This window comes from Nerophis lumbriciformis, linkage group LG17, assembly GCF_033978685.3.
Source record: "Nerophis lumbriciformis linkage group LG17, RoL_Nlum_v2.1, whole genome shotgun sequence".
Classification (NCBI taxonomy): domain Eukaryota; kingdom Metazoa; phylum Chordata; class Actinopteri; order Syngnathiformes; family Syngnathidae; genus Nerophis; species Nerophis lumbriciformis.
In genome coordinates this window covers 11,376,829-11,492,500 of record NC_084564.2, presented here as the reverse complement: position 1 = coordinate 11,492,500, position 115,672 = coordinate 11,376,829, and the positions used below count along the sequence as shown (strand labels likewise).

The window sequence follows — 115,672 nt, the reverse complement described above, 5'->3', positions numbered from 1 at the left end:
GACCAGTTATAGACAATTTAAAGTGAAAAGCAAATATTATTTTCACTTGCATACAAAACATTCTAACAGGACAGTGCAGTGAAGACACAACAAACTCCCTTCTTTTCTCTCATGGACACACACCTGTTGTTGTTGACTTTGGACTGACTATCAGCTGTACTACATCAAGGCCGCGGAACAGAGACACACTACGGGCTTACACACACTCATGCAACCACAAAAATATACGCCACACATACACACCCCACCACCCAACCCAACGCCCTCGACGCAAATCCCATAGGCGTGATGAATGGATGGTCAGCGCCTGAGAGCTGCGGCCTACCATCATGACCTCGCACTCCCTTCCCTCTGTTGCTAGATATCTCGAGATTTACGTTGTAATGTGTATATGTGCTTTGCTTTGGAGGTTTTTTTCCCACTCCAGACTGGGCCCCCTTAGGAGCCCAGTCTACATTGTATTTTTTTTACTCATCCTTCCCCAGCGTTTTACCTTTTACCCATCCTTTACGGGGCGCCTTGTGGCGACTCATCGGCGTTCCTGTTCTGTAACCCTGTACACTGTTTGTTTTGTCTAATCTTGAATGGGTTTGTGCTGAAAACAAAGTTTCGTTGTACTTGTGCAATGACAATAAAGACCTATCTATCTAAAATGCCAGCATAAAACATTAGCATGATGACATAGGAAAACTTAGCGTACTTCTAAGGTAGAACCTAGTATCAAAAGCCATGGTTTTTAAGTTTAAGAAAACAAAATTAAATAAAATGCTAGCATAAAACCTTAGTATGCTGACATAGGAAAACTCAGTGTACTTCTAAGATGGTACCAAGCATCAAAAGCCATGTTTTTTTAGGTTTAGGGAGTAAAAATAGCTAAAATGCTAGCATAAAACATTAGCATGATGACATAGGAAAACTTAGCGTATTTCTAAGATGCAACCAAGTATCAAAAGTAGGGATGTCCGATAATGGCTTTTTGCCGATATCTGATACTACAATATTGACCAAACCCTTAATTACCGATACCAACCGATACCAATATATACAGTCGTGGAATTAACACATTATTATGCCTAATTTGGACAACCAGGTATGGTGAAGAAAAGGTCCTTTTTTTTTTTAAATAAATAAAATAAAATAAGAGAAATAAATTAAAAACATTTTCTTGAATAAAAAAGAAAGTAAAACAATATAAAAACAGTTACATAGAAACTAGTAATTAAGGAAAATGAGTAAAATTAAGTGTTAAAGGTTAGTACTATTAGTGGACCAGCAGCACGCACAATCATGTGTGCTTACGGACTGTATCCCTTGCAGACTGTATTGATATATATTGATATATAATGTAGGAACCACAATATTAATAACAGAAAGAAACAACCCTTTTGTGTGAATGAGTGCAAAATGGGGGAGGGAGGTTTTTTGGGTTAGTGTACTAATTGTAAGTGTATCTTGTGTTTTAAAAAAAAATAAAAATTAAAAAAACAAAAACAAAAAAAACGATACTGATAATAAAAAAAACGATACCAATCATTTCCGATATTACATTCTAAAGCATTTATCGACATCCCTAGTTAAAACAGATAAAATTAGCTAAAATGCTAGCATAAATCATTAGCATAACATAGAAAAAAATAGTTTACTACTAAAATGTCACCAAGTATCAAAAGTCATGCTTTTTATGTTCAAGTATTTAAAATGAGCTAAAATGCTAGCATAACACATTAGCATACTAATTTTAGCATGATGTCATAGGACAAGTTATTGTACTTCTAAGATGGTACCAAGTATCAAAAGCCATGATTTTTAGGTTTAAATAAATACAACTAGCTCAAATGTTCGCATAAAACATGGTAAAAGTTAGTGTACTACTAAGATGGCGCCAGGTATCAAAAGCCATGATTTTTAAGTTAAAACGAATGAAATGAGCAAAAGTGTTACTTAGTAAACGGTTGCTCCTTCTGGCATGTTTAGTAAAGTGTTGTAGTCCTGATAGCGCAGAGTGGACTCACCATGATGATGGCGTTGGTGACGGCGGGGTTGTGGGCGGACCAGACGGCCATCAAGCACGCCATCTCTGACAGACCCTTCGCCGCCGCCGCTAAGTGAGCGGTCAGGACGCTTCAGGCTGGAGGCCACGCCTCCGTCCAATCATCTCTTGGCCCCGCCCCTCTTGGACACTAAACCGCGCCCAGTGGGAGCTGACCCAACCCTGCCTGTCACTTCCCGCCCACTCTCTCTTCAACATGTATATATTCACCTAAATATCATATGCTAGTGATTTATATTGATGACATTATATTGATTAACCTTTTTGTCACATTGCAACGGTATAATTTGTTGTACCATTCATAAATTACCATATGAATAAATGTATACATTTTATGCAAAATTGTGTTTTGATGGGGGAATACTCAGGGTGCACAAAAAAGACTATTCCCATTCAAATCCCGAATCTTATTCATCCCGATTCTAAATTTAAAAAAAAATACTTTTAAATATATGAATGAAAAATATAAAAAAATAAACACATTATATATATATATATATATATATATATATATATATATATTCTATAATTTAAAAAAATGAATTTTATTATTTTAATTAGAGATGTCCGATAATATCGGCCGATAAATGCTTTAGAATGTAATATCAAAAATTATCGGTATCGGTTTTGTTATTATTATTTGTTATGTTTTTATTAAATCAACATAAAAAAACACAAGATACACTTACAATTAGTACACCAACCCAAAAAAACTCCCTACCCCATTTACACTCATTCACACAAAAGGGTTGTTTCTTTCTGTTATAAATATTCTGGTCGCTACACTATATATCAATATATATCAATACAGTAAGAGTAAGGTCAAAAAACTGTGTGGCTCGATTCCCCCATACCTGACTGCCATTACCCACAATACATTGTGTCCAAAACCATCTTACCACACAGATCCTTCCGCCATATATGCAATTAAACAGTTATGTCATCAAATTATTTAGACAAATGTAATAATTACAAATAAAGTGTACCTTATAATTAGAGATGTCCGATAATATCGGCCTGCCAATATTATCGGCCGATAAATGCTTTAAAATGTAATATCGGCCTGCCGATATTATCGGCCGATAAATGCTTTAAAATGTAATATCGGAAATTATCGGTTTCGTTTTTTTTTATTTTCGGCATTGTTTAAAAAAATTTAAAAAAAAAAATTAAATCAACATAAAAAACACAAGATACACTTACAATTAGTACACCAACCCAAAAAAAACTCCCTCCCCCATTTACACTCATTCACACAAAAGGGTTGTTTCTTTCTGTTATTAATATTCTGGTCGCTACACTATATATCAATATATATCAATACAGTCTGCAAGGGATACAGTCCGTAAGCACACATGATTGTGCGTGCTGCTGGTCCACTAATAGTACTAACCTTTAACAGTTAATTTTACTCATTTTCATTAATTACTAGTTTCTATGTAACTGTTTTTATATTGTTTTACTTTCTTTTTTATTCAAGAAAATGTTTTGAATTTATTTATCTTATTTTTTTTTTTTAAAGGACCTTATCTTCGCCATACCTGGTTGTCCAAATTAGGCATAATAATGTGTTAATTCCACGACTGTATATATTGGTATCGGTTGATAGCAATATAGGTTGATATCGGTATCGGTAATTAAGGGTTTGGTCAATATCGGAATATCGGATATCGGCAAAAAGCCATTATCGGACATCCCTAATTTTAATAGATTTTTGAATATCATGAATCCATTTATGTCATAATTTTCACAAATAAATTTTAAAATATGTATTTATTTTTTTCAATTGATTTTTGAATTTTTTTAAATGTATATATAATTGATTTTTGAAAATTGTGAATCCATTTATATTTCATAATTTTCAAAAATAAATGTTAAAATATATGTATTTTTTCAATTGATTTTTTAATTTATATATAGATGGATATATAGATAGATAGATAGATAGATAGATAGATAGATAGATAGATAGATAGATAGATAGATAGATACATAGATAGATATAATTGTGTGGAGGGAGAGTGTGATCAGCGCAGCGCGCCTGCAGGAGCAAAGGTCACCACCTGTCGATGGTGTTGAGGGCGGAGCCCCATCGGATAGGGGTGGGGCATGTGCTGACAGCGAGACACAGCTGGCAGGTGATTAGATATCACAGGTGGTACGTGGTAATCTAATCATCTGTTGTCTTTAACAGTGAGCGGCAAGTGGAGGAGAGGAGGTGGGAGAGACTGGAGAGAAAACATCTGAAAAGATTGTTGATTGAATACATAAACATTAAAACTTTGTTGAAACGGCACGCCTGGCCCCTGCGACGTGTAAAAGTGGAACGAGTAGGAAGCGACTTCCACAAATTGATTTTTTTTAAATATAAAATATAAATCGATTCATAATTTTATTTTTTTTAAGCTAATATATATATTTGATTTAGAATCAGGATAAATAAAAATTGCGACATTTTTATAAAAAGAAAAGCTCCATGTTGTATGGAAACAGTCTAAAAACGTATTTTAAAACATTGATTCTTATTTTTTTAATTGATAGATTTCTAAGAATCAATGTTTGAAAAGGCACTAAAAAAATTGTTTTCTAAGAATCAATTTTTTGAAAACATTAAAAAGAAAATTAAAAATATAGATGTTTTCTAAGAATGTTTAAAAATGTATTTAAAACCAAATATATATCATTTTCTAAGAATCAATGTCATGTTAGTGGCCAAAAATATGACATATACTTGTTAAATAACACCGCCTTGTTTGTAATGAATACTTAGGCCTACTATGCAACTGTATTTTAATGTCGGTCATTATGGTGTTACTTGGTGGGAAGAGTTTTGAAGACCCACTGGTCTAGAGATTACGTTGTCGTTTGTGGGGTCGATCCACCACATTAAGTGATATCAGAATTGGGTCGATATCAGTTTGATGTCAACATTTTTCAGTTCTCTTCCATGCATATTTAGTAGGAGTGTCAATCTTAACATTCCCGTCAAATGGGTGATGATTCGATTCAACACGATTCTTGTTTCAAACCGATTCTTGCCATGTATTATTTGTAGGTTAGAAAAGCTCCTTCTGGTTGCATGGAGAAGTCCTCAAAGCGTCTTTTTAAAGATGTATTAAAAAATGTAAAAATAGATTTTTGAGAACTATGAATCGGGTGAAGAATCACGATTCGGATGTGAAACTATTTTTTGTGCAACCCTAATATTTAGACTTGGACGAAGTTTATTGATACTGAAGCTGCACATGAGGTGGTGCGCCATAGATTCTGAACGGGCACCACAGGCAGCCTACTTTACTTTCGTTTTGTAATTAGGTCATAGTGTCCTCAAAAATCTAAACATTTAAAAGCAATACTGAAGTTTATGCATCTTTAAAACAAAAGTAATGTAAAAAAAAAATGTTGAAGACCTTTAGAAATCTTATTTGAGACCTTTTGAGATTTGAGGAGAATTTTAGACAATGTAAGGTCTTAAATTCAAATAATGTAAGACTTTTAAGGACCCTGCGGGTACACGTTAAGGGAAACTGAAACAGCAAGCTGCAGAGGGTCCAGAGAAGGGGCCCCCAGGGGTCTCAGCTGAACCAGAAGTCTCTGGAGGACAGCGCTGGTATCTTCTCTAACTTCACACTCGGGTTGAAGATGAAGTGCAGGAATGAACAGAGAAATTAATTCGCAATGAATCAATAAAATGTTATTTCTTTGGCAAAAACAACAAAAAAAGTCAACCTTTGTGTTGTGGCGCCATCTTGTGGTTGAAGTTGAAAAGAGTGGCGGACTGTATGTAACCTTTATTTCCCTGACGCCATCACAGGTAACCATGTGGTGGCTGACAAGGACCATTCTGCTCGGGAATACAAAAAGATGAACACGTCCATCACAACAATTCTTTCATTTCATTTTCTTGTCGCTGGCCAGCGAGTCGTGAAGTCTGGAGACGCATTTTTCAAACTGGTCCATGGCCAGGGTCCCGTTCTCGTCGAAGAACGCCGACACCGACTTGGTGAACTCGCTTTCCCTCCACGTCTTGGACCAGCCGTCGCAGAAAGACACGAGGAGCGTGTACTGGTCGTCGAACCTGCGAGGGAGGGGTGGGAGAGAGTACGTCCGACCTTTAGCGCCCGGTCGGTCACGTGACGCCTGGGGAATGTTTGCCTTCTTACCGCTTGAGGGAGGACGCCAGCTGCCAGCTGTGGTCAGGGTCCATCCCGGCCGGGTCCTTCTCCAGCGCCACCAGGAAGATGCTCTTTTCCTTGTAGGACGTGTACAGCGTCAGCACACCCATCATGATGAAGTAGGTGATGGGGGGCTGTCAAGGACTGCAACATATGTACCACCATACATGATATCATTTAGGGTCATGATAGAGCCTTTAATACTATCCTGATACTCCATGGGGACATTCTAGCTGTGTCCTGTAAGTTTGACAGCGACAAGCTAATCAAAGCGTCCCCAAGGCAACGTAGCGTCCTCGCTAGCGGCTAATGTCCCTCCACAGAGCAACTTTTACATGACTAGTCCTCGCCTCCATGTCGGGAAAAAGACTTTGTTCCTGACAAGTAACAGTATCACTGGAGGACAAGGAATAGCTAAACATTCTACACACACCATCAAAAGATCTCAGCGCTAAGCGAGAGCTCTTGAACGTAAACATGAGTGAGCATCTGGATACAAATGGACAGAATACGCTCAGAATCGATTCAAACAGACTTTCGCAATGTAAGTCTGTAAGGTGTAATAATTATAATAAAGCTTTTTCAAAACAAGTCAAAGATTATAAAAAGCTCCTTCTGGTTGCATGCAGATGGCCTAAAAATGTTTGTTTGCTAAAAAGGTTCATTATGTCTTCTTATTCATGTACTTTTCACAACATTTTTTTGTAATCGGGCAATATTTTCGGTATATTAGATGGAATTTTTACCTAAAAATTCCATCTAATATACCGAAAATGTTGTCTGATTACAAGAAAATTTGAAATAACTTACTTTAATAATTGATTATATTCACTATATATATATATATATATATATATATATATATATATATATACACACACTCACACACACACACACACACACACACACACACACACACACACACACACACACACACACACACACACACACACACACTATATTTTTACTTTTTTTAACTGATTTATAAAAATTATGAATTCATTCATAATAACAATCGTGATTCGGATGTGATTCCATTTTTTTACGCATACGGCATACTTGCCAACCCTCCCGGATTTTCCGGGAGACTCCCGAAATTCAGCGCCTCTCCCGAAAACCTCCCAGGACAAATTTTCTCCCGAAAATCTCCCGAAATTCAGGCACACAATATAAACAGTGTACCTGCCCAATGACGTTATAACTGTAGAATGATCGAGGGCGAGTTCTTGGTTTCTTATGTGGGTTTATTGTTAGGCAGTTTCATTAACGTCCTCCCAGCGCGGTTACAACACACAACAACAGCAGTCACGTTTTTGTCTACTGTAAAGCAGTTCGTCTGCCGTAAACAGCAATGTTGTGACACTCTTAAACAGGACAATACTGCCATCTAGTGCATTTGATGAAAGCACTTTTGTGCGTGCCACACATCAATGCATCATCAGAGAGGGCGTGCTGCATGGTTAGAAAAATAGTGACAAATAGAACAATGATGGACAATTCAACCCTTAACTCAACAATGAGTAGATGAGTGTTATGTGTGTGTATATGTGTAAATAAATGAACACTGAAATTCAAGTATTTATTTTATTTATATATATATATATATATATATATATATATATATATATATATATATATATGAAATACTTGACTTGGTGAAAATATACTCCTCCCCTCTTAACCACGCCCCCAAACACGCCCCTCCCCAACCACGCCCCCTCCCCGCCCCCCACCTCCCGAAATTGAAGGTCTCAAGGTTGGCAAGTATGGCATACGGTCAATAGCACAATGATTGGATCGATATTTTTAATACGACAAAATATTTTTTTTTTGTTTTTGTTATTGTTTACAAACGCCGAAAATAAGAGCAAATAGTACTTTTTGCTTTTGTATAATTATTTTAAATTTCTGACTTTGTAATACAAATATGAAGTAATCATTTAAATATTGTTACACCGCCATCCTTTTTTTATGTTGAATTACTTGTGATCAAAAAGGTAAGTATGAACATTGGTGTGACCAATTCTGGCCTGTAGCGGCTTAATATTTAATGGATCGATTCTCAAATGTGTAGTATCACCCAAAACTAATTGATAAGTATCTAAAAAAAAACTGGATAATAAGTGATTATTACATTTTAACAGAAGTGTAAAAAGAACATGTTAAAACTGGAAGTAAGCAGATATTAACAGTAAACTAGCAAGTAGATTAATAATATTTGGTGAAAATAATATGACTGGAAATAACGCAATATGTTACTGCATACGTCATCAGCTAAATTAGGAGCCTTTGAAACCCGCTTTGAAATGTTTTTATAACCATGTATATGCCTAATAATGTTTTGAAATATATCGCTATGGCAAGAGGCTATAGTAAAGTAATATGTATCTCATAGAGGTGTGACGTTCACAAACAATTCACGTCTTTGTAGCGGATCTTTAAGTAAACGATGAGAATTGAGTCCCAGTTGTGAACCGTTTGTTTGGGAGCATTTTTTTATGTACATGCAAATTGCCCAGGATAATAGAAAATGAGTCAGAGTTAAAACAAACTTAGCAACAATTGGCCTTTTTTTTCCATATATACTGTTTTTTTTTTTTTAATACAAATATATTCTTCCAGTACTTACTTACACATATTTGTATTGTATGTATTTTCATTTGATTCACTTTTCTGGTTCATTGTTCTGATACGTAGTAGTCCAAGCATGCACACACCAAGTAAGGTAGTACAATTTTGTACTCATATTTTCTGATTTTTGTTTTATTTACACTTTTTGGATCCATTAATGCAGGGGTGTCAAACTCGCTTTCACCGAGGGCCACATCACAGGTAACAGTGAATAATATACAAATTTGTTTAGGCATTTAATTATATATTTTTGATGTACACTGTAAAAAAATCTGGGAAATGATTTGCCAGTTTTTTTACTGTAAAATATACAGATGTATTCCACAATATATACCAGTAAACAGTACCCACGTTTTTTTTACAGTAAAATACTGGCAGCTTTGGTGCCCGAATTTTACGGTACAATTTTACGGTGGTTTTTACAACACATTACTGTAAATATAAAAAAAGTACCATTGTTTTTTATTTCCGGCAACCGTGCTGCCAGTTTGTTTTTTTTAAACTGCAGAACCGTTTTAACATTTACAGTAACACATCATTAAACCGCAGATTCTACAGTAAAAAAAAGGCAGTTTAGTCAGCAGAATTTTACAGTAAAAACTGTGGTAGAGTTATTGTCAATTTACAGTTATATGCTTTCAGCGTAAAACCTATTGTCCTTTTTACAGTGTACAATTTGATGGATAATTTGCTTTGAAATCATAAGTCAAGTAGATATTTTTTTTTTTTTTTTTTTTTATTACGAAAATATAAAATGTTTGGAATATCCATTCATCCATCCATTTTCTACTGCTTGTCCCTTCCGGGATCGCGGGGGGTGCTGGAGCATATCTCAGCTGCATTATTGGATACTAATGAAGCATAAAAGGTATGCAATTACATGCAGTACATGTATTTTTTTCCTGTCTAAATGGAAATAACTTATTTATTGAGTATTGACGCATAATTTCGCGGGCCACATAAAATGACGTGTTTGACACCTGTGCATTAATGCATTGTATTTTTCTTATTATTATTATTTGTGTATTGTTAAAATCTTCTTGAGCTACAGAGGTGAGGAAAAAAACTCAAACTAGTGATGTCACTGTTAAAGCCTAGAAATATGGCACCGCCTTATGGAATGTTTACAAAAACAAAAAACAACAATATTAAATTATAGTTAATATTTTAGAATGATTCCTACCAGTAGAGTAATATTTGTGTACATTTAAATCCTTCTTGACCACATGTTATCTTATAGTGATGGTTTCCTTGACAAAAAAAAAAAAAATTATAAATATAATAACGAGCCTGGCCTTTGAATGGCTCTTTGGAAGGAACGACTCCCCTCAAAGAGCCAAACATCCCATCTTTGGTAACTCGATTTGGACTTTAGACCATTGTTTTTCAACCTTTTTTGAGCCAAGGCGCATTTTTTTCTTTGAAAAAATCCGGAGGCACACCGCCAGCAGAAATCATTAAAAAATGAAACTCAGTAGACAATAAAAAGTCGTTGTCGCAATTGTTGGATATGAATTTAAAACATAATCAATCATGCATCACTATAGCTCTTGTCTCAAAGTAGGTGTACTGTCACCACCTGTCACATCACGCTGTGACTTATTTGGAGTTTTTTGGTGTTTTCCCGTGCGTAGTGTTTTAGTTCTTGTCTTGCGCTCCTATTTTGGTGGCTTTTCCTGTTTTGTTTGTATTTTCCTGTTGCAGTTTCATGCTTCCTTTGAGCGCTATTCCCCGCATCTACTTTGTTTTAGCAATCAAGAACATTTAAGTTGTTGCTATCTTTTTTTGGTGTGGACATTGTTGATTGTCATGTCGCTTACGGATGTACTTTGTGGACGCCGTCTCTGCTCCACACGCTGTAAGTTTTTGCTGTCGTCCAGCATTCTGTTTTTGATTACTTTGTAGCCAGTTCAGTTTTAGTTTTGTTCTGCATAGCCATGCCTAAGCTTCAATGCCTTTTCTTATGGGCACTCACCTTTTGTTTATTTTTGGTTTAAGCATTAGATACCTTTTTACCTGCACGTTGCCTCCTGCATATTGTGATCACGACAAACCATCATTGTCTCAAACGACCTGTTCCCGACATCTACAAAGCAATTAGCTACCTGCTGCCACCTACTGATATGGCAGAGAACAACACAGTTACTCTGACCAAGCTTTAGACAGCACCGACACTCAACAACGGCACATTATTTGCGGATTATAATTACTGCTTTGCAAAAAATATTTTTTAACTAGAGATGTGTATGAGATTAATGCTTTAAAATGTAATATCGGAAATTATCGGTATCAAAATAGGCCATTTAAGGTGCGCCTTATAATCCGGTGCGCTTTATAGTGCGGAAAATACGGTATTCAATTCCAATCATAAATAATGACACACATAACAATTCCAAGATATATTTATTTAATTTTGTCACATTGGACCCTCCATAAAAGTAATCCAATGTATGCTAAACTATCTGAACAAAACATCCACACTTTAGCTTTGTGTTTTAGCTGACAAAGCAAATAATCCAAATGATTTTGTTATACATGTTTTTATATTTCACATACCACTAATGCGAGTGTGAATGTTGTCAGTGTGTTTATCTATCTATCTGTGTTGGCCCTGTGATGAATGCAGCTGAGATAGGCTCCAGCGCCCCCCACGACCCCAAAAGGGACAAGCGGTAGAAAATAGATGGATGGATGGGTTTCAAAAAGTAAAATTTATGACGTTTTAAAACGCCACTTTACGGAGTGGTACACGGACGTAGGGAGAAGTACAGAGCGCCAATAAACCTTAAAGACACTGCCTTTGCGTGCTGGCCCAATCACATAATATCTACGGCTTTTCACATACACACAAGTGAATGCAATGCATACTTGGTCAACAGCCATACAGGTCACACTGAGGGTGGCCGTATAAACAACTTTAACACTGTTACAAATATGTGCCACACTGTGAACCCACACCAAACAAGAATGACAAACACATTTCGGGAGAACATCCGCACCGTAACACAACAGAACAAATACCCAGAACCCCTTGCAGCACCAACTCTTCCGGGACGCTACAATATACACCCCCGCTACCCCTTACACCTCAACCTCCTCATGCTCTCTTAGGGATAGCATGTCCCAAATTCCAAGCTGCTGTTTTGAGGCATGTTAAAAAAAAATAATGCACTTTGTGACTTCAATAATAAATATGGCAGTGCCATGTTGGCATTTTTTTCCATAACTTGAGTTGATTTATTTTGGAAAACCTTGTTACATTGTTTGATGCATCCAGCGGGGCATCACAACAAAATTAGGCATAATAATGCATACTTGCCAACCTTGAGACCTCCGATTTCGGGAGGTGGGGGGGTGGGGAGTGGGGGCGTGGTTGGGGGCGTGGTTAAGAGGGGAGGAGTATATTGACAGCTAGAATTCACCAAGTATTTCATATATATACAGGGGCGCCGCTAGGGATTTTGGGCCCCATGAAAAGAATCTTTACAGGGCCCCCAACTCAGTGTCATTATTTTTCTGTATTATAATTCCATCTTCATTAGGGGCCTCTCTGGGCCCCCCTCCATCATGGGCCCCTAGAATCCGTCTCCTTTACCCCCCCTTTTCGGCGCCCCTGTACATATATATATATACATATATATATATATATATATATATATATATATATATATATATATATATATATATATATACATATATATATATTTATATATATTTATATATATATACATACATATATATATATACATACATATATTTATATATATATACATACATATATATATATATATATATATACATACATACATATATATATATATATATATATATATATATATATATATATATATATACATCCTGAAAATATGCAAACAAATCTGTGTTTAGATAATTGATACTTCAAACTTGCATAAATATAACATGAAAATAAGATAACTTGGCTTCTGAGAGCTTCAAATTGTAATGAATAAAATGGTAAAGTTGTTGATAAACAAGCAATTATTTTAATAATTAAATATGGTCATATTAAATGAATTATTATGGTAATTTAAAATTAATTATTTCAAATGTGTTTATTTTAATGTACCGGTATAATTCTATGGCTGGATGTAATAAGGAGTCAGAAAAAATACAAATAAAAATACAATTAATTTTGATGTTTTTAGCAAAATATTGTAAAAATTCATTTCGTTTTTTTTTTTTTTTTATTAATAAATATATTTATTTTTAGGTAAGATAAACATAATAATACAATTTATCTCTAGTCTGGATGATTTAGTTCTTGTCACCCTGTTGTCCTCCCGTCTGAAAAAAGGCTGTCCTCACTCAGGTCCAAGAGGGGGCGTGGCCTCCAGCTCCGGCTGAAAATCGGGAGATTTTCGGGAGAATATTTTTCCCGGGAGGTTTTCGGGTGAGGCGCTGAATTTCGGGAGTCACCCGGAAAATTCGGGAGGGTTGGCAAGTATGTAATAATGTGTTAATTCCACGACTGTATATATCGTATCGGTTGATATCGGAATCGGTAATTAAGAGTTGGACAATATCGGATATCGGCAAAAAAGCCATTATCAGACATCTCTATTTTTAACCCAAATAGGTGAAACTACATAATCTCCCACGGCACACCAGACAAACAACACATGCACCTGTGACAAAGGATATGAAACCACACAGCAGGCCAGAACTGGTCTGGACTCGGGAAAGGGGTGCAGGTAGTCCCACACCAGAGCCACCATGGCAAACACACAGGACACGGTGCAGATGACCAGACGACCGTCCACCAGCTCGAAGTTCTCCACATAGCCATACTTGTCCAGCAGCACCTGTGTGGGGGGCGGTTCAGCAGCGCAATGACGTCACAGTATACGTCACGTTAAGTGTTTGACCACCGACCTTCTTGGCGGCGTCATCCAAAGAGTTTTTAACCGCTGCTCCGTCCCATTTGTCGAGCTTCACCGGCTTCTCGTCGATGCGCCACTGAAACACATCAACGCCACGTTATTACGCAGGAAGCAGTCGAGTTACAAAAACACGCTTGATCAAACGCGCCTATTGATTTGACGTTGCCATCATTCATCTTTAGCATGCTAGCTCAGCCGGCCGCGTCCGAGCAGCCTGACTAGAACGCTCCTCGCCGACTTTTAAGCTTTCAAAGTATCCACATTTCAGCGTTAAGGTCACTTTATTGTCGGTTGTAAAAGTTTAAAAGCAATTTAAAAAATCGTATTCTTACTTTCTCTAAGATACCATTGCGCGGAGCTGCCATCTTGGATTTTTTTTTTGTGTTCCGCCCCCAAAACACGACTTCCGCAACATGGACGCTCCTGATTGGTTTAAAAGTGACAACGTACTCGTCACCCCCGACCACCATATTGGTCCGGTCATGGATTCAGTTTAACTCCTTCTGTTCCAAGTTGAAAGCTGTCTAGCCGTTAAACTACGCCGTCTTTACAAGTATGCCACGTTAGCATGTTAGTATTAACAGTTTAACTTAATTTGTACGTTTAAATAAATAAAAAACATGGACTGTTTAGGGCTGCAACAACTAATCGATTATAAAAATAGTTGCCGATTAATTTAGTCATCGATTCGTTGGATCTATGCTATGCGCATGCGCAGAGGCAATTTTTTTTTTTTTTTTTTTTTTTTTTTATACAAACCTTTATTTATAAACTGCAACATGTACAAACAGCTGAGAAACAATAATCAAAATAAGTAAGGTGCCAGTATGCTGTTTTTTTCCAATAAAATACTGGAAAGGATAGAAATGTAGTTTGTCTCTTTTATCCGATTAATAATCGATTAATCGAAAGTAATAATCGACAGATTAATCAATTATCAAATTAATCGTTAGTTGCAGCCCTAATTGTGTTACTTGGCGCCATCTTGCAAGTATGCCAACTATTCACATGTTAAGGTGAGCATGGTAACGTTTTATACTAGCATTTTAGTGTATTTTGAACGTCCATCCATCCATTTTGTACCGCTTGTCCCTTTAGGGGTCGCGGGGGGTGCTGGAACTTATCTCAGCTTCATTCGGGCAGAAGGCGGCGTACACCCTGGACAAGTCGCCACCTCATCACAGGGCCAACACAGATATTTGAATCTAAAATGAATGGATTTGGTTACATGGCGCCATCTTGCCATGAATTGATTAACGTGGACCCCGACTTAAACAAGTTTAAAAACTTATTCGGGTGTTACCATTTAGTGGTCAATTGTACGGAATATGTACTGTACTGTGCAATCTACTAATGAAAGTTTCAATCAACCAATCAATTGCAAATATGCTCTAATTTCCACGTTAAGGTTAGCATGCTAACATTTTATGCTAGCCTTTTTCGCTAATTGTATTCGTTTTAAAATCTAAAAATGGCTTTCGATACTTAGTGCTATTTTAAAAGTACGCAAAAGTTTCTTATGTTGTTATGCTAATGTTTAATACTAGCATTTTAGCTATTCTGATATTTGGCGCCATCTTAGACATATGTTAACTTCTTCTGTTAGCATGTTATTGTTTTATGTTAGCATTTTTGCTCATTTTAGTCTTATAAATCTAAAATTGATGTTTTAAAACATTTTTCCCCATTACATTATGCTAACTGTTCCCAGTAGAACAAGTTAACGTTATCATGTTGACATTTAATGCTAACATTTTATGCTAGCCTTTTCGCTAATTGTATTCGTTTTAAAATCTAAAAATGGCTTTCGATACTTGGTGCTATTTTAAAAGTACACAAAAGTTTCCATTGTTGTTATGCTAATGTTTAATAGTAGCATTTTAGCTATTCTGATACTTGGCGCCATCTTAGACATATGTTAACTTCTTCTGTTAGCATGTTATTGTTTTATGTTAGCATTTTTGCTTATTTTAGTCTTATAAATCTAAAATGAATGAGTTTTAAAACATTTTTCCCCATTACATTATGCTAACTGTTCCCAGTAGAACAAGTTAACGTTATCATGTTGACATTTAATGCTAACATTTTAGCTTATTTAGAAAATTTGAATCTAAAATGAATGGATTTGGTTATATGTCGCCATCTTGCCATGAATTGATTAACATGGACCCCGACTTAAACAAGTTGAAAAACTTATTGGGGTGTTAGCACTTAGTGCTTAATTGTACAGAATATGTACTGTACTGTGCAATCTACTAATACAAGTTTCAATCAATTGCAAGTATGCTCTTATTTCCACGTTAAGGTTAGCATGCTAACATTTTATGCTTGCCTTTTCGCTAATTGTATTCGTTTTAAAATCTAAAAATGGCTTTCAATACTTGGTGCTATTTTAGAAGTATGCAAACGTTTCCCATGTTGTTATGCTAATGTTTAATGCTCGCATTTGAGCTATTCTGATACTTGGCGCCATTTTAGACATAACTTATTGTTAGCATGTTATTGTTTTATGTTAGCATTTTTGCTCATTTTAGTCTTATAAACCTAAAATTAATGGGTTTTAAAACATATCTCCCAGTTACATTATGCTAACTGTTCCCAGTATAACAAGTTAACGTTAGCATGTTAACATTTCCTGCTAGCTTTTTAGCTTCAATCAACCAGAGGTTCACACTTTTTCATCTCTTTCTCCCAAAACTGTATGTTTTTTGTACTGATTCGGAAGATTCCTGCATTGTGGACCAGACAGTCTGGCCCTGACCAGTGTTTGATGTTGATAATTGTTTCAACTTTTTAATAATTTAGACGTGCTGTCATACAAAATGTCACAGTTTCAGTCATTTGGCACTCTGCTACATTGTCCAACACTCTTCAACTAGTTTAGAAAATGTGCATAATATCTTTGCTGTCAAAGAAAGTCAATTAAAGCTGGCATGTCAAGAAAAAAAGCCCTTCAGTGGAGGAGACAATCTCATTGGGACACCCCCTAAAATATACAGTATATGTCTATGTGTATATGTTACATATGTAGAAAAGGTTTGTGTTTAAAGTTATTGATGGAAACTGAACACCTTTGACACAGGCAATATGCTGATTTCAGGAATCAATGATAAAAAGCAAAGATGAGGGGAAAAATACTGCAGTAGAAGCCAAGTCTTTTGTCAACTTTGTGCTAACATTAGCTCAACATGTTAGCACAATGGAGAGAAGAAAAGTCATTTTACAGCATGATTTAGTTCCATTTAGAAGGTGAAAAAGAAAGTTTGGATTCGGTGGTTTGACTAGCGCTGCTTGTTGATTCGTCGAGAGCGCCGTAGGCCGCGCCTCCTGCGGTTCTGATTGGACATCCAGGAGCGCAGGAAGTACTTGTCAGGGCTGGTCCGGCAAGGGTTGCTCTCTCGGTCAAACTGTCTCTGCAGCTTCACGGCGAGGGCTCGGTCCCGCCTTTCCTGCTGGATGGTGCGGAGGAGGCGCTCGTCGAAGACCTCCGAGTCGCGGTCCTGGTCCAAGTGTTTGGTTTTCTGGTGGCTCTTCCTGCTCCTCTTTGAGGTAGTCGTCTGGTAGTGGACGCCGCTGTCGGACTCTATGCGGGGGCTCGACGAGTCTTTTGGCGTCATCTTACAGGACTGAAAGCCCGACTTGTGCGCGTACGGCGAGAACGAATGTCTGCGGCCGAACAAAGCCCCTCCCCCCCGCAGCTCCGGGACGCCCACAGTCTTGTCAAAGTCGGAACTTCCTCTGAAAGTCACCTCGCTGCTGTAGCGGACGGCGGGCACGCGGATCTTTACGGACTGTTTCTGAAAGGCCTCGCCGTCCACGCTCGGAGGGTCGAACACCAGCTTTCTCTTGTTGCTGGCGCCGCCCCGAACTCCCGAGGACACGCCCCCGCCGTCTTGGAGCTCCTTGACGGGGCTGGTCAGTGTGGCCTTGGAGTTGACTTTGAAACTTTGGCGGTCCAGCTCGATCTGCCGCCACCTCTGCAGCACGGCCGGGCTGGCCTCGTAGCTGGTGGGCTTAGTCAAGCCGCACGTTAGATTCCGGGGCGTGGACTTGATGATGATGGGCTCCAGCAGTCGGCCGTCCGCCAGGCGTTTGGGCGGCGTACAGGGCGAGCACACGATGGGTTTGAAGTGGTTCAGCTCCTCCGAGATGCTGTCGTTGCTCTCGGGACTGATGGAGCGCTCCGCTCCGAACTGAGGGAAGCTCAGCGGCGTTGCCGACGATGTGATCGCCGCACGCCAGGCCGGCCGGCGTTCGGGAGCGGAAACGGGCGCCGAGACGGAGCGGCTGTTCTCGGACGAGAGGAGGATTCCTGCCGTGAAGCTGTGACCGATGCCGACCTGAAATGACAGGAAGTGATGACCTCAGCTGCTTTAAAGAGCCACGCTAACTGCAACGGGACGTCGTACCCTGTCCAACATGGTCGCCTGCGAGAGCAGCTTCAGCTTGCCGCCTCTGTGCTCCAGCGTGCAGCTGCGGCTCCTCTGAGAAGACCTGGTGACCAAAAGGGCAGAGGTCAGGGGTCACGCCGCGCGGCTAACGACACAAAGCGAGTGTGACGAGCAGGACCACCTTGCGATGCCCGACGAGGTTCTGGTTCTCCTAACGAAGGCAGACAGAGTCCTGATCCTCTTGCCGATGGGCACCTCGTTCTCAGAGTCCGACAAAACTCCCTGGCAACAAGCGGCTCATTCACAACTTCATTCACTTTTCGGACTATTTAAGCCAGGGGTGTCAAACTCAATTTTAGTGAGGGCCACGTCGCAATTATGGCTGCCCTCAGAGGGCCACATGAGACTGGGAATAGTTTTACATATAAACATATAACAGCCTTTGCAAAGACAACACTTTTTGATTGTTATATTTTTTACAGATTGATGGACAACTTATGCAATTGCATGAGCAACATTTTTATGTCAAAATTGAAATAACAGTGATTTTTTATTTGCACATAAAATGATGTGGCGGGTCATTTGGGCCACAAAATGACGTGGCGGACCACATAATGTGCCTAATTAGCGAGCCATTATAAATGACGTAGCGGGTCACATTAGAACTATGTAGCGTGCCACATTAAAATGATTGAAAGCGCCCCAGTAAAATGATTGAAAGCGCCCCAGTAAAATAATGTGGCGAGGCCACAGTAAAATGATTGGATGAGGCACATTAAAATGATGTGGCGGTCCACGTTAAAAAATGAGGCACATTAAAATGATGTGGCGGTCCACAGTAACATTATGTGGCGGGCCACGTTAAAAATTAATGAGGCACATTCAAATTATGTGGCGGTCCACAGTAACATTATGTTACTTTAAAAAATAATGAGGCACATTAAAATGATGTGGTGGTCCACAGTAACATTATGTATACATAATATGCCTACGTAGCGAGCCATTATAAATGACGTAGCGGGTCACATTAGAACTATGTAGCGTGCCACGTTAAAATGATTGAAAGCGCCCCAGTAAAATTATGTGGCGGTCCACAGTAAAATAATGTGGCGAGGCCACAGTAAAATGATTGGATGAGGCACATTAAAATGATGTGGCGGTCCACGTTAAAAAAATGAGGCACATTAAAATGATGTGGCGGTCCACAGTAACATTATGTGGCGGGCCACGTTAAAAAATAATGAGGCACATTCAAATTATGTGGTGGTCCACAGTAACATTATGTGGCGGGCCACATTAAAAAATAATGAGGCACATTAAAATGATGTGGTGGTCCACAGTAACATTATGTATACATAATGTGCCTACGTAGCGAGCCATTATAAATGACGTAGCGGGTCACATTAGAACTATGTAGCGTGCCACATTAAAATGATTGGAAGTGCCCCAATAAAATGATGTAGCGGTCCACAGTAAAATGACGTGACGAGGCCACAGTAAAATGATTGGATGAGGCACATTAAAATGATGTGGCGGGCCAGATTAAAAATGAATGAGACACATTAAAATGATGTGGCGGTCCACAGTAACATTATGTGGCAGGCCACATAAAAATTAATGAGGCACATTAAAATAATGTGGCGGTACGCAGTAACATTATGTGGCGGGCCACGTTAATAATTAATGAGGCACATTAAAATGACAGTAACATTATATGGCGGGCCACATTTAAAAATTAATAAGAGGCATATTAAAATTATGTGGCAGTCCACAGTAAAATGATGTGGCGGGTCATGATAAAATGATGTGGTAATCCACAGTAAAATGATTGGGTGAGGTACATTAAAATGATGTGGCGGTCCACAGTAAAATGACGTGGCGAGGCCACAGTAAAATGATTTGATGAGGCACATTAAAATGATGTGGCGGGCTACGTTAGAAATTATTGGATGAGGCACGTTAAAATGTTGTGGCGGTCGACAGTAACATTATGTGGCGGGCCAATTTAAACATAATGAGGCACATTAAAATGATGTGGCGGGCCAGATTAAAAATGAATGAGGCACATTAAAATTATGTGGCGGTCCACAGTAATATTATGTGGCGGGCCACGTAAAAATTAATGAGGCACATTAAAATAATGTGGCGGTACGCAGTAACATTATGTGGCGGGCCACTTTAAAAATTAATGAGGCACATTGAAATGACAGTAACATTATATGGCGGGCCACATTAAAAATTAATAAGAGGCATATTAAAATTATGTGGCAGTCCACAGTAAAATGATTGGGTGAGGTACATTAAAATGATGTGGCGGTCCACAGTAAAATGACGTGGCGAGGCCACAGTAAAATGATTGGATGAGGCACATTAAAATGATGTGGCGGGCTACGTTAGAAATTATTGGATGAGGCACATTAAAATGACGTGGCGGTTCACAGTAAATTGACGTGGCCACAGTAAAATGACTGGATGAGGCACGTTAAAATGTTGTGGCGGTCGACAGGAACATTATGTGGCGGGCCACATTAAAAAATAATGAGGCACATTAAATATTGTGGCGGGCCACGTTAAAAATTAATGAGGCACATTAAAATGATGTGGCGGTCCACAGTAACATTATGTGGCGGTCCACATAAAAATTCATGAGGCACATTAAAATAATGTGGCGGTACGCAGTAACATTATGTGGCGGGCCACATTAAAAAATAATGAGGCACATTAAAATTATGTGGTGGTCCACAGTAACATTATGTGGCGGGCCATATTAAAAATGAATGAGGCACATTAAAATTATGTGGCAGGCCAGATTAAAAATAAATGAGGCAAATTAAAATGATGTGGCGGTTCACAGTAACATTATGTGGCGGGCCACATAAAATTAATGAGGCACATTAAAATAATGTGGCGGTACGCAGTAACATTATGTGGCGGGCCACGTTAAAAAATAATGAGGCACATTAAAATTATGTGGTGGTCGACAGTAACATTATGTGGCGGGCCATATTAAAAATTAATGAGGCACATTGAAATTATGTGGCAGGCCAGATTAAAAATAAATGAGGCAAATTAAAATGATGTGGCGGTCCACAGTAACATTATGTGGCGGGCCACATAAAATTAATGAGGCACATTAAAATAATGTGGCGGTACGCAGTAACATTATGTGGCGGGCCACTTAAAAAAATTAATGAGGCACATTAAAATGACAGTAACATTATATGGCGGGCCATATTAAAAATTAATAAGAGGCATATTAAAATGACGTGGCAGTCCACAGTAAAATGATGTGGCGGGTCATGATAAAATGATGTGGTAATCCACAGTAAAATGATTGGGTGAGGTACATTAAAATGATGTGGCGGTCCACAGTAAAATGACGTGGCCACAGTAAAATGATTGGATGAGGCACATTAAAATGATGTGGCGGGCTATGTTAGAAATTATTGGATGAGGCACATTAAAATGACGTGGCGGTTCACAGTAAATTGACGTGGCCACAGTAAAATGACTGGATGAGGCACGATAAAATGTTGTGGCGGTCGACAGTAACATTATGTGGCGGGCCACTCTAAACATAATGAGGCACATTAAAATGATGTGGCGGGCCAGATTAAAAATGAATGAGGCACATTAAAATGATGTGGCGGTCCACAGTAATATTATGTGGCGGGCCACGTAAAAATTAATGAGGCACATTAAAATAATGTGGCGGTACGCAGTAACATTATGTGGCTGGCCACATTAATAATTAATGAGGCACATTAAAATGACAGTAACAATATATGGCGGGCCACATAAAAATTAATAAAAGGCATATTAAAATGATGTGGCAGTCCACAGTAAAATGATGTGGCGGGTCAATGATAAAATGATGTGGTAATCCACAGTAAAATGATTGGGTGAGGCACATTAAAATGATGTGGCGGTTCACAGTAAATTGACGTGGCGAGACCACAGTAAAATGATTCGATGAGGCACGTTAAAATGTTGTCGCGGTCGACAGTAACATTATGTGGCGGGCCACTTTAAACATAATGAGGCACATTAAAATGATGTGGCGGGCCAGATTAAAAATGAATGAGGCACATTAAAATTATGTGGCGGTCCACAGTAATATTATGTGGCGGGCCACATAAAAATTAATGAGGCACATTAAAATAATGTGGCGGTACGCAGTAACATTATGTGGCGGGCCACATTAATAATTATGAGGCACATTAAAATGACAGTAACATTATATGGCGGGCCACATTAAAAATTAATAAGAGGCATATTAAAATTATGTGGCAGTCCACAGTAAAATGACGTGGCGGTCCACAGTAAAATGACGTGGCAAGGCCACAGTAAAATGATTTGATGAGGCACATTAAAATGATGTGGCGGGCTACGTTAAAAATTATTGGATGAGGCACATTAAAATGATGTGGCGGTTCACAGTAAATTGACGTGGCGAGGCCACAGTAAAATGATTGGATGAGGCACGTTAAAATGTTGTCGCGGTCGACAGTAACATTATGTGGCGGGCCACTTTAAAAATTAATGAGGCACATTATAATGATGTGGCGGGCCAGATTAAAAATGAATGAGGCACATTAAAATGATGTGGCGGTCCACAGTAACATTATGTGGCGGGCCACATTAAAAATTAATGAGAGGCATATTAAAATGACGTAGCGGTCCACGTTAAAATGACGTGGCGGTCGAAGGTAAAATGATGTGGCGGGCCACATTAAAAAAAATAATGATGCACATTAAAATTATGTGGCGGGCCACATCAAAAAATAATGAGGCACATTAAAATGACGTGGTGGTCCACAGTAACATTATGTGGCGGGCCACATAAAAATTAATGAGGCACATAAAAATAACGTGGCAGTCCGCAGTAACATTATGTGACGGGCCATCTTGAAAATTAAAGAGGCACATTAAAATGACGTGGCGCTCCACAGTAACATTATATGGCGGGCCACGTAAAAAATTAATGAGAGGCATATTAAAATGAGGTGGCGGTCCACAGTAAAATGATGTGGCGGGTTATGATAAAATGATGTGGTAATCCACAGTAAAATGATTGGGTGAGGTACATTAAAATGATGTGGCGGTCCACAGTAAAATGATGTGGCAAGGCCACAGTAAAATGATTGGATGAGGCACATTAAAATGATGTGGCGGTCCACAGTAACATTATGTGGCGGGCTACGTTAAAAATTATTGGATGAGGCACATTAAAATGATGTGGCGGTTCACAGTAAATTGATGTGGCGAGGCCACAGTAAAATGATTGGATGAGGCACATTAAAATGTTGTGGCGGTCGACAGTAACATTATGTGGCGGGCCACTTTAAAAATTAATGAGGCACATTGTAATGATGTGGCGGGCCAGATTAAAAATTAATGAGGCACATTAAAATGATGTGGCGGTCCACATTAAAATGACGTGGCGGTCGAAAGTAAAATGATGTGGCGGGCCACATTAAAAAATAATGATGCACATTAAAATTATGTGGCGGGCCACATCAAAAAATAATGAGGCACATTAAAATGACGTGGTGGTCCACAGTAACATTATGTGGCGGGCCACATAAAAATTAATGAGGCACATTAAAATAACGTGGCGGTCCGCAGTAACATTATGTGGCGGGCCATGTTGAAAATGAAAGAGGCACATTAAAATGACGTGGCGCTCCACAGTAACATTGTATGGCGGGCCACGTAAAAAATTAATGAGAGGCATATTAAAATGAGGTGGCGGTCCACAGTAAAATTATGTGGCGGGTCATGATAAAATGATGTGGTAATCCACAGTAAAATGATTGGGTGAGGTACATTAAAATGATGTGGCGGTCCACAGTAAAATGACGTGGCGAGGCCACAGTAAAATGATTGGATGAGGCACATTAAAATGAAGTGGCGGTCCCGGGCCTTGAATTTGACACCAGTGGTGTAGAACATATGCGATGGCATGTGCAACATTTTTCTGTCAAATTTGAAATAAATACATTTAGCCAAAAAGTGCTCTTTTATTTGCGACCACATAAAAACATTGTAGCGGGTCTTTTTTTAAGATTAACGGATGAGGCACATTAAATTGATATGGCTTTCCACAGTAAAGAGATATAGTGGGCCACAATTAAAAATTATGTGGCGTCGAGTTTGACACCTGTAAAGTAGAACATATGCAACATTTTTCTGTCAAAAATTAAAGAACAAATTTAAAATATATATATATTTCCAGCCTTTCACAGGCCACATAAAGGACGTGGAGGACCACTTAAAAGGAAAATCTAAATTATTGGATGGGGCACATTGAAATGATGTGGCGGGCCACATTTGGCCCCCGGGCCTTGATTTTGACACCTGTGATTTATTCAATGACTTACCGGCTCGTCTCTGCGCATGCTCCTCCTCTTCGCTTCCTCTCGGTCCTCACACAGCAACAGCTGAATAAAACAAAATCAGCATTTGGTTTTCCAAGCTTTTCTTGTAGAACTTTTTAACAGGAAGCAAAATATCACCTTGTGCTTCATGTTTGGACCTTCTGCTGACATCTGGACCAAACTTGGACACACAAAGAAGTCTGACAACACAAACACACACAGTTTTAAATGAAGAGTCCCTGGCTCCTCCTACTCAACAAGTCCCAACAAGTCCCTCCGTGTTGTCCTTCAACTTTCCAGTTCAAGAACGTTAACTTGCCGCCAGCCCATGGAGCTGACACCAGACCGGCTCGGCGCTTACCTGTCGGTGCTCTCCGGTGCTCGGCGTCCTTTACGGCCGCCCCGCCACTCTCGTCCTGGGTCCTCCGTCGTCCCCGGGCCGAGCAGGGCGGGCTGCCGGCGGATCGCACATGCTCGCGGGCGGCGCGGGTCTCCGCGCGGTTCGCGGGCGGACACGAGGAGGCGGGTCCGCACGCGGTTCTGAGTCTGGTACGGGACCGGGACTCGCCAGCGTCCGTCGCCTTCCCGGACCGTTGGACAGACCCCGCGGCCGCCATCTTGCCTGGAGAGTGTTCTGCTTCAAAACAAACCCCGCCCTTCCCTGCCAAAAACAAGGCTGGGCCTTCAAAATAAAAGTCTGGAAGGCCGTCACTTTGTTTTGTGAGACACAAAAACTAAACTATTGATAGATTTGCGGCTTTTGTTTTAATGCAATGGGAGCAATCAACATTGCTACGTAACCTGTACCTGAATTTCACGTGAAACGTCCATTTTTTAAACCGAAATTGTCAACCGGAAGTGAAGTATCATGTTTTAAAATTAAAAACAGAATGAACTAAACATTTGTGCTGATACTGGTTTACAGAAAAAAACCCAAATATATTTGGGAAATTGAAGCAAAATATATATATTTTTTAGTTGATACACGAGGCGCCTTCTATGCCACAAGATGTCAGTATTGCATTTAAACGCGGTTTGCACACCGTCAGAAGAAGTATTTGCGCATGCGTCAATAAGCCACATCTCTTGGAATTGTGGGTGTTGAAGTTCCAAATTAGGTAATTAATTTCAAAATACAGTACAGTATTAACCAAGGGAATATTTGCATTTCTTTATGAGTCTTTATGGACCGTGAGTGTGAAGCAGAACGTAATACAAATGTAATCAGTGTTAACGTATTACAATGATTTTAATTAGAGATAAATGCTTTAAAATGTAATATCGGAAATTATCGGTATCGTTTTTTTTTATCGGTATCATTTATTTTTAATTTTTTATTAAATCAACATAAAAAACACAAGATACACTTACAATTAGTGCACCAACCCAAAAAACCTCCCTCCCCCATTTACACTCATTCACACAAAAGGGTTGTTTCTTTCTGTTATTAATATTCTGGTTCCTACATTACATATCAATACAGTCTGCAAGGGATACAGTCCGTAAGCACACATGATTGTGCGTGCTGCTGGTCCACTAATAGTACTAACCTTTAACAGTTAATTTTACTCATTTTCATTAATTACTAGTTTCTATGTAACTGTTTATATTGTTTTACTTTCTTTTTTATTCAAGAAAATGTTTTTAATTTATTTATCTTATTTTATTTTTTATTTTTTATTTTTTAAAGGACCTTATCTTCACCATACCTGGTTGTCCAAATTAGGCATAATAATGTGTTTATTCCACGACTGTATATATCGGTATCGGTTGATATCAGTATCGGCAATTAAGAGTTGGACAATATCGCAATATCGGATATCGGCAAAAAGCCATTATCGGACATCCCTAAACGAGGCATTATGATGCAATATGTACATGCAGCTAGCCTAAATAGCATGTTAGCATCGATTAGCTTGCCAAATATGCCTGATCAGCACTCCAAACAAGTCAATAACATCAACAAAGTTCATCTTTGTGCATTCGCGCACAACTTAAAAAGTTTGGTGGACAAAATGAGACAAAGAAGGAGTGGCATAAAATATGTCTTTCTGTAGCATCGTTGAAGAAAGTTATACATGTAAACAAACTACGGTCAGTTCAAGGACCACAAAAAACGGCGCTCACCAAATACTCTCATCAGATAATCATGTTTAATATAAACAGTGGGATTTCTAACAATTAGGGAGGATTGTGTCATGTTGTCCTCCTACAGAACCCATATTTAAACAAAAATGTATTTCCCCCCATCTTTTTTTATTTTCATAAATTTTTGAAAAAGCTCCAGGGAGCCACTACGGCGGCGCTACAGAGCCGCAAGTGGCTCTAGAGCCGCAGGTTGCAGACCCCTGCCCTAGCTCAGAACACATACTTGCCAACCTTGAGACCTCCGATTTCGGGAGGTGGGGGGGGGGCGTGGTCGGGGGTGGGGCGGGGCGTGGTTGGGTGCATGGTTAAGAGGGGAGGAGTATATTGACAGCCAGAATTCACAAAGTCAAATTATTCATATATATATATATATATATATATATATATATATATATATATATATATATATATATCCTGAAAATATGCAAACAAAACTGTGTTTAGATAATTGATACTTCAAACTTGCATAAATAAATATTAAGGAATATAACATAACTTGGCTTCTGAGAGCTTCAAAATGTAATGAATAAAATGCTAAAGTTGTTGATGAACAAGCAATTATTTTAATAATTAAATATGGTCATTTTATATTAATTATGTGTGGATGTGAGTGTGAATGTTGTCTGTCTATCTGTGTTGGCCCTGCGATGAGGTGGCGACTTGTCCAGGGTGTACCCCGCCTTCCGCCCGATTGTAGCTGAGATAGGCTCCAGCGCCCCCCGCGACCCCAAAGGGAATAAGTGGTAGAAAATGGATGGATGGATATTATGATAATTTAAAATTAATTTTTTCAAATATGTTTATTTTAATGTATAATTCTATGGCTGGATGTACTAAGGATTCAGAAAAAATACAAATAAAAATACAATTAATTTTTAGCAAAATATAGTAAAAATGTATATATATATTTTTTTAAATTAATAAATATATTTATTTTTAGGTAAGATAAACATAATAATACAATTTATCTCTAGTCTGGATGATTTAGTTCTTGTCACCCTGTTGTCCTCCCGTCAATAGGGAGATTTTCGGGAGAATATTTGTCCCGGGAGTTTTTCGGGAGATGCGCTCAATTTCGGGAGTCTTCTTGAATAAAAGAGAAACTAAAACAATATAAAAACAGTTACATAGAAACTAGTAATGAATGAAAATGAGTAAAATTAACTGTTAAAGGTTAGTACTATTAGTGGACCAGCAGCACACACAATCATGTGTGCTTACGGACTGTATCCCTTGCAGACTGTATTGATATATATTGATATATAATGTAGGAACCACAATATTATCCCTTGCAGACTGTATTGATATATACTGATATATAATGTAGGAACCAGAATATTAATTACAGAAAGAAACAACCCTTTTGTGTGAATGGGGAAGGGAGGTTTTCTGGGTTGGTGCACTAATTGTAAGTGTATCTTGTGTTTTTTATGTTGTTTAATTAGATAGATAGATAGTACTTCATTGATTCCTTCAGGAGAGTTCCCTCAGGAAAATGAAAAGATAAAAAAAAAAACACACAAAAAACGATACCGATAATAAAAAAAACGATACCGATAATTACAATTACAATTAATAAGTATTACATTTTAAAGCATTTATCGGCCGATAATATTGGCCTGCCGATATTATCGGACATCTCTACTTAAAAGGGAACTGCACTTTTTTTGGGGTGATTTTGCTAACCGCTCACAGTCTGTATGGGAGACAAGAGCAGCTTGTTTTTTTGTTTTGTTTTTTGCATTCTAAAGATTAAAAACGCTTCTAAGATGTGACGGGCAATGAAGCTAATAGGAGCCTCTAAATCAGAGTTCCCCCAACCTTTTTTCCACCAAGGACCGGTTTAATGTCGGGATGTCCGATTATATTATCGGCCGATAAATGCTTTAAAATGTAATATCGGAATTTATCGGTATCTGTTTCAAAATTATCGGTATCAGTTTCAAAAAGTAAAATTCATGACTTTTGAAACGCCTCTGTGTTATGACATAACATCACTAACATTGTGTTTATCTGGAAAAATAAAAATCAATAAAAGGAAAACAGCACAAAATCCTATTTATGGCAATATTTGAATGAAATTCAACCCTTTTTTGTGTGTTTTAAAATCTGCCATATATAATACAAATCGAAAAAACGGCCCTAATTTTGTTTTTTGATTTGCGTTTAAGAATTGAAAATAGAATGAACGGAAGGCACACGGACCATTCAATGATCGAAACATACAATATACAATACAATATCATTCGAACGTGTTGACACAGCTCGCACGTATGCGCATGCGCCGCACGGGAGTTTTGGGTGGGAGAGTTAGCATTAGCATAAGGAGCTAACCAACGGGGAGGGTGTAATGGCGGCCTCGGTGTTGTTGGGCTCTGCGGACAACACCGGACTCAACTTCACGGTGGGAGGCGGCAGCGGCAGTGGCGGTGCCGGGAACGTCTTAATAGGCGGCAACAATGGACTGGGACCGGTGCATTTGAACCGTTCTCTGGACCGTGCTTTGGACGAAGCCGCGGCCACCGGGTTTCTCAACCTCAGCGGCAGGAAACTGAAGGAGTTCCCCCGGGGCGCAGGCACCCACGACCTGAGCGACACCACCAGGGCCGGTAAGCGAGGGCGAACACTCTCCACTCGGGAGGGGACTTTAGATGCGGGGAGAGCGACGTTTACAAGCAACTTTTGGGCTGCGGGAGAATGTGCTTTCATGACAAACCGTTGATCACTCAGAGTAGCTGCTAGCATCAAAGCTGCTGTCCAAGTAAAACTATTTTACTTCAAAGCGATCAGCGTATAAACAATTTAATAAGCATCTTGTAAAAGCATCACATTTAGCCAACTTAATTATTTACGTGATAAAAAGGCCGAACACTGGCCAACGATATCAAAATCGTTGACGCGAGCTCGCTAGCCGTCGCCGCAGCATGCTAAGTTAATTAAATGATTTTTGCAGAATAAGATTAAAAAACAAAAAAAATATTCCTGACGTCATATGATGCTTGCGGAGGTGAACTCTCACTTTGTTTTGAATAAATCTGCAATGCTTGAGGGGGCTGGCGAAGAGCTCGAAGATCTTTGGATGTATTATTGTTCATGTGTCAGTTCATGTGACACCAGGAATAAACCCAGAGAATAACATACAGTGAAGGTTTGTTCAGAAAAAAGGTTCTGCACATCATTGCAATGTTGATTCCCGCTGATATGCATCAGATTTGTAAATATTGACTATTTTACTTAAAAGTAGGGATGTCCGATAATGGCATTTTTGCCGATATTGTCCAACTCTTAATTACCATTACCAATATCAACCGATCCTGCGATGAGGTGGCGACTTGTCCAGGGTGTACCCCGCCTTCCGCCCGATTGTAGCTGAGATAGGCTCCAGCGCCCCCCGCGACCCCAAAAGGGAATAAGCGGTAGAAAATGGATGGATGGATGGACTATTTTACTTAAAAGTAGGGATGTCCGATAATGGCATTTTTGCCGATATTGTCCAACTCTTAATTACCATTACCAATATCAACCGATCCTGCGATGAGGTGGCGACTTGTCCAGGGTGTACCCCGCCTTCCGCCCGATTGTAGCTGAGATAGGCTCCAGCGCCCCCCGCGACCCCAAAAGGGAATAAGCGGTAGAAAATGGATGGATGGATGGACTATTTTACTTAAAAGTAGGGATGTCCGATAATGGCATTTTTGCCGATATTGTCCAACTCTTAATTACCATTACCAATATCAACCGATCCTGCGATGAGGTGGCGACTTGTCCAGGGTGTACCCCGCCTTCCGCCCGATTGTAGCTGAGATAGGCTCCAGCGCCCCCCGCGACCCCAAAGGGAATAAGCGGTAGAAAATGGATGGATGGAATATCAACCGATACCGATATATACAGTCGTGGAATTATCACATTATTATGCCTAATTTGGACAACCAAGTATGGTGAAGATAAGGTCCTTTTTAGAGATGTCCGATAATATCGGCCGATAAATGCTTTAAAATGCAATATCAGAAATGATCGGTATCGTTTTTTAAATTATCGGTATCGTTTTTTTTAATTGTCTTAAATCAACATAAAAAAACACAAGATACACTTACAATTAGTGCACCAACCCAAAGAAAACTCTCTCCCCCATTTACACTCATTCATACAAAAGGGTTGTTTCTTTCTGTTAATAATATTGTGGTTCCTACAATATATATCAATATATATCAATACAGTCTGCAAGGGATACAGTCCGTAAGCACACATGATTGTGCGTGCTGCTGGTCCACTAATAGTACTAACTAACCTTTAACACTTAATTTTACTCATTTTCATTAATTACTAGTTTCTATGTAATTGTTTTTATATTGTTTTACTTTCTTTTTTTATTCAAGAAAATGTTTTTAATTTATTTATCTTTTTTTTATTTTTTTAAAGGACCTTATCTTCACCATACCTGGTCGTCCATATCGGGCATAATAATGTGTTTATTCCAAGACTGCATATATATTGGTATCGGTAATTAAGAGTTGGACAATTTCGGAATATCGGATATCGGCAAAAAAGCCATTATCAGACATCCCTAGTCCTTTTTAAAAATAATAATAAAATAAAATAAGAAAAATAAATTAAAAACATTTTCTTGAATAAAAAAGTAAAACAATATAAAAACAGTTACATAGAAACTAGTAATTAATGAAAATGAGTCAAATGAAGTGTTAAAGGTTAGTACTATTAGTGGACCAGCAGCACGCACAATCATGTGTGCTTACGGACTGTATCCCTTGCAGACTGTATTGATATATATTGATATATAATGTAGGAACCAGAATATTAATAACAGAAAGAAACAACCCTTTTGTGTGAATGAGTGTAAATGAGGTAGGGAGGTTTTGTGGGTTGGTGCACTAATTGTAAGTTAATTGTAAATTGTGTTTTTTATGTTTAATTAAAAAAAAAAACCATACCGATAATAATAAAAAACGATACCGATAATTTCCGGTATTACATTTTAAAGCATATATCAGCCAATTATATTGGCCTGCCGATATTATCGGACATCTCTACTTAAAAGGGAACTGCACTTTTTTTGGGGTGATTTTGCTATCCGCTCACAGTCTGTATGGGAGACAAGAACAGCTTGTTTTTTTTTGCATTCTAAAGATTAAAAACGCTTGTAAGATGTGACGGGCAATGAACCTAATAGGAGCCTCTATATCAGAGTTCCCCCAACCTTTTTTCCACCAAGGACCAGTTTAATGTAGGGATGGCCGATAATATTATCGGCCGATAAATGCTTTAAAATATAATGTAGGAAATTATCGGTATCAGTTTCAAAATTATCGGTATCGGTTTCAAAAAGTAAAATTCATGACTTTTAAAACGCCCCTGTGTACACGGACGTGGAGAGAAGTACAGAGCGCCAATAACCCTTAAAGGCAGTGCCTTTATGTGCCGCAATCACATAACATCTGCAGCTTTTCACACACACAAGTGAATGCAAAGCATACTTGGTCAACAGCCATACAGGTCACACTGAGGGTGGCCGTATAAACAACTTTAACACTGTTACAAATATGTGCCACACTGTGAACCCACACCAAACAAGAAAGACAAACACATTTCGGGAGAACATCCGCAACGTAACAGAACAGAACAAATACCCAGAACCCCTTGCAGCACTAACTCTTCCGGGACGCTACAATATACACTTTGACAGGTTAACTTCAGGTCCATTAGGACGTTTAAAAGTGTAAAGAGTATTTTATGTAAGTGTGGAGTATTATATTTTGAAAATAAAGCGGATGAGTTATGTTGTGTTTGTGACCGTCTCCCTGTCCAACACAAGCAGATTTGAGCTAAGTTGAACGGATTTGTTGTGGCGACCGGCAAAATAGAGGCCCTGCATACGGAAAGAGTACTCCGCCGTGGCGGCGCCGTTTCGCATCCAGTGTAATTCCGGGGTTACTGTCCTCATCCCCCAACAAGGTGCGCTGGCCATCATTCATCAGCTTGCAGGATACTTTTTCTTCACCTTGTCTTTATTACCTGCGCCAATGTACTGTGGAGTGAGGAAATGCGCCGTGGTTTCGACTTGACAGATCATTTTCTGCCTTTTTATTATTTACTATTAAAGTCACCCCCGTCAACTGTCCTCCGGGGACCTCCCATGGAGAACGGCGGAAATATCATTGAAAGTTTTATAAAAAGCAGGACAAGACAATGAAGAGTCTAATGATAACAGAAGTGCTGTGATTTGAAGCACATGGTCCGGAACCTTTTTCTTTTTTTTTTTATGCGTACTCAAGCAGCTTTAGTCTGTGACAAACTTGTCTGTTGTTTTTTTATACTTTTTAATATATTTACTTACATTATTGAAATCCAGAATGAGAGCTTGTTACTGATGAATGTCATAACAGTTTATTTATGCTTATCAACCACTGTGATGTACTGTAATCCTAATGTGTGTGTTTTATGTGTGCGTGCATGTGTGTGTGCAGACATTTCTCGTAACCGCCTGTCAGAGCTTCCAGTGGAGGTTTGTCTCTTGGTGTCTCTGGAGAGTTTAAACGTTTATCAAAACTGTGTGAGATCTCTACCAGATCACATGATCAACCTCCAGGCCCTCACCTACCTGAACCTCAGGTAACACACACATACACACACACACACACACACACACAAAAGCACAAGTGTTGTGACTACAGCTGACCAGGTGTTGTGTGTGTGCGCTTGTGTCAGTCGGAACCAGCTGTCCGTGCTACCTGTGGTCCTGTGCAGTCTCCCCCTGAAGGTTCTGATCGCATGCAACAACAAGCTGGTTGCTCTTCCTGAGGAAGTGGGTCAGCTGAGACACCTGACTGAGTTGGTCAGTACCCGCGTGTCCAATTATTGATGATGTTGTTGTTGTTGTTGGCTGTCATTGACCAGTGCTGCCCCCTGTAGGATGTCAGCTGTAATGAGATAAGGACGCTGCCTTCTCAGGTCGGGCAGCTGGAGGCTCTGCGAGACCTAAACATTAGGAGGAACCACCTGGTGACACTTCCTCCAGGTGGTCTCACATACACACACACACTTGTGCACACAATTGTGTTGAGCATTCATGTGATACGGTGTCTGTGTGTGTGTTCAGAGCTGGCCGATCTGCCCCTGGTGCGACTGGACTTTTCCTGTAACAGAGTGACCTCCATCCCGCTGTGCTACAGACGACTGTCCCAGCTGCAGACCATCGTCCTCGACAACAATCCCCTGCAAACGCCGCCAGCGCAGGTACGCCACATTGACATTGGCAGCCCCGCCCACTTTTCTATATAATCTCTTTTTTGGGCCGCGTAGATCTGCATAAAGGGCAAAGTGCACATATTCAAGTTCCTCAACCTGGAGGCCAGCAAGACGACCCCTGACCTACCAGAGTATGATAGGCGACCTTTAAACTTCGGCTCCTGGTGTGAACCTATGACACAGACAGGAAGTGTAATCGTGTCTACAGTGTAATAGTTTTGATTTCCTGTGTGTGTATTAGTGTTGATGAGCTATATCCTGGTCGATCGTATGGAGCGTTGGATTCTGGCTTTAACAGTGTTGACAGCGGAGACAAGAGATGGTCAGGAAACGAGGTCAGACACACACACACACACCCTTGATACATCTTCAAAGTTGCAACACACCACAACTCAGTGGGTGCGTTGTTACTTTATGATGCTGCCCTATCAGGGATAGTGCTGTGCGATTTGGACAAAAGTGTTAATTTTATATCTCGGCAACTGGGAATGTGTACCGAATTGGGTACTTTTATAGTCACCGACCAAATTTTGTCCTTACTACCGGGTATCGATTTACGGTAAAATCAAACGGTGCCATATTTTAATATCTTTTTTTGCACGTGACGTCACGTCGGGTTTCAGACTCGTCACGCCCGGTTGCAGACTAAACACCGGCTCACGTACAATCACTCCAGCATCCCTTTTGGCGGACTCAGCCAAAGTAATGTTGCGATTTTCAACACTAATAAAGCAAGTATGCCTGGTAGAAAACACTCAAACATCAAGTAAGGCTTTACTCTTTCAAAATGTGCTAGCTTAATGCTGATTTACATAGGATTTGCCATAGACAGGCTACTATTAGAGTTAGCGTTTTCAGTGGGGATTTCAACACTTCCAAATTTGTTAATAAAAACTACAAACAGCTGGTGTGTAAAAAGCACAATACTTACAGAATAAACACTTTGTAAGGCGCAACATAACACATTCAGCTTGATGGAGACATCTACTTAGATAGCCTATACAGTACTGCCATCTTATGTCTTGGAAGTGCAACTGCAATGCAAATGTACCTTAAATGTGTAAGAAAACCAGATATATTTATATATAACGTGCCTATGTATGTGTATGTATGTATATATGTGTGTGTGTGTGTGTGTGTGTGTGTGTGTGTGTGTGTGTGTATGTATGTATGTGTATATATATATATATATATATATATATATATGATATAGATATATATATATATGATATATATATGATATAGATGTATGCATATATGTGTGTGTGTGTGTATATATATATATAGATAGATATATGTATATATTATAGCTACGCCGTTATCATGAGCTTGCGTGCCAATGTTGACATGATCGACTGACCAGCTGCTTCTGCGTTTCCTTGCTCGTAAAACGTTTCTAGATCAGGGATGGACAAACTGCGGCCCGTTGGTCTTTTTAATCCGGCTCGCCAAATATTAGAACAAAATTAGGCAAAGATCTGTTTTGAGAATTGCCACAACAAAATTGATACTAGACTTCGATACATTGCCAAAAAAAGGGTGATCAACATTAAAGATTGTCTTAAGTCCAAGCCAATAGTTTGGCCGGCTTTCCGGATCAGTTTGTCAATCCGGTTTAAGTCCATTTTGCTGGTGCTGCTCCCCCAACAAACCACTGCAAAGTACAAGGCACTGGCCACAACAGACTGATAAAAGATCTCCAACGGCTTGCTGCACACATTAAAGGACCTAAGCTTCCTCAGGAAAAATAGTCTGCTCATGCCCTTTTTTTTGTAAACAGCTTTTCTGTTGTCCTCCCAGTCCAGTCTGCTGTTCAAGTGGACTCCCAGGTACTTGTACTTAAGTCTTAGACACATACACTTAGACTTGTCTAAGTCTTATGTGTTCGCCTGGCCCCTCTTGTCAAATTTCAAAAGCCAATGTGGCCCCTGAGCCAAAAAGTTTGCCCACCCCTGTAATCTCGATCATAAATCATGCCTCTCACCTGGATAGTAGAAGGACGAGAATGTATTCCCACAAGTTGGTACACCTTGACAGCCAATTTAGACCCGGAAATGGCGAGAACGGCACAAAAAGACGATTGGTTACATCCCTCTTTTCTTTGTGAGGATTATGAGAACATAAACGGGAACATATGTACATCCTCTCAGTCACCATCCTAATGACAACAGACATTGTCCAGTAAGAGATGTTTTATTATGTTTGTTGTTGGCTCTCATGGAGTCTGCAGTGAGTATAAATCAGTGATGTTGGGGGGGATAAAAAAGTGAAATTCGTGATGCGTTTTTAATATTGATCAAAATATGTAAATATTAAATGTTATTATTAACGTGCCCGTTACTTACATCACGTATATAAAACCTTGATGGAGGTGTTTGGATGTTTTTAAGGCCTTTATAGGCAGAATAGAGCGGCTTCCATAGGACTTTTGATCGCATTTAATTTTATTATTTACTATTCAAAATTCCCCCCAAAAAGTGCAGTTCCTCTTTAAGTGTCAGAATGTTGTCAAAGAAGACACTTTCGATACATTACGTGACATCACAATATCAACCATATGATACGTTCCACGACATGCGCCGTAGAGTCGCACAGCACTAATCAGGGCATCTGCAGACATGACAGTGTTCTATATAAGCCTGTCAAATGCAGTCTTCCCGCCCTCAGCCGTCAGAGGAGCTGTCGGAGGCGCCGTCACGTGCGGTGGACGTCAACAAAGAGTCCAAACGGGTCGCAGCTGGACCGCCCCTGCTGGCCAACGGAACACGTGAGCTCTAATGCTTGACCCATCACTACCATGATACACGCCTCTGACATTCATGCACGCGTGATATGCCTGATGCGGTGTGTGTGTCGCAGATGAGCTGGAGCAGATTGACTTCATTGACAGCGTGGGGGAGGAGGAAGACGAGGAGCGGAGGGTTGGTAGGGGAGGAGGGGGAGGGGCTGCAGGAGGAGGCGGAGACCGCACCAGCCTCAGCTCACAATTTATGGCGTACATTGAGAGACGCATCAGCAAGGAGGTAGAAGCACCTTCAGCCGAGTGCAGTCCACCAATGTGCTCGTTATCAGTCCACCGCATGCTAAAAGGTGACTTCCTGTCTGTGTTCAGGGTTCACCAGGCAAAGCGAACTCGTCCAGAGCGGACGATTCTAGACCGAGACAGAGCAGGTAAACATCACTCAGACACTTGTGTTGTTGACTTGGTTGTGAATACTTAAAAGGAAAACGTGTTCTTCCTGTCTGTCTCGCTCAGGAACCTAGTGGACGGCGCCACAGCGCCCTCTAGCAGCCAGGGCCAGGTAAGCTTCTGTTGCTTCATTTAATTGTTTGATAAGTGTAACTAATAAAAAATGCATAAAATCCAGATTGCATAAAAGAAGGTGAAAAGTAAAACAAGTTAAATAGATGGTAAATTAAACTTAAAAGAAAGTAAAATAAGTTAAATAGAAGGTAAACTGTAAAAAGAAGGTACATTAAAGGTAAAAGAAGGTAAATTAAAGTTCAAAGAAAGTAAAAGAAGTTAAATAGAAGGTAAACTGTAAAAAGAAGGTACATTAAAGGTAAAATAAGGTAAATTTAAAGTTCAAAGAATGTAAAACAAGTTAAATAGAAGGTAAACTGTAAAAAGAAGGTACATTAAAGGTAAAAGAAGGTAAATTTAAAGTTCAAAGAAAGTAAAACAAGTTAAATAGAAGGTAAAATGTAAACTGAAGGTAAATAAAAGGGTAAAAGAATGTAAAGCAAGTTAAATAGAAGGTAGAAGGGGGTAAAGTGTAAATGTAAGTTGCATGGAAGGCAACAAAAGGTAATGGAAAATAGAGGGTAAATGAAAAGGTAAATAGAAAGTAAAGCAAGGTTAAAAAGAAGATAAGGGGAGGTAAAACAAGTTAAACATAAGGTAGAACAAGCTAAATAAAATGGTGAAATATGTATATTTTTTGTCCCATTCAGCCAGGCAAATCATATTGTAGATGCCCATATTTTCTGTAGAAAATAAAGGTGTTGGATACTTTTATTGTATCCTTGTTTGTTTTTTTGACATTATTCAATGTTTGGGGAGACTTTTATGAAACCAAACCAGTTTTCTTTTAAGTAATTTAAACATTTATCAGAGCTGTTTATATATTTATTGGAAGAATGTAGATAATCATAGGACTGGCACCCAATGTTATTTAAAAAAAAACAGGTATTGGTTTTGAATCGAAAATCGATTCTGAATCTAATCGTGTGGTGCCCTAAGATTCACAGCCCTAGTAAATAGATAGGTAACGGAAAGCAGAAAAATATTTGTGTTTAAAATATTTTCCTTAAAATACACATTGGGGTTATAAAGTGTGTTTGATCCAATTTCTCGATTAATCCAACAAACTAATCGATAGATTACTCGGTTAATAAAATAATGGATAGCTGCAGCCCGAGTTGTGACGTCTGTGTGGTCCTCAGAGGGGTGGCAATGTGGAGAAGATGAGGCGAGAGGCTCAGCTTGCCGCTCTGAGGTATGACGAGGAGAGACACAAGAGCCGCCCAGTGCAGAGAGACGCCAAGGTACCAACGACCAATCACATCGCACCTCGCTTAGCCCCCCTAACCATTTGTGCAGAGCAATACAAGCAAAGATGAAATGAGAGTAATAATAAACCATCCTAGCTGATTGGTGCTTTGTTTTTCAGAGTAAAGCGGTTCAGAGTCCAACCAAGTCCAGTCCAGAGAGTAAGGTGAGGATGTGCACCTTGACTTTATTGGTAGTTGTAGCCCCGACCCCTTTGTGTTAAGACCACACCCTCCGACATCATCATCATGCCCTTGAATTGTGTGTGTCTATGCAGAATGTCTACCCCTCTAGACGCTCCACCCACACCGATGACTCCGCGCTCTTCATGGTAAGAATAGGCCACGCTATCAGCTATCAGCCAACACTAACGCTTGTTTACCATCACATGTTAGGCTTCCTGTTGTCTTTTCACAATAAGAGCCCTTAATCGTCACAGCTGCTTGCTTGACTCTTCGCGACACACCTTATCATACTGTGGTTCTATCTCATGATCAATATTTGCACTTGAGCAACCCAAAAGATATATCTGACAAAAACAAGCATCCACATAGTGTGGGCAGGGCATCTGGAAAATAGAAAAACAGATCAGAGCAAGGGTGTCCAAACTTGTGTATATATATATATATATATATATATATATATATATATATATATATATATATATATATATATATATATATATATATATATATATATATATATATATATATATATATATATATACATACGGCGTGGCGCAGTGGAAGAGTGGCCGTGCGCGACCCGAGGGTCCCTGGTTCAATCCCCACCTAGTACCAACCTCGTCATGTCCGTTGTGTCCTGAGCAAGACACTTCACCCTTGCTCCTGATGGGTGCTGGTTAGCGCCTTGCATGGCAGCTCCCTCCATCAGTGTGTGAATGGGTAAATGTGGAAGTAGTGTCAAAGCGCTTTGAGTACCTTGAAGGTAGAAAAGCGCTATACAAGTACAACCCATTTATCATTTATCATTTATATATATATACACTTTTTTTTTTTTTTTTTTTTTTTTTTTTTTTAATTCAACACTTCAATCTCTAAATTAACTTCAGGTCTGACTGTCAATATAAAGTTAATTTCTTTTTTGTGTGGTTTATGTCCTTTTTGTCAAAAATTAGTTTTTATGGCAAAAACATATAACCAATGTGCAACACAAAACATTTTACCCCAAAAGATTTTCAAAGTGGAGTATTTGATGTGAAGTACTTGGAGCCTTAAATAGGTCAATAATTCATAACAACATTGATTCATTATTTTTAAACAAAAAATATTGGGGATCCAAAAGGGCCCTACTCATAAGTGTTAAAAATAGGTCATAAATGTTTTATTTAATTTTTTTTAACTTTTAACACCTGAATCACAAGATCAACTTAAGATGTATTTGTCGATTATAAGCGTTTATTATTTTTTCAAGTTTTTGTTTTACGCCCTTTTTGTCTTAAGAAAAATGGGTTTTGTATGGCAAACACACAAAATATGCAATATTTTCCCCAGAAAACATTTCAGAGTGAAATGTTTGTTGTGAAATAATTGGAGCCTTGTATAAGTCAATAGTGGCTTGTGCAGCCCTTTGAGACACTTGTGATTTAGGGCTATATAAATAAAGATTGATTGATTGATTGATTGATTGATTGAATAATTCATAACAATATTGATTTTGATTCATTATTTTTTTTTTGAGCAATGGCTGATTCAAAGAAAAAACAGCATGCATGGCAGGTTGCGTTATTATAGTCAACATTGCGACTTTTTTCTCATTACCTTTCACTTTTTTGCTCTTTTAATCCATTTTATTATGTTTTTTATTAGTATTTGTAGAATGTGGTGCGGGCCTTTTAAAAATAGCTGCGGGCCACAAATTGGACTTCCCTAATTTAGAGCGTGACCAGAATTATGATCAATGATGATTAAAAAGCAATTACAAACAAAAATAAATAAATGAACTAAAAACAGTCTTTTTCTCACAATGTGTCGACTTTTTTCTCATAAAATTGGGAGCAATTTCTCATATTCTTTCTGTTTCTGTAATATTGCAATATTTTCTCGTAACATTATTACTTTTTGTTTTGAATTATTACTTTTTAACGCAAAATGGTGACATTTGTCGTATAAAACTCTAACTTGTATCACGATATTGCCAATTTTTGTGTTGTTCTTGTAAAATAGTGATAATTTTGGAGTAAAATTACGACTTTTGCCATCATTTTGCCAAGTAAAATTCAGATTATTATTACAATACGAAGGTCCTGAGTAGTCGTGAGTTCAATCCCGGCCTCGGGATCTTTCTGTATGGAGTTTGCATGTTCTCCCCGAGACTGCGTGGGTTCCCTCCGGGTACTCCGGCTTCCTCCCACCTCCAAAGACATGCACCTGGGGATAGGCCCCTCCCACCTCCAAAGACATGCACCTGGGGATAGGTTGATTGGCAACACTAAATCGGCTCTAGTGTGTGAATGTGAGTGTGAATGTTGTCTGTCTATCTGTGTTGGCCCTGCGATGAGGTGGCGACTTGTCCAGGGTGTACCCCGCCTTCCGCCCGATTGTAGCTGAGATAGGCTCCAGCACCCCCCGTGACCCCGAAGGGAATAAGCGGTAGAAAATGAATGAATGAATGAATGAATGGTAACAGTAGAAGAGAAAAACAAATAGAAATAGACAGAGTAAACATTGACGGGGTCAAAGAAACAACATTTTTGGGTGTATTAATAGATGATAAAATGAACTGGAAATCTCATATAAAAAAATATAAAACAAAAGATGGCAAGAAACATGTCTATTGTGAATAAAGCCAAATATGCTCCGGACCAAAAGTCACTCCATATTCTCTGCGGCTCGCTCGTGGTACCATATCTGCGTTATTGTGTAGAAATTTGGGGAAACAACTACAAATGTACACATCATTCACTAACTTTGTCATAAAAAAGATCATTTGGAATAATTCATAATGCTGGATATAGAGAACATACAAACCCTTTATTCATGGTATCAAAAATATTGAAATTCGATGATTAGGTGCATTTGCAAAGAGCTAAAATTATGTACAAACTATAACCTGCTACCCAAGAATATACAACAATTCTCAACAAAAGAGAGGAAATATAACCTTAGAGAACATTTTTAAAACATTTGTATGCACGTACAACACTAAAGACCTTTTGGCATATCAGTATGTGGAATTAAATTATGGAATGGATAAGCAAAGTCAAACAACGCACAAATATGATTCACTTTAAGAAATTCTTACACTTAGTTTTTATAAAGTACAAAGAAGAAGAATCCTGATAAACATCTTGAACATTACTAAGTAATTTGGTAATTCTATCTCATTATATGTGAAACACAATTTACTTAAGTATATAGTCATGAGAAACGTATTTATTATGAATTAATTTATCCAATTAGGTACTTATTTAGTCACTGTTTTTGTTACAGATTGAGTACAAACAAATGTGTTAGAAATTCTATGAAACGAAAAGGGGTAGGATTAAATGAGCTCTGCTTCTTCCGACTCCTTTTCGGACATGTCATAACAAATTGGAAATCTGTGATTTATCATATTGTAATTGTATGCATGTTAAAAAAAACTAATACCTTAACCATAACATCAGTCGTCATGGTAACCCCGCTCATTACCCGCACCTTTGTGTTAGCTTTTGGAAAAGATGTAAGTTCTACCTGGAGTATATTTTTACGCCATTGGTTCTTTAGCACCCACCAGACATGCCAATCACTTGCATGCTGGCAAACATGCAACATGTTAGCATTAACAACATGCGAAATAAAAGTTGTCAACAAACACGGCGTGACACACCTTTTACAGCAGCTTCAATTCAAACGTGGGTATACATGTGGGTTGACACTTAGGCTATGAAACACTCCCAAGTCTGTCCACCATCTTACTTCTGCCACGTCCCATCTTTTTTGTTGTTCTTCGTTTGCCCGTTGTGGTCTTGTCAGGGTGGAGCCTCTTTAGATCAGGCCACCCCCAGTATGCTGCAGGTACCACATGTCCTTTTTCTCTTGCTGTTCCCCCTCTCCCTATCTGTCTACTGTTAATTTAAGTATTAAAAAATGTTTTTTAAAGTCACAGTGCAAGTAAATTATGGAGGAGAGTCAGCACAGAATGAATTCAGCTAGTAATTGCAAATAAAGGTAAGGCGATGGCTTAAAATGCTAAAATAATAATTTTCGTAAATTAATAATACAGTAAAACCCCACTTTGCAAACGTAATTGGTTCTTGACCAGGGTTTGTAAATTAAAAAGTTTGTACAGTGAAGCAAATTTCTCCAAAAGAAATAATGTAAATATGAATACTGGATTCCAGCCTTGACAAAAGTCCAGGTTTTGGTTAAGGTTTGTGTAGTTTGAACACAATATAAAGTGCTATACTGTACTGTATATCAAACAAACGTAACAAGGAGGTGATGAAATAACTTCCTCTTTATTAACAAGCTAAAACAACAACAACAAGCTGAACTGTGCTGTATGCGCTGCTCTGCTGACACGAGTGCACACACTGGTCCCTTTGGTGCCCTCACAAACGATCACAAATCACAAAAACCCTTAATTTTAACAACTATATTGCTAGAACAAGTAACATTTAAAAGATTAAAATCCCCTTACAGTACAATAACATTGGCAAAAGAGCAGCTCACAGGAGGTGAGAAGGGAGGGGGCAAGAGGGTGTGTTCTCTTGGAAGAGATGCCGCTGAATGTGAGATAAGTCCACTTTGGCTTTTTTTCCCCCAGAAAAGTCTCTTCTCATCACAATTAAAAACTCGCTGTGGTATGAAGCCGGCTTCCTCAAACTCTTCAATACAAGCAAGCTCAAATAGCTGCCAGAGGGACACAAAATGAATGAATGAAGCGTTCGTACACAGAGGCATATTTGTAAAAGTTTGTTAACCGAAAAGTTAATAGAGGGGTTCGCAAATTGAGGGTCCACTGTACCAGAAAGAAAAGAAAGTAGAATTGGTGAAATACTAAAAATTCTAGTACTTCTGTGTACTAATCAAAGAAGTATTAACAAATAAAAAATGTTTTTTCTCAGCAGGGAGAAGACAGAACCAGTCTGTCTCCAACAGGTAACATTACAATATTTAAATGTTGTGGTTCATTAGAGACTCCTGCTAACTCCGCCTACTTCTGTTGCTCCAGCCAATCCATCTTACCCAAGCTCAGGGGGCATGGCCCCCTGTCGGACAGCCAATGTCCGACCAGAGAGCTTCCTGTACCGCCTCAGCCAGAGGGAGGAGAAGAGGAAAGGTGAGGCTGACTTCCGGCGTGAGCCAATCAGCAGCCTTCCCCGGGAGATTCACCTTCCACCCTTGCCTCTCATTCCCTAGAGAATGTTGCTGCTCCCCATCACCAGGAGGAGGTGCCATCGGCTCCCGTCGAGCTCGGACAGGACTCTGAGCTAGTGGAGCAGCTTAGGAAGGTGGGTGTGGCTCCTTTCAATGCTTCATAAACATGGACCTGTATATGATTCATGTGTACTGTAGATGCCTGCTGTTTGCTTTACAGGCCGGGTAACATTCCAACACCCCATCCTGCGATTAGCTAAAAAAAATGCAAATAATGGGCGAACACTGTAAAAATATTTATTTTTGGCACTCTAAGCCTAGTAACATGCGTTAGACATGTTTAAAATGTAAAATGTACAAGTACACCCCACGAATGAATGATGAAAGACCGTTACATGCACATGCGTCATAGCCATACTTGCCAACCTTGAGATCTCCGATTTCGGGAGGTGGGGGGCGGGGCGTGGTTGGGGGCGTGGTTAAGAGGGGAGGAGTATATTTACAGCTAGGATTTACCAAGTCAAGTATTTCATATATATATATATATATATATATATATATATATATATATATATATATATATATATATATATATATATATATAAAAATAAATACTTGAATTTCAGTGTTCATTTATTATTTTATTTTAGTCACATATACACACACATAACACTCATCTACTCATTGTTGAGTTAAGGGTTGAATTGTCCATCCTTGTTCTATTTGTCACTATTTTTCTAACCATGTTGAACGCCCTCACTGATGATGCATTGCTGTGTGGCACGCAAAAAGTGCTTTCATCAAATGCACTAGATGGCAGTATTGTCCTGTTTAAGAGTGTCGCAACATTGCTGTTTACGGCAGACAAACTGCTTTACGGTAGACGAAATGTTGTTGTTGTGTGTTGTTACCGCGCTGGGAGGACGTTAATGAAACTGCCTAACAATAAACCCACATAAGAAACCAAGAACTCGCCCTCGATCATTCTACCGTTATAACGTGATTGGGCAGGCACACTGTTTATATTGTGTGCCTGATTTTCGGGAGAAAATTTGTCCCGGGAGGTTTTCGGGAGAGGCGCTGAATTTCGGGAGTGTTCCGGAAAATCCGGGAGGGTTGGCAAGTATGGTCATAGCCAATTATGCAAACTAGACAATTTTTTGGTCCGAAATCCACGAGTGTTGTGTAGAAACAAGGCAAGGATCCGCTGTATACAGAAACACACCTGGCAGTAGTTATTCTCTTGTTGGCAGAATATCGAGTCTCGCCTCAAGGTGTCGTTGCCTAGCGACATGGGGGCAGCGCTGACAGACGGCGTAGTGTTGTGTCACCTGGCCAATCACGTGCGGCCGCGCTCTGTCCCCAGCATTCACGTCCCCTCCCCTGCCGTGGTGAGTGTCAGTTTGTTTTGTGCCCTGTAGCGCCTCTTGTTGGTGTCACAACTCCCTGTGTTTGTGTGTGTGTGCGCCCTGCAGCCTAAGCTCACCATGGCCAAATGTCGGCGAAACGTGGAGAACTTCCTGGAGGCGTGTCGCAGAATGGGCGTTCCTCAGGTAACAACATTTACACTTTGACCTCACCGTGTTAAACGTTTGCAGTGCCTCTTGTACACAAAAGAGATACAGTGGAACCTCGATTTACAAACTTAATTGGTTCTTGAACACGGTTCGTGAATCGAAACATTTGTATAGTGAAGCAAATTTCTCCATAAGAAACAATGTAAATATGAACAATGTGTTCGAGCCTCAACAAATTAGTTAAGGTTTGTACACTTTGAACACAATATAAAGTGCTATTCAGTACTGTATATCAAACAAACATTTTCATTTTATTTTCCTTCATTAAACCATGGAAAAAAACTCTTATTATATTAAAATATCCTTTACAAGAGGGCAGCAAAACATGTTTCATAAATAAATAAAACAAAAACAGGAGCAATCAAACACTATAGTTAAAAGTACAAATTACTTACAACATAAACATAAAAAACATGCAATAGGTAAAAAAATATGTGTTGTTAAAAACAAGTACGGTGCCCAATAGAAACAGCTTCTCTGTCCTTTAAAATGGCCTGAAATTCCCCCAAAGAGATTAGTTCAGGTAGCCTCAGATCCTTTGGGAATCCATTCCATGACCATGGAGCAGAAAATCTGAAGGTTGTTTTACCCAGACTTGTGTTGGCTCTAGGAACAAACATGCCAAGGATGTCCTGGGACCTTAAATTGTAGCGACTGGATTCTCTACACATAAAAGAACATAAATAAGGGGGAACCAGAGCAAGAAGTGATATATACTGTATATACAGTCGTGGTCAAAAGTTTACATACACTTGTAAAGAACATCATGTCATGGCTGTCTTGAGTTTGCAATCATTTTTACAGCTCTTATTTTTTTGTGATAGAGTCATTGGAGCACATACTTGTTGGTCACAAAAAACATTCATGAAGTTTGCTTCTTTTATGAATTTATTATGGGTCTACTGAAAATGTGACCAAATGTGCTGGGTCAAAAGTATACATACAGCATTGTTAATATTTGGTTACATGTCCCTTGGCAAGTTTCACTGCAATAAGGCACTTTTGGTAGCCATCCACAAGCTTCTGGCAAGCTTCTGGTTGAATTTTTGACCACTCTTAACAAAATTGGTGCAGGTCAGCTAAATTTGTTGGTTTTCTGACATGGACTTGTTTCTTCAGCATTGTCCACATGTTTAAGTCAGGACTTTGGGAAGGCCATTCTAAAACCTTAATTCTAGCCTGACTTAGCCGTTCCTTTACCACTTTTGACGTGTGTTTGGGGTCATTGTCCTGTTGGAACACCCAACTGCGCCCAAGACCCGACCTCTGGGCTGATGATTTTAGGTTGTCTTGAAGAATTTGGAGGTAATCCTCCTTTTTCATTGTCCCATTTACTCTCTGTAAAGCACCAGTTCCATTGGCAGCAAAACAGGCCCAGGGCATAATACTACCACCACCATGCTTGACGGTAGGAATTGGTGTTCCTGAGATTAAAGGCCTCACCTTTTCTCCTCCAAACATATTGCTGGGTATTGTGGCCAAACAGCTCCATTTTTGTTTCATCTGACCACAGAACATTCCTCCAGAAGGTCTTATCTTTGTCCATGTGATGTCAGATGAAACAAAAATTGAGCTGTTTGGCCACAATACCCAGCAATATGTTTGGAGGCGAAAAGGTGAGGATTTTAATCCCAGGAACACCTTCCCTACCGTTAAGCATGGTGGTGGTAGTATTATGCTTTAGGCCTGTTTTGCTGCCAATGGAACTGGTGCTTTAGAGAGAGTAAATGGGACAATGAAAAAGGAGGAATACCTCCAAATTCTTGAAGACAAGCTAAAATCATCAGGCCGGAGGTTGGGTCTTGGGCGCAGTTGGGTGTTCCAACAGGACAATGACCCCAAACACATGTCACAAGTGGTAAAAGAATGGCTAAATCAGGCTAGAATGGAGGTTTTAGAATGGCCTTCCCAAAGTCCTGACTTATACATGTGGACAATGCTGAAGAAACAAGTCCATGTCAGAAAACCAAAAAACTTAGCTGAACTGCACCAATTTTGTCAAGAGGAGTGGTCAAAAACTGAACCAGAAGCTTGTGGATGGCTACCAAAAGCGCCTTATTGCAGTGAAACTTGCCAAGGGACATGTAAGCAAATATTAACATTGCTGTATGTATACTTTTGACCCAGCACATTTGCTCACATTTTCAGTAGACCCATAATAAATTCATAAAAGAAGCAAACTTCATGAATGTTTTTTGTGACCAACAAGTATGTGCTCCAATCACTCTATCACAAAAAAATAAGAGTTGTAAAAATGATTGCAAACTCAAGACAGCCATGACATTATGTTCTTTACAAGCGTATGTAAACTTTTGACCACGACTGTATATATAAAAAAAAAAAACATCCCTAGAGAAAAGCTGCGGACTGACAAAGATGGACAGTTTGCTTTTGCATATAAAGTGCAATGACGGACAAGGTTGCCACAACCAGTAATAAAACGTAAGGCACAGTGATATACAGTATCCAGTTGTCGTTTGTTTTTTTAAATAAAAAGCAAGTCTCCATAATGTGGCAAAGGTATACAAGTGGTCAGAATCAAGTGTTTCCTAACTTTTAGGGAAAAACAGGTCTTGTTTCTAAAGGGAAAACCCAGTTTAAATTTTAAGTTTAGCCACAAGTTTTTCCAAGTGAGATTTAAAAGACAAGTTCTCATCAATAACAATCCCCAAGTACTTTTATGTCATGGCCATTTCAAGTTCAACCTTATTAGCAACCCATATATTTTTGGAATGTTCAATGGCAGTCATTTGCCATTTGAAAATAACGTCACCTTAGATTTCTCTGCTTTTAGCACTAGTCTCAGCCGAGTCAGATGGGACTGAACAACATTAAAAGCAGACTATAGGAGCTCAAAGGTTTGTGCAACAGCAATATAGGACTGTGTCATCTGCATAAAAATGGAACTCACATTATCACAGAGATTATTTACATAGATGGAAAACAACTGATTTAATATTGAACCCTAAGGTACACCCTTTAATACAGGGCGGAAAGATGAGGAGGACCCAGAGAATTGGACGCATTGGGTTCTATCGGGCAGGTAATTAGAAAACCACAAACGTAACAAAGCGGGGCTAAAAGGGCCTTGCATGGCAGCTCCCGCCATCAGTGTGTGAATGTGGAAATACTGTCAAAGCGCTTTGAGTACCTTGAAGGTAGAGAAAGGCTATACAAGTATAACCCATTTACCATTTATCATCTCTTTATTAACAAGCCAACAGAAGTCCATTTGGTGCCCTCACAAACAATCAGAAATCACAAAAATCCCTAACTTTAACAACTATATTGCTACAATAATAAACATTAAACAAATTACAACCCACTTACAGGACAGTAACATTGGCAAAAGAGCAGCTCACAAGAGGAGAGGTAGGAGCAGACAGAGGGGGAAAAGGAGGGGCCGTTCTTGACCTATGCCCTTTTATTTATTAGTATTATTTTATTCTATTTTTATTTTATTATATATTATTATTATTAATTTTTATTTTATTTTATTATTATTATTATATATATATTTTTTTATATATATAGCTGTCTGTCTCTGGCCTCGTATGTATGTGTGTGTGTGTGTGTGTGTGTGTGTGAGAGAATGTGTCTGTCTTTGTCGTCTTACTTGTTACATAATTGTGCCATTTGTCCCTCGTTAGTTGGACCTGAGTGGGGTGGGAGGGTGGGTGGGTGGTTTGGGTTTTAAGGGAAAGGGTGTGAATCATTTACTGACTTTAAAATTGTACTGTTTCGACTTGCACTTTTTTCTGTCTATTTGAAAATGCCAATAAAAAAAGTTGGAGAAAGAAAAAAGAAAAAAAGGAGGGGCCGTGACTTCTCTTGGAAGAGGCGCCGCTGAACGAGTGGTAGTCTTCTCCGCTGTGAAATAAGTCCGCTTCGGCATCTTTTTACAAAAAAAAGTCAGTTCTCATCACAATTACAAACTTGCTGCGGTAAGAAGCCGGCTTCCTCAATCTCTTCAATACGAGCAAGCACTGAATGAAAAAGCGCTGGTACACAGAGACATATTTGGCGTAACAGTTCTTTGTTCGTAAACTGGGAAGTTTGCAAAAAGAGGTGTTGGGTAAATAGCGGTTCCACTGTGTGTCAAACAGCTGAGACAGTAAAGTGGTGATACTGTCTCCAAATTAAAACAAGTCTTCATCTTTTGACTCCGCCCACAGGACAGCTATTCCTTTCTACTAATAATTCTTCTTCTTTTTTCTTGTCTTTTCTATCTCCCACTTTTCATTAATCCCTTTCTGTGGTCTTGTGTCCACATGGCACACACATGCGCGCACACAGAACCGCTTGTGTTCAGTCGGCGAGTAGACTGTCACTGGCTCCGCCCCCCCGGCGGGAGCCTCTGTTCAGGTGCAGCTTCGCTCTGTTCTCCATGTCCGTCATGTCTGTGAACCATCATTTTTTTTCAAACTCCCTCAAGCCTCCAGTCTTAAGTCGTGGAGAATGGCCATACATAAAAGGTGTTGTAAAGTCCACGCAGGTGCGCAAGTGAGCTTCCATGTGGACCATCCTGCCCCCCCCCACACCCCCTTCATTGTTTATCCTTTATGTTGCCTTCATTTAAGTTCTCATCCATCTTTTCATTTGCTTTCTTTTTTTGCCTCCATGTTGTTTGTTTGCTCTTGTCCATCCAGAGTCACTTGTGTCTTCCTCTTCACATCCTGGAGGAACAAGGGCTTCCCCAGGTGGCCGCCACAGTCGGCGCGCTGCTCGACCTGGCCCCACCCAGACACGCCGTCGCCACGACGACGACGTCGTCATCCGCACCCACAGCCGGAGCCTCTGTCATCATGTAGTCCCGTCGACACACTCTCGTGCACACTGCGGTTTTAAGCATGTCCCGTGGTCTGTTTACACACTCGTTAGCAGCGCCTCAAGTCTACAAGGAAGGTTACAAAAGTTTCTTTGTATATATTGTTTTTTTTTTATTTTATTTAAGTTAAAGCGCAAGTTTAGAACTTGTGCATTGTTGACACTAAACGCTGTTTCTCAAAAGAAAAAACTTTGTCAAGTGGATGCTTTTTAGAATGCAACTAAACTAGCTCGGCGCTAGCACAGCCAACATTAAGTCGGATGGAAAATGATGGCGGGCATCTCAATTCCTGCTAACATTGCTAATGATACCAAACACATGCTCATTGGTGAATGTGGCTTCATGCAAATGAGTAAACATCTAGACACAAGTTGGGTTTTATTCGGAAATAGCTTTAAATGTATAATATATTACATTTGACTAAAAGGGCCTTACTATTTATTGGAATTTTATTGATTTTAATTTCTGTCGATGTCGTCAGAAAGACGACACGGTGGCACCTCAGCTAATGGACATTGGCTTCTTCTTTGGTGGTGTTGTGTCCAAGCGTCCACTGACACTGTTTAACGCTTGAGAACGCAAACAAAGGATATAGTTTTGTTCTATGCTAACCATGTTAGCGCTCCTTGTGGCTAACATGCTTTGTGTAAAGGCTTCGATCTTTTTTTGCTCTTTTTTTTTGTCTGTTTTTTTTATCCATGTGACACATCCCTAACTGTCTAACAGACTGACGTCTCTTCTACCACCATTATTTAGCACCTTGTTTTTGATCATATCAGTTTCTAATATTTCCCAGTGACTATTCCGAGATGACGTCATATGGACCTTTATCAGCTGAGTGACTGTGAAATGTTGGGAAGTGCCTCTTTGGTAGTTGAGCCTCCTGTTGCATTGTGGGGCATGGCATGTCCTTTGACCTCGAGCAGGTGGCCGTGTGTGCCCGTCTACTCCTTTGTATCTGTGTACAAAATATATCATGTAAATAAAAAAAACTGTGTGTATATAAAAGATTGAAACTTGCTGTGTTGCCATGACAACGCAGCATCTTTCTGGCTCAGGCAGACACAATCCCTGATGAGAGGTCAAAGTTGAATTAATGTCCACAGGCAGCAGTTTCCGTCTGACATAAGTGAATCTCTTGACGCACTCTAAAGTGTGTGTCGGTTATCAAGACAACAGCCAGGCTTGCACTTGTTAAAGGCTTTAAAAAGAAAATTCCACTTTTTTTTTAGCATATCAAAGTGTTTGACACATTTTCACTTGTTGGTCTTTTGCTGTAAAAAAAACAAAAACATTTGAACACTTCTGTCAAATAAATATTTGAATTTGAATTGTGTTTGCTGATGTTTTAAAAACAACTTAAATATGTATTCCTATTTTGCTACTTCTGTCATATTTTTGTTATTTATTTTTGTCTTTTTTTAAACTCAGGCCTTTATTAGTACTTAGGTTTTAATTAAATATTCATATTTTGTTAATTATCCTGTCATATTTAATTTTGTATTAACATTTTTATATCTTGTTTTTTCTTAGTACTGCATGAGCTACACGGTGTCTTTCTTAAAACTCTTGTTTTGATTAGTTCTTGTGCTTTAAGCACACATATTCCTATTTTGAAAAAAATGTGTTTCTACCTGTTCCTAAACATTGCACATGCTAACACACTTTTTTAAACTCTTATGTTTTACTAGTACTTATGATACTTTTCACAACACTTTTTTTTGCTACTTAACCTATATCCATGTATTTCTGAATTGTGCGTTGTGGTCTAAATATCTATAAATTAATCCTTACTATCTTTACTTCTACTTTATCCATCCATCCATTTATTTTCTACCGCTTGTCCCGTTCGGGGGGTGCTGGAGCCTATCTCAGCTTACTTTATATTTGTCATTAATTAAATGATGGTTTTATTAACTGTAATTTAATACATTAACGAACATAGGTTATAAGTGTCCTATATAGAACAATTTATAAATGTTGATGAAATAGGCTCCAGCACCCCCCGCGACCCCGAACGGGACAAGCGGTAGTAAATGTATGGGATGGATATGTCAATGTTGAAAATGATAGAAATCGTGTCAAGAATGTATTGTGTGTACAAGTACGACGACAACATTCACCTTTTATCTGATTATAAAAGTAAGAAAAAAGTATATAATTAAATAACAAATAATGTTTATTGTTGGATTGTCATCGGTCGTATTGCATTAATATGTATCAGTATAGTATATTTTGATCAGGCACGCCGCGGCCACCACTGTTTACAATAATTTCCCAGAGTCCTTTGCGTCCGGTCTTTTTGCCATATCTGGGGCTGTAAAGCAGGTAAGACGGTCAACATGTCAAACAAAATAAGCCAGAAATCTGCCTTTTTTTGCGCGCTCTACTCATCAATTTCGCATTATCGCTTAACCCTGCGCTCATTTCAGTCTTTTTGTCATTGTGGACGTCGCGATGGCCGAGATTGAGACCGGATCCTGTTGCTAACTGCGGCTAGCACCGTGGGCTGTTCCGTTCCGTTGGCCGACATCAGAGGCCCATGTTGGCTTGGTTGTTGGAATAGTTCTCGGTCTTGTAGCACGTGTGTCTTACTGGGTGGATAATGCGAATAAAACGTGTTTACTTTTGATTGTAAGTTTTATCCAGTGCTTGACAGAGTATGTCGGCGGTCTTTGCGAGAAAAATTGACTTCGTAATACATTGCTTTATGGCTCCTGTTTATAATGAATGTTCTGACCTGTTAAGGGTATCAATGAAGTGCATTTTTACCAGTATCTAACACTGTCTGTCTGTGTACACAGGTGAGATCACCTGAGAAGAGTGACGATGCCAGGAAGGTAAGTTGCTGATTTAGTGTTTACCACAAGCTTATTTACAGTTTCAGTTTTTCACATATGTTGTAGTGCCATCTGTGAAAATAACTACCATATTTCCTTGAATTGCCGCGGGGTATATAGGTCAAACTCGTCTCATAAAATAATTAGCGCATGCCTAGAATTATCGCCGGGTCAAACTCGTTTCACAAAATAATTAGCGCTTGCCTAGAATTACCGCCGGGTCAAACTCGTTTCGCTAAATAATTAGTGTATGCCTAGTAGAGATGTGCGGTTTGCGGACACAACCGCCCGATCCACGGATTATCCGCGGATCGGGCGGATGAAATTAAAAAAAATTAGATTCTATCCGCGGGTCGGGTCGGGCGGTTGAAATAAAAATAAAAAAAAGATTTTAAATAGATTCAGGCGGGTGGCAGTTAAACCAATTCGGAAATATATATACATAGTTAAATGTTGTTACCCACATACGAAAAACGAGCAGGCACCTGCTGCATATGCCACAATTAACAGAAGAAGAAGAAAAAAAGAGATGGACACTTTTACGGAGCGGAGAAGGGACGCCTCGCCGGGGTCCGGAACCGAGGCCCCTTCCCCCGAGAGGGCCCCACCGGGAGCCGTAGCTGAGGCGATCCGCGAGAAGGGCCCGACGCACGTCCAGGGTCACCACCGCGCCCACCGCACCGACACCCCGCCTCGTCCGCCTTCGCAGCGGCCGGCATCACGCGCAGCAGGTAAGCAGCTTACCTGCTCGCCACCCCCGTGGCCGGGGGCTTGTAACAGGGGTCGCTCCGCCCGCGCAGCTTACCTGCCCGCCACACCTGTTGCCGGGGGCGCGTAACAGGGGTCACTCCGCGCGCAGTGCGCTCACGAAAGGGGTGGGGCTCACCCTGGTTGATATAGACAGCAGGACGGTGGCCATGGAAGTCGGAACCCGCTAAGGAGTGTGTAACAACCCACCTGCCGATTCAACTAGCCCTGAAAATGGATGGCGCTGGAGCGTCGGGCCCATACCCGGCCGTCGCCGGCAGCGAGACGCGCTTGGAGGTGCGCTCAGCGCGGCTCCCATATGATTGCGCACTGGTGTGCGTCTGGGCCGTGACAGCGTGGCACGCGAATGTCTGTGCTGCATTGGATCAGTCTCCTTTCTTTAACAGGCAAAAGCTTTATAACCTCACTAATGCCTTGCATCGTCTATATTAGATATATAACTGCGGGCGGGTGCGGTTCTGATCAAATGTTACATCGGGTGGATGGCGGATGGTTGACGACTTTCTGATGCGGTTGCGGATGAAATAATTGCCTATCCGCGCATCTCTAATGCCTAGAATTACCGCTGGATCAAACTCATTTTGCAAAATAATACATATGTATTGATATACACGGCCTCCTCAATCAGCCCCTGGGACAAGATGACGACCAAGACATAGCCATAAAAAGTGACACAGACCAAATTATTTCAAACGACGGTACTGCAGTTTTGGACGTACATGTCGGACAAGGTGACGGAGAAATGGACGACGCTGAAAATGAAGAAGTCTTAACAACTGATGGATCTCCACAGGATGTAGCACAAGTACCGTAGTACAGTGGTTCTCAACCTTTTTTCAGTGATGTACCCCCTGTGAATTTTTTTTTTAATTCAAGTACCCCCTAATCAGAGCAAAGCATTTTTGGTTGAAAAAAAGAGATAAAGAAGTAAAATACAGCACTATGTCATCAGTTTCTGATTTATTAAATTGTATAACAGTGCAAAATATTGCTCATTTGCAGTGGTCTTTCTTGAACTATTCGGAAATTAAGATAGGTTTTTATTTATATTTACAAAGGATTTTTGAATTGTTGCTATTTTTAGAATATATTAAAAAAAATCTCACGTACCCCCATTTGAGAACCACTGCCGTAGTAGATGTCCATCAAGGTGCAGTGGGGGAAGCATCTGTCAGTAATACCGACAGGTACATTTTCAGTTTGTTCAAGTTCAAATGATATTTTCTGTCTGGCCTCACGGATGTTGTTTACATTGATTGATAATGTTTGTTGTTACAATCGTAGTTAAGAATTAAAGTAGCATGTTTTATTTTCAATTTGTTTTTCATGCGTTTTTACATACAGAAAAATGCGTATGTAATTGTTGAATGACCCCTTGTAAAAATAAAGAGTGTCACGTTATAATTGCCTTTTCAGACCCAAACTAAAAGAACTGCCGGGATGATTCATTGTGCTTTAAATTTTATTGCGGCATTAAGCGATGTCATGATGGTATCCTTACATCACACTCAAATTTATAAGCGCATGCCTAAATGTACCGCATGCCTTTGGTAAGCGCCAGAGTGAGAAGAGGTTTTAAAATAATTACCGCATGTGTAAATTTACCGCATGCCTTTGGTAAGCGCCGGAGTGAGAAAAGGTTTTAAATTAATTACCGCCCAAGCGCTAATTCGAGGAAATACAGTATTAGGATTCTTCGCATGGGTTTAGGTTCTGAAACAGCATACCATTTATAGTCATGTAATACACATACATCTAGATTAGATTCTTCTCTGGTGTCGACATGCAATGGATATTGTTCCTAAAGCCATCCGGTTTTATTGGTTTCAAGCCCATGTGCCAGAACACGCAAATTACGCATTGACGATATTCGTTTTTGTGGTTACGTACGTAAAATTGTACAGTGGAACCTCGTTTTGCGAACTGAGGTGGTTCTTAAACATAGTTCTTAAATCAAGGTTGGTATAGCAAATTAAATTATTGCATAAGAAACAATGTAAATATGAATATTGGTTTCCAGCCTTGACAAAGGTCCATATTTTAGTGAAGTCTTGTATACTTTGAACTAGGGCTGGGCGATAAGGCCTTTTTTTAATATCGCGATATACGATATATATCTCGATATTTTGCCTTAGCCTTGAATGAACACTTGATGCATATAATCACAGCAGTATGATGATTCTATGTGTCTACATTAAAACATTCTTCTTCATACTGCATTAATATATATTACTTTAAAACTTTCATGCAGAGAAGGAAATCACAACTAAAAAAATCACTATTTTTTTCATACGGTGTTGATCTGGAAATGTTTGCCTCGGCATTTTGATGGTGTGGGCGTGTGGCACCGAACGGAGATGTTGACATGCAGAGTATAAGCACTGTTCATTCTCTAGCAGGTGACTTTTCAAATGATGCTGCATATTAGCAGTAATGCTACTTCTTATAGCAACGCTTTCGCCCCACACTTGACAAATTACGGTTGTCTGTTCGACATATTCCCACTTGAAGCCAAACCACCGCCAGACAATGGACCCCCTGCTGTTTTTTGGAGGAATTAATTATTCCTTCATTTGTTACCAGATTCGCACCTTCCTTCTCTCGTATTACCGCTAGCATCACAGCTAACGTTAGCCATGCTGCTACCTCTTTGCTGCGCGAGGGCGTATACGTATGTGCGACGTATGTCGTGACAGTATGTGACGTGTGTAGAAGCTGCGCTTGCTGTCTGTGAGAAGGAGAGACAGGAAAGAGCGAGGAGAGCCTGTAGTGTAATGCCCGCAGCTAAAAGCAACTGCGGGAGAACGCATACTCTAATATCACGATGGTCATTTTCTATATCGCACAGACAAACCCGCGATATATCGCGCATATCGATATATCGCCCAGCCCTACTTTGAACACAATATAAAGTGTTACGCCGTACTGTATATCAAACAGTAAGGGGTGATGGATCAACTTTCTCTTAACAAGCCAAAAAAACAAGGTGAACTGTCCTGCATGCACTGCTCTGCCAACATGCGCACACAGAAGACCCCTTGGTGCCCTCATAAACGGTTAGAAATCATAAAAAATGTTAACCATATTGCTACACTAACAAACATTTAAAAATAGGAAAATCCACTTACATTACCATTGGCAACGGAGGAGCTGACAAGAAAAGACTGGGAGATTGGCTAGGTTCCGCTGAATGAGAGTAACTCCTCCTCTGTGCAATAAGTTTGCTTTGGCATCTTATTCTAGAAAAAATCTGGTCTCATCACAATTGAAACTTCCTGTGGTAGGCAGCCTCCTTTGTAGATTCTTCCATACTCGTGAGCGCAATTAATGTACTCCTTGCAAACTTTTATTTTTCCCAACTCCCCAGCGAGTCCCTCCTTTCCACGCTGGTCTGTCTTTTTGGGACTCGTATTGAGTTAGTGTAACAGGCACCAGCCAGTGTGACAGCGCCAGGTTCATAAACCTCACAACTTCAAAACAATGTGTTAGTTAAGCCTAGCGGCTAGCACACTTACCTCTCAGAGGGAATTCGCAGTAAGGCAAGATTGATACACAAGATAGAGCCGCTACATTAGCAACATGCCTCAAAATGGAAAAATACAAAAGGCACACATGCTGAAGCCTTCAAAAGTGACTAGTGTACTGCGCAGCAATTGACGAGGAAGGCTCTGCCTCCCCAAAAATGCTCCGTCCTGTTTTTTTCCCACAGGCGTGACGCAAAAATATTTTTCACACAACTTTATCTCACACTTGTTAGCTAGCTAGAAAGGTACAAGCTAACACTCTTATCGAGGTTGAAACAAATCCTCCCTTTAGACGTCTGACATCATGTCTTCGTTTTAAATGCAAGGTCTGCTTTGCGAAATGAGCAAGGTATTCATGTTTTTGACAAGAATAAGAGGAAATATCCTCACACTTTACACATTATCACTGGCAATGTTTCTGCAAGTTGTGATGCAGACCCACTTCCGCGTGGAAAAGCATGAGTGATGACGTCACAAGTATTGTGGACAACAAATTTTAATGTTGACAAATTGTTGCAGCCAAACAGAAGGATAATGGAAGTGTGGATAGAAACATGTTACAACAAAGTAACCAGATATTAACAGTAAATAAAAAAATGCGTGGTTGTGATAAAATACAACTTGAAATTACACAATGTACTGCATATGTCTGTTGCCAAATTAGGAGTCTTTAACCCTTTTTGAAATTGATAAATATACCATAGATATCTCCATTGCAGGAGGCTGTAGTATATATTGCAATTTACTGTATGTTTTTAACCAAAGGATAATGATGGATATTATTGAATGTTCATTGTATGATAACCTGTTACAGCTTCAAACATGTTGTATTGCTAGCCAGCTGCTCACCCTGCTAACTAGGGATGGATATCAAATTTGGTACTTTTATAAGCACTGACCGAATTCTGTCAGTATCGTTTGACGTAAAATCAAACAGTTCCATATTTCAATATCTTTTTGTTTCATGTGACCTCACGTCTGGTTGCAAAATAAACACAGACTCACGTAAACACTTTGGGCGAACTCAGCTAAACTTTTAAGTAATGTTGCAATTTTCACACCAAGAAAGCGAGTACCGTATTTTCCGCACCATAAGGCGCCCTGGGTTAAAAGCCGCGCCTTCAATGAACGGCATATTTCAAAACTTTGTCCACCTATAAGCCGCCCGGTGTTGTAAGCCGCATCTAACTGCGCTAAAGGAATGTCAAAAAAACAGTCAGATAGGTCAGTCAAACTTTAATAATATATTAAAAACCAGCGTTCTAACAACTCTGTTCACTCCCAAAATGTACGCAAATGTGCAATCACAAACATACGTATATCAACATGGACAGAGCTGCGTGAAAAAAGCCACCCGGCCTCTTCGCGTAAACTTAAACTTACCTTAACCACTCGCTCATCTTTTCTTCATCCATCCCTTCGAGTTAGCTTTTATGATGACGCCGGCTGGAAAGGTCTCTTTTGGCAAGGTCTTCCTTTTGAATATCACCATGGGTGGAAGTTTCATTAGCATGGCAAGCTAGAACCACAGTGAAGGATGACTTCTCATTCCCTGTGGTGCGAATATTCACCGTACGTGCTCCCGTTCCACAGTGCGGTTCACAGGAATATCAGTTGCTGTGAAATACGGTAGTAATCCGTGTGCGGATGGAGAGATTGCGTCTTTTCATGAACCAGATCCTTGTTGCTTTGTAGGAGCCATTTTGTGGTCTTTACAGATGTAAACACACAAAGGAAATGAAACGTACGGTGATATCCGCGCGCTTTTTCTTCTTCTACGCGGGCGGGTGGTTGCTTACAGTAGAAGAAGAAGCGCTTCCTGTTCTATGGGGGCGGGTGCTTACCTTGGCGGTTGCTTGCGTAGAAGAAGAAGCGCTTCCTGTTCTACCGGGAAAAAAGATGGCGGCTGTTTACCGAAGTTGCGAGACCAAAACTTTATGAAAATGAATCTTAATATTTATCCATATATAAAGCGCACCGGGTTAAAAGCCGCACTGTCAGCTTTTGAGTAAATTTGTGGTTTTTAGGTGCGGCTAATAGTGCGGAAAATACGGTATGCTTGAGAGAAAATGTTTGACTGTAAAGTAAGGCTCTGCTCTTTCAGAATGCACTAGCTTAATGCTTATTTTCATTGGGTTTGCCATAGACAGGCTACTATTAGCATTAGCAATTTTACATGGCAATTTCAACCCCTCCACATTTGGCAATGACACCTACAGCAAAGATGAATGTTACAATCAAACAGCAGGTGTGTAATAATCGCGATACTTACAGTATTAACATATTGTAGGGTGCAACATAACACATTGAACTTCCAGTAAAAAGCTACTTCTTAGACAACATACTCTAGATCAGTGGTTCTCAAATGGGGGTACGCGTACCCCTGGGGGTACTTGAAGGTATGCCAAGGGGTACGTGAGATTTTTTTTTAATATTCTAAAAATAGCAACAATTCAAAAATCCTTTACAAATATATTTATTGAATAATACTTCAACAAACTATGAATGTAAGTTCATAAACTGAACATCAAATCAAGTAGGCTATTCCATTCATTACCATAAACCCAGAGTTTCCCCATGCCATGATGGTTTGACCCTCACTAAAATGTCTGTCAAAAAGAACTGTGAAAAGAAATGCAACAATGCAATATTCAGTGTTGACAGCTAGATTTTTTTGTGGACATGTTCCATAAATATTGATGTTTAAGATTTCTTTTTTTGTGAATAAATGTTTAGAATTAAGTTCATGAATCCAGATGGATCTCTATTACAATCCCCAAAGACGGCACTTTAAGTTGATTACTTCTATGTGTAGAAATCTGTATTTATAATTGAATCACTTGTTTATTTTTCAACAAGTTTTTAGTTATTTTATATATTTTTTTCCAAACAGTTCAAGAAAGACCACTACAAATGAGCAATATTTTGCAGTGTTATACAATTTAATAAATCAGAAACTGATGACATAATGCTGTATTTTACTTCTTTACCTCTTTTTTTTCAACCAAAAATGTTTTGCTCTGATTAGGGGGTACTTGAATTAAAAAAAATGTTCACAGGGGGTACATCACTGAAAAAAGGTTGAGAACCACTGCTCTGGATAGCCTATACATTACTGCCATCTAATGTCTTGGAAGTGCAACTGCATTGCAGATGAGACTCATTTAATAAAACTAGATAACTGGACAGCACAGTTATCAGTTCATTTTTAAATGTTCCATAAAAGAATGAAAGTATTAACACATACAAAAGTTCCAAGAATTGGTACCGTCAAGTACCAGTACCGATTCCCAGGTACCAGGAATCTATCGTATCTGTTCAAATGTGAATAGTACCCGTCCCTACTGCTAACGTGTGTTTGTGTGCAGACTGTGGAGTAAGGCCATCTTTGCTGGCTACAAGCGTGGTCTGAGGAACCAGCGCGAGCACACGGCACTCCTCAAAGTGGAAGGATGTTACAGTCGTGGCGAGGTGGACTTCTACCTCGGCAAACGCTGTGCTTACGTCTATAAGGCCAAAAAGTAAGGCAGCACTTTGTCAAACATCTTGTAAACATTACTTTACACTGGTTGTGTGTGTGTGTGTGTCAGGAAGACGAGGACCCCTGGTGGTAAGGCCAACAAGACTCGTGTTATTTGGGGAAAGGTGACCCGCGCACACGGGAACAGCGGCATGGTTCGCGCCAAGTTCAGGAGCAACCTTCCGGCCAAAGCGATGGGACATCGCATCAGAGTGGTGAGTGGCGTAGTTTGGTGCTACACGCAGCCTGGTCCACATGAGGAGTGTCCAAACAGTCTCATGATCACTTCCTGTTTCCGCAGATGATGTACCCATCTCGAGTGTGACGGCGCCTTAGCAGCTTGTTGTTTGTAAATAAACAATAAAATGGACCCCATCAGTATGCTTCATCTCATATTTTGTAAACTTCACCCACCAATCAGAAGAGACCTCAGCAGTCTTGTGTGGTCACTACATTAGGTACACTAGTGGTTAGAGTGTCTGCCCTGAGATCGGGAGGTCGTGAGTTCAAACTCCGGCAGAGTCATACCAAAGGCTATAAAAATGAGACCCATTATCTCCCTGTTTGGCACTCAGCATCAAGGGTTGGAATTGGTGGTTAAATCACCAAAAATGATTCCCGGGCGCAGCCACCGCTGCTGCCCACTGCTCCCCTCACCTCCCAGGTCAAATGCAGAGGATAATCTCACCACACCTAGTGTGGTGAGATGATCATTGGTACTTTAACAAAGCTCTCACACTGCAGTACAGTCGGGTCCCCCGCTACTCGCGAACAATAGATGCACCCTTAAAAATGCCTTTTTACTTTTTACCACTTGTAAAATAGAGACGGGGGAAACGGTTCCAGTTGAGAGCTGAAACCAGCTGAATTCAGTACTTTTAATAGGCACCGACCAAGTTCTGTTGGTACTAAACACCTGCTCACGTAAACAATCATTGCACACTCAGCCAATCTACCTCTAAATAATGTTGCATTTTTTACCACCAACAAAGCAAGTACCGGTATGCTTGATAGAAAATAATCAAACGTAAAGTAGGGTCCACTCTTTCAAACTGCACTAGCTTGATGCCTTGCAAACTTGGTAGTGAAAACTACAACCAAGATGAATGTTGCAGCCAAACAGCTGGTGTGTAATAAGCACAATACTTCCAGTATAAACACTTTGCAGAGGGCAACATCACATTCAGCTCCCTGGAAAAGGCTACTTCTTAGACAACATACCATAGATTGTTTGTACAGTACTGCCATCTAATGTCTTGGAAGTGCAACTGCATTGCAAATATTACTCAGATGTGTAAGTAAACAAGATATAACTGGACAGCACAGGTAATCAGCTCATTTTTAAAAGTTACATTAAAAAATAAAATTTTGCGATCAAACAAAGCCAAAGTACTGAAAATTGTGGACTTGCACATGGGGATAGGCTGATAGGCAACAATTAATTGGCCCTAGTGTGTGTTGGCCCTGTGATGAGGTGACGACTTGTTCAGGGTGTACCCCGCCTTCCGCCCGAATGCAGCTGCGATAGGCTCCAGCACACCCTGCGACCCTGAGAGGGACAAGCGGTAGAAAATGGATGGATGGGTGAGTACCGGTACTGTATCCGTTCAAATGTGAACGATACCTATCCATAGTGGTGATACACGGCTCCACAAGGATGCTGTACAACTTCAGCTATGATGCAGATGTTAAAATATTCACATCGTTCATACTATGGTGCACATGTTCCAATGTTTACATCATCCATACTGCTTGCCTGTTGTGACAATTTGAATGTGCCAACTTGTGTCCACATTGCTGCAAGGTTGCAGGCAGTTGTGATGGAAGTTGACTAGAAAGCTAGCCCAGCTACACATGTTTGCTTTATTATGCACAGTAAAAATTGTTGATGAGAAAAATATGACAAATGTTTTTAAGTGTATGTTGAATCGTGACCAGAGGGATCCACTAATTGTGTTCCTGCTAAAAATCAACAAAATGGGGTTTGGCATAATAGATTAGTCTTTATTGTCATTGGTCAGCAGGTGAAAAACAAAATTATGATTGATTTTTTTCAAATACATTTAATTTTATTGAACATTTGAACACTATATATATTCACAATGTACAAACAAATTAAGGCACTTCCAATATATTTCAATATTTTCAAATACCCACCATGTTGCGCAATCAACTTATACACACCAACAACGTTAAAGAAAGTAGGAGACAATAGAAATAGATTAAAATAAATAATTTTAAAAATGGGTTTATTCAAAACAACTTTAATTAATCCAATAAAGACAATAATCTAAGTGCTTTTCTATTATTTTTGTTACAATTTTCCAAAATGTACTCATTTAAAATCATTAATCCAGTGGGAAGATTTGAGTTTCACTTTAAAGAAGTCAACTTTTATGCATGAAAATTTTAATTTGCAACGTAATATTAATGCCCATTTCTTAGTTGCTATTTTCCATAAATATGCCAAATGTATTCTCTTCTATACCGTTTGTCTTCCAGCCAACCTCTAATCTCCCAAAATAAATGTACAGTATCACATTCCAAATATAAATTATTCGCATTTTGAAACTGTCAACCATAATGTAACTTTTTTGTTTAAAATGATGGTGATTCCATTAATAATTAAAACATTTTATTTCTTTCATAAATGTTGTCCTTATTTTCTCTATTTCTCCTTTTGTAAACTATTTTAGGATGTATTCTCATTGAATTGTGCTTGGAAAATATTATTTGACTAACACTACATTAGGGATGTCCGATAATGGCTTTTTTGCCGATATTCCGATATTGTCCAACTCTTAATTACCGATACCAATATATACAGTCGTGGAATTAACACATTATTATGCCTGATTTGGACAACCAGGTATGGTGAAGATAAGGTCCTTTAAAAAAAAAAAAAAAAAAAAAAAGATAAATTAAAAACATTTTCTTGAATAAAAAAGAAAGTAAAACAATATAAAACAGTTACATAGAAACTAGTAATTAATGAAAATTAGTCAAATTAAGTGTTAAAGGTTAGTACTATTAGTGGACCAGCAGCACGCACAATCATGTGTGCTTACGGACTGTATCCCTTGCAGACTGTATTGATATATATTGATATATAATGTAGGAACCACAATATTAATAACAGAAAGAAACAACCCTTTTGTGTGAATGAGTGAGGTTTTTTGGGTTGGTGTACTAATTGTAAGTGTATCTTGTGTTTTTGTTGTTGATTTAATTAAAAAAAATAAAATAAAATAAAATAAACGATACCGATAATAATAAAAAAACCGATACTGACAATTTCTGATATTAAATTTTAAAGCATTTATCATGAATTATGGACATCTCTACACTACATTCCTATATTTGTTAGAACATTTATGTCATGTCTGTGTAATCATGTTTTGTTTTGTTTAGTTATTGGACTGTTTAGTTTCTGGCTTTTCACTCCCTTGTCTTGTTTCCATGGTTACCCATTAGTTTCACCTGTTCCACGTTTGGACTCATTGTGCACTCTTATTTGTCACCATAGCAACCCATTAGTTTTCACCTGCCCTCACGACTCACGCACCTGTCTTTAATCATGTCACTATTATTTAAACCCATTGTTGCCAGGAAGTCTCCCTGGCGACATCATACCCCTGACTCTCTGCTTCACACTTTGTTTACCTCTGCGCACTTCATGCCATGTCCAAGTATGTTGTTTCTATTCATGCCACAGTTAGCGACTTTTGTTCATGTCCTTAGTTTTTTTTGCCCACGTGCAAGTATTTGTTTTCATAGCCAAGTTGTAGTGATGGGTTGATGAGGCGTCATGAAGCGTTTCGACACATTGCAAAACTGTATTGATACTGTGTCACTAAATACTGACATCTGCTGGACATTAAAAATCCCTACAGGCAACCTATGGACCGACTCAACTGGCACTGATTTTATGACCTAGTACAGTGGTTCTCAAATGGGGGTACGCGTACCCCTGGGGGTACTTGAAGGTATGCCAAGGGGTACGTGAGATTTTTTTTTAAATATTCTAAAAATAGCAACAATTCAGAAATCCTTTATAAATATATTTATTGAATAATACTTCAACAAAATATGAATGTAAGTTCATAAACTCAGTGAAGCACAAGCTCAGGTTTGTCACTGAAATGTCTGTCAAAAAGAAAAGAAATGCAACAATGCAATATTCAGTGTTGACAGCTAGATTTGTTGTGGACATGTTCCATAAATATTGATGTTAAAGATTTTTTTTTTGTGAAGAAATGTTTAGAATTAAGTTCATGAATCCAGATGGATCTCTATTACAATCCCCAAAGAGGGCACTTTAAGTTGATGATTACTTCTATGTGTAGAAATCTTTATTTATAATTGAATCACTTGTTTATTTTTCAACAAGTTTTTAGTTATTTTTATCTTTTTTTCCAAATAGTTCAAGAAAGACCACTACAAATGAGCAATATTTTGCACTGTTATACAATTTAATAAATCAGAAACTGATGACATAGTGCTGTATTTTACTTCATCTTTTTTTTTTCAACCAAAAATGCTTTGCTCTGATTAGGGGGTACTTGAATTTAAAAAAAAAATCACAGGGGGTACATTGCTGAAAAAGCTTGAGAACCACTAACCTAGTATATACAATAATATAAAGCAAGTCATTGTATTTCATTTAGGATTATTTCATAACTTCATTTAAATAAAAATATATTTTTTGTCTTTTTTAGATACAGTCAATAAATAATGTGAACATGTATCATAACATGGAAATCTAAGAGAACGTGTTGTGAATGAGGATGCTTGTGGACCTGGAAATAATTTTTTTTTTTTTTTTACACATTTTTATTTAAAAAAAAAACAGTTTTTCCAACGTATTAAATTTTAGACGCTTTCTCTTAGTTATTATTTCTCCGGCTGTAGAAAAGACCCTTTCACAGGGCACAGAGGAGGCGTCAGTGCGACACAGTTCGCGTATCGGTCACGTGACCAAAACAGCTCATGATCGGTCACGTGACTTTCTAAAAGCGGTACGCGCACCGACACAGGGTTTCGCTCTATGAGCTCGACGCATGCGCCGATGCATCGGTGTTGCCGGACCCATCACTAGTTGTTTCTATTCATGCCACATTTAGCGACTTTTGTTCATGTCCTTAGTTTTTTTTGCCCACGTGCAAGTATTTGTTTTCATAGCCAAGTTGTTTTACCTCCGCTGTGAGCGCCTTTTGTTTATACCTTTTTGTATTTTTTTGAGTTAGAATTAAAATGTATTCACCTTCACGCCATGTCTGGTCCAAATCATTTGCACCTCGGGAGAACAAACCACGCCACAGTCCAAGTCGTGACAATTTATTAGAACATGTTATTTATTCAAATAAAAATACAACTATAAAAATAAGTTTAATAGTGCTAACATAAAAAAATATTTATTTTCTCAAGTTGGATATGAATTGCTTGACAATAATAAATAATAATACAAAATGTATTTCTTACGCATTTTAAAACCTTTGAAGATCCGTTTGTTTGGACGTCGCCTAGGAGATGCCCTTTGACCCGGCTGCGCGGTGCTCCTCAGCGCCCCCCAGCGGCCATTATGAACTCTGGCTGCTCTTCTCACTTCCTGTTTTGTCCTCCGCTCGCCGCTCCAAAGTGTCTCAAGCGTCCCGAAGCGGACGCCGCCGCCGCCGGACCGGACCACCGAGCTGGTCCAGCGACTCCGGGCTGAGTCCACATGTGTGTGCCGGCCCAGAGCGCCGTGGAGTCGGTCCCGGTCCATATGGATTTCCCTGGGACTTTGTGTCGTCCAGAAGCTAATGCTAATGAGCTAAAAGTGCTTTCTATGATGTTTGCCGCCGGTGCCTTGCAGTCCACTCAAGTGTCCTCCAGGACGGACTGTAGTCCGTTCAGACCGGGTCCGAATCAAGTCCTGGTCCTGCTCGGGTCGAGTCCAGTGAGTTGGAGTGCTTGATAGAAAGTTTTTTTTTTTTTTTTCAACTTTGATGGCTGACCCCCCGCACAGAACTCCCACCTCATTGTGCTGCTGCCGGAAGTCCCCGTCCGCCGGGGGGCGCTGTGTCGGGGACCCCGGGGCGGCAAGGCGGGCCCGGGGGTCCCAGCGGTGCCCGCCTGTGGACGTGGCGTCAGCCTCCAACTTCGGCCGCTTCCAGCTGCGCCACTTCCACTTGGACCTGCGCCTCAACTTCGCCATGAAGGAGATGACAGGCTGGCTGGTCCTGGACCTGGTGCCGCTCCAGCCGGGGGTCCACACCCTGGTCCTGGACTCCCACCCCTCCTTGCTCATCCACGCCATAGACTGCAAGCTCCCCGCCTCCCCGCAGGAGCAGCCGGCCTCCCTCACCTACCACGTCGACCCCTTCGCCGAGTATGGCTCCGCCCTCAACATCGGCCTGCCCGACGCCGCCCTCAAGGCGGGAACGCTGCTCCAAGTCACGGTCCGCTACACCACCACCGACGGCCCGGCGGTAAGAATGCAAGTTTTGGTCGCAATGGCCGTGGGGAATTTTAAGTAAGGTTCAGTCAGTGGTTCTCAATTATTCTTTGTCACGCCCCCCCTGGGGGACAGAATTTTTTTCATGCCCCCCCCAGAGTTATGTTTATTTTCCTATCTACAAACCCCGTTTCCATATGAGTTGAGAAATTGTGTTAGATGTAAATATAAACGGAATACAATGATTTGCACATCATTTTCAACCCATATTCAATTGAATGCACTACAAAGACAACATATTTGATGTTCAAACTCCATCCATCCATCTTCTTCCGCTTATCCGAGGTCGGGTCGCGGGGGCAGCAGCCTAAGCAGGGAAGCCCAGACTTCCCTCTCCCCAGCCACTTCGTCCAGCTCCTCCCGGGGGATCCCGAGGCGTTCCCAGGCCAGCCGGGAGACATAGTCTTCCCAACGTGTCCTGGGTCTTCCCCGTGGGTCGGACGTGCCCGAAACACCTCCCTAGGGAGGCGTTCGGGTGGCATCCTGACCAGATGCCCGAACCACCTCATCTGGCTCCTCTCCATGTGGAGGAGCAGCGGCTTTACTTTGTTCTAACTCATAACATTTTTTATTTTTTTTTGCAAATAATAATTAACTTAGAATTTCATGGCTGCAACACGTGCCAAAGTAGTTGGGAAAGGGCATGTTCACCACTGTGTTACATGGCCTTTCCTTTAAACAACACTTTGGGAACTGAGGAGACACATTTTTGAAGCTTCTCAGGTGGAATTCTTTCCCATTCTTGCTTGATGTACAGCTTAAGTTGTTCAACAGTCCGGAGGTCTCCGTTGTGGTATTTTAGGCTTCATAATGCACCACAAATGGGAGACAGGTCTGGACTACAGGCAGGCCAGTCTAGTACCCGCACTCTTTTACTATGAAGCCACGTTGATGTAACACGTGGCTTGGCATTGTCTTGCTGAAATAAGCAGGGGCGTCCATGGTAACGTTGCTTGGATGGCAACATATGTTGCTCCAAAACCTGTATGTACCTTTCAGCATTAATGGCGCCTTCACAGATTTGTAAGTTACCCATGTCTTGGGCACTAATACACCCCCATACCATCACACATGCTAGCTTTTCAACTTTGCGCCTATAACAATCCGGATGGTTCTTTTCCTCTTTGGTCCGGAGGACATGACGTCCACAATTTCCAAAAACAATTTGAAATGTGGACTCGTCAGACCACAGAACACTTTTCCACTTTGTATCAGTCCATCTTAGATGAGCTCAGGCCCAGCGAAGCCGACGGCGTTTCTGGATGTTGTTGATAAACGGTTTTCGCCTTGCATAGGAGAGTTTTAACTTGCACTTACAGATGTAGCGACCAACTGTAGTTACTGACAGTGGGTTTCTGAAGTGTTCCTGAGCCCATGTGGTGATATCCTTTACACACTGATGTCGCTTGTTGATGCAGTACAGCCTGAGGGATGGAAGGTCACGGGCTTAGCTGCTTACGTGCAGTGATTTCTCCAGATTCTCTGAACCCTTTGATGATATTACGGAGCGTAGATGGCGAAATCCCTAAATTCCTTGCAATAGCTGGTTGAGAAAGGTTTTTCTTAAACTGTTCAACAATTTGCTCACGCATTTGTTGACAAAGTGGTGACCCTCGCCCCATCCTTGTTTGTGAATGACTGAGCATTTCACGGAATCTACTTTTATACCCAATCATGGCACCCACCTGTTCCCAATTTGCCTGTTCACCTGTGGGATGTTCCAAATAAGTGTTTGATGAGCATTCCTCAACTTTATCAGTATTTATTGCCACCTTTCCCAACTTCTTTGTCACGTGTTGCTGGCATCATATTCTAAAGTTAATGATTATTTGCAGGGACATCATTTTGTTATTTAGCTATCTGTATGTGTCAAGATATATGCTATTACCTCTCACGTCCCCCCAGGGCACTGATTTTCTTTTTTCACGCCCCCCCTGGAGTGAATGTTTATTTATTTAGCTATCTGTATGTGTCAAGATATATGCTATTACACCTCACGCCCCCCCTCAAGTAAATGTTTATCTAGCTATCTGTATGTGTCAAGATATACGCTATTACCGCTCACGCCCCCTCTCGGGGGACATCATATAGGTCACGCCCCCCTCCCCTGGAGTGAATGTTTATTTATTGAGCTATCTGTATGTGTCAAGATATATGCTATTACACCTCACGCCCCCCCCTCAAGTAAATGTTTATCTATCTATCTGTATATGTCAAGATATACGCTATTACCGCTCACGCCCCCACTAGGGGACATCATTTTGTTCACGTCCCCCCAAGTGAATGTTTATTTATTTAGCTATCTGTATGGTTCAAGATATATGCTATTACATCTCACGCCCCCTCTCGGGGATATCATTTTTTTCACGCCCCCACCCCGAAGTAAAGGTTTATTTATTCAGCTATCTTTATGTGTCAAGATATACGCAATTACCGCTCACCCCCCCAAGGGGACATAATTTTGTTCACGCCCCCCCTGGAGTGAATGTTTATTTATTTAGCTATCTGTGTGTGTCAAGATATACACTATTACTGCTCACGCCCCCCCTAGGGGACATAATTTTGTTCACGCCCCTCCCCTGGAGTGAATGTTTATTTATTTAGCTATCTGTATGTGTCAAGATATATGCTATTACCGCTCACTGACCCCCAGGTGACCGATTTTTTTTCACACCACCCCCCTGGAGTCAATGTTTATTTATTTAGCTATCTGTGTGTGTCAAGATATACACTATTGCCTCTCACGCTCCCCCAGGAGACCGATTTTTTTTCACGCCCCTCCTGGAGTGAACGTTTATTTATTTAGCTATCTTTAAGTGTCAAGATATGTACGCTATTACCTCTCACGCCCCCTCTCGGGGACATAACTTTTTTCACGCCCCCCCCCCCCCGAAGTGTATGTTTATTTATTTAGCTATCTTTATGTGTCAAGATATATACGCTATTACCTCTCAAGCCTCCCAAGGGGACATCATTTTGTTCACGCCCCCCCCCCCCCCCTGGAGTGAATGTTTATTTATTTAGCTATCTGTGTGTGTCAAGATATACACTATTACTGCTCACGCCCCCCCTAGGGGACATAATTTTGTTCACGCCCCGCCCCTGGAGTGAATGTTTATTTATTTAGCTATCTGTATGTGTCAAGATATATAAATAATAAATATATGCTATTACCGCTCACTCACCCCCAGGTGACCGATTTTTTTTTCACGCCCCTCCTTGAATGAACGTTTATTTATTTAGCTATCTGTATGTGTCAAGATATGTACGCTATTACCTCTCACGCCCCCTCTCGGGGACATAACTTTTTTCACGCCCCCCCCCCCCCTCGAAGTGTATGTTTATTTATTTAGCTATCTTTGTGTCAAGATATATACGCTATTACCTCTCAAGCCCCCCAAGGGGACATCATTTTGTTCACGCCCCCCCCCCCTGGAATGAATGTTTATTTATTTAGCTATCTGTGTGTGTCAAGATATACACTATTACCGCTCACGCCCCCCCCTAGAGGACATCATTTTGTTCACGCCCCGCCCCTGGAGTGAATGTTTATTTATTTAGCTATCTGTATGTGTCAAGATATATGCTATTACCGCTCACTCACCCCCAGGTGACCGATTTTTTTTCACGCCCCCCCCCCCCGCAGTCAATGTTTATTTATTTAGCTACCTCTGTGTGTCAAGATATACACTATTGCCTCTCACGCCCCCCCCAGGAGACCGATTTTTTTTCCACGCCCCTCCTGGAATGAACGTTTATTTATTTAGCTATCTGTATGTGTCAAGATATATACGCTATTACCTCTCACGCCCCCTCTCGGGGACATAACTTTTTCACGCCCCCCCCCGAAGTGTATGTTTATTTATTTAGCTATCTTTATGTGTCAAGATATATACGCTATTACCTCTCACGCCCCCTCTCGGGGACATAACTTTTTTCACGCCCCCCCGAACTGTATGTTTATTTATTTAGCTATCTTTAAGTGTCAAGATATATACGCTATTACCTCTCACGCCCCCTCTCGGGGACATAACTTTTTTCACGCCCCCCCCTGAAGTGTATGTTTATTTATTTAGTTATCTTTATGTGTCAAGATATATACGCTATTACCTCTCAAGCCCCCCAAGGGGACATCATTTTGTTCACGCCCCCCCCCTGGAGTGAATGTTTGTTTATTTAGCTATCTGTGTGTGTCAAGATATACACTATTACCTCTCACGCCCCCTCCAGGGGACCAATATTTTTTCACGCCCCTTTTGGAGTGAACGTTTATTTATTTAGCTATCTGTATGTGTCAAGATATATGCTATTACCGCTCACTCACCCCAGGTGACCGATTTTTTTTCACGCCCCCCCCCCCTGCAGTCAATGTTTATTTATTTAGCTACCTCTGTGTGTCAAGATATACACTATTGCCTCTCACGCCCCCCCCAGGAGACCGATTTTTTTTTCACGCCCCTCCTGGAATGAACATTTATTTATTTAGCTATCTGTATGTGTCACGATATATACGCTATTACCTCTCACGCCCCCTCCAGGGGACCAATATTTTTTCACGCCCCTTTTGGAGTGAACGTTTATTTATTTAGCTATCTGTATGTGTCAAGATATACGCTATGACCTCTCACGCCCCCCCGAGGGGACATAATTTTTGTCATGGTAACGTTACCGTAAGTTTCTGGTGTGTAGATCTGGTGGTTGGACTCGGAGCTGACTTGCGGCCAAGGCGGTCCTCTGGTTTTCACCCAAGGCCACTCGGTGTGCAACCGTTCCTTCTTCCCGTGTTTCGACACCCCGGCGGTGAAAAGCACGTACACGGCGTCCATCAGGGTGAGTGTCAGCGCCGGGGAGCGGGGGCCAGGTCCAAGACAGGAAGTGAGCGTGCGTGTGCCTCGCAGGTCCCGGAGGGCGTGACGGTGCTGATGAGCGCGTGTCGGAGCTCCTACTCGAAACAGGACCGGGTCTTCCAGTTCTCCATGGACTTCCCGGTGCCGTCCTACTTGGTGGCGTTGGTGGCGGGCGAGCTGCAGCACGTAGACGTCGGTCCGAGGTCGGCTTCCTCATTTGACCGCCGCCGGCTGATCGCACGCAGGTGTTGATTGTTGTGGCTTTCTTAAAGGAGCCGCGTGTGGGCGGAGCCGTGCCTGCTGTCCTGTGCCGTGAAGAAGCTAGGGGGCAGCGTGGAGCGCTGGCTGGGCGTGGCCGAGGATCTGTTTGGAGCCTACCTGTGGGGCAGGTGAGTGGCTTAGTCAACGCCAACATGGACGCTCCTCACAGTGACCCCGCCCTCAGGTGCGACATCGTCTTCCTGCCCCCCTCCTTCCCCATCGTCGCCATGGAGAACCCCTGTCTCACCTTCATCATCGCCTCCATCCTGGAGAGCAGGGACTTCCTGCTGATCGACGTCGTCCATGAGATCGCGCACGGCTGGTTTGGTAACGCCGTCACCAACGCCACCTGGGAGGAGATGTGGCTCAGCGAGGGTCTCGCCACATATGCCCAGCGCAGGATCACCGCAGAGGCCTACGGTACGACTGACCGTTAGCGGTAATGCTAATGGATTCATAGTTGTGGCCCCACGGTAGCATTAACTGTTAGCGGTAATGCTAATGTCACCATAGTTGCAGCCTATGGTAGCACCGACTGTTAGCACTACTGCTAACATAATCATAGTTGCGGGCTACAGTACAACTGACTGTTAGCACTAGTGCTAACATAATCATAGCTGCGGCTTACAGTAGCACTGACTGTTAGCGCCAATGCTAACATAATCATAGTTGCGGCCTATGATAGCACTAACTGTTAATACCAATGCTAACATAATCATAGCTGCGGCTTACAGTAGCACTGACTGTTAGCGCTAATGCTAAAATAATCATATCTGCAGCCTACTGTAACACTGACTGTTAGCGCCAATGCTAACATAATCATAGTTGCGGCCTATGATAGCACTAACTGTTAATACCAATGCTAACATAATCATAGCTGCGGCTTACAGTAGCACTGACTGTTAGCGCTAATGCTAATAATAATCATAGTTGCGGGCTACAGTACAACTGACTGTTAGCACTAGTGCTAACATAATCATAGCTGCGGCTTACAGTAGCACTGACTGTTAGCGCTAATGCTAAAAATAATCATAGTTGCGGGCTACAGTACAACTAACTGTTAGCACTAGTGCTAACATCATCATAGTTGCGGCCTATGATAGCACTAACTGTTAATACCAATGCTAACATAATCATAGTTGCGGGCTACAGTACAACTGACTGTTAGCACTAGAGCTAACATAATCATAGTTGCGGCTTACAGTAGCACTGACTGTTAGCGCTAATGCTAAAAATAATCATAGTCGGGGGCTACAGTACAACTGACTGTTAGCACTAGTGCTAACATCATAGCTGCGGCCTATGATGGCACTAACTGTTAGTGCAAAATGCTAACATCATAATAGTTGCGGCCTACGGTCGAACTGACTGTTAGCATTAATGCTAAAATAATGATAGCTGCGGCCTACGATAGCACTGACTGTTAGCACTAATGCTAACATAATCATAGTTGCGGCTTACAGTAGCACTGACTGTTTGCGCTCACGCTCACATAATCATAGCTGCAGCCTACTGTAGCACTGACTGTTAGCAACAATGCTAACATCATCATAGCTGCGGCCTATGATAGCACTAACTGTTAGCGTTAATGCTAATGTCACCATAGTTGCAGCCTATGGTAGCACCGACTGTTAGCACTAGTGCTAATATAATCATAGTTGCGGGCTACAGTACAACTGACTGTTAGCACTAGTGCTAACATCATCATAGCTGTGGCCTATGATAGCACTAACTGTTAGTGCAAAATGCTAACATCATAATAGTTGCGGCCTACGATCGAACTGACTGTTAGCATTAATGCGAAAATAATGATAGCTGCGGCCTACGATAGCACTGACTGTTAGCACTAATGCTAACATAATCATAGTTGCGGCTTACAGTAGCACTGACTGTTTGCGCTAACGCTCACATAGTCACAGCTGCAGCCTACTGTAGCACTGACTGTTAGCGCCAATGCTAACATCATCATAGGTGCGGCCTATGATAGCACTAACTGTTAATACCAATGCTAACATCATCATAGTTGCGGCCTATGATAGCACTAACTGTTAATACCAATGTTAACAACAACATAGTTGCGGCCTACGGTAGCACTTACAGTTGGGGTTAATGCTAAAATCATCATAGTTGCGAGCTACCGTAGCACTGCCCGTTGTAGCCTACGATAGCATTGACAGTCACATAATACATGGGGCTTTTACACACACTTAAGTGAATGTAAGCATACTTGTTCAACAGCCATACAGGTCACACTGAGGGTGGCTGTATAAACAACTTTAACACTGTTACAAATATGCGCCACACTGTGAACCCACACCAAACAAGAATGACAAACACATTTCGGGAGAACATCCGCACCGTAACACAACATAAACACAACAGAACAAATACCCAGCAACCCCTTGCAGCACTAACTCTTCCGCGACGTTACAATTTTACACCCCACGCTACCACCAAACCCCCCCCCCCCTCCCCCCCCTAATTAATTAATTTCATTGACAAGCAATTCTATTATGGTCATACTCTTGTTTGCTGGCGGCTACGATTTCAGTACTATTGAAGATCTTTGCTCCTTCTCAACTCTGCGGTAATATTCTTTTCACAAAATACAACCAATAGTACGTTAATGTTCAATCTTACTTGTGAAAAGTAATCCCCCCGATTCCTATTTTCAACAGTCCGCTCATTTGAGCAGGAAAACGCTGAGCACCATCTTTATTTTCTACCTGTCAACTGTCAGTTTAGGCTGCTCGCCGGCTCCTCATCACCACTTCAAGATGGCGGCCCAATTTCTCGCGTCACAGCAGCCAATGCTGCGTCTACTTATAACATGTCTGTGGTAGCAACTGCTGACAGGGTGAGATGTTGAAATTCTCCGCCTACTTCCTGTTTCTTCAGGCGAGGCGTTCACGTGTCTGGAGAGCGTGGTTCGATTGGACGCTCTGCACAGACAGCTGCGTCTCCTTGGAGACAACAACCCCGTGAGCAGGCTGCAGGTCAAGTTGGAGCCAGGTAAACCGTGAAGACACACACACACACACACACACACACACACACAAAACCTAAAAACATTTACACACACACATACCAAGAAACACACTCTCACACACACACACACACACAAGGTGAAAGGTAACTCCATTGGCCCTGCCCCTCCAGGTGTGAACCCCAGCACTTTGATGAATCTCTTTACCTACGAGAAAGGTTTTTGTTTCGTGTCCTACTTGTCAAAGCTGTGTGGAGACGTCAGACGCTTCGACTGTTTCCTTCGGGTGAGTGCACACACACACACACACACACACACACACACAATTATAGTACTTGAATACGTTGTGTTGCCATGACAACAGGACTACATCTCGGAGTTCAAGTTCCAGAGTGTCCTGGCTCAGGACCTCATCGACTACTTCCTGGATTATTTCCCCGACGTCACACAAGTGGAAGGTGCGTTTAGGGACTGCGCGGCGAGCCGCTTCCCCCGTGACATCACTTCCTGTCCCGCCTCTCCAGGTCTGGATTTCCAGCGCTGGCTGAACGGCTGCGGTCCGCCGCCTTATGAGCCCGACCTGTCAGCGGGGGGCGCTCTGACGGGGCCGGTGCAGGACTTGTGCCGCCTGTGGACCAGCGGGGACCACCTGGACCTGCAGGCTGTAGCCACCTTTGACCTTTCAACCTGGTCCACCTTCCAGATCGTCCTCTTCCTGGACCGCATGTTGGACCACGCCCCTTTGTTGCCTGGTACGTACGTGTACGTACGTACGTGTACGTGTGTGTGTGTGTGTGCGTGTGCGTGTGCGTGTGTGTGTGTGTGTGTGTTTCTTGGTAAGTGTATGTGTGTGTGTGTAAATGTTTTTAGGTTTTGTGTGTGTGTGTGTGTGTGAGTGTGTTTCTGTGAGTGTGTTTCTTGGAATGTGTATATGAATGTGTTTGTGTGTGTGTGTGTGTGTGTGTTTCTTGGTAAGTGTATGTGTGTGTAAATGTTTTTAGGTTTTGTGTGTGTGTGTGTGTGTGTGTGTAAATGTTTTTAGGTTTTGCGTTTGTGTGTGTGTGTTTCTTGGTAAGTGTATGTGTGTGTAAATGTTTTTAGGTTGTGTGTGTGTGTTTTTCTTGGTAAGTGTATGTGTGTGTAAATGTTTTTAGGTTTTGTGTGTGTGTGTGTGTGTGTGTGAGAGAGTGTGTTTCTTGGTAAGTGTGTGTGTGTAAATGTTTTTAGGTTTTGTGTGTGTGTGTGTGTGTGTGTGTGTTTCTTGGTAAGTGTATGTATGTGTGCGTGTGTGTATAAAAGTGTTTTTTTTATTTGTGTGTGTGTGTTTCTTGGTAAGTGTAAATGTGTGTAAATGTTTTTAGGTTTTGTGTGTGTGTGTGTGTGTGTATAAAAGTGTGTTTTTTGGATTTGGGTGAGTGTTTCTTGGTAAGTGTATGTGTGTGCAAATGTTTTTAGGTTTTGTGTGTGTGTGTGTGTGTTTCTTGGCAGGTGCATGTGTGTGTGTGTGTGTGTGTTTCTGTGAGTGTGTTTCTTGGAATGTGTATGTGTGGGTAAATTTTTGTTTTTTGTGTGTGTGTGAGTGTGTTTCTTGGTAGGTGTATGTGTGTAAATGTTTGTAGGTTTTGTGTGTGTGTGTTTGTGTGTGTGTGTGTGTGTGTGTGTGTGTGTGTGTGTGTGTATAAAAGTGTGTTTTTTGGATTTGGGTGAGTGTATGTGTGTGCAAATGTTTTTAGGTTTGGTGTGTGCGTGTGTGTGTGTTTCTTGGCAGGTCAATGTGTGTGTGTGTGTGTGTGTGTTGTGTGTGTGTGTGTGTTTCTTGGAATGTGTATGTGTGGGTAAATATTTGTTTTTTGTGTGTGTGTGTGTGAGTGTGTTTCTTGGTAGGTGTATGTGTGTGTAAATGTTTGTAGGTTTTGTGTGTTTGTGTGTGTGTTTCTTGGCAAGCGTATTTGTGTGTGTGTATAAAAGTGTGTTTTTTGGATTTGTGTGAGTGTGTTTCTTGGTAAGTGTATGTGTGTGCAATTGTTTTTAGGTTTTGTGTGTGTGTGTGTATGAAAGTGTGTTTTTTTAAATGTGTGAGTGTTTCTTGGTAAGTGTATGTAAATGTTTTTAGGTTTTAAGTGTGTGTGCGTGTGTCTTTTTCTGTGCGTGTGTTTCTTGGCAAGTGCATGTGTGTGCGTGTATAAAAGTGTGTTTTTTATTTTTGTGTGGGTGTGTTTCTTGGTAAGTGTATGTGTGTGTGAAGGTTTTCAGGTTTGAAGTGTGTGTCTGTGCGTGTGTTTCTTGGCAAATGTATGTGTGTGTGTTTATAAAAGTGTGTTTTTTGTTTTTGTGTGGGTGTGTTTCTTGGTAAGTGTAAGTGTGTTTGTGTGAGTGTGTTTCTTGGTAAGTGTATGCGTGTGTAAATGTTTTCAGGTTTTGAGTGTGTGTGTGTGTGTTTCTTGGCAAGTGTATGTGTGTGTAAATGTTTTTAGGTTTTTTGTTTGTGTGTATAAAATTGGGTAAATGTGTTCTTGGTAAGTGTGTGTGTGTGTGTGTGTGTGTGTAAATGTGTGTGTCTTTGGTTTGTGTATGTGTGTGTGATTGTGTGTTTTTTGTGTGTGTGTGTGTGTGTGTGTGCTTCTGGTTTTGTGTGAGTGTGTTTCTTGGTTGGTGTATGTATGTGTGTAAATGTGTGTTTTGTGTTTGTGTGAGTGTTTCTCTTGGTAAGTGTATGTGTGTAAATGTTTTTTGGTGTGTGTGTGTTTGTGTGTTTCTTTTGTAAGTGAATGGTAAATGTGTGTTTTTTGGTTTTGTGTGTGTGCATGTAAATTTGTTTTTTAGTCTGTGTGTGTGTGTGTGTGTGTGTGTAAGTGTGTTTCTTAACCTGTGTATGTTTCTTAAAGTGTCTAAATGTGTGTTTTCTGATGTATGTGTGTGTAAGATGTTTCATGATGTGTGTGCATGTGTTTGTAAATGTTTTCATGTGTGTGTGTTTGTGTGTGTGTAAGTAAATGTGCTTCATGATGTGTGTGTGTGTGTGTGTGTGTGTGTGTGTGTGTGTGTGTGTGTGTGTGTGTGTGTGTGTGTGTGTGTGTGTGTGTAAGTGTGTTTCTTAACCTGTGTATGTTTCTTAAAGTGTCTAAATGTGTTTTCTGATGTATGTGTGTGTAAGATGTTTCATGATGTGTTTGTAAATGTTTTCATGATGTTTGTGTGTGTGTAAGTAAATGTGCTTCATGATGTGTGTAAGTGTGTTTCTTAACCTGTGTATGTTTCTTAAAGTGTCTAAATGTGTGTTTTCTGATGTATGTGTGTGTAAGATGTTTCATGATGTGTGTGCATGTGTTTGTAAATATTTTCATGATGTGTGTGTGTGTGTGTGTGTAAGTGTTTCTTAACCTGTGTATGTTTCTTAAAGTGTCTAAATGTGTGTTTTCTGATGTATGTGTGTGTAAGATGTTTCATGATGTGTGTGTGTAATTAAATGTTTTCATGATGTGTGTGTGTGTGTGTGTGTGTGTGTGTGTGTGTGTGTGACAGAGGTGATGTCCAGGCTGTCCAATCGTTACGCGCTGCTCTTCGACGGCCTTAACGCGGAGGTTCAGGTGCGCTGGCTGCAGACGGTGGTCCGTAGTGTTTTCTATCCTGACCTGCCGCGACTTCGAGCCTTCCTGCGCAAACACGTGAGATCACATGACCTCCCGCGCGCACCTGCCGTCTGGCTTTTTGCTGACGCGCCGCACGTCCCCTGTCCGCAGACGTCCAGGATGTACACGGTGCCGCTGTACGAGGAGCTGGCGGGCGGACCCATGAAGGGCGTCGGCGTGGAGATCTTCCAGCAGACGCAGCGGCGCCTGCACCCCAACCTGCGCCGCTCCTTACAGCAGCTCCTCTTCCAGGGCGCCTCGGCCCCGCCCGCTCAGAACGGCCCCGCCCTCGCCGTCACCTCGTTACGGGACGTCAACGTGTCGGCGTGACTACTACCAGCACCTCAAAGATGACCTTTTTTTTTAAAAACATTTTATTATTAATGAGGACCCACTTCTGGTGATGATGATGCCTTCACCGTAGCTGGGACATGACAGTGTCACTGGTGCTCTACTTGAAATGATGCAATCAGCCCACATGACTGTTAGCAAAAAAAAAACGTTTTTTTCAGTCACTGATCAATAACAGTGAATGAACTCTTGTTCTCACATATTGATTGATCCTATTTTTGCCTTCAAGTGCTCGTCCTCTTTGCGATTTGCAGTGCTAAACTAAGCTAGGCTAGCAGTGCTAAGCTAGGCTTTTTTTCTTCTTCCAAACTTTATTTAAATAATATAGTACAGATTTTTTAACAAGCAGAAAATACAAATAAACCTGTCTGTTAAATGTTTTCAAAATAAGTAGATACAGATTATTTTTGCTAAACTAGGCTAGTGGTGTTAACCTACGCTAGCAATGCTAATTACTTTATTTTTTTATTTTAAAAAAAAACTTTTTTATGGATATGTTAACAAGAAAATAAAAATAAAGCTGTCTTACATATTTTCAAAATAAGTACATACAAATAGTTTATGCTAAATTGGCTAGCAGTGCTAAACCTGGCTTATTTTTTTCAAACTATGTCACTAATATAGTACATATATTTTAACTATCGGAAAATATAAAATAAAATGTCTATTACACATGTAAAATAAGTACATACAGATTGTTTTGCTCAACTAAGCTAGTGGTGTTAAGCTAGGCTAGCAATGCTAATTACATTTTTTTTATTTATTTTTTTACTTTATTACGGATATGTTAACAAGAAAATAAAAATAAACCTGTCTTACATATTTTTAAAATAAGTACATACAAATCGTTTGTGCTAAATTGGCTAGCAGTACTAGACTAGCGGTGCTAAGCTAGGTTTTTTTTCCCCTTAAAAAATTTCACTAATATAGTACATATATTTTAACTATTAGAAAATATAAAATAAAATGTCTGTAACACATTTTCTAAATAAGTACATACCGAATTTTGTTTGCTTAACTAGGCTAGCTGTGTTAAGATAGGCGAGTTGTGCTTATAGCTAGGCTCATTTTCAATAATAAAACCATTTCAATAATATTGTACAGATATTTTACCAATCAGAAAATAAAATATAACACATTTTCAAAATAAGTACATACAGCTATCCATCCATCTATTTTCTACCGCTTGTCCCTTTTGTCTCAGCTAGTTCATGCTAAATTGCCTAGCGGTGCTAAACTAGGATTCCCCCCCCCCCCCCCCCCCCCCCCCCCCATAACTATTTCAATAATATATATATATATATATATATAGTTACAATCAGAAAATAAAAATGTAACACATTTTCAAAATAAGTACATACAGATTGTTTTTGCTAAACTAGGCTAGCAGTGTTAGCTGGTCTTATTTTATTTTTTATTTTTTTTTAACTTTATTTAAATATATTACTGATATTTTAACAAGAAAAAATAAACCTGTCCTAAACAATTTCAAAATAAGTACATGCAAATCCATCCATTTTCTACCGCTTGTCTCTCGCGGTTTATGCTAAATTGGCTCGCGGTGCTAAACTAGGCCTTTTTTCACCTAACTATTTCACTAATATAGTACATATATTTTAACTATCAGAAAATATCAAATAAAATGACTACTACACATTTTCAAAATAAGTACATACAAATAGCTACCTGTGTTAAGATTGTTTTAATAATAAAGCTATTTCAATAATATAGTACAGATATTTTAACAATCAGAACATAAAATGCAACACATTTTCAAAATAATTATGTACAGCTAGTTTATGCTAAATTGCCTAGCGGTGCTAAACTAAGCTTTCTTCCCCCAAACTATTTCAATAAAATAATACATATATTTTAACAATCAGAGAATAAAATGTATATTACACATTTTCTAAATAAGTACATACAGATACTTTTTTTATAACTTAATTTCAATAACAATATATTACGGATATTTTAACAAGAAACCAGTCTTACATATTTTCAAAATAAGTACATACAAATTGTTTATGCTAAATTAGCTAGCGGTACTAAACTAGGCTTTTTTTTCAAACTATTTCACTAATATAGTACATATATTTTAACTATCAGAAAATATCAAATTAAATGTCTATTACACATTTTCAAAATAAGAACATACAGATTGTTTTTGCTAAACTAGGCTAGCTGTGTTAAGCTAGGTTAGCAGTGCTAATAGCACTCAAACTTTATTTAAATAACAATATATTACAGATATTTTAACAAGAAAATACAAATAAACCGGTCTTAAATATTTTCAAAATAAGTACATACAAAATACATAAATAAATAAATCATGACGAATAAAGTTCTGGACACTTTTTGGAAAAAAAAGATCTACAACAGAACTAAACTAGAAGTAATTTAGCACTAATGTAAAACTATGCTATTGGGAAATGTTTGAATTTATATTTTCAAAAGGGAAGCACACTTGTCTTTATTTGACCATTTTTTTAGTCATAGATAAGCTGGGTCTTCCACTTGAGACTCAGCTTTCATTGACCAATGGGACGGGAAGAGAAGTGGATGCTGATGTGTTTGAGGACCTGTTAAAAATGGCAAACCTTACCATAAACGTGTCTGCAGAAAGGTCAACAGGTAAGCTGAGGTCTAGTTATATACTGCTGACAACTGCTGTTAAAATGTACCAGTATATACACTTTCCTTTCGTCTTCTAGTTGATTTTTCAATTAACTTTGGCTTTTTATTTTGCAGGTTTGTTTCCACAAGTTCGCTAACATTACTAAGGTAAGGCTTGTTAGTAAGAAGGTATCCACAGTATCAATTAAACTCTTTGACAACACTGCACTGGTCGACTTCAGATGCAATCGGCGCCCATGTTAACGACAGAACTGTAACTTAAAAGGGTTGGCTGAAAAAGCTATTAAGGTAAGACGCAATCGACGCCCATGTTAACTACAGCACCGTAACTTAAAAGGGTTGGCTGAACAGCTATTAAGGTACGACGCAATCGGCGCCCATGTTAACTACAGAACCGTAACTTAAAAGGCTTGGCTGAACAGCTATTAAGGTACAATGCAATCGGCGCCCATGTTAACTACAGCACCGTAACTTAAAAGGGTTGGCTGAACAGCTATTAAGGTACGACGCAATCGGCGCCCATGTTAACTACAGAACAGTAACTTAAAAGGGTCGGCTGAAAATGCTATTAAGGATTGCCGCTTTTCCACTTATTACAGATAACATTAAGGATTCTGCTCTTCTTAGTTTTACATTTAATCAGGTGGTATTTTCTGCCAAGGCATTCACTGATTCCTCAAACCAATTAGTTTGAAAGACCTAACAACTCATGAAATTTCAAAGTCCAAGGACTTTGTTTTTAATAGAACATTGTCAGTCTTCTTTACTGTCAGAGACATTTTGGATAGCCTATCGAAATCAACAGTCAATAGCAAATCCAGTATGCAATGCCTCCATTTAGTGGAACTTTGTTTCAAATTGTTGCTTTAACATGTTTATTATCTGGGAGACTGACACAGGCATTTAGCTTTTCCACACACCATCCTGACTCACGGTTTCAACATTTGGTTCTTCTTTAAGTGTATTAAATTACTTTGTACTTTCTGCAACCATTGGCCTTCCCAATGTACGGTAAAGCGAGTGGAGACAATTTGGAGATAGCACTATAGCAATATCAGGCAAGTGCTGCTTTGACTCTTTGTCTTGTTGTTAAACTTGCAACAATATTTTACAGATATTTTAACAATTGGAAAATAAAAATAAACCTGTTTATTATACATTTTTAAAATAAATACAGATTATTTATGACAAAGTAGGCTAGCAGTGCTAAACTAGGTAGTTTTTTTTCAAACTTTATTTCAACAATATAGTATAGATATTTTAACAATCTGAAAAAATAATTAAACATGTGTCTAATACATTTTTTATAATAAACCAGGCTAGCAATGCTAAGCTAGGCAAGCGGGCGCTGTGATTGGCCGAGGGACGTCACCAGGCCGGGCCTCAGGTCAGCATCTTCTGCTCCAAAAAACCTGTTCTCTGCTGCTGCGCTCTCATTGGCCGCCGCAAGTCACGTAACCGGCCGAGTATTGTCCAGCGGATAAAAGTCAAGATGTTTTGTCGGCGAGGACCCATTTCCCAGGAACGGACGTCCCTTTTATTTTGAAATCCTGGACTTTGTGGATCAGCGGACTCTTCTGGGTACGTTTGCTTTCATTTGACCTCGGTAAATTAGCGCGCTCGTTTGTTGCTCGGCAACCACTCAGTTGTCAATCAATATCACGCTACGCTTTCACAGCAACTTCAGCTGGTCGGGCGGAGGAGAGCGTCGCATCGCCACGGCAACAAGAGCTGAAAGGGATGGAGAGGGTAAACACACACACACACGGGAAGTGATTGATTGACGTATTGATTGACTGGCACGTGTCGGTTGTGTGTGTCAGTGTGAGTCAGTCAGCAGCGTCAGTGACTCGTCAATCAACATGACGACTGTCAGTCTCAACATGGGTGAGTGTGTGACCACATTTCCCAGCATGCACCTGATCAGCGAGCTCACTGTGTGTGTGTGTGTGTGTGTTCTTGTATTTCTAAGTAAAATGACGACTTTTATTGTAACTGCCAAAATTCAAAGTTTTTCTTGTGAAATTCGACATTTTTTTTCACAATAAGCTTTTTGATATTTTCATAGAAATCAACAGGAAGTTTGCAATTTCCCCTTCCTTTTTGTCCAGTGGTAGTCCTAAGTGTCCCAATACTTTTGTCCAGTGGTAGTCCTAAGTGTCCCAATACTTTTGTCAAGTTTTAGTCCCAAGTGTCCCAATACTTTTGTCCAGTGTAAGTGTCCCAATACTTTTGTCCAGTTGCCCAATACTTTTGTTCAGTGGTAGTAGTAAGTGTCCCAATACTTTTGTCAAGTTGTAGTCCCAAGTGTCCCAATACTTTTGTCAAGTTTTAGTCCCAAGTGTCCCAATACTTTTGTCCAGTGTAAGTGTCCCAATACTTTTGTCCAGTTGCCCAATACTTTTGTTCAGTGGTAGTAGTAAGTGTCCCAATACTTTTGTCAAGTTGTAGTCCCAAGTGTCCCAATACTTTTGTCCAGTTTTCGGCCTAAGTCTCCCAATACTTTTGTCCAGTGGTAGTAACCCTAACCCTAACCCTAACCCTAACCCTAACCCTAACCCTAAATACAAATCTTTACAGATCTAGATAGGATGGTCCTAAAGAGGTAGGCATTATTCGGAGGTCTCAAGAAGGTACAAAATACAAGAGTGTGTGTGTGTGTGTGTGTGTGTGTGTGTGTGTGTTTACCCTTTTAATTGACATCAACAAGGAAAAGTAGCTTCCATATGAGGAGGTGTGAACAAGTTAGGACATAAATTATGGTCCCAATAACATTGCATCTAATAGAGACCCAAATACTAGAGCAGGCCTGGGCAATTATTTTGACTCGGGGGCCACATTTAGAGGAAAAAATGTGTCTGGGGTCCGGTATATCTATTTTTAGGAACACTAATACAAAACCTCACAATAATGTCTGATTGAATGCTAAAAACGTTATGACAGACCGCCTTAAAAAACGTAATGGCATTTTACACAAAATATGAATGTAACACCCCCTTTCGATCGACACATTTTACAATCAAGTGAAACGCAACAAAAATGCAACAAACAGTGAAATATGAACGCGAAGGGTACAAAATAAACCCACCTACAATCTGATATATCTGATACATCACTAAGCTTTAGAACTTTGTTGTGAAAGTCTCCTTCCCCGTCTGTGGAAACGCTCCCCGCCCACACTGCTTGGTGCCTCGTCTGAGCTGCTGTGACGTAGATTACCATAGTAACTAATTAGATGTCCATAGTAACTCATTAGATGACCATAGTAACTCATTAGATTACCATAGTCACTAATTAGATTACCATAGTAACTCATTAGATTACCATAGTAACTAGTATATCATCCAAAAGTGCAGATTCCAACCATTGAAAGACTTTGTATAGTTGAAGACTTAAGGTCGTTAGAAAACATGACTGCGCATTATAATGGCAGCTATACTTTACATCTTGAAGATCTAAAAAAATTACTTGGGAATGTCCGGCGGGCCAGATTGAAAAGCTTAAAGGGGAACATTATCACAATTTCAGAATGGTTAAAACCCATTAAAAATCAGTTCCCAGTGGCTTATTAAATTTTTCGAAGTTTTTTTCAAGATTTTACCCATCACGCAATATCCCTAAAAAAGTGCCTGATTTTAACCACCCGTCCATTTTCCTGTGACGTCACATAGTGAAGCCAACACAAACAAACATGGCGGAAAGAACAGCAAGCTATAGCGACATTAGCTCGGATTCAGACTCGGATTTCAGCGGCTTAAGCGATTCAACAGATTACGCATGTATTAAAACGGATGGTTGTAGTGTGGAGGCAGGTAGCGAAAACGAAATTGAAGAAGAAACTGAAGCTATTGAGCCATATCGGTTTGAACCGTATGCAAGCGAAAACGAGACAACAGCCAGCGACACGGGAGAAAGCGAGGACGAATTCGGCGATCGCCTTCTAACCAACGATTGGTATGTGTTTGTTTGGCATTAAAGGAAACTAACAACTATGAACTAGGTTTACAGCATATGAAATACATTTGGCAACAACATGCACTTTGAGAGTGCAGACAGCCCAATTTTCATAAATTAATATATTCTGTAGACATACCCTCATCCGCGCTCTTTTCCTGAAAGCTGATCTGTCCAGTTTTGGAGTTGATGTCAGCAGGCCAGGGAAGCTAGGGTCGATAGGGGGTTTAGCTCGCTCGTCTGCGGGAACAAACTGCCGCCATTGCTTGCCGTGCTACCGAGGTCCTTTGTCCCTGAATTGCTCACACACGCCGGCAGATTCAATGGGGGTCTGGCGGCAGATTTCTTTGACTTTATCGTTGGAAATGCATCTGCTTTGAGTGTCGCAGGATATCCACACATTCTTGCCATCTCTGTCGTAGCATAGCTTTCGTCGGTAAAGTGTGCGGAACAAACGTCCAATTTCTTGCCACTTTCGCATCTTTGGGCCACTGGTGCAACTTGAATCCGTCCCTGTTCGTGTTGTTACACCCTCCGACAACACACCGACGAGATGTCTCCCAGGTACGGAAAACAGTCGAAAAAACGGAAAATAACAGAGCTGATTTGACTCGGTGTTTGAGAAAATGGCGGATTGCTTCCCGATGTGACGCCCCGTTGTGACGTCATCGCTCCGAGAGCGAATATTAGAAAGGCGTTTAATTTGCCAAAATTCACCCATTTAGAGTTTGGAAATCGGTTAAAAAAATATATGGTCTTTTTTCTGCAACATCAAGGTATATATTGACGCTTACATAGGTCTGGTGATAATGTTCCCCTTTAACGGGCTGCATGTGGCCCCCGGGCTTTAATTTGCCCTGGTCTGTACTAGAGTCTGTGAACATTGCTCCAAAGTCAGGATTTTTTGTTGATTTAATGTGCATACAAAAGTAAGCATTGACAGGTGCAAAGGCAGCAATATATGATACAACAAGATAAAGAAAGACTTCCCTATTCATCCCCCCAAAAAACCTGCCAGGTTAACAGCTGATTTTACGACTTCCGGTGTTGACATAAGACAACCCACATGTGACCATAGGATGAACAAATACACTACGATACTAAGACTTTAGTGGCCATTAACAGTTAGCTTCTACAGCTGGGTTGGCCAAAGTGCGGCACAGGGGCCATCTGTGGTCCCTGACTCTTTTGTCACCGGCCTTAAGCACCTTACAAAAAAACAAAAAACAGAGATCTCATTTGCACCCCTGGTGGTGAAATCTATCAGGATGAGGGTGGTCCCAAAAAGGAGGGATTTTACAAATTGACTGTGTGTCACTTTTAAAAGTGCTCCCCTCTGGTCAACATATGAAATAACAAGTGTGTGTAAAAATTTGAAGTGCTCTTCTTCTGGTCAACATATGAAATAACAAGTGTGTGTACAAATTTGAAGTGCTACCCCTCTGGCCAACATATGTAATAACAAGTGTGTGTAAGAAATTGAAATGTGTCCCCTTTGGCCAAAATTAATAAAATAAATATGTATATAGAGACATACTGTAATAATTTGAAGTAAATAATGAAGATTAAAAACCAATTACAAACCAAAAATGTACTAAAAGCAGTCTTTTTCTGCGACTTTTTTCTTATCAAATTGGGAACAATTTCTCATATTCTTTCTGTTTATGTAATATTGCGATATTTTCTCGTACAATGATTACTTTTTTTTAAATGTAAAATAAATACTTTTTAATGCAAAATTCTGACTTTAATCGCAATATTGCCATTTTTTTTGGTTGTTCTTGTAAAATAGTGACTTTTTTTTAGTAAAATTATGACTTTTGTCATAATTCTGCCAAGAAAAATTCAGATTATTATTATAATATTGCCAAAATTGTAAAGTTTTCTTATAAAATTGTGACTTTTGTCGAGTAAAATTACGACTCTTCATAAAATTGCAAAAAGTCTAAGCTTTTATTGTAAAATTGCGACTGTTATTGAGTAAAATTCCAACTTTTATCATAATATTGCACAAATGTTCAGTTTTTCTTGTCATTGTGACTTGCGTTGAGTAAAATTACGACTTTTATTTTAATACTGCCAAAATTCTCAGTTTTTCTTGTGAAATTGTGACCTTTTTCTTGTGAAATTCCAACTCCTTTTTCACAACAAGCTTTTTTATGTTTGCATAGTATGTATATATTATTAATGTTGTAAATACACATCTTTATATATCTAGAAAGGGTGGTCCTAAAGAGGTAGGCTTTTTTCTCAGGTCTCAAAAATGTAACAAATACAAGAGTGTGTGTGTGTGTGTGTGTGTGTGTGTGTGTGTGTGTGTGTGTGTGTGTGTGTGTGTGTGTGTGTGTGTGTGTGTGTGTGTGTGTGTGTGTTTGTATTTCTACCCTTCTTGAGACACCAACAAGGGAAAAATAGCTGAGGGTGGTCCCAAATGGAGGGATTTTTCAAATTGACTGTGTGTCGCTTTTAAAAGTGCTCCACCTCTGGTCACCATATGAAATAACAAGTGTGTGTAAAAAATTTAAATGCGAGCCTTTGGCCAAAATTAATTAAATAAATATGTATATAGAGACATACTGTAATAACTTGAAGTAAGTAATGAAGATTAAAAACCAATTACAAACAAAAAATTTACTAAAAGCAGTCTTTGTCTGACAATGTGTCGACTTTTTTCTTATCAAATTGGGAACAATTTCTCATATTCTTTCTGTTTCTGTAATATTGCAATATTTTCTCGTAAAGTTATTACTTTTTTTTAATGTAAAATAAATACTTTTTAATGCAAAGTTCTGACTTTAATCACAATGTTGCCATTTGTTTTGGTTGTTCTTGTAAAATAGTGACTTTTCTTTAGTAAAATTATGACTTTTGTCATAATTCTGCCAAGAAAAATTCAGATTATTATTATAATATTGCCAAAATTGTAAAGTTTTCTTATAAAATTGTGACTTTTGTCGAGTAAAATTACGACTCTTCATAAAATTGCAAAAAGTCTAAGCTTTTATTGTAAAATTGCGACTGTTATTGAGTAAAATTCCAACTTTTATCATAATATTGCACAAATGTTCAGTTTTTCTTGTCATTGTGACTTGCGTTGAGTAAAATTACGACTTTTATTTTAATACTGCCAAAATTCTCAGTTTTTCTTGTGAAATTGTGACCTTTTTCTTGTGAAATTCCAACTCCTTTTTCACAACAAGCTTTTTTATGTTTGCATAGTATGTATATATTATTAATGTTGTAAATACACATCTTTATATATCTAGAAAGGGTGGTCCTAAAGAGGTAGGCTTTTTTCTCAGGTCTCAAAAATGTAACAAATACAAGAGTGTGTGTGTGTGTGTGTGTGTGTGTGTGTGTGTGTGTGTGTGTGTGTGTGTGTGTGTGTGTGTGTGTGTGTGTGTGTGTGTGTGTGTGTGTGTGTGTTTGTATTTCTACCCTTCTTGAGACACCAACAAGGGAAAATTAACTGAGGGTGGTCCCAAACGGAGGGTTTTTTCAAATTGACTGTGTGTCGCTTTTAAAAGTGCTCCACCTCTGGTCACCATATGAAATAACAAGTGTGTGTAAAAAATGTAAACGCGAGCCTTTGGCCAAAATTAATTAAATAAATATGTATATAGAGACATACTGTAATAACTTGAAGTAAGTAATGAAGATTAAAAACCAATTACAAACAAAAAATTAAATAAAAGCAGTCATTTTCTCACAATGTGTCGACTTTGTTGTTATAAAATTGGGAACAATTTCTCATATTCTTTCTGTTTCTGTAATATTGCAATATTTTCTCGTAAAATTATTACTTTTTAATGCAAAATAGTGACATTTGTCATATACAATTCTGACTTTTATCACAATATTGCCAATTATTTACCGGTAGTTGTTCTTGTAAAATAGTGACATTTTTTTGAGTAAAATTCTGACTTTTGTCATATTTTTGCTAAGTAAAATTTGGATTATTATTATAATATTGCCAACATTTTTGAAGTCTATCAAATTATAAAATTGTGACTTTTGTCGAGTAAAATTATGACTCTTTTCATAAAATTGCCAAAAGTTTAAGCTTTTCTTGTGAAATTGCGACTGTTATCATAATATTGCGCAAATGTTCAGTTATTCTTTTAACATTTTGACTTGCGTTGAGTGAAATTACGACTTTTATTATAACACAGCCAAAATTCTCAGTTTTTCTTGTGAAATTCCAACTAATTTTTCATTTTTGCATAGTATGTATTTATTATTAATGTTGTAAATAGAGGTAGGCTTTTTTCTCAGGTCTCAAGAAGGTAACAAATACAGAAATGTCCGTGTGTGCGCATGCGCAGAGAGGTTTCACTTCCTGGGGGTCAACATCATCGGCCAAGACGACGACAGCGGCGACGGCGCCATCTACATCGGGTCCATCATTGAGGGCGGGGCTGTGGCGGCGGACGGACGCATCGAGCCGGGCGACATGTTGCTGCAGGTGACGCTGCCGCGGCCACTTCCTGTCGGCGCCTGTGACGTGAGCGTGTCGCTGTAGGTAAACGACGTTGACCTGGAGAACGCCACAAGCGAGGACGCCGTACGAGTCCTCCGAGACGTCGTCCGTCAGCCCGGGTGACCTTTGCACCTTATCTCATGATTGCGTAACGTGGTAATGTGTGTGTGTGTGCGCGCAGGCCGGTGACGTTAACGGTGGTCAAGTGTTGGCCCGCGAGTGTTTTCAGGCCGCCAAAAGGTGAGTGACGCAGCGCGGCGTGAAGGACATGACGAAGGATTCACCGCCTGTCGGTCTTAGGTGAGCCGGTCCGCCCCATTGACCCCGCCTCCTGGGTGTCCCACACAACCGCCATGGCCGGGAAGCTCCTCCCCCATTACGGTGACCATGTGACCACCATTGCACCGATCGGTCGCTCGCGCCTTCCGTTTGCTGACAAATGTCCTTGTCGCGTGGTCAGGCGAAGACGAGCGGCTGAGCGTCCACAGCGACATGGCGGCCGTTGTCATGGCGATGACCAACCCGGAATCGGGCGTGGAGGTCCGGGACAGGATGTGGATCAAGATCATCATCCCGAACGCATTCATCGGTAAGTACACCCATTCCGATCAAGCTGGCAGGGTAAGGTAGCCTTTTTGATTAGACATGACCAAATATGGGCATGACTGAGAGGAAGTTGTGTCTATTTATGCAACAAAAGGAAAGATTTGCAATCCCTCAAAATGGATATGAAATTAAAAAATATAAGATTTCCAAACTAAAAATAGTTTTGGTAATAAATAATGGGTTGCCAATTGTATTTGTGACCATGAAAAAAATAAGATTTGCATCCAATAAAACAGATTTGTAACCCAAAAACTGATTTCTAACAAAATAAAAGATTTGCAAACAAAATCATAAAAATTCATCTGAGGAATAAGATTTGTGACCTGAAATTTTTTTGGAACAAAAAAAACCCCAATTTCCTAACAAAACAAAAGATTTATAACCCAAATAAAACGATTTACAACCCAAAAAAAAGTGTAACCAAAGAACGGATTTGTAACCAAAAACCAAAAAAACGATTTCTAACAAAATAAAAAGATTTGGAAACAAAAACATATTTGTAACCTAAATAAAACAATTTACAACCGATTTGTAACCAAAAACGGTTTGTACGCTAAAAAAATTTGCAACCAAAAAAAATATTTCCAAGATAATAAATGATTTGCAACCAAAATAAAACATTTGCAAAGGAGAAAAATTAATTTGCAGGCAAAAAAAATATTTTTTTACCTAAAAACAATTTAAAAACAAAATTTAAATTTGCAACCTCAAAAACAAAAAGATTTGTAACCACAAAAAACGATTTGTATCACAATGATTTGTAACTTATAACAAAACGTTTTCTATAAAAATCAAAGATTTGCAATCAAAAAGCAAGATTTGTGCCCTAAAAACAATTTCTAACACAAAAAAAAGATTTGTGAACAAAAAAACAGAAAAAGATTTCAAATCCCCCAAAATATTTGCAAATTATTATTTTTTTTTTGCAAATATTTAGACTGTATTCCAAATCCATTTTTTGTTGGCAAATGTTTAGTTTGGTTGCATCCAAAAAAACTGATTTGTAACCAAAAAAACTGATGTCTAACAAAATAAAAGATTTCTAAACAAAATAAAAAATGTCATCTAAAAAATAAGTTTTGTAACCTAAAAATGAAAAAAACAAACAGATTACAACAAAATAAAATATTTTTGCAAAAATATGCAACCACAAAAAAAAGATTTGTAATCAAAAAAAGATTTGTGACCAAAAAACGATTTCCAACAAAAGATTTGCACTTGAAAAATAATATTTGTAACATAAAAATGATTTGTACACAAAAACTGATTTAAAAAACGATTTACAACCCCCCAAAAATTTAAACCTAAAAACAGATTTGTAAACAAAAATACAAAAAACGATTTCTAACAAAATAAAAAATTTGTAAACAAAAAAAAATATTTGTAACCTAAAAAAAATCAGATTTTTAACCAAAAACGATTTGTACACTAAACAACAATTCGTAACCAAAATAAAAAATTTGCAATGGGGAAAAAAACGATTTGAAAAAAAAAAAAACGATGTTTAACCTAAAAACAATTTAAGTCCTAAATTAAAATTTGCAATCACAAAAACAAAAAGATTTGTAACCAACAAAACTATTTGTAATACAATGATTTGTACCCAACTAACTTATAACAAAAAACAATTTCCATAAAAATTTAAGATTTGCAACCAAAAAACAAGATTTGTGCTCTAAAAACGATTTCTAACCCCCCAAAAAAGATTTTTTAACAAAAAAATAATAATTTTTTTGCAAATGATTATCTATTTTTTGAAAATATTTAGATTTTATTCCAAATCCATTTCGATTTCTAAGAAAAGATTTGCACTTGAAAAACAAGATTTGTAACATAAAAATTATTTGTGCACAAAACCTGATTTGTAACCTAAAAAACGATTTACAACCCAAAAAACCGTGTAACCTAAGAACGGATTTGTAACCAAAAAAACAAAGAACGATTCCTAACAAAATAAAAGATTTGGAAATAACAAAAAAAATTGTAACCTAATAGAATGCAACTATTAATCAAAAACGCTTTGTACCCTGCCCAAAAAAATTGGTAACCGAAATAAAAGATTTTCAAGGGGAAAAACGATTTGCGATTTAAAAAAAAACCTAAAAACAATTTAAAACCCAAATTAAATTTTGCAACCACAAAAAAAAAGATTTGTAACCGAAAAAACGATTTACAACCCAAAAAACCGTGTAACCTAAGAACGGATTTGTAACCAAAAAAACAAAGAACGATTCCTAACAAAATAAAAGATTTGGAAATAACAAAAAAAATTGTAACCTAATAGAATGCAACTATTAATCAAAAACGCTTTGTACCCTGCCCAAAAAAATTGGTAACCGAAATAAAAGATTTTCAAGGGGAAAAACGATTTGCGATTTAAAAAAAACCCTAAAAACAATTTAAAACCCAAATTAAATTTCGCAACCACAAAAAAAAAGATTTGTAACCGAAAAAACGATTTACAACCCAAAAAACCGTGTAACCTAAGAACGGATTTGTAACCAAAAAAACAAAGAACGATTCCTAACAAAATAAAAGATTTGGAAATAACAAAAAAAATTGTAACCTAATAGAATGCAACTATTAATCAAAAACGCTTTGTACCCTGCCCAAAAAAATTGGTAACCGAAATAAAAGATTTTCAAGGGGAAAAACGATTTGCGATTTTAAAAAAAACCTAAAAACAATTTAAAACCCAAATTAAAATTTGCAACCACAAAAAAAAAGATTTGTAACCGAAAATCAATCAATCAATCAATCAATCAATCTTTATTTATATAGCCCTAAATCACAGGTGTCTCAAAGGGCTGCACAAGCCACAACGACATCCTCGGTACAAAGCCCACATACGGGCAAGGAAAAACTCACCCCAGTGGGACGTCGATGTGAATGACTATGAGAAACCTTGGAGAGGACCGCATATGTGGGTAACCCCCCCCCTCTAGGGGAGACCGAAAGCAATGGATGTCGAGAAAAAACGATTTCTAACCAAAAAAAAACAGAAAACGAATTTAACCCACCCAAATATTTACTAATTTTTTTTAAATTTTTCTTCCTCAAATATCTAGATTTTAGATTTTTGTTGGCAAATGTTTAGTTTGGTTGCACGGAAATGTATCTCCATGCGTTGCAGCAACAGAGCAAATAATTGGGAAGCGCTGAGCTAGCGCCAAAATGGCGGCTGCGCTTACAAAACGTGTCTCTTGTGACTCCGGCAGGTTCGGACGCGGTCCAATGGCTGCACCAGAACCTCCGGGGCTTCACGGACCGCCGGCAGCCTCTCAGGTACGCCGCCAAGCTGCTGAAGCGCGGCTACATCCGCCACGCTTTCAACAAGGTGACCTTTTCGCAGCAGCGCTACTACGTCCTCGGAGGTGAGCGCCATGCACTTCCTCTGGCTATCCACAGGGGGGCGCGCTGTTAACCACGGGCCTTTTCTGTGGCACCCTAGATCTGTCCGTGACGGGGCCGCGGGGCCGACGCGACGACGCCTACCCGTGGCCCCTCCCACGGCCGGCCTTGGAAGCAGGTGATGTCATCTTTACGTGTCCCGCTTAAAGCAAAGTCGATTGTTGTCTAAGGAAATGATGTCATACGTAAACAGGAAGTCACAGCAACGGCAAGGAGGCGGACGAATAAACAGGAAGTGACAAAGACTGGAGGTCCTTTTTGCCCAATCAGAGTCCGACACTGGGGATCAACACATGTATTTATGCAAATAAGGCTCCTATGACATCATCAACTAGTAGTACTCTGTTAGAATAATTATGTATATATTATCACACTAACTTTATGCTTAAAGGGGAACATTATCACAATTTCAGAATTGTTAAAACCCATACTTGCCAACCTTGAGACCTCCGATTTCGGGAGGTGGGGGCGGGGGCGGGGGGCGTGGTTGGGGGCGTGGTTAAGATATATATACATATATAAGAAATACTTGACTTTCAGTGAATTCTAGCTATATATATATATATATATATATATATATATATATATATATATATATATATATATATATATATATATAAATAAAATAAATACTTGAATTTCAGTGTTCATTTACAAACTACAACTCACAAACACTTTAGAGTTAGGCTCCACCATCAGAATGTGTACTTAAACTTACAAAGATCACATGGATATTATTCAGTGAGTTGATTCACCAAAACTAACCTGTTATACAGGAGGAAAAAGCACACAGGACGTTTTAATTGTTCACAGACTGGTCGCGCTCATCAGAATGACTAGACACTTCCGGTCTGCAGGTGATAGCATTCAATTGGGAAGAAACGCCCTACTGCCCCCTACTGACCAATGTGAATACTGATAAATGTGTAATGACAGCTCCAAAAATGAATTCAAACCACAAAATAAAATAAATAAATCAACACAAAAATGTGACACATTATGGGTGGGTCACATATGCATGTACAGTAGATGGCAGTATTGTCCTGTTTAAAAGTGTCACAACATTGCTGTTTACGGCAGACGAACTGCTTTACGGTAGACACTGTTGTTGTGTGTTGTCAACACGTCACTCAGGTCCGCCTGAATTTCGGGAGTTTTTCGGGAGAAAATTTGTCCCGGGAGGTTTTCGGGAGAGGCGCTGAATTTCGGGAGTCTCCCGGAAAATCCGGGAGGGTTGGCAAGTATGTTAAAACCATTAAAAATCAGTTCCCAGTGGTTTATTATATTTTTCGAAGTTTTTTTCAAAATTTTACCCATCACGCAATATCCCTAAAAAAAGCTTCAAAGTGCCTGATTTTAACCACCCGTCCATTTTCCTGTGACGTCACACAGTGAAGCCAACACAAACAAACATGGCGGAAAGAACTGCAAGCTATAGCGACATTAGCTCGGATTCAGACTCGGATTTCAGCGGCTTAAGCGACTCAACAGATTACGCATGTATTGAAACGGATGGTTGTAGTGTGGAGGCAGGTAGCGAAAACGAAATTGAAGAAGAAACTGAAGCTATTGAGCCATATCAGTTTGAACACGTATGCAAGAGAAAACGACGAAAACGACACGACAGCCAGCGACACGGGAGAAAGCGAGGACGAATTCGGCGATCGCCTTCTAACCAACGATTGGTATGTGTTTGTTTGGCATTAAAGGAAACTAACAACTATGAACTAGGTTTACAGCATATGAAATACATTTGGCAACAACATGCACTTTGAGAGTGCAGACAGCCCAATTTTCATCAATTAATATATTCTGTAGACATACCCTCATCCGCTCTCTTTTCCTGAAAGCTGATCTGTCCGGTTTTGGAGTTGATGTCAGCAGGCCAGGGAAGCTAGGGTCGATAGCTCGCTCGTCTGCGGGAACAAACTGCCGCCATTGCTTGCCGTGCTACCGAGGTCCTTTGTCCCTGAATTGCTCACACACTCCGGCAGATTCAATGGGGGTCTGGCGGCAGATTTCTTTGACTTTATCGTTGAAAATGCATCTGCTTTAAGTGTTGCAGGATATCCACACATTCTTGCCATCTCTGTCGTAGCATAGCCTTCGTCGGTAAAGTGTGCGGAACAAACGTCCAATTTCTTGCCACTTTCGCATCTTTGGGCCACTGGTGCAACTTGAATCCGTCCCTGTTCGTGTTGTTACACCCTCCGACAACACACCGACGAGGCATGATGTCTCCAAGGTACGGAAAACAGTCGAAAAAACGGAAAATAACAGAGCTGATTTGACTCGGTGTTTGAGAAAATGGCGGATTGCTTCCTGATGTGTCGTCACGTTGTGACGTCATCGCTCCGAGAGCGAATATCAGAAAGGCGTTTAATTCGCCAAAATTCACCCATTTAGAGTTCGGAAATCGGTTAAAAAAATATATGATCTTTTTTCTGCAACATCAAGGTATATATTGACGCTTACATAGGTCTGGTGATAATGTTCCCCTTTAAGGGCCGTTGCTATAAATTATTGTCAATTGTGCTGAAGTGGTATTTTTGTATCTGTGCAAAGCTGGCAGTCCAAAAGATTTGGCCTGCTGGCGGCCAAGTCTGGACACCGCCGTGACGCAGACAGAGCAGAGACAAGGCGATATGACCTGCGTCAACTAATTTGTATTTATTCTATAATCATATATTGTGTCTAACTGGAGTTGTCGAGATTACCCCCTTCCCTCAGCGACAGCTTCAGTGATGTAATAGGGCCCTTCCAAATAAATAGAGGAGGCGCGTGGGCTTGACTTTTAGCATACTTGCCAACCCTCCCGGATTTTCCGGGAGACTCCCGAAATTCAGCGCCTCTCCCGAAAACCTCCCGGGACAAATTTTCCCCCGAAAATCTCCCGAAATTCAGGCGGAGCTGGAAGCCACGCCCCTCCAGCTCCATGCGGACCTGAGTGACGTGTCAACAGCCTGTATTCACGTCCGCTTTCCCACAACACATGTTATAACTGTAGAATGAACGAGGGCGAGTTCTTGGTTTCTTATGTGGGTTTATTGTTAGGCAGTTTCATTAACGTCCTCCCAGCGCGGTAACAACACACAACAGCAGTCACGTTTTATTCTACCGCAGTTTGTCTGCCGTAAACAGCAATGTTGTTGTAATATATTGAGTTGGAGGCAATAACCAGGCAGGTGACGAAGTATGTCTCTTTACTGTAGACTTCAGAACAGACTCACACACTTGACGTCAGGTGCGCAACACCACGTAAATCGTTGGCCAACCAAAAAGTAACCCCAGTACGCTATAGCCAACATTCACCAGGAGATGGCAACAGACAAACATAGATCACTCTATAACATTCCTCCCCTTTTAGAAATGGAGAAGTTCCTCAAAATAAATAAACAACCCAACCAAAAAATGCAGCAGCTCAATTAAAAAACTGTACTTAAGCCACATTCTTTTTTTTTTTTTTTGTACTGAACTCTTAACCCTCATTTGTAAACAATAACATGCTTATTATACAAACAGTATTTGTACACCTTTAACACAGATTTTTATACTGTCTTCAGAGATTCAGTTTTTTTGGTGGTACTCGAAACCTTTCTGGGTACCTGCGAAAGGGTGTTCAGCATGGTTAGAAAAATAGTGACAGAGAATAGAACAAGGATGGACAATTCAACCCTTAACTCAACAATGAGTAGATGAGTGTTATGTGTGTGTATATGTGAAAATAAATGAACACTGAAATTCAAGTATTTATTTTATTTATATATATATATATATATATATATATATATATATATATATATATATATATATATATATATATATATATGTGGTGAATTCTAGCTGTAAATATACTCCTCCCCTCTTAGCCACGCTCCAACCACGCCCCCGACCACGCCCCGCCCCCGCCCCACCCCGACCACGCCCCCCCCACCTCCCGAAATCGGAGGTCTCAAGGTTGGCAAGTATGCTTTTAGAACGTAGTACTTTTAGCTTTTTTTTATCTTATGTTGTATTTTGCCATTGTATAATGTTTGGTAATGTATGTATTCTTTGTATTTTAATTTTGTATGCTCCTATATGGACCCCAGGAAGACTAGCAGTCGCCTTGGGGATCCATTCAATAAACAATCAACTTTTAGAACGTAGTTTGGATCTGTAACTAGAATACAGCCCAAAACACGTGTCTCCTCGAGCTAAATTGAACTCTGTCTCTGCATGATTCCTTGCTTCTTGTCTGATTATTAGATGTCATCAGTGTTTGAGCCTGACATACTCCTTGTCACGTGATTGTTTGAATACACATTATTTTATATGTTTTTGTCACCTACAATGAGATATCATAGTAAATAACTTATTCATGACGTTAGGAAAGAGGAAGTGACGTATCCCAATCAAACTCTTGGACGTCGAAAGTTTAGTTTTTGTCATGACTTGGTCCTGGGTGTTTGCTTTTCCGGAATGCAACGGAAAGTTGGCTCGGGCGAGATGGGAATGTAAATACATGATTTATTTAATATATCAAAATAAAGTACAAACGAAAAGCGCGCACAGTGGCGGAGAACAAACTATGAAACCAAAAGACTATAGCATTAATAAACAAAACTTACTTGGCATGGACTAAAAGGAGCAGCATGAACGATGGACATGAAATCAAGTGTCGGAAATGTGCAGAGCATAATTGTGGGATGTCACCAGAAAGACAAACTGACAACAATGAACTTAAATACTACAGACATGATTAACGAAAACAGGTGCATGACTCAAAACGTGAAACAGGTGCGTGACGTGACAGGTGAAAACTAATGGGTTGCTATGGTGACAAACAAGAGTGCAAAATGAGTCCAAACGTGGAACAGGTGAAACTAATGGGTAATCATGGAAACAAGACAAGGGAGTGAAAAGCCAGAAACTAAAGAATCCAATAACTAAACAAAACATGACTAAAACAAAACATGATTACACAGACATGACAGTTTTTCTGTCACATTCTTCCTGACGTTGTGCTGCTATTATTACATATGGCAGATTTTAAAAACAAACAAACGGGGGTTGATTTTCATTGAAATATTGCCATACAATTGGATTTTGTGCTGTTTTCCTTTTATGGATTAAGTTTTTTTTTTCAGATAAGCACAGAAATTGAGGGAGATGTTCGTTTCAGAATGCGGGAGTGCGTGAGTCGGCGTGACGAAAAATTGAACCAGAAGCAGTATTTTCGCTTTAGAACAGTGGTTCTTAACCTTGTTGGAGGTACCGAACCCCACCAGTTTCATATGCGCATTCACCGAACCCGAACCCGAATCATAAAATGATGTTATCATATTAAAGAAATACTAATAAAGATATATTTTACAAACAGAAAGTTACAGGAATGTACACATGATCCCATGTTTACATCTCATTGTGCAACATGTGAATGTTTTGGTGGGAACTAAATGCGATATCTGAAAGGGGTACACATTATTTCCCCCCACCCAGACATATAATACTAGTACACAGCTCATGAAAAACAATATGTTCTAGTCATTGTAAGTGGGCCAAAACACTTATATTAGAAAATAATCTCATGGAAATGACTGCTGTCATTTGATTACAATAATAAAATATTGAACTTGTTATTTAGTTAGGTTTGGGACAGGTGTGCTGCAGGTGTGACCACAGTGCATGTGCACGTCTGACGTCACTCACATGTGCTACACCGAATGCTCAAGGAGTTTTTGCATTTGCTCACACATATGGAAAATTAGAGGGAACATTGTTTGGGGGTATCCATAATACGCCGACAGGGAGAAGTTTTTGTTTACACGATGAGTCGGGCGTGTCTTGACCTCCGCGGCGGAGGCTCTGCTGAACCCCTGAGGCCGACTCACTGAACCCTTAGGGTTCGATCGAACCCAGGTTAAGAACCACTGCTTTAGATTAATGGTCCGTTCATTCTATTTCGAATTATCTAATGCGAATCAAGAAGGAGAAGGCATTCGACCGTGTACTCCCCACAAGTCCTATGGGGAGTGCTCAGAGAGTATGGGGTAACGGACTGTCTGATTGTGGCGGTCGGCTCCCTGTGTGATCAGTGTCAGAGCTTGGTCCGCATTGCCGGCAGTAAGTCAAACCCGTTTCCAGTGAGGGTTGGACTCCGCCAAGGATGCCCTTTGTCACCGATTCTGTTCATAACTTTTATGGACAGAATTTCTAGGCGCAGTCAGGGCGTTGAGGGGATCCGGTTTGGTGGCTGCCGGATTAGGTCTCTGCTTTTTGCAGATGATGTGGTCCTGATGGCTTCATCTGGCCAGGATCTTCAGCTCTCACTGGATCGGTTCGCAGCCGAGTGTGAAGCGACTGGGATGAGAATCAGCACCTCCAAGTCCGAGTCCATGGTTCTCGCCCGGAAAAGGGTGGAGTGCCATCTCCGGGTTGGGGAGGAGATCTTGCCCCAAGTGGAGGAGTTCAAGTACCTCGGAGTCTTGTTCACGAGTGAGGGAAGAGTGGATCGTGAGATCGACAGGCGGATCGGTGCGGCGTCTTCAGTAATGCGGACGCTGTATCGATCCGTTGTGGTGAAGAAGGAGCTGAGCCGGAAGGCAAAGCTCTTAATTTACCGGTCGATCTACGTTCCCATCCTTACCTATGGTCATGAGCTTTGGGTTATGAGCGAAAGGACAAGATCACGGGTACAAGCGGCCCAAATGAGTTTCCTCCGCCGGGTGGCGGGGCTCTCCCTTAGAGATAATAATAATAATAGATTTTATTTGTAAAAAGCACTTTATATTGAGTAAACAAACTCAAAGTGCTACAGTGTATTGAAAAAAAAATTAAATAAAAAGATAATAAAGAAATTAAAAAAATAGAACAGCCAAATAGCTATAACTAATATGCATATATCTATAAAAAAAAAAAGGCTTTTTATAAAAAGAAGGGCTTTTAAGCCTTTTTTAAAAGCATCCACAGTCTGTGGTGCCCTCAGGTGGTCAGGGAGAGCGTTCCACAGACTGGGAGCGGCGGAGCAGAAAGCCCAGTCGTAGCTTTGTCCTCGGAGGTTGGAGGAGGTTAGCCTGATAGGGTGAGAAGCTCTGTCATAAGGGAGGAGATCAAAGTAAAGCCGCTGCTCCTCCACATGGAGAGGAGCCAGATGAGGTGGTTCGGGCATCTGCTCAGGATGCCACCCGAACGCCTTCCTAGGGAGGTGTTTCGGGCACGTCCGACCAGTAGGAAGCCACGGGGAAGACCCAGAACACGTTGGGAAGACTATCTCTCCCGCCTGGCCTGGGAACGCCTTTAATGTCCTTTGTGTTCTTTGATGTTTCCCTCTTACACACATGTAAGAGGGGTGTGTGCTATGGCTAACAGTTGTTTTTTCCCTAGGCCTCAGTCTGGACCCCCTCCCCAGGGGTCCAGGCTTAGACCGATTTTTTTTTCTCAACCCCCTTATTGTTTACCTGTATCTCACCTTTTTTGTAAGGGGCGCCGGAAGTTGGCAGACCCGTCAGCGATCCTGCTCTGTCTCCCTGTAATGTTTGTCTGATCTTGAATGGGCTTGTGCTGAAAATTTTAATTTCCCTCGGGGATTAATAAAGTATTTCTGATTCTGATTTCCAATTTTTTTTAAATTAGGGCAGTTTTTTTTATTTTCATTATATATGGCAGATTTTAAAACACACAAAAAGGGTTGATTTTCATTAAAATATTGCCATAAAATAAAAAATAAAAAATAAAAAAATAAAAATTGTGCTGCTATTTGTGTTTACCGCGTGGCGTAGTACCACATTCTGTGCACTAGGGAGCGCCAGATCGAAGGAAGCGGACTCTGGAAGTGGAACGCGGGCCGCTCAGCTGACGTCCGCCATCTTGGCTCTGACGGCGCCAGACGACTGACGACGCCAGGTTGTGTTCGGCGGCTATGACGGAGCGGCGGGGGTCGCGTTTTTTGCCCACCGGTGCGGCGGTTCTGACTAAGGGTAAGATAAACATTTAAAACACAAGATAGTCAGCGCTCGTCCCTCAGCCGTGCGACGGTGACGTCACCGTCTGACTGGCTAGCCAGTTAGCTCGCTGGCTAGCGCGTATTGACTTGCGTTATCTGCGTCTTTTCGACGAGCAGCGTCACAGCACCGCAACACTGCGTGTTTTGTGCTAAATTCGTACTGGTTCATGTTATGCAATAATCTCCGGTCAATTCGGCATGAACAAAAAACACGTAATTTGAGTAAAACGTCATATTAGTCAGTTACATCCCCGGCCATGGAGGTACGTGACTGGGCGATTTTATTGCAATTCAACCGTTTTCTAACATTTATGTTGTGTGTCTGCGCGCCGAAAAGAAGAACGACGTTTTGTTAACTTTAATAAACATTATTTGTGTGTATCAGTTTAGTTACCACGACGTGCTGAAGTGGTTACGTTAAATTGTCAAGATTTTAAACGGAGTTCTGAATTGGGTATGTGATGACGACTACGACACGCAAATAGTTAAAAGTTGGACTATTGGACATTTAATTTGTTGACTTGTTATTGCACAGTGGCAAACACCAGGAAGTAACCTCTTTCTTTTCAGGTGTTTCTGTCATGACGCCTACCTGCCAGTGTGACGTCACACCGTGACATCATCAGGGACATTGTTTTTCCTGCATTGACACGCGTGGGCAGCTTGGACAGGAAGTGTCATCAAGCCACCATGATGATGATGATGCTGCTGCTGCTCTGTGGTTTTTTTAGGTTTTGATTTTTGTGAGCTGGATGAGAAAATCGAAACCTAAAGAAAAAACAGCGCCGATGGCGGGGACATCTTCTTCTGTGCCCAAAGACAGTCCACTTCCTGTGGATCTGGGAAGGTCACATGACACTTGTCATTACATTTGCTGTCCACTAAGGTAGTGTGTGTTTACTAAGGCTAGGCCGATAATACGATATCGGTGTGTATATATATTGCGATAAACATGTAATTCATACAATATAAAAATGCGTTCGATAAAACATTTCATATATACCGTATTTTCCGCACTATAAGGCGCACCTAAAAACCACAAATTTTCTCAAAAGCTGACAGTGCGCCTTGTAACCCGGTGCGCTTTATATATGGATAAATATTAAGATTCATTTTCATAAAGTTTAGGTCTCGCAACTACGGTAAACAGCCGCCATCTTTTTTCCCCGTAGAAGAAGCGCGCGGTGCATGCTGGGATATGTGACGTTTCATTTCCATTTGTGTGTTTATGTAAAGACCCCAAAATGGCTCCTATTAAGTGTGTTGTCTGTCTAATTATAAATAATGCAGACGAGGCGTGTTAGCTGAGTTCTCAACGTTTACTCACAGCGTGCTCATAACCACATTCTAACTCCCAGCATACAACAACGCTTCTCAGGGCTACCGCGCATGCTCGTAACTATCGTTGCATGCTGGGTAGTGTAGTTGTTATATTTGCTAGCTCATAACAGCACATTGAGAGACACGCTTACGCGCTTAATTCAATACTCGCCGTCATTCCGGGTGGATTGACAAAAGACCTCCAGCCGCTAGATATTGGTGTCAACAGGGCATTCGAAGCTAGACTGCTAACTGCGTGGGAACAATGGATGACAGAAGGCGAACACACCTTCACTAAGACGAGGAGGCAGCGCCAGACGACGCCAACATCTGCCAGTGGATCGAAAATTTGCCCAACTTTTCACTTCGGACACCGAAGACGAAGGATTTACGAATGAAGAATAACTTCAGAAAGTGAGCGCTATGTTTATTTTGTGTGTTGTGACATTAACGTTCGAGCAACATTATGTTGCTATTGCTCTGCACTATTTTGAATTTTACTATGTTTGTGATTGCACATTTGCGTACATTTTGGGAGTGAACAGAGTTGTTAGAACGCTGGTTTTTAATATATTATTAAAGTTTGACTGACCTATCTGACTGTTTTTTTGACATTCCCTTTAGCGCAGCGTAGGCGCGGCTTATAGTCCGGGGCGGCTTATTGGTGGACAAAGTTATGAAATATGCCATTCATTGAAGGTGCGGCTAATAATCCGGTGCGCCTTATAGTGCGGAAAATACGGTATACAAAACCCAAAACCAGGGAAGTTGGCACGTTGTGTAAATCGTAAATAAAAACCTATATTCAATCGAATAGACTACAAAGACAAGATACTTAACGTTGGAACTGGAAGACTTTATTTTTTTGCAAATATTAGCTCATTCGGAATTTGCATGTTTCAAAAAAGTTGGCACAAGTGGCAAAAAAGACTGAGAACGTTCAGGAATGCTCATCAAACACTTATTTGGAACATGCCACCGGTGAACAGGCTAATTGGGAACAGGTGGGTGTAGGGGTGTAACTGCACACAAAAATTTCGGTTCGGTACGTACCTCGGTTTAGAGGTCACTGTTCGGTTCATTTTCGGTACAGTAAGAAAACAACAAAATATACATTTTTGGGTTATTTATTTACCAAATTTGCAAAATCTTCCACCAAACATATTTTTCTTAGTGGAATATTTGATGTGAAGTAATGGGAACCTTGTATAGGTCAGTAATTTATAATAACATTGATTTTGATTCAATATTATGTTTTGAGCAATGACAGTTTGAAAGAAAAAAAAACAGCTTTGTTTTATTAGTCAACATTGCAACTTTTTCTAAATGACATTTAACCTTTAAGCTTTTTTTTATTTCACTTTTGTTATGTTTTTGTTTATTTTAATAGTATTTTTAGAATGTGCCGTGGGCCTTTAAAACATTAGCTGTGGGCCGCAAATGGCCTCCGGGGCACACTTTTGACACCCCTGCTATAGATAATACAAAATTAAATGTGATAAATCTATGGATAAGAAGCAGAGCCTGGCGACTCATAACTCTCTCGCTGTCTCTGCCCCTCCCTCACCAATGCTGCTGCGCGCACAATTTGTTTTGTTTTTAACCCCTTCTTAACCCTGAACGTACATTGAAAATACACGCAACCCTAACTCAAAATGCCGGACATTTGAGGCATTTAAGAAACCGCAAAAGAGGACGTATGGTCAGTCTATCGTAGCCCGTTAGCTGCTAGCATGCCGTGTGTTGTGCCTCGGTGTGCATTGTTTACACAACGTGCGTTACACTACTTAATATGTCCGTGTGGAAACACGTTTGGTACACCTCCGAACCGGAACCTCCGAACCGGAACCCCCGTACCGAAACGATTCAATACAAATACACGTACCGTTACACCCCTGGGTGGGTGCCATGATTGGGTATAAAAGTAGATTCCATGAAATGATCAGTCATTCACAAACAAGAATGGGGCGAGGGTCACAACTTTGAACAAATGCGTGAGCAAATTGTCCAACAGTTTAAGAACAACATTTCTCAACGAGCTATTGCAAGGAATTTAGGCGTTTCACCATTTACAGTCCGTAATATCATCAAAAGGTTCAGAGAATCTGGAGAAATCACTGCACGTAAGCGATGATATTACGGACCTTCGATTTCTCAGGCGGTACTGCATTAAAAAGCGACATCAGTGTGTAAAGGATATCACCACATGGGCTCAGGAACACTTCCGGAAACCACTGTCAGTAACTACAGTTGCTACATCTGTAAGTGCAAGTTAAAACTCTACTAAGCAAAGCAAAAGCCATTTATCAACAACACCCAGAAACGCCCGAGCTCATCTAAAATGGACTGATGCCAAGTGGAAAAGTGTTCTGGTTCGAACATTAAATATCTTGTCTTTGCGGTCTATTCAATTGAATATACGTTGAAAAGGATTTGCAAATCATTGAATTTTGTTTTTATTTACGATTTACACAACGTGCCAACTTCACTGGTTTTGTATATATATATATATATATGTATATATATATGTATGTATGTATGAATATGTATTGGTCAGAAGAAAGCGGAAGTTATGAAGCAAGTTTGGTTGCATGAACAAAGGCACACGCGCTCTTGTAACTTAACCAAACAGGAAGGGATCACTGAGCAACGGGAGGGACACGTTAACAACCAATCACGTTGTGCCATCTTGTCATCTTGCTGTTGATTCTCTGCATTGAGTGAAAAAAGTAAGTAAAAATAAGTGTTGTATAGATATTTATGGATTTTTTTTTAAACAGATATTTCTTAGCAGTGCTTGCCTGTTTTCTTTTCAAACCAATAGGTAGGAACTAAAGTGCAGGACAGTATAAATAAAATAAATGACAAAATATAACAAATGAGTGGCTTTGAAATAATAGTAATTTGGTCCAATAATATTGAAATAATTACAGCATAACATAAATTAATTTTCATACTTAAGAATAACAGACAAACAAATCTTACACAGCAGTCCGTAACTTCTAAACCTGCAAAAAAGTTATTCTCAGGTTTCTCAATAGTTACATTCTCCCACTTTATGAAGCATTTCTTACATATTTCTTATTTTTGCATCTTCAAGAGGTTATTAAGTGTTCAATGTGATTTCAGAATGTTGTTTATATTGAGTGTTTTCCATGCTTGTCTTGACATTTCCTTTCCTTTCTGCCTTGATAAGAGGGGATTATAATCAGAGGAATGTTACAATTCAAATAAAAATGTTTACATTTAATATATTTTTATCCTGGTCCTTATTTTCTATAGGTCATAACATACAGTCGTGCTCATAAGTTTAAATACCCTGGGAGAATTTATGATTTCTTGTCCATTCTTCGGAGAATATGAATAACACAAAAGCCTTTCTTCCACTCATGCTTAATGGTTGTGTGAAGCTATTTATTGGCAAACAACTGTGTTTACTCTTTTTAAATCAAAATGACAAAAGAAAGTACCCAAATTACCCTGATCAAAAGTTGACACAAACAGGTTTAAATGGCTAATCAAGGTTCCAATTCTCACCTGTGACATGTTTGTTTGTAATTAATGTGTGTGTAAAAAAGGTCAGTGAGTTTCTAGGCTTCTGACAGACCATTGCATCTTTCATCCAGTGCTGCACAGATGTTTCTGGATTCTGAGTCATGGGGAAGGCAAAATAATTGTCAAAGGTTCTGCGAGAAAAGGTAATTAAACTGCATAAAACAGGAAAGGGGTATAAAAAGATATCCATAGAATTGAGAATGCCAATCAGCAGTGTTCAAACGCCGATTAAGAAGTGGAAAATGAGGGATTCAGGTAGACCAGCAAAGATTTCAGCCACAACAGCCAGGAAAATTGTTCGAGATGCAAAAAAAAATCCACAAATAACTTCAGCTGAAATACAGGACTCTCTGAAAAATTGTGGTGTGGCTGTTTCAAGATGCACAATAAGGAGGCACTTGAAGAAAAATGGGCTGCATGGTCGAGTCTCCAGAAGAAAGACATTTCTGCGCAAATGTCACAAAGTATCCCGCTTACATTACGCCAAACACCATAGAGACAAGCCTCAAAACTTCTGGAACAAAGTAATTTGGAGTGATGAGACCAAACTTTTTGGCCACTCGCCCATGCAGCCCATTTTTCTTCAAGTGCCTCCTTATTGTGCATCTTGAAACAGCCACACCACAATTTACAAATACAGAGCGCACCAGTATACAGTATAAGCCACGCCCACTACATTTTAGGATGATCAGATAAAAAAATTTTTACCTTGAAAATAATTTTTTACCTTGAAAATCATGTTGTTTTTTTAAAAATTACCTTTTTTTTTAAAATTTTTTAATTTTTGTAAAAAAAAAAAATATTAAAAAAAAAAAATTAAACTTTTTTAAATTTTTTTATTTTTTAATTTTTTTTAACATTTTTTAATTTTTTTTAAATTTATTTTAAATTTTGTCTTTATTGTCATTGCACAAGTACAACGAAACTTTGTTTTCAGCACATATATTATTTTGTTTTCCCATATATTAGCCGCACCGGACTATAAGCCGCAGATGTATATGTTGTGAAATGAGTTATTCACACAAATATTTTGTAAATATTTATTTACATATCTTAATTGTTTCCAAACGGTGTCTGTAACACGGCAAAAAAAACGGCTGATCAAACAAAACAGAAGTCATGGTCATGGACCCACGAGCTGCAGAATCTAGCTCTCCAATGAGCTAAACAGACTCAATAACTCCATGGAGACGTTTTTGTAAATTTATGAAACTAAAACAATATAATAAGAATGCAGTTGTAAGTTATTAATACTGACACAGACACTCGTAAACGTGTTAGCATATTAGCTAATGTGTAACAACGCTCGCTTCCTTATGATAGCACGTACAAATATGCATGAAAACACTCCTACAGAGATTCTACTTCCGGTTCAAAGCTTTAAACAGTGGGAATTCACATTCACCTACAGTAGCCGCACCTGTAGTGGGCGAATTCGACTAGATGGCGCCACAGCACAAACAATAACACACCATTCAATTGTCTTTGCATGTGTTGAATAAAAACTATATGTGCTTTATGGCTGTAAGTGAAGAAAAATCCAAAGCCGCAGGGTTCAAAGCATAGGAAAAAAGTAGTGGCTCATTGTCCGGACTTTTCGGTATATCCAGAAAAAAATAGGTCCCAAGTACCACCAAGTGCTAACCCACAGATGACCAAAGACTAAATTTGGTCTTAACTCTTGGAATAAACTAGAAACATAAATAAATAAATAAATCATGACGAATAAAGTTCTGGACACTTTTTTTTTTTTAAAGATCTACAACAGAACTAAACTAGAAGTAGATTAGCACTAATGTAAAACTATGCTATTGGGAAATGTTTGAATTTATATTTTCAAAAGGAAGCACAATTGTCTTTATTTGACCATTTTTTTAGCCATAGATAAGCTGGGTCTTCCACTTGAGACTCAGCTTTCATTGACCAATGGGACGGGACCAGAAGTGGATGCTGATGTGTTTGAGGACCTGTTAAAAATGGCAAACCTTACCATAAATGTGTCTGCAGAAAGGTCAACAGGTCTAGTTATATACTGCAGACAACTGCAGTTAAAATTTACCAGTATATACATTTTCCTTTCATCTTCTAGTTGATTTTTCAATTAACTTTGGCTTTTTATTTAGCAGGTTTGTTTCCACAAGTTAGCTAACATTACTAAAGTAAGGCTTGATAGTAAGAAGGTATCCACAGTATCAATTAAACTGTTTGACAAAACTGCACTGGTTGACTTTAAAACTGTTCATGGTTTCTTTTGGGCAGTGTTGGGACTAACGCGTTACAAAGTAACGCGTTACTGTAACGCCGTTAGTTTCGGCGGTAACTAGTAATCTAACGCGTTATTTTTTATATTCAGTAACTCAGTTACCGTTACTACATGATGCGTTACTGCGTTATTTTACGTTATTTTTCATGTAGTATCGGCTAGAAACTGAAGATCTGAGTGTGTTTTATTGCAGCGGTGGAAAAGAAAAGGCGTGCTTTGTGTGGGTGGGGACGGGGGGGACTCCCCTACCGCAGTTGAGGAGCGCAGGGGAGACGTTCCTCCAGGGCCTATGTACGTCTTCGGCGCTAACAACCTTCACTTTACCCGGCAGTGGGTCTTTACAGCTGAGGGTGAATGACGAGACCGGCGGTTTGTTGCAACTTTGTGATTTTATTGTACGCAGCCATCCACCAAGCTAGAGCACCTGCAAGCACTCACTGTCGCGGGTCCCTCACCTCTCTCGCCCACTCACTCACTGACGTCACTCACCTCACATGCTGTCATATCTTAAAGGGCCACACACACACACACATACGCTACTCTCATAACAACTAACAAGACATCATGGAGAAGCCAGAAGTCGAGTTTTTTAACATGGAGATATTCTCAATACTTTTCTTTTGTCGAGCACAAAGAAAATAACATTTTAGTTAAATGTAAGTTGTGTCTTGGATCAAAGATCCTATCTACTTAAAGTTAAAGTTAAAGTGCCATTATGTTGCAGCTATTTAAAATAGTTTTGTCAATTTGTTCTGGCCTGAAATAAATTGGCCCTTTGAAACATATCTTTGTCTTTGTGTGTTGTATGTAGAGCACATTGCTTAGCAGAGTTCAGTGATGCAAATGCATGTCAAGTTGATCAACACATTGTATTATTCTTCAGTGCAATAACAGTACTGAAATGAAGGCTAAAAGGGCATTAATGGGAGCCTTAAAAAAAAGGGGGGAAAAAAGAAGTAACTAAAAAATGGGTTGTACTTGTATAGCGCTTTTCTACCTTCAAGGTACTCAAAGCGCTTTGACACTACTTCCACATTTACCCATTCACACACTGACTAAATAGTTACTTTTCACAGTAACGCATTACTTTTTGGTGTAAGTAACTGAGTTACTTTTGAAATAAAGTAACTAGTAACTGTAACTAATTACTGGTTTTCAGTAACTAACCCAACACTGCTTTTGGGTATGTTATCATCTCAATTTTAAATTCCCTTTTTTACGTTTTTAATCCGTCCATATGTTGCATAGGTATTAAAGGCCCTTTCCAGTCATAGTCAATGTTGTTTCAGAAATCAAGTCACCTATGATCAGTTAATCTCATGCCATGTAAACATATTTGCACTGGACTAATAATGGTTCATAGTGGTTCAAAATGTCTTAAAATGTAGCCTGTTCAAGCTATGTGTATTATCATTTCTGTTAGGCTATGATTACATTTTTATTATTTTACACTAAGTCCTTCTGTTGTCAGCTTGGTGTTGTATTGAATTTGTGTTAATGCTCTGTACATTTTTGTTTATACACATGTAAAAGAACGGCTTCTCCCAGATCTCTCACAACAGTCCTCCTGGATGGCAGAGAAATTTTGAAGAAGACTTACACTCTTGGTAATGTCAAGGACATTACAGAGGCGTGTACATCTGCAAAGCAGAAATGATCAGAATTTGTGATGTCAGTGCCACTGCTGTCACCACACAGCGGGTATGTTTGTTCATTTGTTCATGTCTGTTCATTTAAGGAAGGTCACTAAATATAATATTCTGTTTATCGAGCTGGTGTGCCTTTTATGTGAAGTGCTTAGATTAAGTGGTACTCTCACAATTTTCAAAAGTCCTTGAAAAATTATTTGTGTCAAGATTAGACAGTTTTATCGATAAGCATCACTTGCTAAGTGAACACCAATACGGTTTTCGACCAAACAGGTCCACTTCCATGGCAGTGATGGAACTAGTTGAGGAGGTAACCACTGCAATTGATAAGAGGGAGTTTGTTGTTGGCGTTTTTATTGACCTGAGCAAGGCCTTTGACACCATCGATCACACATTACTTTTAAACAAAATGCAGAGGTATGGTTTTAGAGGTCTTGCTCATGATTGGTTGAAAAGTTATCTTGGTGGTAGAGAACAGTATGTGCATATGAACAATGTAGATTCAGATAAAAAGATTATAACACATGGAGTGCCCCAAGGTTCTGTACTGGGACCAAAATAGTTTTTATTGTATATTAATGATATCTGCAAAATCTTTAAAAAACTCAATTGTATTCTCTTTGCTGATGATACAAGTCTGTACTGTTCTGGGCAAGACCTTGGCCAACTCTTAGAGACTGTAGAGAGCGAACTCCACATACTAAAGCAATGGTTTGATGCCAATAAACTGTCAATCAACCTAAATAAAACAAAATATATAATTTTTGGAAATAGGAAAAATAACATACAGTGTCATATAATAATTGATGATATAGAGATAGAAAGGGTGTATTCAACAAAAATTTGGGGAATCTATATAGATGATAAATTAAATTGGAAACTGTACATAAATATACTTAAGACAAAGATGGCAAAAAATATTGCTATGATACATAAAATCAAAAACTCCGTAAATCAAAAGGCTCTTAATATGTTATATAATTCTTTCGTACTCCCTTATCTTAATTATTGTGTTGAAATCTGGGGTAACAATTACAAAACAAACATCAACTCTATATTCTTACTTCAAAAGAAAGCGATTAGAATTGTAAATTATGCAGATTATCATGACCATACCAATGCTCTGTTTATTAAATTAAAAACATTAAAACTGCATGATCTTGTTGACCTCAACACTGCTATTGTGACGTACAAAGCTCATAACCACATGCTGCCTCGGTGTCTACAGGAGAGGTTCAAACCCAGAGAGAATCCCTGTGACCTCAGAGGTTCAGCTGTCTTCCAGAAAGCTAAGATAAGAACAAGCTTAAAAAGTAGATGTGTTTCTGTCAGGGGGGTTCAACTGTGGAACAGCTTGGATGATTCCTTAAAATGTTCCAGTTCCATTCACACATTTAAACACTTTAAGACCAATGTCTTGGAAAAATATATCACTCTTGAATCAACACAGTAGTTAATACTATGATCAATGTTAATTAAAATACTAAATGTGGGATATAAATAATAATGGAAGTATAATTGTTTGTATATAGTATATAAATTGGTACAAAGGTTTAACACGCGTATAAGGATATTTCACATGCCTTTACTGTGTATATAATTGAACAGTGTTCATATTGTGTATAATGTGTATTTATAATATGTTGTACAAAAGACATTTCATAATTTTCGGAAGTTCATCTTGTACTTGACATTGTTTATAGGGTTAGGCGCTATAAGTGTTCAACTTCAGCCTAAACCCTTTCGATCTGCAACATTGTACAACTGTTTGTTTATTTTGTTGACCATTGACCGAAGAATAATAATAAACTAACTAATATCTCTACAGCAGTATACTGGTTAAAATAAAAAGATCCCATGATTTTTGCATTCTATGAGTAGAATAGGAGAAGGGTTCTGGTAACAACTGCCGTCAGTTTCCTTGTTGGGAAAAAAAAAAGGGATTGTAAGTAGACATTTGTCACTTATATTTTGAACTACTAATGTTATGCCCAATGTTAATGTGTCCTTTTTCTTGTTCATTATGTTTTTCCTCAGTTATCCAGTAAGTGCGGACAAAAAACTCCTCGCCAGAACAATTGTGGCACTTTTCCCATCACTTAACATCAAGATGGAAGAGGAAAAAGAAGGATATGTAAGGGAATGCTGTTAAGAGTGTGAAACACACATTACGTCGATTGATTCTGATAGTACCTCATTAGATCACTGTTTTATTTGTACTATGTGTTGTAAAGGAACACTTCTATGATCCAACAAGCCACACTGGCTTTCTGGAAGATAAGCTGAGGAATATCCGCCAAAAACTAAGGGATGATCAGCGCCGTTATTGCAGAAGGGGTGGCTCATCTGAAGTCAGTGTTCGACTTGAAGAAGTTACAGGAAGTGAATTGTGTTATTTCCAACACATTCGTTTTAAGAGTGTATATAAATAATTTGGAGATGGCGACTTGTCCAGGGTGCACCCCGCCTTCTGCCCGAATGCAGCTGAGATAGGCTCCAGCACCCCCCGCGACCCCAAAAAGGACAAGCGGTAAAAAATGGATGAGATGGATAGACCCATATAGCACATACAGGTAAAAGCCAGTAAATTAGAATATTTTGAAAAATTTGATTTATTTCAGTAATTGCATTCAAAAGGTGTAACTTGTACATTATATTTATTCATTGCACACAGACTGATGCATTCAAATGTTTATTTCATTTAATTTTGATGATTTGAAGTGGCAACAAATGAAAATCCAAAATTCCGTGTGTCACAAAATTAGAATATTACTTAAGGCTAATACAAAAAAGGGATTTTTAGAAATGTTGGCCAACTGAAAAGTATGAAAATGAAAAATATGAGCATGTACAATACTCAATACTTGGTTGGAGCTCCTTTTGCCTCAATTACTGCGTTAATGCGGCGTGGCATGTAGTCGATGAGTTTCTGGCACTGCTCAGGTGTTATGAGAGCCCAGGTTGCTCTGATAGTGGCCTTCAACTCTTCTGCGTTTTTGGGTCTGGCATTCTGCATCTTCCTTTTCACAATACCCCACAGATTTTCTATGGGGCTAAGGTCAGGGGAGTTGGCGGGCCAATTTAGAACAGAAATACCATGGTCCGTAAACCAGGCACGGGTAGATTTTGCGCTGTGTGCAGGCGCCAAGTCCTGTTGGAACTTGAAATCTCCATCTCCATAGAGCAGGTCAGCAGCAGGAAGCATGAAGTGCTCTAAAACTTGCTGGTAGACGGCTGCGTTGACCCTGGATCTCAGGAAACAGAGTGGACCGACACCAGCAGATGACATGGCACCCCAAACCATCACCCAACCATCCAAATTTTGCATTTCCTTTGGAAATCGAGGTCCCAGAGTCTGGAGGAAGACAGGAGAGGCACAGGATCCACGTTGCCTGAAGTCTAGTGTAAAGTTACCACCATCAGTGATGGTTTGGGGTGCCATGTCATCTGCTGGTGTCGGTCCACTCTGTTTCCTGAGATCCAGGGTCAACGCAGCCGTCTACCAGCAAGTTTTAGAGCACTTCATGCTTCCTGCTGCTGACCTGCTCTATGGAGATGGAGATTTCAAGTTCCAACAGGACTTGGCGCCTGCACACAGCGCAAAATCTACCCGTGCCTGGTTTACGGACCATGGTATTTCTGTTCTAAATTGGCCCGCCAACTCCCCTGACCTTAGCCCCATAGAAAATCTGTGGGGTATTGTGAAAAGGAAGATGCAGAATGCCAGACCCAAAAACGCAGAAGAGTTGAAGGCCACTATCAGAGCAACCTGGGCTCTCATAACACCTGAGCAGTGCCAGAAACTCATCGACTCCATGCCACGCCGCATTAACGCAGTAATTGAGGCAAAAGGAGCTCCAACCAAGTATTGAGTATTGTACATGCTCATATTTTTCATTTTCATACTTTTCAGTTGGCCAACATTTCTAAAAATCCCTTTTTTGTATTAGCCTTACACAATATTCTAATTTTGTGACACACGGAATTTTGGATTTTCCTTTGTTGCCACTTCAAATTATCAAAATTAAATTAAATAAACATTTGAATGCATCAGTCTGTGTGCAATGAATAAATATAATGTACAAGTTACACCTTTTGAATGCAATTTCTGAAATAAATCAAGTTTTTCAAAATATTCTAATTTACTGGCTTTTACCTGTATGTATACAGTTTTTCAGCCCACCTACTGGTGTTACCAAAATAAAATGCGCCTCCAAGGATTGCAGCGTGACGTGTTTTGTGCGCCCCCTGGTGGCCGCTTGCAAGTGCATCAGCTGACACGGGAAGAGGGGGGCGTGGCCTCATCACTTCTGTAGTCAGGTGCACAACGAGCCGGGTCAAAGGTCATATTGCCAGAGTCGTGAGAAAACT

The 115,672-nt window shown here is 39.8% G+C and overlaps 7 protein-coding genes across 13 annotated transcripts in view; 4 read left to right on the top strand and 3 right to left on the bottom strand.

The window, feature by feature from the left end:
• abcg1 (ATP-binding cassette, sub-family G (WHITE), member 1) overlaps positions 1–2,207 on the bottom strand; it is a 38,113-nt gene extending 35,906 nt beyond the window's left edge. Inside the window, exon 1 of the mRNA XM_061972479.1 lies at positions 2,013–2,207. Within this exon, the coding sequence (XP_061828463.1) occupies positions 2,013–2,075 (63 nt within the window). The 5' untranslated portion in view covers positions 2,076–2,207. The remainder of the gene's footprint in view (positions 1–2,012) is intronic.
• Positions 2,208–5,826: 3,619 nt separating this feature from the next.
• spcs2 (signal peptidase complex subunit 2) lies at positions 5,827–14,181 on the bottom strand. The gene is made up of 5 exons (XM_061972029.1): positions 14,090–14,181; positions 13,750–13,833; positions 13,520–13,679; positions 6,214–6,349; positions 5,827–6,128 (listed from the first exon to the last, which is right to left on the bottom strand). The coding sequence occupies exons 1-5, from the start codon at positions 14,120–14,122 to the stop codon at positions 5,942–5,944; spliced, it is 600 nt and encodes a 199-aa protein (XP_061828013.1). The 5' UTR covers positions 14,123–14,181; the 3' UTR covers positions 5,827–5,941.
• A 2,342-nt stretch (positions 14,182–16,523) lies between these two features.
• rnf169 (ring finger protein 169) lies at positions 16,524–25,230 on the bottom strand. Its single transcript, XM_061972028.1, has 6 exons — positions 24,890–25,230; positions 24,667–24,728; positions 24,532–24,591; positions 18,330–18,430; positions 18,167–18,251; positions 16,524–18,097 (listed from the first exon to the last, which is right to left on the bottom strand). The coding sequence occupies exons 1-6, from the start codon at positions 25,143–25,145 to the stop codon at positions 17,039–17,041; spliced, it is 1,623 nt and encodes a 540-aa protein (XP_061828012.1). The 5' UTR covers positions 25,146–25,230; the 3' UTR covers positions 16,524–17,038.
• A 3,778-nt stretch (positions 25,231–29,008) lies between these two features.
• On the top strand, positions 29,009–51,551 carry lrch3 (leucine-rich repeats and calponin homology (CH) domain containing 3). 5 transcript variants are annotated; one of them, XM_061972478.1, is made up of 21 exons: positions 29,009–29,285; positions 33,159–33,303; positions 33,400–33,526; positions 33,604–33,709; positions 33,791–33,927; positions 33,994–34,103; positions 34,181–34,274; positions 36,592–36,706; positions 36,799–36,962; positions 37,052–37,110; positions 37,196–37,241; positions 38,386–38,487; positions 38,613–38,657; positions 38,769–38,822; positions 43,563–43,596; positions 43,670–43,777; positions 43,858–43,949; positions 45,069–45,206; positions 45,291–45,368; positions 49,689–49,757; positions 50,042–50,187. In XM_061972478.1, the coding sequence occupies exons 1-20, from the start codon at positions 29,027–29,029 to the stop codon at positions 49,713–49,715; spliced, it is 2,040 nt and encodes a 679-aa protein (XP_061828462.1). In that variant the 5' UTR covers positions 29,009–29,026; the 3' UTR covers positions 49,716–49,757; positions 50,042–50,187. The 5 variants fall into 5 exon arrangements, with proteins under 5 accessions (XP_061828462.1, XP_061828460.1, XP_061828458.1 ...); XM_061972476.1 differs by lacking the exon at positions 49,689–49,757 and having other exon boundaries at positions 36,607–36,706; positions 50,042–51,551; XM_061972474.1 differs by lacking the exon at positions 49,689–49,757 and having other exon boundaries at positions 43,566–43,596; positions 50,042–51,551.
• A 938-nt stretch (positions 51,552–52,489) lies between these two features.
• Positions 52,490–61,253, top strand: rpl35a (ribosomal protein L35a). 2 transcript variants are annotated; one of them, XM_061972471.1, is made up of 5 exons: positions 52,490–52,548; positions 53,025–53,060; positions 60,721–60,873; positions 60,943–61,087; positions 61,174–61,253. In XM_061972471.1, exons 2-5 carry the CDS (start codon positions 53,050–53,052, stop codon positions 61,195–61,197), a joined length of 333 nt encoding a protein of 110 aa, XP_061828455.1. In that variant the 5' UTR covers positions 52,490–52,548; positions 53,025–53,049; the 3' UTR covers positions 61,198–61,253. The 2 variants fall into 2 exon arrangements, with proteins under 2 accessions (XP_061828455.1, XP_061828456.1); XM_061972472.2 differs by lacking the exon at positions 52,490–52,548 and adding an exon at positions 52,631–52,854.
• A 5,191-nt stretch (positions 61,254–66,444) lies between these two features.
• rnpepl1 (arginyl aminopeptidase like 1) lies at positions 66,445–79,909 on the top strand. Of its 2 annotated transcripts, XM_072914991.1 has the most exons (11): positions 66,448–67,342; positions 72,058–72,198; positions 72,267–72,418; positions 72,488–72,604; positions 72,661–72,896; positions 75,375–75,488; positions 75,636–75,748; positions 75,827–75,920; positions 75,987–76,214; positions 78,985–79,127; positions 79,203–79,909. In XM_072914991.1, exons 1-11 carry the CDS (start codon positions 66,860–66,862, stop codon positions 79,419–79,421), a joined length of 2,040 nt encoding a protein of 679 aa, XP_072771092.1. In that variant the 5' UTR covers positions 66,448–66,859; the 3' UTR covers positions 79,422–79,909. The 2 variants fall into 2 exon arrangements, with proteins under 2 accessions (XP_061828454.1, XP_072771092.1); XM_061972470.2 differs by having other exon boundaries at positions 66,445–67,342; positions 75,827–76,214.
• A 2,074-nt stretch (positions 79,910–81,983) lies between these two features.
• Positions 81,984–95,042, top strand: dvl3b (dishevelled segment polarity protein 3b). Its single transcript, XM_061972027.2, has 11 exons — positions 81,984–83,660; positions 83,758–83,828; positions 83,903–83,966; positions 90,359–90,498; positions 90,556–90,632; positions 90,695–90,753; positions 90,814–90,894; positions 90,974–91,102; positions 94,338–94,493; positions 94,571–94,648; positions 94,724–95,042. Exons 2-11 carry the CDS (start codon positions 83,820–83,822, stop codon positions 94,756–94,758), a joined length of 828 nt encoding a protein of 275 aa, XP_061828011.1. The 5' UTR covers positions 81,984–83,660; positions 83,758–83,819; the 3' UTR covers positions 94,759–95,042.
• Positions 95,043–115,672: the final 20,630 nt, after the last annotated feature.

What these genes read in the sequence shown, in the direction of transcription:
- spcs2 (XM_061972029.1), bottom strand. Translation starts at nt 14,122, where the DNA reads ATGGCAGCTCCGCGCAATGGTATCTTAGAGAAA. An exon ending in GCAATGGTATCTTAGAGAAA is followed by an intron (nt 13,834 to 14,089) that starts GTAAGAATACGA and finishes GATGTGTTTCAG; the next exon opens with TGGCGCATCGACGAGAAGCC. An exon ending in TGGATGACGCCGCCAAGAAG is followed by an intron (nt 13,680 to 13,749) that starts GTCGGTGGTCAA and finishes CCCCCCACACAG; the next exon opens with GTGCTGCTGGACAAGTATGG.
- rnf169 (XM_061972028.1), bottom strand. Translation starts at nt 25,145, where the DNA reads ATGGCGGCCGCGGGGTCTGTCCAACGGTCCGGGAAGGCGACGGACGCT. An exon ending in GTCCAAACATGAAGCACAAG is followed by an intron (nt 24,592 to 24,666) that starts GTGATATTTTGC and finishes TGTTTTATTCAG; the next exon opens with CTGTTGCTGTGTGAGGACCG. An exon ending in ACCTCGTCGGGCATCGCAAG is followed by an intron (nt 18,252 to 18,329) that starts GTGGTCCTGCTC and finishes TTTGGTCACCAG; the next exon opens with GTCTTCTCAGAGGAGCCGCA.
- lrch3 (XM_061972473.1), top strand. Translation starts at nt 29,027, where the DNA reads ATGGCGGCCTCGGTGTTGTTGGGCTCTGCGGACAACACCGGACTCAAC. An exon ending in TGAGACACCTGACTGAGTTG is followed by an intron (nt 33,527 to 33,603) that starts GTCAGTACCCGC and finishes TGCCCCCTGTAG; the next exon opens with GATGTCAGCTGTAATGAGAT. An exon ending in CCTGCTGGCCAACGGAACAC is followed by an intron (nt 36,707 to 36,798) that starts GTGAGCTCTAAT and finishes TGTGTGTCGCAG; the next exon opens with ATGAGCTGGAGCAGATTGAC.
- rpl35a (XM_061972471.1), top strand. An exon ending in TACGTCTATAAGGCCAAAAA is followed by an intron (nt 60,874 to 60,942) that starts GTAAGGCAGCAC and finishes TGTGTGTGTCAG; the next exon opens with GAAGACGAGGACCCCTGGTG. An exon ending in TGGGACATCGCATCAGAGTG is followed by an intron (nt 61,088 to 61,173) that starts GTGAGTGGCGTA and finishes CTGTTTCCGCAG; the next exon opens with ATGATGTACCCATCTCGAGT.
- rnpepl1 (XM_061972470.2), top strand. Translation starts at nt 66,860, where the DNA reads ATGGCTGACCCCCCGCACAGAACTCCCACCTCATTGTGCTGCTGCCGG. An exon ending in GGAGCCTACCTGTGGGGCAG is followed by an intron (nt 72,605 to 72,660) that starts GTGAGTGGCTTA and finishes CCCCGCCCTCAG; the next exon opens with GTGCGACATCGTCTTCCTGC. An exon ending in GAGCCTTCCTGCGCAAACAC is followed by an intron (nt 79,128 to 79,202) that starts GTGAGATCACAT and finishes CCCTGTCCGCAG; the next exon opens with ACGTCCAGGATGTACACGGT.
- dvl3b (XM_061972027.2), top strand. An exon ending in CGGGCGACATGTTGCTGCAG is followed by an intron (nt 90,499 to 90,555) that starts GTGACGCTGCCG and finishes GTGTCGCTGTAG; the next exon opens with GTAAACGACGTTGACCTGGA. An exon ending in ACGGCCGGCCTTGGAAGCAG is followed by an intron (nt 94,649 to 94,723) that starts GTGATGTCATCT and finishes ATACGTAAACAG; the next exon opens with GAAGTCACAGCAACGGCAAG.